The 144,179-nt window shown below is 40.3% G+C and overlaps 1 protein-coding gene across 1 annotated transcript; it reads left to right on the forward strand.

Annotated features, from left to right (window-relative positions):
- The first annotated feature begins 6,731 nt into the window (after positions 1-6,731).
- Positions 6,732-84,312, forward strand: RASEF (RAS and EF-hand domain containing). The gene is made up of 17 exons (XM_033236978.1): positions 6,732-7,464; positions 38,172-38,318; positions 41,684-41,774; positions 48,232-48,327; positions 51,613-51,690; positions 54,362-54,477; positions 56,622-56,690; positions 58,320-58,404; positions 59,354-59,442; positions 62,814-63,048; positions 63,353-63,490; positions 63,605-63,752; positions 65,450-65,531; positions 66,755-66,869; positions 70,849-70,968; positions 73,403-73,479; positions 81,121-84,312. The coding sequence occupies exons 1-17, from the start codon at positions 7,034-7,036 to the stop codon at positions 81,224-81,226; spliced, it is 2,223 nt and encodes a 740-aa protein (XP_033092869.1). The 5' UTR covers positions 6,732-7,033; the 3' UTR covers positions 81,227-84,312.
- The last annotated feature ends 59,867 nt before the right edge of the window (positions 84,313-144,179 follow it).

The raw sequence follows: 144,179 nt of genomic DNA on the forward strand, positions 1-144,179 counted from the left end.
ATTCTTAGAGACTGATGCTTTAAGAATTAGAATTCTTAAAGAGACTGATGCTACCAAGGGTTGACAAGAATGTGGAGCAACTAGAATTCTCTTACATTTCAGGTGGGAATGTTAAATTGTACAGTCACTTTGGAGAGCACTTAGTTGCTTATAAAGCTAAATATATATCTGCCATATGACCCAGCAATCTTACTGCTAGGAACTTCCTCAAGAGAAAATAAAACGTTATGTTCCTTAATACAAAGACTTGTACAGGAATAGTCAAGGCAGTTTTATTCACAGTAGCAAAACCTGGAAATGACCCAAATGTCAATCGACAAAGTATTGGATGCATACTCTGTGGTATAATGTATAATGTGATCCTATTTATTACTACAAAGAAATGAACTACTGAATTAATCTAAACACCTTCTGCTGAGCAAAGAAAGCCAGGCATGGAAGAGTGCATAGTGTACAATACTACTGACATAGTATAAAACTCTAGAAAAGACACCATCGTATTAAATCTGTATTGAGCAAGAGTAGGTTGGTGGTGAACTGGGGTCTGCAGTTGGGTGAAAGATTGATGGGAAGGGGGTCAATGACAATTTTGGCATTGTGGAAATATTCTATATCTTGGTTAAGTGGAAGTTAAACAGATATTTACATCTGTGCAAGTTCACTAAACTATACTTTAAAATGGATACATAATTTACCTCATTAAAAGTGATTAATAATTTCATTCTCAGTAACAGTGGTCGAAACTCTCAAGTTTATTTATGCTGAAGAAACTTAAGTAGGATCTTTCTTAGGAATCCTCAGAGTTTCATAACACATTACTTCTTCTCTAAAGTAATATTTGCTTTAAAGGTTTTAACAGTTTCTGTTTGCAAAAAAGTATTATCAGTTACCGTTGGACAATATTAAATAGCATGTTTACAAGACCAAAAATTAAAGTCCTCAAGAGTTACTTTATTTTAACATAAACTTGCATGACAAATAGTTTTCAGTGCAATAACCTGTCATGTTCTGCAACCAGCCTTTTGTCAGTTTTGATCCTTTAACACCTCCTTCCCCGTTTTATTTCTTCTTTAAGAAAACAAACTTACACTTGTGTATTAGTTTACAATTACTGTAAACAAATGACCACAAACTTAGCAACTTAAAACATCACCCATTTATCATCTCAGTTCTGTGGTTCAAAAGTCCAGGAACAGCTGAACTGCGTTCTCAGCTCAGTATGTCACAATGCTAAAATCAATATGTCGATTTGATTTCAAGCTGGGGATGTGTTCTCATCGCAAGCTCAGAGTCCTCTGCCAAGCTCATTCAGGTTGTTGGCAGGTTTCAATTCCTTGCAGCTACAGGACTGAGGTACCCAATTCCTTGCTGGGTGTCAGCAGGGTGACATCCTCAGCTCCTTAGAGGCTATCTTCAGGTCCTAGCCACCTGGTGTTCTCATGACATGGCAGCTCACTTCTTCAAAGCCAGGAGGGGAATGGAATCCTATAACATAATGTCATCACAGGAGTAATTATCCCATCATAGTCACAGGTCCTGCTCACTTCAAAGGGGACTGTGCAGAGTATGTACACCAAGGGGTGGGAACCAGGGTGCCATTGTAGAATTCTGCTTACCACAGTTTGCTTTTTCTGCATCCAAAAGTGAACTGAGGTCCACTTATTTTTATTAGATTTGATTTCTCAACTTGTTTCATATATAAAATGAAACAGCAGCCAGGTATGGTGGCTCATGCCTGTAATCTTAGCACTTCAGAAGGCCGAGGCAGGTGGATCACCAGCCAAAGTGTTTGAGACCAGCCTGGGCAACAGGGAGAAACCCCAGCTCTACAAAAAATACAAAAAAAAAAAAAAAAAATTAGCTGGGAGTAGTGGTGCATGCCTGCAGTTCCAGTGACTCCAGCGACCAAGATGGGAGGATTACCTGAGCCCAGGGAGGTTGAGGCTGCAGTGAGCCGTGATCACACCACTGCACTCCAGCCTGTGAGAGAGTGAGACCCTGTCACAAAAAATAAATACATAAATAACAAATAAAAACACAGACTTTTGTCTTAACTGAGAGGAGCAAGATGGATGAGACACAGTTTGCTAATGTGGAAAAATGGTATGAGTTTTGCTTAGTCATCACAAAATGGGATCAGAACTTTCAAATGCAACACTTCTTGCTCAGTTCTAATAATGAACACCAAATCTGCTCTGGCTCGAGACATGAAATGGTATTTGATATTGTTTGGAGCATTCCAGAGATACTTAATATTTTAAAATGAAAGATTTGCCAAAATCTGGTAACTGTCAACACAATACCTATACAACAATGCCATAAATCAATTATAGAAACAATATGCAGTCAAAGGGGAAGTTCAACTGGGTCTCTAATGCTTTATTTAAAAAAAATAGATCTGAGGAAAATAGAATAGGATGTTCACATTTGCTAATTATGGATAGCAGTATATAAGTGTTATTATTTTCTCTTTTTCATGCTTTACGTAAAGGGTAAGTAGATCACTATGATATATGCTGACACATTCCTTTTTGCAAAATCTCCTACATTTTTCCTGTAACTTCCTTAGGAATAGTAAGCTCTGAGTATATATTCATGAGAAACTAAGACTCAGCTCTTACAGGGGTATGTATGTTTCAGAGTGTTCCTGAACCTACTAGTTGGTGCCTCAGTGGTATGCCATTACTAAGATATCTAGTTCCATTTTAAATGACATTTCGGATCTTTCTGGGGCAAAGTAACTGCAGTGTTAAATCATACTCTGAGAAGCACTCTCGTACCTGAAGAAAATTTTACAGGGTAGATTACAATAGGCTTCCACTAAAAGCTTTCCTCACTTACCAGATGAAAAGCAGGTTAAAGTGGTGTTGCTCATTCCCGTTATGGGAAGTTGGGCCAATTTATGATGTAGGAGCAAGGGATCACTTCTCATGACTCACCACCCTAGTCATTGTCTAAGATGAGATCTCCTCAAGTATGTTTTGAGAGCACTAAGTCTGTGGAAAGCTCACGGAAATTGAAACCAAACCAAACCAAAACCCAAAACTCAAAGTTACCATAGTCAAATACATTTAGGAAATATTCAATCGAACAGCTTTATCTCAAAGGAATATAGGATTCTTTCTAAAATTTATTTGTGTTTTACAAATGTATCTGATCACAAAACTATTTCTTTCCAAAGATGTCTTTTCACTGCTTTGAGAAACATGCTCTAACAAGATTATCTCTGATTTTTAAAATCTTTGAGCAGGCAGAGAGGAAGCTGATCTTTCAAAAAGTCATGCTGACAATCATGGGCAAGCTCTCCTTTCCTACTAATTCACTGGCTCTCAAAGGCTGCTCTGTTATCTCCAGTTCCTGGCTAGCTGTTTCTGGATGCTAAAATAAAAAAGAAGCACCTCCTATTTCTTTCTTTTCTCTTTGCTGTTTCTTGAAAATAATTAGAGACAGATTATATGACTGTGGCTTTCCCCTGAGTATATCCGGGGTTATTCAAAAACATTCCTGCTGCTTGATACCTGAACTGACATACACACTAAGTGATTTGTTTGTGAGTGGCCGGTCACAATGCAATTGTGTAAACGTTTGTAGAAAAAGCAGGATCCAATTCTTTTACTTAAGCCGGGAAATGGTTTGGTTAGACAGAAGAGAGAAAAGTTAAAAGATCTGCTTGATATTCACATTTTGTCCTGATAATAAGGAGCTACTAACTTAATCATGTGATGAAGTGTGGCTTATTTGGGGGACAGTAAAAGCCCTGATAGAAACTAAAGGGTGAAATATTTGATCTATGTGGTGGGAGCAAATTACAGAGGGCCCTGGATGCTCAGATGAAGAGTTTACCTTTAGTTCTCTTTTTATTGGAGCACCACTGGAGGTTTATGAGTTAGGGTACAGGGTTCCTCAACCTCAGCACAACTGGTGTTTTTCACCAGATAATTCTTTGTAATGGGAAGGAGAGGAGGCTCTGGCCTGTGCATTATAGGATATTCCGCAGCATCCCTGCAGCTATCTACTAGATGCCAGGAGCATCTCCCCCTTATGGGGGAGCTGTCAAATTAAGGAGCTGTCAAATTAAGACAGCCAAAAATGTCATCAGACACTGCCAAATGTCCCCTGGGAAACAAAATTGTTACCTGATTGAGAATTAAAGAGCTGAAGAATGACAGAATAATTGGTGTTTAAGAAGGACTGTCCAGCTGTGGTTGTGCAGAATAAACAGGAGGATGGCAGGACAAGAGCCTGGAAGAATATATTAGAGGCTGTCCCTTTACCTTAGGTGTGGTATATTGTAACAGTAAGGGCCTCCAATGAAGTACATTTCTCTGTATCCCTGTTTTTTTGTAATCCCCTCCCACATTGACTTAGGGCTTGGCCATGTGACTTGCCAATGTGCCTTGTCAATGGAATATCAGCGAATATGACACAAGCTAAAGCTTGAAGAGCACTTGTACATTGGGGCTTACTCGCTTGGAACATTGCCACCATGTGACAAAACCCATGCTAGCTTCCTGAAGACGCATGGCCCAGCCAACAGCCAGCACTAGCTTCCAGAAAAATGAGTGAGGCTCTATAACCATCCAGCCCCAATTGAGTCAACAAGAAAGCCACCTAAGAGATCCCAGGTCAGCCAGCAGACAAACCACCTAGCTGAGCCCTGCCCAAACTGATGATAATGGAATTATGAACAAATAAAATGGTAGCACTTTTAAATCACTACTGCTGTTATGCAGTGATAAATAACTGATAGTGTAGGTCTGAAGTATATTAACATTGGTAGAAATAAGAATAAGAAAATGCATGCACAAGACATTTGGAATAATTCGTGTTTTTTTGTTTTGAGACGTAGTCTTGCTCTATCGCCCAGGCTGGAGTGCAGTGGTGTGATCTCAGCTCACTGCAACCTCTGCCTCCTGGGTTCGAGTGATTCTCCTGCCTCAGCCTCCCAAGCAGCTGGGACTAAAGGTGCCCGCCACCACGCCCAGCTAATTTTTTGTAATTTTAATAGAGACAGGCTTTCACCATGTTGGTCAGGCTGGTCTCGAACTCCCAACCTCAAGTGATCCACTGACTTCAGCCTCCCAAAGTGCTGGGATTACAGGCATGAACCACCGTGCCAGGCCAATTCATGTTTCTTGATGACTCTTCAATGAAGGGGCTTAGGGAAAGGGCAAAGCAAGTCACAGAACATAAAAATTCAGAAATAATGAGCACAAAGGTCAGAGTGAAAATTCAGGAATAAACTTGTGCAAGCAGTCTTCAAAAAAGCACTTCTGCCTAAGCAGTTAAAAACATGAACGCATCTATTTTGAAAGACATAGATATCCATTAATTGCTAACAGTAGAAATATAATAATAGTTCAAAGATTTAGTTTAATAAGTATATTTGTAAAGCTTTAAAGGCATTACCAAACTAGCCACTTTTTAATTCATATGGAAAATCAATCTTTAGGATAAACAGGAAAGCACATAAGCTCAAAATCAATAACAACTTATATTGCACTAATGATAAGATTCATTTCAATGTAGCAGCTGTCCAACTGTATACAACTATATTCACTTAACAATTAGGTTGCTAAGACCAGGACTTCTGATGGAATGCCTCTCATAATTTACCAGTTAAATTTGCAGGTGGGGGTTATCAGTAGTAGTTACAGTTTAATAGAAGCTGTTATCGTTGAACATGTTTATTGTACAATTCAAGAGGAAATAGGTCCTCAGATGTTTAGCACTTAGCTTTATGTTTAAGAACACTAGCCGGGTAGGAACGTGTCAGTAATATCCCTTACTTAATGATCGTATTTTTAAAAAATCAAAGTAATAAACGATAAAGAGAATCCAGAATGAGATAAAAGAAAAACAGAGTCAGAAAGTCTAAAATGTGGAGGAAATGGATAATGTAAATAAAGTAAAAATGAGCCAAATGTATCTTCACAGGCTGTGAGAATCGCCTAAAGGCACGGTTACACAAGCCTTAAGACAGACTGAGGGTCTCCTGGAAGTGGATGGACAAAAGTGTTTAAAAGGATCAAAATGGGTGGATTTTAAAGATCTCATATCCATTAAGCAATCAGTATTAAAGAAACAATAGTATTGTCGAAAAAAGTGTTTAAAACCAAAGGGTAACATACCTTTGGATATATAATTTCCATAAAGTTTGTTTAAAGAAAAAAACCTCCAAAACGACCTGTCTTTGTTTAAACAATGCTGCCTGCCAAACGATTTTGTTTATTAATTTTTTTCTCAGGTTTAGGAGACAAAGATTGAGAAAAATGTGGAGATCTACAAGATCTGTGTTTAAGCAGTGGGACCTTAACGTTAGACGCACAGAAATGCGTTAACGAAAGCCAGTAAAACTGAGAATGGGGTCTTCTGGTAAATCTTGTACTTTGGTTTGTAAGAAACTTGTATATAAAGAAGTTTACCACGTTTCGGGAATAAGATAATAAAATGTACTTAACCCATTCGCAATCCTACCCCTACCTACCTCTGTCAGGTTAGCTTCTCAACGCGCGCCGAAACCTTCTGTGGAGAAGCTGGGCGCTGGGCTCTACCAGAGCAGCGCTTACGCGGAAGGGCAATGCTCCCCCTCGCACCCCCGTTCAGGCCAACCAGGTCGCCCCTGCCTACGCGGAAAGCAGCGGCGGGCTCCGGGGCGTGGGAACTAGAGAAGCGAAGGCGCGCGCTCCGCCTCCCTGGCTGGGCGGAGCCGCACCCGCCGGGAGAGTGGTGAGGGCCACCGCGGCGCGCGGGCGCTCAGTCGCGGGAGGCGCTCCTTCGCGGTGCCCGGAGCCAGAGCACACCCCACTGCCCCCGGGACCTGTTGGGGACTGGCCCGAACCATCGTCGAAGGGAGCCGCCCGGCAACCCCCGATATCCCTCGCCCCGCCCGACGTTCCCGCAAGTGGCCAAACCAGCCGGACAAGCCAAACTCGCCGCGTCTCCCGGCAGCAGCAGGTGGCCCCGTCCTTCCAGGGAGGGCCGTGCGCCGCAGGGCGCTCCGTAGCCCTCTCGGCCGCCCCCGCCAGGCGGGATGGAGGCGGACGGAGACGGAGAGCAGCTGGCCCGGCTGCGCTCGGTCTTCGCCGCCTGCGACGCGAACCGCTCGGGGCGCCTGGAGCGCGAGGAGTTCGAGGCACTGTGCGCGGAGCTGCGGGTGCGGCCGGCCGACGCCGAGGCAGTATTCCAGCGGCTCGACGCCGACCATGACGGCGCTATCACCTTCCAGGAGTTCGCGCGTGGTTTCCGCGGGGCCCTCCGCGGGGGGCGGCGCCGGGACTGGGGTCCGGTGGATCCTGCGCCCGCCGTGGCTGAGGCGGGGCCCGAGACCCCCGACAGCGAGGAGGACGAGGGCGACGAGCACGCGGCGGCGGCGCTGGCCACCTCGTGGGGCCCGGCGAGTCCCGACCGGGCTTGGCAGGATTTCCAGGCGCGACTCGGGGAGGAAGCCAAGTTCATTCCCAGGTGCGAGTGTGAGCTGGGGCGGGAGGTGATCCTGGCGCTTCCTGCTTTCTTCTTCCCACTTTCTTGCAGGTGTGCAGACCCAATGCACTTTACACTTCTCTGTGAGTTGCTTGTCTTCCTTCACCTACTCGCTTTGACTTTTCCAAGATCCACTAGAGTTAAGAAAAGGGATACAGTCAGCGTTTGGGGAGAAAGTTTTACGTGCTGAATCCTGAGCCTGCAAAGGGCAGCGTGTTAATTACAGGAGCTCTCCTGGAATCTGCAGCCGCAGGCGCCCGGCGCGGGTTTAGGCGCGCGCCCCACATCTCACCGCGTCCTGGTTACGTCACCTTCTACCCCAGGCCTTAGGCTCGCACCCCAGGGCTGGGACCCGGGCTGTTTGCCAATTTGGCGTCCTCTGTAATAGTTTTCTGATTTGTTGTTTTCCTAAGACTGTATAGAAAAGGAAACTTTGTTGGGTTTTTATATTGCTGGACACAAATATTCATAGATGTACCTGCTAGGCATTTTACAGAGTTCACACGTTTAATTTTCATAACATCCCTAGAAGGTAGGCTAGCTTATTTCTGAACTTAGAAATTAGACAGACGTTAAGGGACTTGCCCAGTTAAGCGGCAGAGATTTGACTCCACATTTTGTGAACTGAAAAACTCACTTTTTATGTGACGGAATAAAATGATCAAATGACACTATATTCTCTGCTCTTATTGCTCTGACAGAAATAACATGTCAAGTCACGGACTTAATTATCAGGAGGTAAGAGGATGCCTGCAGGTGGGATTTCAGGGCCTGGAGGGAGAGAGGCTCAGTTTTTCTTCTTTGAGCTTCATTTGCATTTGTCCATCCCTTGGTGTGGTGGGTATCTCCAGCTGCTATTTTCACTTCATTCCCCGGCAATACACACATTTCAGTGCTGGAAGTGTTTTTCTGCTTTATGTTTGGAGTTTAGCTGAAATTTTATTGAGCTCTGGCTGTTGTTATTAAGACGCTCTGAAAGGCATCATTTTGGTTGGCAGTTGGCACATCTGAGATGGAAGATTGAAAAGGAAGTATCCCTGGAAGGTTGTCAGTGTGCTTGTTCATTGGAAGTCCTCACTTCCTCCTCCTCCCAACTTCTCCCTCCAGCTTGGAAAGTAAGAGGAATATTGGGCATGGAGAGTGACTCACTGCCATAGAAGGGTTGTGTAGAGAAAGTGGGTGTGTAACTATCTTTTCTATTGTTTACAGGTGAGTTACTCCCCAACCAGGGAAGTACAAAATTAAAACACTGCTACAACCTATACTCTTTCTTTGAGTCATCTTTCATCTGTAACTTAGTTTGGGTGCAGCTAGTTTAAAAAGGTAAGAATTTTAGGAATGAGGCAGGGTGAGTCCACATCGTATTGGATATGATGCATGCATACGTGTGGATCTGTTTTTCACAGCTGTCTAGTCTCGGCAACAAATATTTCACCCACAACCTTAAATGATTGAAATGACCTGGATCAGTATACAAACCAGGACTTAATATTGTTGGTGGAATTATTATTATCATGTTGCCTTTCCAAACTCTTCAGAGATTACTACGTTTAATGGGCACTGGTGTCACCTGGTAGACTTGTGTCCTAAGCCTCACCTCACCTCCTGATTTGAGATTAACAAGTACAATATTTGTCTTCCTGTCATGTTCAAGTGGAAGAGATCTAAACTGCGTTGCTGCATCCGATTGTTACCATGGCAGCCAGCCGCTGTTTTGGTAAATTGGATTAATTCTACTTCACTTCCTCATACAGCTGTTCACCTTTTCTTCCATCCATCCAAATGTGATTTAAATTTTTTTTTGTTATTGATAATGCTGTCGGCATTATTTCAGCCCAATTTATTCCACAAACATTACCAATAGCTTGCCATATGTGAGATACTGGCTTAGGTACTGTCCTAGGTCACTGGGGACAAAGAGAAGGATGGTATGTAGTTCATGCCTTCAAGATGCTCATGGTGTAGATGAAACATTTTTCCAACAACTTCATTGAAGAACATTTAAAGGCAAAGGAAATTTGTAGGAAACTCCCTGTATTGTGGACATAGCTCAACAGACGGCTGCAAGCACGAGTTTTCGTTAAAAAGTCATTAAGTTGTTCATGTTTGTACACAATATTTTGGGACTTGTTTTAATATAGAGTTTCTTCTGAAGGGAGAATTGTCTTTCCAGGAAGGTGTGCCATTCTAACTTGTGGCTTTGTTTCTCACCTGGCACTCAATCTTATCCCTGGGGACAGCGTGCCCCAGGGCTATCCTGGGGAGTGTTCACATCCAGTTTGAGAATAACGGATATTAAATATGAAAATGTTTGGTTCCTATAAAGGCAAAGCATGACACTGTTGATTTTCATTTAAAGGATCTTTCAAGCAAGATATTAAGCAATTTTGGGGTTAAACTCCCCAATCATCAGTAATCGTGATGTTTGAGGGAAGATAATACGGCATCCTGAAGGGATGAAAGTGGCCTCTGGGATGTGTGTCATTCTTGAGTTCATTTTCTCTTAGAAATTTGAGGGACTCTTTCTTTTGAAGACTGAGGAAGAAGTGTCCAAGGAGCTGTGTGACATGGTAAGCTGAGCTTAGCAGGTGTGAAGGGTCTGCAAAGTGGGCCTTGACCACTTCCTGGTCAGTTTGATAAGGTCGGCCAACAGGTGAAGGCAGCAGGACAATGTGATGTGGTTACATAGGAGAATTTGGGAGGGCAGTTGCTACAAGGCTAAGAAAAGTCCTGGAAGTAGGAAGAAAATGTGTGGGTGTTGAGGGTGGAGGGGCAGGGCAGAGAGCAAACTTATAATGTAGCGTTGTCAGTTTCTGATGCCTGGCTCATTGTCTTGGTGACAGGGAGTTTCATACTCAGGGGATACTCAGTAAATACCCAGTAAATGTTTGCTGAATGAATAGAAGATATCAGTATTCTTTGGTTCTTGTTTCAGATGTCTACATTTTGAGAGAAAGTGTAGTTCATGCTGTGAGCTTTTGCAGATTTTCTCACTTTTTTTTTTTTTTTCAGTTACTGTTGTGAGCCGGTCATGGTGTTTAGAGATTGCCAAGAGAAGGAAATAGGGTGTGTGTGTGTGTGTGTGTGTGTATTGAGCATTTGATGGATGGCTGAGAGGAGGGATGAATGTCTCTTCTCTGACCTCTAGTCAGAGCTGAAGCTTTTCAGTGTTTTCTCAACTCCATTTGCAGCAATTTTGAGTGTTATCTGTGAATTGATTCATGCTGATAAATTAACTTAGAAAACCCCACATTCTCACAAACAGGAACGTGAGCGTGCAGCTGGCATGGGAACCATCGTGGGTCTGTGAGTGGGCACAGGTGTCCCAAAAGTGTCCAAAGCGGGGACAACCTCAAGTCAGGTACCTGCTGTGTGACAGGTATCAGTGATGGGTGACCTGCCAGGCAGTGCTGGGCTAGGATTTGTTGAGACATCAAAATCAGCACCGTTAGCTGTTTCACATAGTTTGCGATGTTTCTACATGCGCAGTGTTGAAGGGGATTCTTTTATTTGGTAATTTAAAAACAAATTTAATTGAGAGGAACCAAAACTTTCCATATGTGAATTGTATAGAGACTGGCAAAACGGCTTACCTTATTAAACTCAAGAGGAAAGGCTCCCCCATCAGACAGCAATCTATTTAATTGGGAAATTTTGAAAAACAAGTAGCTGCCGGTAAGCAGAGGCAAAGTTTCAGTACTGGTGAGGGTTGCTTCTCCCTTTCCTCTTCTTGGGTGCTAGTTTAGCCCTTTTCAGAATGATTGCCTTGTTTTGTAATAGTGTAGTTGCTTCACAACTCCCTTAATTTACAGGATACGGTGCTTGACAAGATAGAAAAGGGAGAGGAGAGACAGAGGCAAAGAAAGACATAAATACGTCAGGAGTGAGCCAGAGAGCAAGAGAGAAGGCCAGAGATAGAGTGGCCGAGGGGGAAATGGTGAGAGGGAGTGAAACACAGAGATCGGATGGAGGGGAAAGGAAGAGAGACTGATGGATTCCATCTTGCCTCGGTTTCCCCTCTTTCTACTCAGTGAGCCTGTGGCCCCAAGCCACCTTGAGATGAGAGAGGCAAATCAGCTCTTCTCTCTTTGATCTCAGCTCTTGAGATCCACATGTGAGCATCTTGGTGCTTTGTGATGTGTTCGTGGTATTTAAAGATGAATATATATATGTATATTTTCATGCTCATGGTCCTCATCCATGAAGGATGAGTACAACATCCACACATTTTCCTCCTACTTCCAGAACTTTTCTTAGCCTTGTAGCAACTGCCCTCCCAAATTCTCTTATGTAACCACATCACATCTGGTTCTCATCCAAGAAGAGAAGATGTGTTCTAGCCTTGTAACATGGTGGTGGGCTGCACCCAAGTTCTAGATATCAAGGGTATTTACCTTGAGTACCAGCTTTGGGATCTGTCACTGTGCTCGCCATAGGTTTTCTGGAAGTTTCTTTACCTTTTCCAGATTCTGAACCAGGATCCTAACATCTGTGTCTCTGTTTATGTCTGTATCTGGATCTCCTTGTTTTCTAACTGTTGCTATTCTGTAGCTTTTTGCTTTTTCTCTTTAATGTGTCCTCTGTCACAGTTATGTGTATCATTACTCTGCTGACTGGGAGAAACCTGTCTCTTTTTTTTTTTTTTTTGAGACAGAGTCTTGCTCTGCCACCCAGGCTGGAGTGCAGTGGCCGGATCTCAGCTCACTGCAAGCTCCGCCTCCCGGGTTTACGCTATTCTCCTGCCTCAGCCTCCCGAGTAGCTGGGACTACAGGCGCCCGCCACATCGCCCGGCTAGTTTTTTGTATTTTTTAGTAGAGACGGGGTTTCACCGTGTTAGCCAGGATGGTCTCGATCTCCTGACCTTGTGATCCGCCCGTCTCGGCCTCCCAAAGTGCTGGGATTACAGGCTTGAGGCACCGCGCCCGGCCGAAACCTGTCTCTTAATAACTACAACTCATCATTGGTGTATAGAAATGCTACCCATTTTTGTACATTGATTTTTGTATCCTGAGAATTAACTGAATTCGTTTATCCAGGCTTAGGAGTCTTTTATTAGGAGTCTTTAGGGTTTTCTAGATATAAGATTATATTGTCAGCCAACAGAGATAATTTGACTTCCTCTTTTCCAATTCGGATGGGTTTCCTTCTTTCTCTTGCCTGATTGCTCTGGCTAGGACTTCCAGTACTATATTGACTAGGAGTGGTGAGAGCGGGCATCCTTGCCTTGCTCCAGAATCTAGAGGGGATGAACCTTTGATCCTTCCTCCTGGGCCTTGTGTGAATCTGTGCATGCCTTCAGTTTTATGGGCTCTACTTGCTGGGTGGTGGCCACTTCTGGTTCTGATATTTGAATTTAATCTCAAGGTAGTAATTTCTTTTTGACTTTCAGATTTGGGAAAGCTATTCTGGCCTTCTAGTCCTTAGAAGGCTCTCAGTGTTAGCCATCTGGGCAGTGGCCTGCTGTAACCCTCAGAATTCACTGATTGTTCAGAGCTTTGCTCTCAGAATTTGAAGAAAGATGATTTATTCTGTCCTTCTGGTTTGTGCAAAAATCAAAAGGCTTAAAAAGAAAAAGTCTTAAAACTTAGTGTTATCAGGGAAACTTTACTGCCAGATCTACAGACTCTTCTCTAGCTTTTCCTCGAACTTGAACTTGGGATTTACTCTTCTCTAAAATTACTGTTAAATTCAGTTACACTACCCCTGTCTCTTTAAGCGTGTAACAGTCTTTATCTGTTTCTTATTTTCTGCCCGGGTTATCCAATCTTTTTTCATTTGTAAAATGAAAATGACTGCATCATATGGGGAATGGTTAGTGTGCCATGGTGATTCCAAATGTGTTTTGAATCCTTTTTCTCTCCTCAGAGCGTATATACAGTATACATTCTTGCTTCATGTATAACATTATAATTTAGGTAGCACCTGAGTGCAGTATACAGTCAGAAGAGGGAAATGGGAAGATAATATTTATTCTGAGTGGTCAGGGATGCCTCACCTGACTGTATTGGTCTCATGTGAGATTGTAAAATGGAAAGTAAACACTGTCTGTCTCCCAGAGGGAAGTTCTAATGGTGGAATTTATCTATGACACATAGGATTTCTTTAGAATTACTTTGTCTAACAAACAAGTTCATTGCTTCAACTTGTAAATATTCAGGGTCTTCCAAATGATAATTGCTTTTCTCAGAGTAATTATAAGAAAAGAAGAGTGAATTTTAACCCTTAAGGCCTTAGTCTATATGTCTTATAAAAACAGGATATACCGCTCCAGTAGTGCAAATGTTTCTTTGATCCTTTCTCTGGTTCACCCAATATTGACATTGCCCTTGACATCTCACTAGGCACTATGCATACCTGACCCTGACCTTGTTTCTCACCTTCTTAAATACTCAGGAGTTTCTGACACCTGAAGGACCTGGGGTGTGGAATAATGAATGGGAAAATTCCTCCTGGCACTCCGAAACACCACTCATTCTGGACTATGGATGTTTCACATCGAATGTTTCTCAAGTTGGGAGCCATAGACCCTTCGTGGTCATTACATATATCTTTGGGAGTTTTAGGAGACCAAATATTCTTATTTTCATTTTGGCGATAATGTAAAATAAATTGATGTGAGCTCATTCCCGATCACCTGCATCACTGATTTGGATGACTCTTGCATTACAGATTTGGGTATGCAATATCAAAACCTCCCTTTGTGTTCATGAGGCGTCCCGTAACACTGTGCGCATTGTCATGAGCTAAGAAGGAAGGCCGAAAGGTGGGCTGTGCGTGTGAGCCATGTTTCCACATAATCCGAAGGTGACTGACAACAGAGTCTTGGATTTTCTGTAGTCTCAATATAAAAGTGATGGGAGAATGGGGTTTTGATCATAGAAATGTGCTCCAGATAGCCATGTATGAGCCAGTCCCACACTGACATTGACTGTGGAGATTTAGCTTGGAAAACTGCATGCCCTGTCAGATTAGCTGACTATTGCTAATTCTGATTTCATTGATTTTGTAAATGTGTGTCAGTGTTAGAAATGTACTGATGCTATTGGTATAAGGAGTTTATATCCGATTTGTGTTCGTTCATAGTTAGGTGTAATGTGTTATAAGCAATATTTAAGTTAACTGTGGAATTCACAGGAGTCTTGTTTTTTTTTTTTTTGAAACGGAGTCTCGCTCTGTTGCCCGGGCTGGAGTGCAGTGGCTCAATCTCAGCTCACTGCAACCTTTGCCTCCCAGGTTCAAGTGATTCTCCTGCCTCAGCCTCTTGAGTAGCTGGAATCACAGGTGTGCACTACCATACCTGGCTAATTTTTGTATTTTTAGTACAGATAGTACTATGTTGGCCATGCTGGTCTTGAACTCCAGGACTCAGGTGATCCGCCCTCCTCAGCCTCCCGAAGTGCTAGGATGACAGGCGTGAGCCACTGTGCATAGCCTCACAGGAGTCTTTAATAAGGTCTACCTGTTAATCTAAGTATGAGAAATACTATTCTAATGGGACTTGAAATCCTCAAGAACTATATAGGACTGTAAACATGCGTGTTTCATTTCTCAGTATGCATTTATCTCCTCTGTCATTTAAATTGAGAGCATAACACTATGGAAAAAGTAAATCTTAAATCTCCCAATCCTAAACAAGGAAGATCTGTGTTATTTTCCCACAGAGGAAACTCTTCTCGCCCTTTTTCCTATTTTTCATTCATTCATTCAATTATTTACTCATTCATTCCTTCACTTAACAAATTTTTTTTTTTTTTTTTTTTTTTGGTCCACTGTATGCCCAGGACTGCACGAGGCACTGAGTACTTAGAAATAGTCTCCTGCCAAAAGTCCAAGTTGCTTAGCTGGTTTCTCTCTATTCAGAAGGTGATGACATCAGTGAGGATATAAAGTGGCGAGAATCACAAGGTAGATGGCCTGGGTCCAGCTCTCAGTGGTGGTCAGAAATCAAACAGACCAGCTACACTCAGGGAGTTTCCTCCCCTCTACCACAGAGAAGTGAAGCCTTCATGCCTTCCCTTGCAAAGCTGAAGTGTGCCAAAACTTCTTTCTTTTGTAGTCCAGCATGAGTAGGACTGCAGGTCCCTGTCAAATGACTTCCAAGCTCCTTCCGCTCTTACTACATACAGCGTGGGCTGTGATTAATGGAGGAGGGATCACAAACATGGAGGCCTCCAGAGCCAGGCAGGTAACGTTGACCCAGTGATGCGGACTCTATGGCTGGTAAGAGCCTCTGCTTTATATGCTGGGAGGAAAGCCACTTCTCAGCTTGGCCACTTTTCAGCTCCAGACAGCGGCTGCCATGCAGGATGTGGGTCCAATGTTGACAGTGATGCTGGATTTTAAGTGCCAATTTCCAATTTTGCATAGCTAAAGAGACAGCATTTCCGGTGTGCAACCTGCGAATGTGCACAATTAACCTGGTTAATTGAAATGTTAGGTTTGATCTCATTTTGAAGATCCCTGTTGATTTGAGCATGTCGTTCCATGACATCCTAACTTAGAACTTTAATGGTGTTGCTTATTTCCCCTCTAAGTTTGTGGGATATCCTTTTGACCCAATGACAGTTTATCTTTACTTTCTTGTTTGCTCTTAGATGTTATTGTACTTTGCAGAGTTATCTTGCTCAGGCTCAACAGATGTTGTTGTATAATATTTTCTACTTCCAGGTTATGCTGCCCTAATGGGTATGTCCTAGGGGAGGAGGGCTGAACTGTGAATGCACTGGGATGTCTAGGATACCTATTACTCTAATATTTTTCTTTCTTTTCATCTGAAGCTGGAAGTACTTGGCTGTCACAGTTTTTAAGACATGTAAGAAATCATTTGGAATGAAATGATTTGTGATGAAAATTAAGGGAATTTAGTTATAAGAGGTCCTATTTTCTGGTATTGTAGTATTATTTTCTTTCATTGTTGGAATTCTTTGTCCGTTAGGCACCATTGTATTTTAGGGCTAAGAGATTTGAACAGCCATAACAGCTGTGTGTCTGAGTTTCTTTTCCTCTTTTTTTTTTTTTCATTTTCTGTCTTCTTTTGTTTTGTTTTAGAGTAGTCTCATACAGGTTAAGTCAAGCTTTATTCCTTAAATGTTCTCACATGTATCTGTCCTTGTCTTCCATTTTTAAGTGGCCAGGCGGAAACACTCAAGGTAATGGCATGTTCTGAGAGCTCCTCCCCACCACGTGCACACCAAGAGCAGCCGCTATCTTTAATTTCAATTTTTAAAATTTAGTTTTGGGGTGTCTTCGGGGAATGTTCAGCCCTGATACCCTCTGCGATCAGTTACAACTATAAAAGTACGGTGCATGCTCAGATGGCCATTTCGTCGTAATAGTATCTTTGATCAAGTATATCTTTTAAGTATCTAGACAGAAAGCAAAGAAGTACATAAGGAGTTATTTATTCTGAAATCCGAGTGCAGTGGTGAAAGTATCACCTATTGTTACCTGCCTGTAGCTACCTGGTGCAGGGATGAAGGGCTTATGGGAGGTTTAGGCAGCATTTCCTGATTTGTTACCCATCTGCCTAGCACGGTGGGCTCTACCATTTCATCCCCTGGGATAACACAGTCACCTCATAATTCTTGCTTCTGTGAAACAGAGTTACAGTCTGCTCTGGGCTGAGGTGGAAGAATTCATGAAGAGCCAACACACATTTGTTTAGAAAATCCATTTTAGGATACTCCTGTGTCATGTTTTCTGATGGGAATGCTGTAAACTAGTGTTAGTGTTTGTTGTGCAGAATATTTTTTCTTTTCCTCCTTGGGGATCTCTTGGTATAGCATGTACTTCAAACTGGCAGATATGGTTTGCTTGGGGATGCTAATGAATGAATTATACTACAGGCATTTCTGCTTGAACACAGTGTATACATTCCAGAAAAAACCTAGTGTTCTGCAAACACACAGGGCATTTGGAAAAAAAGGTAGAAATGGTGCAGAACACGCGATAGCTATACTTCTGTGATAAGAATACTCAAATAAGCAGTAACAATCATAAAATACTAGCACAGTAAAAAAAAAAAAAAAAAAAAGTCATGCTAGATTATTTTTTTTTTTTTGGGAGACGGAGTCTTGCTCTGTCGCCCGGGCTGGAGTGCAGTGGCCGGATCTCAGCTCACTGCAAGCTCCGCCTCCCGGGTTTACGCCATTCTCCTGCCTCAGCCTCCCGAGTAGCTGGGACTACAGGCGCCCGCCACCTCGCCCGGCTAGTTTTTTGTATTTTTTTAGTAGAGACGGGGTTTCACCGTGTTCGCCAGGATGGTCTCGATCTCCTGACCTCGTGATCCGCCCGTCTCGGCCTCCCAAAGTGCTGGGATTACAGGCTTGAGCCACCGCGCCCGGCCCTAGATTCTTAATAGACATAGAAATACAGTACTCCATAATACCTGTAGGTATCTTAAAAATGGTAACTGTTGGGTACTAGGCTTAGTACCTGGGTGGTGAAATAATCTGTACAGCAGAGCCTCATGACACGAGTTTACCTGTACAACAAACCTGCACGTGTACCCCTGAGCCTAAAATAAGAGTTAAAAAATAATCTGAAAAACTGTTTAAACATGAAAATATAGGATTTTGCAAGTTTTTTTTTTCCCTGAAGGTGAAGGTAGCTTGATGGAGATGTGGGGTTGCAGCTGCTTTTAGTTAGTGGGGCAAGGACAAAATGCACAAGGATCCAAGAGAACCCAGACAACGCAGGTGGACAGTGTGTGCTAAGAGGACGATCACGGTGCGAAATGGCATCAGGTCCACACTGCATTCCTTTGTAGCCTGTGGCGTGCAGCTGTTAATGGACTTGCATTTCAGTGGCTGTTGCTTGGGGGCATAAAGCATTAACACACTGGGAAAAGTCATTTCCACTTTAGCATCCTTCACTTACTAACCTAGAGAGTGAACTAACTGATGCTGTAGGTACCTGCATTATGGCAGAGAAATCCTAAAAAAACATCTTGAGTACAGAACCCATGGGAAGCTCCAGCAAGGCACAAAGACAGAAATGAATGTCAGATTGATTCTGTGTACACAGATTCAAGGTTTTATATTGGTCTAAAAGGATAATGCATCACCTCTCTCCTAAGAGATTATACCAAATGAGCTCTCTTCAGGATAATAAAAGTCCATTAGTCCACAAAAGTTTAGAAATCTATTAGGTTGTTAGAGTCCTAATGACTCTGGCTAAAATGAAAATATGATGGGATAGCTGAGCACTTGGAGCCTTGGGAAGTGACCTACTCTGTTGAATGATATTTAACATTAAGGTTTTTATCAGTAGCAAAGTTCTTATTCAGCTCTTTTCATCAGTCCTAGCATACATTCACTGTGAAGCTGGTACATTGGTCTACATTGATTAACCTCAATGAAAGTGCAGTGATTTTAGACATTTGTATAAGAGTTTTCCAGAGAAACAGAACCAATAAGATGTGTGTATGTGTGCATAATGTACATAAACACAGACACACATATAAAATGTATGTGTTATGTGTATACCATAAGTATACACATATGTCTTGACATATTATTTAGAAAGAGAGAGTTTGAGAGAGATTGATTTTAGGGAATTGACTCATGTGACTATAGAGGCTGGTAAGTCCAAACTCTGCAGGGCAGGATGGCAGGCTGGAGACCCAGAGAGGGGTTGAGGTTGCAGTCCTGGTAAAAAGTCATCTGCTAGCAGAATTCCCTCTTCCCCTGTGAGATCAGTCTTTGTTCTAGGTCTTTACTGAATGGATGAGGCTCACCTACCCACATTATGGAGGGTAAACTGCTTTACTCGAAGTCTGCTGATTTAAATGTTAATCTCGTGTATAGAATACCTTCACAGCAACATACTCACATGTTTGAGCAAAAATCTGGCTGCTGTGGCCTAGACAAGTTGACATAAATAAAATTCACCATCATAGCCACTAAGAGAGGTTTTCAAATATTCTCAGTTTTGAGAAGATCACCGAGCATTTTTGAATGCTTCTAGCTTGTGAGTAACAGAAAACTTCAAACTATTTTAATCAGGAAAATTTCCTATACATATACTATATCCCCCCACCTTTCAAATGCTTAAACACTCCACAACAAAGTACCAAAGTCAACTTTAAAGTTATTAATATTTTTTATCTTCCAAGAAAAGGCTTGCCCTACATCTGCTTATGGCTGTGAGATGTCCCTCTGGGAGAAGAGGTCTTATTATTCAGCCTTGTTCCTACCCCTCCACCCTCGCCCTACAATCCCATTCTTCATCAAAATAGTCATAACTTCAAACTGAGCACCTCACAGAAAGTACATCTTGGATTTGAGCATAGCCATCCAGCAAGCCACACAAACATTATGCTTTGCTGGACTTTCCTGGGCAAATTCACTGCTTTCTGGCTTCCTTTCTTCTTCTCCTTCCTTCTCACTCCTTCCTTCCCTCCTTTCTGCACATGCTCTGTGAAAGGAAGGCATTGTGCCAAGAAGTCCAAAGGCTGACATTTTAATGAGGAACAGGAAGAAATTATTTCCAGTAGGAATGGGTTCTTATCTACTAGTTTTTGTCCCTGAGTTGGAAGTTACTTCCAGGATGTAATAGGAGAGCACAGGGAAGCCAGAAGTGTTCCACCAGGTATAAGTCCTAAAGCAGCCACAAGAGAGCTGCTAGATTCATTATTCAGCAGCTCAGTGGGCACTGGTGGTAAATCACATCTTCTCTCTGCTGCTAGTCAAGGGCATTTCTAGAGGTGCAGACTCCTAGGGCCCACCGCAGACTCACCGAAGCATCTGTATTTTAACAGAATCCCTGAATGGTTTGTGTGTGTAGTAAACTCTGCTGAGAAAATGAGAAGTGAGAGTGTGGGATGTGGCCACATCTGCTGGGCAGATGTTTCCAAAAAGGCAGAAAAGACCCAGAAAAAAAATCGCTGAACTGAGGTAGAAAAGAGAAACTTTGCTGACTTCAAAATGTTGCCTTGGGGTGCTTCTGGTTGTTTGATACCTGAATTTTGAGATGTTCATGACTGAGTTTACCTTGAGGATACAGTCCTTTATACTCCATCAAGTACTTTGTGTATTTTGTGAATGTATTCTTTAAAGACAAAACACAAGCAAAAAAAGCACACAGAGCGGAAGTGTACAGCTTGCTGGGTTTTCAGATGGAATGCTTGAATAAATCAGAATGCAGGTGAAGAAACAGAACATTTCACTACATTGCGGAAGCCCAGGTTCCCCCCTCAATCACTGCAGACCCCTCTTTCCAGAGGAGTCATTGTCCTTTGCCTCTGTTTTGATGTTACATACATAGGTTCGTACAGTGCATCTGGCTTCTTTCAGTCGCCGTGATGTTTGTGAGCTTGTAGTTTAAAACTTTTATTTTCATTGATGTAGATTCTTCCACAGTGTGAAAATACCACAATCGATGTATCCAGTTTACTAAAAATGTCCATTTGGATAATTTCTACTTCATGGATGTCACACATAGTACTGCAGTGATCATCTGTCACAAGACTTTTGGTAAGCACATGGACGTGGGCAACGCGTTGGTCAGAAAAATTGTTTGCAAAATCACTGAAGCTTTCCGTGCTAATTCACGGTCATCATATGAAGTCTAGTTTGATTCTGGGAGCTAGTAGAATGATATCCCCAGGGATTTGTGGAGATGGTGGTTCAGCTTGGCTTTTGAAGTTACTGTGTGGAGTGTCTGTCCTTGCCATCAGGCTGCCAGATGACGTTTTACTATTCTCAGTACTTCCTTCCTTCGTGGGTCTTTTGTCTGTTGAAGTTTTGGAAAACAGATTATCAGATACATTAGAATTGTGTTTTTTAAAAGCCCCGTTTGAATGTAAATTATTCCTATACCAAGCAGGAGTGTCTCAGAAGGTGTTTTTCTTTTTTTTTTTTTTCTGACTTTCCAACCTCCTTTTGAATTCTTCTTGGCATCAGATACCTGAGTTTCAGATAGCTGGAGTGCTGCCATCATTTTGAAATTATAATATTATTATTATTTGTAGTTTTACTCCTGTTCCATTTTTATTCATACATTAACTTCTTTTTCAATTTTGTTTATTTTGGAGGTTCCTCAAGTAGACGCTGTAGTTCTAAATTATCTTTTTAGAAATTCAGCCACTTAGAGAGAGCTAAGCACAAAACATGGAGTTATATTATTTTGAATACAAATAAGAAGTAGGTGCCCAGCCAAGAGTGGGCATAGTTCACGCTGAATGAATCCACTGGAATCTGTCAGTCACCTCATATGTTGGTCACTGAAATTATTTTTAATCCTGTCTCTTTTGAGTCTTAGGGGAATGCTTAAAAAATTACACACCAAGATAAACAAATACTACTGCTTTGTGGATTCTCCTTGTCCACGCAAGCAAATTACTGTAATACCTTTATGACAACTTTCTGTATAGTACTTGGATTTAAAGCAACAATTAGGCATTTATTTCCATTTTCTTTAGTAGCTTTTGCATTCGTTTTGCTGCCCAGAGGGTATCTTATTATCCAAGCAGATGAGAGAGAAGTGCAGCTCAGACCACAGGGAAACAGAACTGGAAACCAAGGGAATGTTAAAGGTTTGGGATAAAAAAATATAAACTGAGATAAATGTAAGTATACAGCTTACTGAAATTGCTTTTTCCTTATCTGATGAACCAGTGAGTTAAGATGATGACTCAATTAAGGGAAGACTGGTTTTTCTTTTCTTGACTTTTCTTGGGGGTTGAGGTCAGACTCTGTTGGCAGATGGTGTTTGCAGATCTGAAGGCTGTTTGCTCTTTTAGTGAACTGTGGCTCTGGGAGCACAAAAGTGGACCAGTGGCAGGACAACTGATCCTTGAATAATGTGCAAAAGTCGGATTTTAATGAGATTTTTGGCTACCTTTTTTTAAAAAACACATTTCAGAAAGTCACCCTTCCATTCTGGAGAAAATCAAATGAAAAAGTAATTAAACATTCCAGCAGGTTGCTGGGAAAGCAGTGGAGTGGACAGATGATGGGCAGTGGGGTCTGTCTCAGGAGGCTTCTGCCTTGTGGAAAATGTATCCCAAGCACCATGGAGTGAGACTGGGAGCCTCTCAAAGGGTCTTAACTGTTGAAATGTCAAATTAGAGATGTCGGCAACATTTTATTTCTAAGGGGAAATGTGTTTAAGAAATTCATAAGAAAATCTCTACAACTAATTTTACTTGGTTTGATATTTTTGATCTATTTTTGTATCTTTTCATAAAACAGACTGGAACACTATTATTGATTTATCTTTATGTTTGATGGTTAGGTAGCAGGGTAGGTAGGTAAAAATCAGTGATTCTTAAAAGTAGATTATAAAATTCTGTGACATGTCTTTTGGGACACTAAACAAATAATATCACATATATAAATAGTTTTAACATAATTCAAAGATGTCATAGACAATAATTTCATGCTTAATTACATTCACTGTCATAGCAAACTAATATAACCTTTGAAATAGGCTTTTTAAAAGGCCCGAGCACCGGGCAGTGGTGCACACCTGTAATCCCAGCACTTTGGGAGGCCCAGACAGGTAGATCACCTGAGGTCAGGAGTTCAAGACCAGCCTGAATAACATATCTCTACTAAATACAAAAAATTAGCGAGGCATGGTGGCGCGTGTCTGTAAACTTGGGAGGCTGAGGCGGGAGAATCATTTGAACCCAGGAGGCAGAGGTTACAGTGAGCTGAGATCGTGCCATTGCACTCTAGCCTGGGTGACAAGAGTGAAACTCTGTGTCAAAAATTATATTTAAAATAAAATAAAAAGGCCAAAGCAGGTTGTGTAGAATTGTAACAAATTTTCTTGCCAGTGTTATGTATATTCAAGCATAAGGTTTATTTAACTGTTAACAAAATGTGATGAGGAACCAAACAGTTATCTTTCCATGATACCAGTAATAATTCAGAATTAAATACCAACTATTTAATAATCAGTGGTAGGTATTCAATATATAATAAGTGCTAATTCAGGAAATATATTTGCTATCGAATGAACAAGTAGAATGTACTTACATATTCCGGAATGTACTGATTTCGAAAGAAAAAGTGTTCTTTACTGGTATTCATGATTCTGTAGTATATTAATAAATCGTTTGGAGATTTTAGAATGACAAGCAAATCCTTATATTTTGTAGAAGCTAATGGTGAGTTATCTATGTATGCAATATATTGTCTTTGTTGATCTCCATAGAATCACGTAATTTAATTTATTTTTGGAACTCACATATATGCTATTAACAAATATAAATATTATTTTGTTAAAAATGCCCCCACATTTATTATTGAAGTATATTCAAAATATATTCAAGATTTGATACATGGGTTTAGCCATTCAGCTGATGTTGAGATTTCAGCAACCTCAGCTCACAAAAACACAAATCTGAGGTGGAGTGTATTCGTCCATTTTCATACTGCTTTGAAGAAATACCTGAGACTGGGTAATTTATAAAGAAAAAGAGGTTTAAGGGACTCACAGTTCCACATGGCTGGGAGGCAAGGGAGGAGCAAAGGCACATCTCACATGGCTGCAGGCAAGAATGTAGGGGAACTGCCCTTTATAAAACCATCAGATCTCATGAGACTTATTCACTATCAGTAGAACAGCACGGAAAAACCTGCACCTATGATTCAATTACCTTCCACCAGGTACCTCCCACGACACATGGGAATTATGGGAGCTACAGTTAAAATGAGATTTGGGTGGGGACACAGCCAAACCATATCATGGAACAAAATGAAGGGGCCTTTGCTTATCAGAAATAATTCCAGATACCAGCGAGACAGACAGTTTCTTGAGTTGGACTTATTTTCAGCATTCTTAGCATCTGTTATTATGATAAATAGTGGGCGCATCCCCATTGAAAACAATGTGAAAGGAGAAAAGGGAAAAAATAGTGGCGAAGGCAGCAGCACACTGAAGACCGGTGCATGCTGGTGTGTGTAAAGTTCAGATGGAATCTGGTGTGCTTTCTAGAATCTCCTACTTTCTCACTGTGTTCAGCAGGGGAGACCCTTTTTATCTTGGCAATCATGTTTCCCATAGTTCGCCCTCTCCATAACCCTGTGCAGGCAAGTCTCACCTGCTCACTCCTTCCCACCGTTGCCCTCTTTATTCTCTGTGAGTCAGAGTTCTGAGCCTGTCGCAGATCCAGTACAAAACTCCACCGTCTCCACATCAGTTCATGTTGAGCCCTTCTTCCCAGACCTCCTGCCTCCTTCGTTCATTCATTAATGGAGAAGCTGCTCCAGGTCCAACCTATAGGTGCTGGCTGCTGCAAGGGATATGAGAGTGGTAGGGTAACCGGGAAGGTAAAACATCCATAGAAAACTCAATACACAGAACTCAGATAATAAAGTGTGGTGGGGATAGGAGGAGAGAGATTTCCCTGTGATTGGAGTATTCAGGGCTGATTTTCAGAGGTGACTTTTGGGAAAGCCTTGACTGATGTGTAGGATTTGGCTTCTACATAGCATATATGAAAGGCTTAGATTCTGATCAAAGACTCAGATTAAAATGTACTTTGACCAGGGAGGAATTTGTTTCTCAACTTCTGCAGTCTCAAAAATTGAAAAACAAAAAACAAACAAACAAAAAAACAGAACAGTGATGTGAAATCAGTCAAGAAAACGTGCTTGATCTGAACCTTGTCTCCTTTGTTGAAAAGTTACATATTTTATATTGAGCCCTCTACAAAATACTTGAGGACATTGAGCACCTAAGGATGGAAAAAGAAAGAAGGAAATGAGATAGGAAACTAGAGTGGCCGTAGAACTGATTCCCTAAACCAGGACTTGTTTGAGAATAAAATAAGGAGAACTAATTTACTTTAAATTATATAATTTTATCAAAATACTATTTTATTATCTAACAAATTGTTTTTATTATATAGTGGTCCTATATACTAGTTCTAGTCAAAATTTTTAAAAGTAAAATTATTTGTAAAATAAAAGGTTTATGTACATTGAAGTAAAAATTTTCTTATCACCTATGTGAACGTTAAAAAGTGGAAAATAGTACTGGAACATATTAATGTATTTTAATGTTAATTACCTATATCTATCTCTAATGCCAGAATTAGTGGTACTTTTCTGAAGAATACATCTTCTTCGAATGTGGTCGTATTCTTAGTTTTTTCTATAATATCGCTTGTAATCTTTAGAGTTACGATTTCATTTTTTGACTACTAAATTTGAAATTGTTGACATCAGCAGTTGACTCTTCTGTGTAGATCATGATTTTTTTTTAAATTAAGAAAACACTCTCAAGTGTTGAACTATAATTGTAGAGTAAATTCTAAGTGGAGGATATCGTTAATTGTTTTTTGTCTTGGTATTGACATGTAAATATTAACATATGTGAATAATTTAGTCCACGATTGTCACAGGTTCTATATCTTTACCTCCTTTCAAAATACTTCCTTTAACAAATACTTTGACAAATTTATTAACAATTATAAGACAAGACTTATCAAGTTGTGTTCATTTATGTTTCTTTTAAATGTTTTCCAATACTTAGATACATCAAAATTGTAGGACTTCTCAATTCTATCCTATTGTTATAGAATATAAATTTAATCAATAAAGATAGGAAGACCATCAAAAGATTTTTCTCATAAGTTCAGATATTCCAAATAATAATTACAGAATTTCATTTATACATTTGAACTCTCATCATTCAATCTGTTTAATTCCTTAGCATCTTACTGTTTTCAGGCTTACTTTTCAATTAACTTCAATCTGCAAAAAACTTGAAAAATGGATGGTAGCCTTTATAGTTCCCATTGTTGAGTGATTTGATTAAAGTTTTCCAACTGATTTTGAACAAAATGTAATGAATGCTTAGAGGACTAGTTTACAAAATGACATAGGACATTTAGGATGATTTGCTAAGTAGTTCTTCAAAGGTCCAAAGATTTCCAAAATCTGAATGGTGATAAGCCACAAAGAGAGAAAATGACAATTGCAAAAAATGTTTAGATAATGTAATTATGTGTGTAATTATATTTGAAATTTTGACATTTTAGTCTGCAGAATATTAAAGTGTATTTGGATTCAGTTATATGTGCCACCAATTCCAATGCGTTTCTACTTCATAGATTTCTTGATTTGGTAAAAATACAGTTTTTACTACAATGCTTTATTCTTTTATTTCCCACTGAATTTATGATAGCATTTGTAATAATAAGATTGAATGTTTTGTCTTTGACAGAATGAACTTCCTGAACTTTGATTCCATCTACTTTTTTTGAAGCATCTCATTGCACTGATATAAAACTAGCCTGATTTACCTTTGTGAAGTTCTTTTTCTGCTAATGCAGACAATAAACACAGCTATCATCTCACTCTTTGCATTTATACAAGATAATCGGTAATAAAAATTTGTGCAGAATTAATTTGAAACAACAGTCTCTTGACCTAAGAAAAAAGTCATGTTTCACAGGTGGTATGTAAGTAAGTGTTCTGCAGCTGCATGAGTAAAATTGTAGACTCTGAAGAATACGGTTGTCTTAAAAGACATAGATCCTGTTGCTTCTTCAGGAGCTTTATATTTTCTGGTTTTCATATGGCTAATGATACCACTATAGGGCACCATGACGTCACTGTAGGGCACCATGGTGCACCATGGTGGAGGATAATATTGAGAAGCTTTTTTAAAAAAAGAAGAGGGTATAGTGTTCCTGTGTAACATGTACTCACTTCTCCTTATTAATATCTTGCTTTGGTGCAGTGCAATTGTTACAATTAATGAACTGATTATTGATTCACTGTTATTAACTGAAGTCCATATTCAGATTTCCTCAGTTTTTCCCCAAAGTCCCTTTTTTGTTATTGTTCCAGCATCCATTTAGGACACCACGTTCCATTTTGTTGTCATGTCTCCTTATGCTCCTCTTGGCTATGACAGTTAACCATTTGGAGCAGTTATGCATTTATCTACTTTCTTGAGGAAAGGAAATTGAGTACTCAACTTTTTATTAAGCGTGCACCATTTTTTTGTTTGTTTTTTGAGGTTGTTGCTGCCAGAAGGGTTTACTGCAAAAGATAAAAGCATTGCCATCCAATAAAATAACTAGATATACACTTAAGCCATATAAAAAGCATCAGCTTACTGTAGCAAGAGCATCCGAGGTACTCTCCATCGCTCTGAGGCAGGCCTGTCCAACTTCTGTTTTCTGTACATATTTCATGTGCACTATGCTTGTAAATTTCCAATTTCCCAGTGACTTGACCACATGGCTGCCTGGCAGCATTTCGCACATCTTGCAGATAGGAGCACAACTGACTGACTTTCGAGATGGTTGGCCGAGGCATCTGCTTCCAGTCTTTCTCTACCACCATCTGAGTCCTGAAGGAGCTTTCTGTCTCCAGCTCCTCTTGTCCAAGCTTAATTTGTTTTATCAGTGAGTGTGAGTGTTCTGTTTCCTGCCCCTGAAAGGAAAGTTTCTGGTAAGGGTCAGGAAAGGAGAGATGGGTTTATTCCTGATTATCTTCTGATTTAGCCACGTACTATTCTATCTTTTCCCTGGCATGGATGTCTCACACACTAAAAAGTGAAAGTGAAAGTAGAGATGCAACAAATGCACCCTGAATTATTTTAATGCAACTGTTAATAAGTTTAAATACACAGTTGGTACGCAGTTTAAGAACAGGTAATACATGTTAATGCAACTTTTTGATTACAGTGAAAGGGAAATTCTAGTTAGATGTTTACTGTGGACAGGATACAGGACAACGAGCATAAACTGGGAGTGTGTGTCCTAATCTGGGAAGGTGACATGTCATCTAAAGAGAAATTTTACATAAAAATGGATACTGTACTCCTTATATTCTCCTCAGCTCCTGTCTTTTTTTTTTAACCAAAGTAGAAGTATTTTTTTTCCATGGAAAATAGCTATAATATACCGACTTGCACTAACACTACTAGATTATGCCTACATTTAACTTGACTCAGGTTAAGTTGATAGAAGAGAAATACAGGGAGAGCAAATGTGCATTGCAAGACAAGTGCTCTTAAAGAGCTGTATATTCTTACATATACATGTACACACATACAGCACATACATACTATAATATCAACAAAATGAACTTCTGTGTATGAAAAAGTTTGATCTGGACTTGGGGCAGGATGTGAATAAAAGCCTGTTTATCTGAGTGTGGAAGGGTGAGGTCTGCATTGTCCCATGCACATTGCTACGCTCAGGGCCTTATGTTAATAGACGGTAACAGGAGTCACCACAGCAAGGCTCATCTATCCCTCTGCCTATTACTGTAAATAAAGTTTTATTGAAACAGAGCCAAACTTATTCATTTATGCAATGTCTAGGCTGCTTTCACACTGCAGTGACAGGGCTAAATAGTTGCAACAGAGATAGTATGTCCTGCAAAGCCTAAAGTATTTTCTACGTGGTACTTCACAGAGGAGATATTACTTACCCATGGACTGTAACTTTTGCAGACTGACCTTGAACGTGACCTAATTTAATTCTCCCTTTTCAGTTCCCAGAGTACTGCCACCCGTAAGATATTTCTGTTCATGGAGCTCCCATACTACAAGGTTTTCTTCCTTTGAGCCCCTTTTGAAACACCATCCAGACTTGGACAGGAGACAACCATCTACTTCTTTTTAACTCAGTTGGGGATTGGAGTCAGGAGTACTAATGGATGGGAACAATGGCTGGCACTTACTGATTACCAGCATTGTACCTCACAGCTATCCTTAGGTGGCAGCTTCTATTGTTATACCCACTTTATGGTTGAGGAAACCGAAGCTGGAGAGGTAAAGTGTTTGGCTCTGAGTCATAAAGCTTAGATGTGGTGGAGGAAGCATTTAAATCTGCCTAGGCCATTCCACTTATCCCGTGCTGTATTCATTTATGACTCCAGAAGCCCTAATTGTTTTGAGGCTGTGCCTGCAGTAAACCTTCAGCACGATGCTTTCTGCTGTTTCTACCTTCCTGCCTCCATTGGCGAACTCCCAGTAACTAAATATCAGTGATTGAAAATAGGAAGCAATTTGCATCTGAATTGTTTCTAGACATTGAATGGATCTAGTTAACTCTCTCATCTTCCAGGAAACTTTCATTTTAATACCTTTTGGCGAATGTTATAAAAATAGGTACTTAGGTAAGTAATATTTCTCTAGATGACACAAACCCAGAAAGACTTTTACCTGCAGGAGATGTATGTGGTTAAGGGGGCCTGGGTGAGGCACTGGCAGTTTAAAATGTAGATTAGAAACTCCTCTGATCAGACAGCCGCAAAACCGAAGCCAGAGAAGCCTCAGCCCCAGGACCAGGTTGTCTTTCCAAGTCTGCTGGTTGCTGGGGCCAAGTGGAGGAGACCATTGTTTGTTTTCTCTAGCTTGGAGAGCTGGATAGCCATTCTGTATGCAGATTGAGACCACAGCCAATCGTAGGCAACTCTGTTAGTGGGAAGAGGTCATCCTGTCTAGAAAGCAAGGCTTAAATTTTAGAAAGGGAATTAATATTGCTCTGTTCTAGTAGCATAGCTGGATTTGGCCCTTAGACTTTATTTTCTAGTTAATTTGGGGTTTATTCTGGAAGCATGCATACTATGTAATAAAAATACATTTTTAAAAGAGTACTTTTTATTTAACTTGTATGGAAGAGAAAGGATAAACCTTTGCACTTACTGACAAAACAACTGTGATTCGTTCGGGGCATTGAACGAAGTAGGTGAACTGGTATTACATTAGTAAGAACGTACTCCTTGTTCTTACCCAAAAAGAGAAATAATTATACTATCAGATTTTAGTTGTCTGTAATTTTACTTATTCTGGAGTAAAAACTAGTGACAACTCCTGACGTTCTACATTTCTGGATTAAATGATAATGGCCTTAGATTTATCTTTATCTCTGCACGTTTATTTCAAAATCTTTAGTTTAATTCCTTGCTTCAGCCAAAACTGTGAAAATGCAAACTCAATCATGACACCTCTTGCTTTAAATCTTCCCATGGCTTCCCATCCTTTCGGGATATCCCCGCCGACCCCCTTCAATGCACTTTTGGTCCTTGAGGATGTGCTCGTCCGGCTCCTGCTAACTTCTCCAGCCCCAGCTCTCCTGCCCGAGGCTGTGCACAGCCTGTGGCTATTGATACCTGGAAGAGACCACCCCCTACCGCACCCCCTTTCTGCCTAGTTGACGTCTATGCACGCTTCAGGGAATACCCCAAGCTCTGGTCACATTCACCTGTTCTATGCTGTCAGCACATCTTGTACTTAATCCTCACAGAACTTTTCAATCACGTGTGAGCTTTATGCAGGAAGGAACTCGGCTTCCTAGCATTTTATTTTCAGGATCTCACATGGTGCCTCTTCGATTGCATGCATGTTTTAATGTCTCATGTTCAGGTGCTAGGATCTCAGCATCAATGTTCTTGTGGCATTCCTTAGTGTAGAATGATGAAGACATTGGCATTTAATACTGTGTGCTTTTGTTTACCAAAAATTTGGTTTTAGATGCATAAAACAAACAGTTTGAATAATTTAGCTCCCTATTTTAATGCTTAAATCAGCAAGACATGGGATCTGAGGGCCAGTTTTCCTAAGCACCCTACTGGATCACTGTGTTTCTTAGTGTGGAGTGAAGTTTTCTGTACTTAACTGGTTTCCAGAGATGTCCTGAGATCAGCTGTGTCCAAGCTTTCTACATACCAGCCCTACTGCATTCCAGATATATAAACACAAATATACATGTCATCTTCTGAGTAAAATGTTAATCTTATGAAAATGCGTGACCTTTAAAAATTTCTGTACGTCTTAAGTATACCTGTTTTCTCTTCAAATACATATAATTTCCCTCTCAGCTTCAATGGGAATATTTGCTATTTAAGGTTCTTATTTCTCAGGGATCCTTTAAAAATTTTAAGTTGTGAAGTTTTCATCGGTAATTAGCCATTGCTACTGTCATTCATACAAATCATCATATAATTTATTGAACAAGAAGGTAAATAACATCTAAAACATTGATAATTCAAAGTACATTTTTCTCTCATTGCATTTCACTTGATATCTTCAGACACAAATTAGATATATTAGTGTTGGTTGCTCTCTCAGGACAGAAGTAGAGACTGCTTTTTTCTTGACTGGCTAATGCTTACGACTTGATCCTTGATCTTTCTTTACCTGGTGTTTGCCAAGTACACCTGTAAACAGATCTGCGTGGTATTTGAGAGTGCAGGTGTAATTGCTTTAGATGAGCCCCTGGGTCCCTCATGAATTCAAAATGTTTTCAAGCCTTGTCACTGCTCGTCACCCTTCTCAGCACTCACTTGTGCCAACTGGGTCAGGCCCAGAAGAAAACAGAGCTGTGTGTCTGGCCATTGTATCGTTTCTGCTTGTTTAACTTTTGACGTCAGAAGCTAGGACACCGGAAGAGGCCAGTAACTACTACACCCTTGGGGAGGAACAAAAGATTATCTTGGCACCAAGTAATGGTGCCAAGTTTATTGAGTTGAGAAATCCATAGGCATTTAGCTACCCAGGTGAGGCACGGCATAGAAATCTTACGTAGAGGGACCAGGTATTATCTTTTGCTATGATGAAGTATTTTTTGTTTTTTGTTTTTTTTCCTTTTTCTATCGGGTGTGAGAATTGCCAAGAGCGTTATGTTGCAGTCTCTTGGCATAACCCAGAAGGTGCATCATTTCCACAGTATAGACCAAGCGAAGCACACAGGCAGATGGGGTCAGGGATGGAAGGTGGGACTCTGCCCGCTGCATGTAATAGTCCTTCCCCCAAATAGCTTTAAGTAAACTAAATTGTATAAGGTTATCTCATTTTTATCTTATTCATGCTTTCGTTCTTTTAAGGAGTCCTCTTGTAACGTGGGTAGTCCTTGTAGCAATAAAACATGTCCTCTTCCAAAGTAATTTTTTAAAAATCTTGTTATATTACATATTCCTAAATGGAGGTATGTACTTAAGACCCCTGAAAACTGGCTCAGCACTTTCTTCTGGTGTGAAGAGCTAGTTCTTCCCTGGAGAGCCCAACTCTGGAGCCAGATGGATTGAGTGGGAATCCTACCTCTGCTGAAGGGACATACTTGCCTGAGTCTCCTCCTCAGTAAATAGGATACTAGTGATAACCTCTTCATAGAGTTATCTTGAGAATTAAATGAATAATATATGGAAAGGCTTAAATCGGCACCTCGACTACATATATAAGGTGATCAATAAATGTCTGCTTTGGCATATGAATGCTTCAGAATAACCTTTTGTTCCCTTCTAAAAAAGAGTGGGTGGTGATTGTTAAGACTTATCTGATCATAAAAGTTTTATTACATACTTATGGTATGAAGCTATCAAGTAAAGAGGTAAGGAAGTATGTTAATATAGAAGAAGATGATAAAATACCCAGAGAGGAAACCATAATGCCATCTTTCTAAGCTAAAGCTGACTGTAACAAAGAACTGGCTTTGTAACGAAGAACAAGTCTTACTGGCTTCATGCAATGCAAACATTTTTTTCTTATGTATCTGACAGATCGAGGTGATCAGGTAGCTCTCCTGAGCAGTCTTCCACCATGTGGTGATTCAGGGATCCAAGCACGTTCTATCACGAGGCTTAGCCATGTTGGAGTTGTTCACTTCAGTGATGAGGATGAGGGAGAAAGTGGGAGAGAGTGAAAGAGGGAGAAAGGTGGGAAAGGGAGAAAGAAGGAGAAGGTGGAAAGGGAAGAGAGAGAAATTGAGAAAGAAAGTGAGAAAGAAAGAAAAAAGAAAGAATGAAAGAAAATGTGCTGAAGATTTTGTAAGTGATTTTAGAGGTCAAGCCTGGAGGTGGCAAACACATACCATTTCTGTACCTACTCCATTTTCTAGAACTAGTCACATGACTCCAACTATCGGCCAAGGGTTCTTGGGAATCAGATCTCCCTGTGTGCCCTGTAATGCAGAGCAAGATAGTTGAGTTTCCGTGTAGAGTCCTGGCACAACAGGTAACCATGTGACATATTTTCTGTTAGTGGCAGACATTTCCTGTAATTATTCTGTTTGTATACTTCAGTGTAAACTATTTTTGAAATTCTCTATAATGAATTCCGGGACCAACAAATGACCTAAGAATTTACAAATCATGATGTTTCTTTCTCATTTTAGAAATTTGCAGAAAGTGAGGGAATCTACTCAGATATCTACTTCTGAACATTTTGATGTTGTACAGATAGCCAGCAAACAAGGATTCGACGTGACAGTATCTTTTTGTGTGTGTGTGTGATGGAGTCTCACTCTGTCACCCAGGCTAGAGTGCAGTAACACAATCTTGGCTCACTGCAACCTCTGCCTCCCGGGTTCAAGCGATTCTTCTGTCTCAGCCTCCCGAGAAACTGGGATTACAAGTGCTCACCACCACGCCTGGCTAATTTTTGTATTTTTAGTAGAGATAAGGTTTTACCATATTGGTCAGGCTGGTCTCAAACTCCTGACCTTAGGCAATCTACCCACCAAAGTGCTGGGATTACAGGCATGAGCCACCGCACCTGGCCTAGATGATGGTATCTTAATGTCCCCCTGACAGGCAGGATTCTATTAAAGAGCAGGTTTTTATGCTTTGCACCTTCCTGGTAGTCAGTAAATGACAAAGGCGCAAAGAAGTTAATGATCCATTAAAATTATGTCGGACAATCTAAGAGTAGAGATTTTTCTTTTATTACCCCCTAATAAATATGGCTCACTGTTGCAACCAGAATTTGTACTCAGTTCTGATGGGAAAGATAATGGCAGTTTTCTGTGTCTTATACCACAAAATGAAGAGACTTACTACTGCAGGTTTATTAATAATATTTTCCTTGAGCAGTTCTTTTGAATCATGTTGGCCTCTGTACAGATCAAGCAGTTTGTTTATAAGAGTAAGCCTGGGGCCAGGTGTGATGGCACAGGCCTGTAATCCCAGCACTTTGAGGGGGCGAGGTGGGTGGATCACCTGAGGTCAGGAGTTTGAGACCAGCATGGTCTCAGAGACATGGTGAAACCCTGTCTCTACTAAAAATACAAAAAAAAAAAAAAATTTAGCTGGGCATGGTGGTGGGCACCTGTAATCCTAGCTACTTGGGAGGCTGAGGTAGGAGAATTGCTTGAACCTGGGAAGCGGAGGTTGCAGTGAGCCGAGATCACACCACTATACTCCAGCCTGGGTGACAGAGTGAGACTCTGTCTCAAAAAAAAAAAAGTGAAAAAAAAAGCAACAGAAAGAAAGAGCAAGCCTGGGAGAGTTTACAGCCACATGGACACACCTTGGGGCCATGCTTAACTAAGCTTCAGAGTTAATGTGTACCTTATGTTTTTCAGTGTTTCCTAGATCTATGGATTGATTTTGAATCCCATTTCTTCTGCCAGAGTTTAGCTATTTAACACATAGGGAAGCAATACGATTTTATGGTTGATCAGGTGGCCCACAGCGTGAAACTGAGTTTGAATCCTTATTCTGCCACTTAACCACCATGTTACTATGGGCCCTATACAGTATGTGTTTGCTAGGGCTGCCTAGGTATTTGTGGCAATAAGCATCACAAACTGGGTGGCTTAAATAACAGAAGTTTATTTTCTCACAGTCCTGGAGGCTAGAAGTCTGAGATGATAGTATCAGCTGGGTTGGTTTCTTCTGGGGCCTGTCTCCTTGACTTGCGGATGGCTGTCTTTTCCTGTGTCTTTACATGATCTTCTGTGTGTGTGTGTGTGTCTGGGTTCAGATCTCTTTTTATAAGGTGACCAGTAAGATTGGACTAGGAGCTACTCTATTGACTGCGTTTTAACTTAATTACCTCTTTAAAGACCCATTTCCAAATATAGTCACATTCTGAAGTACTGGGATAAGAAACGTTCTTCATGATGTTGTTGTGAGCATTTGAAGAGAGGAGGCATACATGTTTCCTCACACATTACCAGGAATATGGTGATACTCACTACATGTAACTATTTTTATTACAATTATAAATTGTATTCTATCTGACTGTGTCTTCTTTTCCAGTTGTGAGATGACTGTCTGCATGGCTTTTCAATTACTGAGGCCTGGGATTATTGTCATCTTTCTTGCGCCCTCATAGCATCTTAAAATGCTGCCTTCCACAGAGTAATAGGGCAAAAGCCCAAGGAATGTTGATCAAGTGGATGGGTATGAATTTTGTGCTCAGGATTTCTGAGTGGTCTTCTGTGGCTGTTGCTTTGGTGTCACTGTGGTGTCACACCATAGATGGCTGTGAAATGCTCTCAGATTTCCTGGTTCCTGGGGTGGCCTGCCCAAAAACTAGACAAGGACCTGGAGAAGAGTAATCTCTCCATGTCAGGGACAGGAGACAGAAGTCGTTGTGCATTGTCAGGGGAGTAACTGTAAAATCACAGAACCAGATCACCAAACATAAGAATTATCCAAATATTGGAGGCAATTTTTAAATCAGGCAGTATGTCAAAGTGGTTGACTTTCCTGCAATTATTAGCTATCCCCAACATTTCTAGGCTTAATGAGAATTGATAGAATTATTTGATGCTGGTATTATGGTAAATTATCATCTCATGCCCAAGGAATTGACTGTTCTCTAAATTTTTGATATTTCTTGTTTCAACTGGTATAAATGTTCTTTGTTTTTAAAAAGTGCTGCTACTGTCACAACCCAGTCACAGCCTGTGTTAAATACTAGCAAGCAGGGATCCACTAGGATCAGAAGAAGAAGGCCAGATTGCAGAGTCTCTGATATAAGCTGTCCAAGGAGGCCAGTATGCAGCCCATCAATCTGGAGAAGCTTGGATACACTGGAGAATAGTGTGCTTATTAAGTCTACACGTAGCTATAGCATCCATCCATAGCAGATGAGTTACACAGCCTTCATTAACTAGACACAAAGGGTATATCATTCATAGATCATGCTAGATCACTCTTAGTGAATCAACTCTTAAACTGTGAGTCAAGGACACCACCAGCCTCACCAACTAGCTCCTTTATCCTCTATCAGATCAGCTACTGAATCTAGTTAATTTTTCTTTTGAAATACCTCTAAAAATGTTTGTCTTTTATTAAAAGGTTTTAAATAGTAACTATGAGGACTGTCACAAATAAAGAGTGTGATACAGCAAGAAATATGTAGTTGGTCTTTGTCCCAGCTTCCTGGAATACAGCTCCTAAAACCCTTGGAATCTCCAGAGTGATGAGTGTCTTTTGTATGGTAGTGAGAAGGCTGGTAGCTGAGGTCCCCTAGACCTTCAAGAGGGGGTTGGAGATTATTAAGACTAAGAAAGACTGACATGATTAGAAGGTTGGAACTTTCAGCCCCATCCCTGACCTCTAGGGAGAAGAGAGAAGCTGAAAATTGAGGTAATCACCAGTGGCCAGTGATGTAATCTCTTGCATCTGTGCAGTAGAATCACCATAAAGCCCCCAAAACAATAGTGTTTGGATTGTTGCTGAGTTGGTGAAGATACCGAGGTGTTGGGAGGGTGCTGTTCCCAGAGGAGGCATCGAAGTTCTGTGCACCCACACTCTGCTCCCATACCTTGCCCAAAGCATCTCTTCCATTTGGCCATCCTGAGTTATATTCTTTATGATAAACCTAAGTCAAGTGTTTTCCTGAGTTCTGTGAGCCATTTAAGCAGAGTATGGAACCTAAAGAGGGGGGTCACAGAAACCCCTGATTTATAGGTGATTGGTCAGAAGTATAGGTGGCAATCTGGAACCTGTGACTGGCATCTAAGTGGGGAGCAGTCTTGTGGCACTGATCCCTTAACCTGTGGGGTCTGTGCTAACTCTGGGTGGTGTCAGAATGAAATTGGATTGTTGGACACTCAGTTGGTATCTGAAATGTTGGAGAATTGGTTGGTATGAGGAAAAAATTCACACATTTGGTGTCAGGAGAATTGTGACTGACTTCAATGCAAATATATATAAAAATGTGAATTTATATGAAGTAATTTTTAGCTGACCATAACATAATAGTTACATTCATTGATGTGGTTTGACTGTGTCCCCACTCAGATCTCATCTTGAATGGTAATCCCCTTAATCCCCATGCATCTAGGGACAGAGCTGTTGGGAGGTGCTTGGATCATGTGGGCGGTTTCCCCCATGCTGTTCTCACGATAGTGAAAGAGTTCTCAGAGATCTGATGGTTTAAGGAGGAGCTCTTCCTCCTTCACTCCTTACTCTTCTCTCTCCTGTCACCATGTGAAGAAGATCCTTGCTTCCCCTTCCGCCATGATTGTAAGTTTCCTGAGGCCTCCCAGTCATGTGGAGCTGTGAGTCAGTTAAAACCTCTTTTATGTATAAATTACCCAGTCTTGGGTATTTCTTTATGGCAGTGTGAAAATGGACTAATACACCCACCGTTATGACCATAAAGGCTGAAACATGTCTTATTAGGGGTGGGTGAAACATGGAATTAAGTAACTGATTTAATGTTACCTAATTTTTCTGTAAATTGATTTATCTTTCTATTAAAATAAAAAAAACACACACAGCAGAAGCAACAACAAAATCCTTCCTTATTAGTCCCTTGCTGTGCATTTTCACTGTCCTCACAGGTCCCCATTTCCTATTGTGGAAAAAATCCAACCATATCTCCTGACTGCTGTCTTCCCTTCCTTCTGATCATTGTATGATTGCTGGTTTTTCTTTCCTTAGTTCTTCATTTAGGTTTCTCTTTCTTAAAAGTCCCCTGCAGAGTTGCCTTTAAAATTTTATAATTGGTTTAATTTTTCTTTATTTGGCAGAGAAGAGCAAGTTAGTACCTTGTACCAGAACATCAACCTTGTGGAGCCAAGATTAATTCAGCCATATGAATATGTTATAAAGAACTTCATCAGAGAGATAAGACTTCAAAGCACAGAAATGGAAAATTTGGCCATTGCGGTGAAGAGGTATTGAAATCTTTCCTTTATAAGTGGCCTGTGGGTGCTTTAACTTGCTCTCTGACCTGGGCAGCAAATGGACTGAACTGCATTGTCACCCTATGATATTGGTAGACTTACTGAGCTTCAGGAGTCTAGAGCTTTCAAAATTAAGCCAACACTGGAGAAGTAGGTCAGCTACCAATCAATCAATAGGTCGTCATGATCCTATTATATAAACTCTTCAGGATCAGTGACTTGATACAGAACAATTAAGAGATTTATCTTACATCTTGCTGCTTAAAACACACAGGAGAAACTTTATCCAGAGAAGTAGGTGGAACACTATTTGAAGCCTGGCCTTGTTACCTACATGTATGAGACTTTGCGAGCAGGTTACTTAATCTCCCTGAGTTCAGTTCCTGCATCTGCAAAATGAGGATGAATATCTTCACGTCCTCTGGGTGTTAAGACTTAGTGAATGGTATCATGGGTGAGCCCCTCACACTGCCCACCACATGGGTGCTCAGCAGTACTGCTTTGGCTCTCTCTACTCTCTAGCCCTCCTCACTTGGCCCTCCCCCTCTGAACTGAAAGCCAAAGAACTATTAAACTGTTACTCTAATACAGTTCATATAAGCCATAGCTAGCTTACATAGGATATCTGATTGGTGTTAACAGCTGTATCATGCAAAAAAAGAATTTATATGTGTTGTAGTCCAAACATCAGCCTCTTTGCCCCCTGGAAAAACTGCATTCCTTTAACATATATTGGGAAAGAGAGGGCATTGTGTTTGTCACAGTTCTTGTGTGTTGTGCCCCACCGATGCTCCTTGCTGCCGTGTGCTCCACCAGCAGCTCCCAAGACACTGTGCACCCTGCTGGTTTCTGCCTGGAGCTTATAAACACAGCCTTTTTAAAAGGAGGCTGCCCTGTCTGCATAGGGGCGGGTGACTTGTCTTCAATTCTGCTGTCTCTTTATCCCTCCCATCCACATGATGCTGAAACTATCTAGTTGAACTTTTGGAGTAACTAAAGGACATTATAACGTAGGAAAAAAAGTATTTTAAATTCTTAATACGAAATAGGACCTTTCTTATAGTCCCTAGAATCAGGCAAAAGTTAATCTATTCACAAGGGACTTCTTATGAACATTTTTAGTACCTGACTGACCAGTTTTCTCTCAAATTAGCCTTCTAGGGGCTTCCAGTAGGATAAAGCATGGTTCTCAGAACTCCAGATTCTGTAGAGCATGCTGGAGTGTGGATCAGAGCTGGCCTCTTTTGACATGTGACAGGCAGGCACACACATTGATTCTTCAGAACACCCAATAAGTATTAAAACAGACAAACTCACAGGTATACACATAGGTACACATATACAGACCCACACAAAGATATGTGGGTATACACACACATACCCACGACCCCATCTAAATATAATACCATGTGCACCTACAAGGGAAAAAAACAGACTGTCATGCTGGATGTTCTCATTACCAGCTAGGCTGCTTTCTCACGGTGGAGTGAGTACATCACATTAATTCGAGCTGTGTTGGCATCCCCATCCACTCCCTTCTGTGCTGCTGGGGTGATCCCAGAGCCAGGCTCTATGCGGAGCCTAAGTCTCCTAAAGGCTCCTTTCTTAGCTATCAATGACCTCAGGAAGTATTTAAATGGCTACTTGTAAACCATTCCTTGCATTCTTAGCCGTCCATCCTCACCTCTATTTTGGATTGGGGGAGGGTTTTGGCCATTTTGCTCTGCACTGCACCCGAAGAATGGGTTCCCAGTGTCCTGGTGGGAGCCCTGGACTAAGGTCACAGTGGGCAGACATTTCACTAGAAATTAGAAATTGATGGGGCAAGCACTCTGTGGTTATGCATCACCGTGATTTGCAAAAGAAGAAAAATGTTGCTCAGAAGTGAAAAGGGCAGAGAGAGTCCATTACGGAGCAGTCCCAGATGTGTGGGATGGGATGGCTAGAAGTAGGTGGGAAATGATCATAACAAAGGGAGAAAGGATATGTGCCTTAGCCATTTACAGTCCCAGAGTTGACCAAAAAAACCACCAGGCATTGCTATAGAGATACATAATTTCTGGACTTCAGATAACAGGTATTTATAAGCAGAAATGAACTGATTTCCCAAGTTTGGTTAACAACCTTAGACAGGCTATAAGCTGAGGAAGAAGTAAATATGAACAGAAGATAATAATGTTACTGAAAATTTTACTTTGGGGTCTTTTTCCTCCCACAATATTTCCTTGGAGTTTTATGTGGAAGTTGAACCAATGCATGAATAAATTGTATTGTGAGGGAGTGAATAAGTCAAAAGCAGGTAAGTTGCTATAGCAGAGACCCATCAAACTAGAAGACAGAAAATCTTCTATTTAAGCCCTATCATTGATTAATAGCATGTCATTTGTCCAAATGAATCACCTCTAAAGCTCATGGTTTAGATACAAATCAATGTGCTTTGCCTCCATAGAGATGTGATTTATAATCGCACTCGTAACAAACAAAATTTTTCTAAAAGGTAACCTTATCTACATTCTAGAACTTTAGGGGACAAATAAGAAATAATGATTGAGATCTTTTTTTCCCTTCTCACTTTAACATATAACATTGTGAGTTTTTTATAGTGAAATTTCAAAATTATATCTAACCATCACTTTGCCACGGGGTTCTTTTTTTAATCCAGGATTGTAACTCAGTCATGAGAGCAAAAAAAAAAAAAAAAAAACCAAAAAAATTCAGAATTTATTGAGAGCCTCCCAGCACTTTGATATCTTTATTCTTTGCCACAATCTAGTTTAATATCATTTTATCCTATTTATTCATTTATTTGATATAGTCAGGTACCACATCACGATGTTTTGATCAATAAAGGATTACATAAATGACAGTGGTCCCATAAGAATATAATCCTATATTTTTACTGTATCTATTCTGTGTTTAGGTACACAAATACTGGCCATTGTGTTACAGTTACTTGCAGTATTCAGTACAGTCCCATGCTGTTCAGGTTTCCAGCCTAGGAGCAATATGCTATACCGTATAGCCTAGGTGTGAAGTAGGCTCTACCAGCTAGGTTGGTGTAAATACTCTATGATGCTTGCACAATGACAGAAATCTCCAAAAGACACATTTCTCAGAATGTAAGCTAGTTGTTAAGGAATGCATGACCATATCTAGTTTTAAAATGATTTTACACCAAAATGGTCAAATTGCCAATCTCATTTTATTATGTAGATGGAATGGGGAAATATCATTTTGAATGGTGTGTTTCTCTTCATCTGTAATATATAGGGCTTAACATAGATGAGTCTGAAGTTTCTCTTCATGTTTCCAGTTCAAGAGTATAATGAAAAGGTGTGCATCCTTTTGAATTTCAGAGCCCAGGACAAGGCAACTATGCAGTTGAGTGAGTTGGAAGAGGAAATGGATCAGAGGATTCAGGCTGCAGAACATAAGACACGGAAAGACGTGAGTTTCTGGGTTGGCCATTCATTCAGCAGATCTTTATGAGGTGCTTTCTATGGAGAGGGCCCAGACACTCTTCTGGGTATCATGCATGGGTACAGCAAGTCCAGCTTCCCGCAGATCCTCCCAGCAAAGGAATTTTTACTGGTGGTGTTTTTGGGGAGGGGGTAAGAGGAAATAGAAATAATAATCAAATAAAAAAGTAAAGCAAATAAGTTCAGATAGTGACAAGTACAGTAAAGAAATAACATGTGCAATAGTGACTGGAAGAGGAGGCTGCTTACGTTGGGGGTTAGAGGCCTCTTTGAAGGGGTAACATCAGAGACAAAGCCTTGGGAGAAGGCAGAGGCAGCCTTCGTAGAGAAGGTGACTTGACTTTCCATACCTGTGTCACTGCTCACACCCGCTGCCCACTTTAAATCTAGATTAGAGTGAAATTAAAATTCTATCTTCAAACTTTGGTGTTTTATAATGGAATACAGCCATTACTTGGTACCCGAAGAGATTAGTTCCAGGTCTCCCCCGCAACCCTGCATACCGAAATCTGCATGCTCAAGTTTTTATACAAATAATGTATATTTACATACAACCTACGCATATCCTCCAGTATACTTTAAATCATCTCTGGATTACTTATAATACCTAGTATTTAACACAATGTAAATGCTTTGTAAAGAGCTGTTATACCATATTTTTATCTGCATCACTTTTGCTGCTTAAAATATTTTCAGTCTTTAGTGGTTGAATTCACAGATGCAGAGCCTGTGGATCTGAAGGGCTGACTGTATGCCTTTATTCAGCATTATAGGAACCATTTAAAGTTGAAAGTGATATGTTACCTTCAGTGATTTCCATTGAAGAAAGAATTTTTTTCTTATATTTTTGGGTGATTAATGTTTATTGAAAACAGAAAATAGACAATGCTAGGTTAAAAAATGTCACTTTTGTTTCTTCATTCACCCTGTTAACACTGAATGGCAGCAAAATAATGTGCAAGTGGCCTGAACGTTGGCATCTGGGAGACCTCAGTTTGCATCCTGGCCCTGATCGTATCCAGGTGACATTGGGAAAATAACCCAACCTCTGAGCCTTTGTTATTCCATCTCTAAAATGGGATAATGCAACCTACCTGCCTCCACAGGAGTTAAACATGATGATCTATATAAAGTGCCTGCCACAGCACCTGCAATGTGGTGGCTGCACCCAGGTTACCGTCCTGCTCTTTCCTGTGGCTCTTTGTATTCTTGATTCCTTTTAGATTCTTCACCTTAAATGGCTTTCCTGCATATATGCCCTGGGGTGTCTTTGTTGTCCTGTCTCCTTATACAAAGTTTAATAAGAAGCTGGACGTCATATTCATCCACATAAATGGTTCAAGATTCATGGTCCAGCTTCAGAGCAATGGATAACCCCTTCTGCTAGCACTTTCCTTTTGGTAAAAAGGAAAGAGTAAAATCATTTTTCTGCCTTTTTTTTCTCTCCATCTGCTGTGTTTAATCTGTGCACTCATTCATTCATCAAACACATAACAAGCACATGTGTTATTCTGTCGTCATATCTCCTTGCTTCTTCTAGATAAATGCCTCCCAAATTTGTTGCTGGTAATGAGGATATTACCATGGCCCCCACCTTTTAGAACTTCATGTTTTGTTAGTTACAACATCTTTAGTTTCCTTGGCTTCAGTCTGGAGGTGGCAAACCCATGCATCTGTGGCATCATTTCTCTATTCCACAGCAATGACACATGTGGCCTGTAAGCCACCATATACATGTGGTCTGCACACCTCAGCACGCCAGTCCGGGACCTCACTGCCAGCTGAGCAGCTTTGGCACTGTGAGGAAGCTTGTTTGCCTGTCCATCCCAGTGTCCACCTCATACCTTTCTAAAGATAGCTTCTCTGGAATAACGTGCCCAGGCCAGTCTAAGATTTTCCCTCATTTCCTTCCATTCCACACGGCTCCCCTCAGCTCTCCAGGGTTCTTCACCCCCAGCCCAGTGGCCTTGCTGTGCCTGACTCTGCTTTGTCTCCAGCTGTTTTCTTTGCCTTGATGATTATCTCCTCAATCCTTTCCTCCTTCCCAAATTCTGCAAAGCTCAGAGGAACCCTCACTTTCTTCTTGATGCCCTCCCCTGCTCCTCTAGCCGCATTCACCTTTTCCTGACCTGGACTCCTATGGCATATATAGCATGTATTGCATTGCTTCAGTTTTTTTTTTTTTTTAAACTGTAACAGCTTTATGAAGGTCTAATTGGCATGCAACAAACTGCATATGAAGTACAGTATACGTGAAGTTTGGACATATGTATGCACCATGAAACCATTCCCACAGGCAAGATCGTAGGCATAACTATCCACCCTAGAAGTTTGTTCATGCCCCTTGAAGGCATAACAAGCCTTTTTTCCTCCTTTCTTTGCCTCTTTTTGCCAGATAATCATTGTTCTATTTTCTGTCACTGTAGATTAGTTTGAAGTTTTCAGAACTGTATAGAAATGGAGTCATGCAGTATATATTTCTTGTCTGGCTTCTTCCACTCAACAGAATTATTTTGAGATGTATCCATGTAATCAATAGTTTGTTCTTTTTCCTTGCCGAGTAGTATTCCATCACGTAGGGGTACCACAGTGTTTAGCCATTCATCTGTTGAAGGACCTTTGAGTTATTTCCAGGTTTTGGCTATTGCAAATTAAGCTGCTATGAATATACATGTGCAAGTCTTTATAGAGGCATATACTTTTATTCCTCTTGAGTAAATTCCTGAAGTGGAATGGGTTGATCATCTGTGTAGATGACTGTGTATTTTTGTAAGACACTGCCAACCTGATTTCCAGAGTGGTTGTACAGTTACGTTTCAATCAGCAGTGTATGAGAGTCCCATTCTTTCAGCATTCTAATTGGTGTGTAGAGGAATCTCATTGTGGTTTTAACTTGCATATCTCTAATGAATAGTTGTGTGGAGAATCTTTTCTTGGGTTCATTTGCCATGTGTATAATTTTTTTTTTTTTTTTTTTTGCTGAAGTGTCTTGTTTAAAATCGTTGGCTCATTAAAAATATAGTTTTTTGAAAAAATATTATGTTTTGAGAGTACTTTTATATTCTGAATGCAAGTCTTTTATCAGATACCTGATCTATAAATATTTTCACCCACACTGTGACCTGTCTTTTCATTCTCCTAACAGTATCTTTTAAAGAGTATAAAGTTTTAATTTTGATGAATTGTAATTTACCAATTTTTTTCATGGATCATACTTTTCTTGTGGTCTTTAAAAATCTTTAACCCAAGCTCACGAAGATTTTCCCCTATGTTTTCTTCTATAAGCTTTATTGTTTTAGGTTACATTTAGGATCTATTTTGTATTTGGTGCCAAGATATGGATCAATGTTCATATTTGTTTTTTGCATGTAGATATCCAATTGTTCCCACACCTTTATTAAACAAGAGTAACCATTTTCCACTGAATTGCTTCTGCACTTTATCCAAAATAGTTTATTCTATTTGTATAGGTTTATTTCTGGGTTTGGTGTTCTGTTCCATTGATTATTTTGTCTATTGTTATGCTAATATTATGTTGTCTTGATACCTATTGGTTTATAGTATGTCTTGATACCTATTGGTTTATAATAAGTCTTGAAATCAACTAGTATTAGTTCTTCAACTTTGTGCTTTTTTTTAAAAGTTGTTTTGGCTATTTTAATTGCCTTAATTTCCATAGAATCAGCCTCTCAATTTCTTTTTTTTAAAAAAGCAAACAAAAACTCAAAGTCTGCAGGGAGTTTGACTGAACTTCATTGTATCTATAGATCAATTTGGGTAGAATTGACATCTTAACAATATTGAAAATATGATTTATCTATGTCTTAGCAATGTTTTGTGTTATTCACTGTACAGATCTTGTACATCTTAGATTTACTCAGTATGTCATATTTTGATGGTCCTGTAAATAGTATTTTTAAAATTTCAATTTCCGATTGTTCATGGTGAATGTATAGAAATACATTTGAGTTTTGAGTATTTGTCTTGTATTCTGTAGCACTGCTTACATTGTTTGTACACAGTGCCTTTTTATTGGTAGATTTTGTCAGATTTTCTAGGATGATGATTATGAAATACATTAATAATAACAGTTTTATTTGTCTTTCGAATTTGGATGAAGCTTTTTATCTTTCTTGCCTTATTGCACTGGTTAGAAGAATAAAGGAGATGAGAACATTGAATGTGATGTTAGTGGTGTAGTGTTCATAGATGCCTTTATAAGTGGAGTAGAATCCCTTCTGTTCCTAGTTTGCTGAGTATTATTGTTGCTGTTGTTTTAATCAGGAATGGATATTGAATTTTCTCAAATACTTTTTCTGTCTTATGATCATGTTTTTTCTTTTTTAGAATGTTAATGTGGCGAATTACATTGATTGATTTTTGAATATTAAAACAAACTTGCACTTGAGATTGGCCATAATTAGTGATGATGTACTATCCTTTCTATAGATTGTTGAATTCAGTTTGCTAAATTTTACTTAATATTTTTGCATTCATATGTGGAAGAGATATTGGTTTGTATTTTTAATGCCTTTGTCTGATTTTGGCATCAGGCAAATTCTGGTCTCATAGAATGAGTTGGGACATGTTCCCTCCATTCTAGTTTATTGGAAGTTTGTCAAGAGTTGACCTGAGCCACTACCATGTCTCACCTGCATTACTGTAACAATCTCTTATCTGATTTCTCAGCATCTACCTGTTGCAGGTTCGGAATGAAATAGGCCAGTGATCATTTCCTTTATTGAGCTCTTGATAAAATATTTCTTTTTGTTTTGTTTTTGAGGCGGAGTCTCGCTCTGTCACCCAAACTGGAGTGCAGTGGTGTGATCTCAGCTCACTGCAAGCTCCGCCTCCTGGGTTCACGCCTTTCTCCTGCCTCAGCCTCTCCAGTAGCTGTGACTACAGGCGCCCGCCACCACACCCGTTTAATTTTTGTGTTTTTTTTTTTAGTAGAGACGGGGTTTCACCATGTAAGCCAGGATGGTCTAGATCTTCTGACCTCGTGATCCGCCCGCCTCAGCCTCCCAAAGTGCTGGGATTACAGGCGTGAGTCACCACGCCCAGCCTGGATAAAGTATTTCTAAACCCTAAAATGTTTATGTTAGGGTTTGTGGCTGTGGATCTAATGAAGAGACTTGCAGTCAAGTGCATTTTGATGCCAGGAAGGCTGCCTCATTAGCACCTCATTGTGAGACCTCTGTGTCTTCATCCACATGTGAGACAGGCAATACTTGTTGCCTCACCTGTAAAGCTGGGTGAAGTCAGCTTTTAAAAAAAGTTACCTTAAGGGAAGATATTGCTCTTCTGCTAAGCATTTCACATGGATTATTTAATTTACATGGATTATTTAATTTATATGGATTATTTAACTTGGATTATTTAATTTAATCCTTACAATAGTTAAAAAGAAAATGGAGGCATGGGTAAGTTTAGCAACTTGCCCAGGCTCCACAGCCAATGAGTGGGCAGTAAGACACACTACCTCTGGCAGGTATTCAGATGTGGGAGCATTCGTCAGAGAGGCCCTACCTTACCCTCTAGCAGACTGACTTCCTGCCACATCTCCCTGTTTTTTCTTTCTTTTTTTTTTTTGTATCATTTCCTGAAATTGTCTTTTTCTGTGTCCTCCACTAGAATGCATGAGAACGTCAGTTTTGTTGTCCCCCTCTCTGTCCCCGTGTCCCCAGTCCCTTAGAACCATTGGTTGGTGATCAGTGAATATTTGTACACTGAATTTTACTGGCTATCAACATAAAACTATTTGAATACTGAATGTAAGATATAAAATTATATAATTTATTAAGAGACAAGGAAATTTGGAGCTGTTGCAGCCCATGGGAACTTCTGAATGGCAGTCCCCTACCTCCTGGGGTGCCTTATTGCCATTCTCTGCTCCAGAAGAACTTGAAGGGACACCCCTGAAAAGTACCAGCCCACAGGGAAACACTTTGCCATAGCAATTTGCAGTGATGTGATTGGGATTTAGATAAGGCATCATCTCTAGGGAAAAGGATGCACCCAGGATGCCTTCTTGAGTCCTGATGACGTGATAGGATTCCAGTAAGCACAGGCAGCCCTTCACTGTGCCATGTCTTTTAACTAATTATGGCAATAATTAATTGATTAGTATGCTATGGCCTCTATCACAATGTGAGTAATAGTCTTAGAGGTGTCACTCCTGGGTGAGGTGTGTATGTAGGTTGTGGGATTCTGCTCTTCTGTCAGTTATGTAGGTTTCCATTCCAAAATTGCGGTACTTCTGAAGTCAGTTGATTTCCTTCTGATATCCCTTCTCACCCTCCCTGTGTAGGAAAATTGAAGTCAGCCTTAATTTGACACAAAATGTTGCTCACCTGTGGAGTTTTGAAGGTTGTTTAAGAGGGTGAACGTATTTAAATGAACACAATATTTTTTTTTTCCTTTAGGAAAAACGCAAAGCTGAGGAAGCCCTCAGTGACCTCAGACGTCAATATGAAACTGAAGTAGGAGATCTGCAGGTGACCATTAAAAAGCTAAGAAAGGTAGGCATGTGGCAACTGGACTATTAGGAACAGCCTCAGCATCTGAGTGTATCTAAGTCATTAACAACCAAAAACATTTGGAATCCTATTGAAGTGGCACATAGATCAGATTTCAGAATCAAGGAATTCCTTGGAAAGACCTTTTTTTTTTTTTTTTTTGAGACTGAGTCTTGCTCTGTCAACCAGGCTGGAGTGCAGTGGCAAGATCTTGGCTCACTGCAACCTCTGCCTCCTGGGTTCAAACAATTTTCCTGTCTCAACCGCCTGAGTAGCTGGGATTACAGGCATGTGCCACCACGCCTGGCTAATTTTTGTATTTTTAGTAGAGGCAGGGTTTCACCGTGTTGGCCAGGCTGGTCTCAAACTCCTGACCTCAGGTGATCCGACTACCTTGGCCTCCCAAAGTGCTGGGATTACTGCGCCCGGCCTGAAAGACCTTCTTTTAAGAGCCCCTGAGTTTCTCTTTTGTTTCCAGGGGCCACGTGTCTTTTTCATAGATCTGATAAATATTTTCTGATCCCTTCAACCACTGTCCATAAAACTTCAGTTTGCTTTCCTTGATCTTCACCAGCTTAGTGCTCAAGTCCTTCGTGTCTAGTGGACTGCATGCCTCATGACTGTTTTTCTTGGTCATGTCAAATATCCCTGTGTCCCTACCCCTAGCTTATTGCAAAGTGCATGGTAAGTATTCAGGGAATATTTATGAAATGAAATGAATATTGCTCTTCTAAGTAGAAAATTTCAGACTGAGGGTACCCTGATCACCAAGAGTCACCTGTTTTTGAAGAAGAGCAGAACTTGCTGAAGTGTGAGCAAAGACATGATTAGTTTTTTTTTTTTTTTAATGTAGTTGGTTTTTGGCTTTTCCTCTATTTGGTTTCTAATGAGCAGGTTCTGTTTGGCTCAGTCATATCTGGCAGTTGTTTACCAGGTGGCTCTGTAGGGGGTGGAGGGGAGGGGAGGGATGCGTATCATTTGTCGATTTCCATGGTATAAATACTCCTGTCATTACTGATTTCATGCTACCAAGTTGATATCACTGAATTTAAGGTTGAGAAGAGATGCTTAAAGCAGACTCTCACCTGCTGGTACAGGCTGGCTCCAGCACTGTACTAGACACACTTCTTGGATCTGTTTTTCGTTTTTCCCATAACTAATGGGAATGTGTTAGCTAAAATGAAAATGGGTAATTAAAAAAGGATCATCCTTGCTGGGCATGGTGGCTCATGTCTGTAATTTGGAAGGCTGAGGCAGGAGAATTGCTTGTGCTCAGGAGGTCAAGACCAGCCTGGGTGACATAGTTGAGATCCCACCACTGTAAAAATAAATTAATTAATTAATTAAAAAAATTAACTGCATGTGGTAGCACATGCCTGTAGTCCCAGTGAGTCAGCAGGCTGAGGTGGGAGGATCACTTGAAGCTGGGAGAGCAAGGCTGCAGTGTGAGCCATGATTATGTCAGTGCCTTAAAAAAAATAAAAAAACATTTCTGAAAATGGTGATGAGCTTAAGTGACAATTAGCTATATTTTGTATTTTATACGCTATTGCAATTTAAACCTCTGGGATGATTAAGAATTCTCCCCAGTAGCCTCCTTAGAAAATTAACATCAATTTGAACCTTATATCTAATTTTCAAAAGTTATTAGGCCATGCATACTATGCTTATAGTACAGAATTGAATAGACCAATCTTCTGTTTATGCTAGAGCCACAAATTCACTGAGTCAGGGCCCTGACTTATTTCTGTGGCTTCCCAAATCTTTAGACTAAGGTAACGTCTACAAGAAGAGATGCCACAAATGATGAGGACCAAGTGGTCTGAACAGTAGGAAAGGCCGTGTGTCGGGAGACCTGAATCCTTGTCAAAACTGTACCCATTTTTCCGCTGAAGCACCTGGGACAGTTCAGATCATCTTTCTGGTTTCTGATCTGTAAAATGCAATTAATAATAAACTGTCCTTCCTGTCCATAATGACTGATATTTTATTGACTTTGCAGTTCACTAAGCTCTTTTTCATGATTTAAAAAATCAAATTCTCAAACTTTCTCTGAGGAGGGTATAAATAACCTGCTTTTAGAGAGAGGTTAAATAACTTGTTCAGAGTCACACAGCTAATAACTGATGGAGCCATCTTACTACACAGTTTGTGCTTTCTCACTTACTTATACCAGACTTCCTGCATACCTGATGTGGTTGTTATGCAAAACAGCAAGATGTTTATTTGAGAGTACGTTAAGGGCTATAGCTTACTAATTTGTTATAATAGCCACTAACTGTGTCCTTGATTCTGAGAAACTCACTTTTTCCAGATGGTTTTTCTTCTCTGAAGTCAAAATGCGTGTTTAAATCAATGGCTCTTCTCAGTCATAGTCAGCCTTGTGGCAGTCATGACGTTTTTATATAAACATTATCCCTTTATAGCATCTGGCAAGGTGAAGAAGGTCCAGAGTCAAAGCACTTACACTTGGTGAAATGTGGGATCCATTTTGATCAGTGCATAAACATTCCATAAATGAATCCCAGCAGATCCCCACCATTCCCAGAGGATGTAAGCTGTTTGTAGGAAAGGCATTTTGTTGTTGTTGTTGTTCTCCAGGTTATAAATGCTGTGGAACCAATTTAGTCTGGTAATCGTAACGAGTATGTAATTGTAATAGAAATAAGTCAACCAGCAAGCAAAGCTCATGCAGAAATGAGTTAATCCTCAAGCAAAGCTTAAATGTAGGTGTTTATATAATCAAGTGTGTTTGTGTCTCTAGCTTCATGTTATACTCAGATTTTATTGATTTTAGTTATTTAATAAGCATTTCTTGAACTCACCATGAAGAGAACATGTAGGTGAATCGGACACTAATTCTGCTCTTAAAAAATCTTGCTCTCTAGGAGGGAAGGTAAGACATTTCTAAATAATTGTAATACAGAGTGGAAAGTGTTAAATGCAGGTAATACAAAGGAGAATAGAATGATCCAGATTTCAACGTAGCATAACTGAGTAAAAGCAAGAATTGGATTACTTAATAGTTGAATGATTTCCAAAAAGGGCTTTTCAGCTGTTTCCAAAAAAGTTCATTTCACAACCAAACCCCCTTTTTCAAATGTTTAAATTATTTAGAACAAAATTTCAAATCCTTATGGATTTTATGTAGTTTAATGATTTATAAAGCCACATAATGTTGAAAATTGGTGACTTCTAGAATTCTCATATGTATATTCAAGGATAGTCCTAAACTTAAAGCAATTCGAAGTGAGTTTGTAAGCACACAACTTTTATTTGGTCTTTCAGCTCGAAGAACAGTCAAAACACATAAGTCAAAAGGAAGATGTGGCTGCATTGAAAAAACAAATTTATGATTTATCAATGGTAAGAATTACCTTTTCACTTACAGAAATGCACTTCCTGTTAGACCACATCATCATGCTCTTATTTCAGTGTTCCAGGAAGACCAGCTTAAAGAGAAATTAATACTATAGTTAGAAAAAGTTCTTAAAATACGTTTGATCAAAGATATTATTTATGCAGGCTTTTCCCTCAATAATATGCCACTTATTGTGAAAGCTTTAACTTACTTTTCTTACAAAGTAGTAAAGACATAGTGTTTAAGTTTTGTAAAACATGGTAAGCCCTGTATTCTTCCAACATCAGCTCTGGTCTGTATGATGTGATGCTTTGTGATGAGGATATTAGTGCCTTGCCCCTTCCTCCAAGTTTTTTTTTTTCTTTTCTGTCGCTTTTCCATCTTACGCCAGCCACGTCTTTACTTTTAGTACTAACAAAATTGATAACATTTACATCTCTTCTGTTATCTTTACTAAGTTTTATTTATTTTGGTTTTAGATTCACTCCCAAATTTGAAAGCAAATAAAGAGCGTTTTCTTTATTATGATTCTAAATATTTTCACTGCAGAGCTAAGAAATGAATGAGGCTTGCATTTCTTTCTCTCCATTCATTATCTCTGTTCCACTTAGAAGGCTCCCAGCTTCGTGGTCAAATGAATTCCTAGTTCCAGATTTTTCCACATCTTAGTTGGCTTTGTATTTGGATGATGACATTCTTGTAGAGTTATTTGTTTTTCTTGGATTTTCTGGTTGATTTTTTGGTTTCTTGTTGCAAAAAGAAGCTCTACTATTTTCATGATATCACTGATACCTTAAGACTTATTTATTCTTTCCAATGCATGAAATTTGTTTAGTGTTTCTTCTTGAAAATATTAATTTTGGAGTCTATAAAATTTCAGTTCTTTTTTTTTTTTTGAGGTGGAGTCTCGCTCTGTCGCCAGGCTGGACTGCAATGACATGATCTCAGCTCACTGCAACCTCTATCACCTGTGTTCAAGTGATTCTCCTGCCTGAGCCTCCCAAGTAGCTGGAACTATAGGCACGCACCACCACGCCTGGCTAAATTTTTGAATTTTAATAGAGACAGGGTTTCACCATGTTGGCCAGGATGGTCTCGATCTCTTGACCTTGTGATCACCCACTTTGGCCTCCCAAAGTGCTGGGATTATAGGCGTGAGCCACCGCACCTGGCAGAATTTCAGTTCTTATTGGACTGTTTGTTAAACTTGCTACCCATATGTTCTGCAATTTCTTTTCACTGGGCTTTTCACTGAATTGCAGCATTTTGCATATTGCAATTTTTTGGGAGGAGAGGGTTTCATCCTCATTTCGCCATAGCACATCCTCAAGAAACTTCTTCAGAAAGAACATGTGAGAGAGAAATTTTCTCTGTTTTTGAATATTTGAGAATGTCTACATTCTCCCTCACAATTTATTAAGTTTGTCTAGATAAATAGGCTTTTCTGGGACTCCTCTGGGATTAATTAATTTAATTCTTTCTCAGTACCATTTTTTTTTTCAAATACCTGGCAGTGGTTGGTGATCTGTTCATATTTTAAAGTGAAGGACTAGCTTGGTTACTTGAGGTAGGATCCTGTGGGGTGTGAACAGATCGACTCACCTGAAGGCCTCTCTCCCAAAAGAGTGTCTTCCTAGGAGCTCTGTGTGTGAAGCTGGCAAGGGACCCCAGGTACCAGTGTGAGTGGGGCAGGGATATTCAGAGAGAAGCCTTTTAGCTTTTTTTACAGGAGCCACTCAATTTAAAAAAAGATAATCTCTGTCTTGTCTTTAGAATCCACTCTGGCTCTCTACTGTTACTTGCTAGGGTAAGACGGGGGTGGGCTTGGTGGGAAGGGTGCCTTACTATACAGTTTTAATCTCTCTTTCCAACTCCATATCTGGTTCTGTCTTTCTGGGGTTCGGCCTGGTCACTTGTCTCCTTCTGGGTTCTGTGTCAAAACCTTGAACACACTTCCTCTAGACTTCCATTTCCCCACTCTATTCCCTTTGACAACACATTTCCATCAGTTTCCATTTTCTAGAAGTGCGTTTAAGTCACTTGAATGCTCTGGCCCCCTCTTCCATTCTTTTAGCTGTTATTGGTTCATTTCCTTTGGCATTTCGTTTTAATGAGGTTTTGGAAGGGGAAAAAGACAAATTCATGTGCTCCATCCACCATCTTGAATGGATGTCTCCAATATTATTTTAAGAAAACACAGAAATTTTCGGATCACACTGGTTTAAGTGCAAAACTTAAAATGTTAAGTGATAGAATTTATTTGTAAAAAGTACCAGTGTACGTACCAGGTGCTATAGGTACTATTGACTCCACAAAGTGTTTGTCAGTAATTTTATAGCTCTCATTAAATAAAGCAGGCGTTCGAATGGTTGGTGTCAGTTAATTTGCCATTAACGTGTTGAAATACATCATGGTAAACCCTTGACTGTGGTAGTTTGGTATCAAATATCAAGCATAGAAAAATGAAGAACAACTTTGAGAGTTTAGATTTTTGACACTTTATTAATTTATAATGATTTCAAACTACCTTGAATTGACAAATAGTTCTTTGAACACCGAGATTTGAAGAGTTGTGGAAGGGTGAGAGTGGCGTGGGAGGGTGACACGACACTACTTCATGTCTCCCAGCCAGAGGAAAATATGAATCTAATGACCTCCACTTTTCCTTTTATTCAGGAAAATCAGAAAGTTAAGAAAGACCTTTTAGAAGCACAAACAAACATAGCCTTCCTTCAGAGTGAATTAGATGCTTTGAAAAGTGATTATGCTGATCAGAGTCTGAATACTGAAAGGTACGAACTTTGCATTTTATTTGTTAGTTTGAGTAGAATATTGAGATGATCATCCAGGCAAAAGAAGCTCAGCTATGGAATAATGAAGAGTTAGTAACTTTGCTAATATCTTCTTTATTTTCAGTATCAGGTTTCCCAGTGTTTTTTGTTTTTAATTTTTTAAAGCAAATAGAATAATTAATTAGTGTCTGCATAGGCTAGCGTAGGACTTAATAAATGTTTGAATTAGCTGGAGCTAAAAGAATATACCTACAGTGTCAAGGGTTAGTGCTTATTAAAGTGCTTTGAAGTCAGGAATCCTGGCCATAAAACATAAGAAAGGGAAAAGTAGGCAAGTCTATTTTTGTGTGTGTTAGTTTTGCAGTATGATGTTAATACAATAAAACCTAATACACATACATACACTCACAGACATGTATTTATATATAAGGAACATAGACGTATATTTTTATATGGATGGTAAATATAAAATGCATAGATAGGTGTATATGTGTGTATCCCCTAGGACATGTACGCTTGGGAAAAATGTCTTTTTTTGGGTTTCTTTGCAAACTTTCATCGGAATTAAGGTCTTATAAGGTCTTAGAAAACAGTGAAATATTATTGTTTACTACATACAAGTCTCTGAACTAGATAAGGAGTTATGAGAATATATATATATTCTCAAGTATGTATATATTCTCAAAACACAGAGCCCACATCATATATATGATATATGATATATATCATATATATATATCATATATCATATATATGATGTGGGCTCTGTGTTTTGAGAACTTCAAATTTAGTTGGGGAAAAAAAGCAAAAAGATTATAGGGTTTAGCAACAGAAGAGCTAAAAAATATCAGAAGCAGTGCCACTAACGTAGTCATGGTTTGGGTTAATTGCTGTGTGATCACAGAAAAGATTTTGTTTTAGTTCAGAAGAGGTGAAGAACGGTATTAAAGAGGTGATGCTGGAGGTGAGCCTAGGTAGAAAGATAGCTCTGCTGGGAAAGGGGGGAGAGGCAGCCAGGATGGCACCATCAGCAACTCAGAGCTGGTGGCACTGCCGCCTGCCAGGCACTGTCCTGGTCCTTCACAGGCATTAACTGATCCAGTCTACACAACATCCAGTGAGACAGGGACCTTCATTATGTCCATTTTACAGATGGGAAAAGAGAGTCTCAGAGATGTTCCAGGTAAGGCAGTCACCAAAGCAGGGGCCAGAACATAGGGAAGGATACGGCTTGGGGAAAGGCAGTCAGACCACAGGGCAGAAAGAGACATTTTGAATAGAAAAGCAACAGTTTAAAAAAATTAAAAAGTTTAAGAGCTAGTTTAAGGTTATAATAGAAGGCCCCCGAATTTTGGGTTAAGGAACTTAAATTCCTATAGACATTTAGGAAATGTGTACTTTTATCATCCAGGGAGCAGATGATACTGTGAACCAAAGATAGCCTGGGCGTTTTGGGAAGCTAGTGATGAGGTTTGTGTGCTCAGCGGGATAGGGGCTGGAGGAGAGGGCTGTGTTCTGAGTGCAGTTTGGGGAAGAAGCCAGAGCTTCCATCATAAAGCAACAGAGGGATTGCCACAGGGTGAGTGTCTCACGCGCTTAGCAAGCCTGGTTCTTTGGGGGTCTCTGTGGTTTAGGTAAGGAGAGGAGGGAGGGCAGGAGTAGGGTGAGACAGGGAAAGAGGAAGGAATCACAGGAAAGGAGAAAATAGATGGAGTTGGGATTATATAAGGATGAGCAGGGAAGGTTCAGAGGATTGAAGGCACAGTTTCTGAGACGCCCTGAGGAGAAGGGACTCAGGAGGTTCAGTCCTCATGGAGAACAGAGCTGGGTCAGCGAGGGTGGGGATGGAAGAGCTGGTGGGTGCTGAGATGGGCTGAGGAGGAGAATCTCTAGGCTTGTGATGTCAGAGGTGGGGCAGAGCCTCACAGGAGAAAGCACAGGATGTGAATGTGTTTGTGGAGTCATAGAAGGAGAGGAGGCCGCTGAGGCTACAGAGGCCCAGAGCAGGAGCACGGGAAAGGTAGAAAACTGTGGCCAAGGACACTCGTCTTTGAAAAAGGTGGAAAAGGGTCTGGGAGGGTAGATATGGGTGAGGCAGGACTTGACACCTAATTCTCACTCAAACATAAAATATAATTTTACAGGGATCTGGAAATAATCCGAGGATACACAGAAGATCGAAATAGTCTTGAGAGGCAAATTGAAATACTCCAGTAAGTTATCAGATCAAATGCTCGTTACATTTACATTTCACTTATTTTTTGTTAATAAAAGACATAACACATAGAACGTGAGTTTGCCGTGTTCTGAGGACTGCATTTGTGGCTCAGTGTGTGTTTTCTTCTGTGGGTGTGTACTTGGCATCTCCTCTTAGCTTTCTGATGCTTATAATCCTAAATAAATTATCCAGATGTGAGGGATAGAGTGTAAATCTCTAAACATCTTGGGAAGTCAGGAGATATGTCCAGTGTGTCTTTATTATGCCTCTATAAAGAAGAACAGCCCTGAGCACTCAGCTTTCTCTGAGTTCTGTACCGCGAGTTCTTCAGGCTTCTCCTATTAGTGGGGCCACAGGGCTCTGCCTCCACAATTCTTTCTCAGTTTGTTGTGTTTACTTAGAAGTATATTTTTCTTAGTTTTTTTTCCTCTCCCCAAGTAGAGATATACCCACTCTGTCAGCTTTATGACTAGGTTATAGCAGTTCCATCCTCTGAGAGTCTTCCCCACAAAACCTAGCCCTCTCCCTCCCCTTTCTTTCTCTTCCACCCGGGCCGCATTGTCTTCTGGTTTCAGTTCCCCCCAATGAAGTCGGGTCAGGTTTGACCTTTTTTCTTTCCCACCATTTTTGAATGCTTATTAAGTCTCACCTGCGGCAGTTGTAGAGTTCATGCATTTCAGTAATCCTTTGAGTTATTTTATTCATTCATTCATTCAACAGATTTGTCAGTACTTCTTACAGGCCAGGTATGCCAGGAGTAAAGGATAGAGTGGGAAGTGGGTGAAAAATCTCTTTCTCCTTATGGGGCTAGTCTAGGAGAAGAGAGAAATGGATCAATAATTATAGAATTAATATAAAAGGCCAAATGAGAGAGATGCAGCAAAAGAAAGGTACATGTCCCCTAAGGGGAGCTTTGGCCTGTCAAAGAAGGTCAAGGAAGTGTTCTGGAGGAAGTGAGGATTGAGCTAAGATGCGAAGGGTGAACCAGGCTTAAGCTGGGGAAGGTTGGCCACTCTGTGGGGTAGGAGCTGTGGAATCATAGCTGTGCTGTACAAGAGGGTGCTGAAGCTCTGACAGCTTAAATGACTTCTGTTAAGTCATATGGAAATAAAAGTTAGGATTTGAACCCAGATCTGACTGAGATCATCACCCAAGTGTTTACTTGCTACACAACGGTGCCAGGTGGAACAGTGCCAGGCCGTGCATAGAATGCAGGAGCTGCCAGGAGCATGAGGCCTGATACAACACACTGCGTTCATCCCTGACCTCTGACATGTGGGAACTGGCTGGCCAGGTTCAGGCATTGAGGGAGCTTTCGAAGACCTGCATGAAATCTGTTCAGTCAGCAGGGCTGCCTGAAGGAAGAGTGAGTTCCACAGCTCAGACAGGTGACTCCTGCAAGGCCCTGTGACCTTTAAGGAGAGAGGAGTCATCGATTCAGCTTTTCTACTTTAAGTAACAAATTACCTCCGTTTATGAGGTTTGAAGGGAAGTGGTGGAAAGTTGCGGAAGATGATAAGCGATTCCACATTCTGAATGTTACAGCTAGAAAAGAAAGTGATGGCAGTGACCCCCCAATGATACTTTCCCTGTCTCTCTTTCTGCTTGTTTCTTTACCCTGCAGAACAGCTAACCGGAAGCTACATGACAGTAATGATGGCCTTAGAAGTGCCCTTGAAAACAGTTATAGCAAGTTCAACAGATCTTTGGTATGCCACATAGTTTTTTATCCTGTATTTCATTCTTTCTAGTGGTGGAGTATTTTGGTGTTGATGAAAATAATGTAATTTCTTAAAGGAGAACGTCACATAAGTCCTTATAATAATGAGGTCTTTACATAAAATGAAACGAGGCAGCATTCTTCCAAATTAAAAAGTATACTACCCCTCTGAAGAAATAAGTGTCTCGATGTTAACCAACTCTTTTTATAGATGTTCTAGGAATCTAGAGATAGGTGTGTAAGATGTAATCTTTGGCCTGAAAGAGTTTATCATGTAGTAGGAAGTTAAGATGTACACAGATAGATAGGAGAATCCCATAGAGGTGAAAATAAAATACTGCCCAGTTGAGAGCTGGGAGAAGGTGCTTCTGTCTGAGGGGTGAGTTTAACCTTGTGAGTATTCTTTATGCCAGTGAGATGCTCAGAATGGGAGCCTTGGATTTCAAACCCTCCTACAGAAATCAGCTTAGCTCATTTGGAATTGTAAGCATCTCTCCCAGACTGCATTTGTCACAAGGCCTTTTATCCCACTTTTGGAAGTCAGCTTCACGTGTGAGATTCCAGGGTCATATTGGGATATGGAGGGGTCAGTTACTAAGCCAAATTGTGGTTCAAGAAGAGACATGTTCAAGGAAGTTGGTGGTTCACGGTCCTGGCAATGTGGGGAACCACAGTACTCCTTTATGGAATGTGCAGTAGGGTTTGGACGTAAGATAGGATGAGGAGGCGAGCATACTATGGCAGTCATCTTCGTCGCAATGTTTCCCTTGATTTTTTTGCTCACATTTGCTCAGGTAGTGTAATATAACTTTTAGTTATATTAGAAGTTTGAATAGTGTGATACAGTTTTAAAAAGTGGCTTTGTGTGTGCCTGTGTGTATATAAAATGTTTACATGAAAATTACATGAACTAACAAATAATTACTTCTATATTACAGCGTATAAATAATATCTCACCAGGGAATACCATTTCTAGAAGCAGTCCCAAATTCACTGGTCATTCCCCTCAACCTCTAGGCTATGACAGGTATGTTAACACGTCCTCACTTTTTGTTCGAGTTCAGGATCACAGTTAAAAGGAAAGTAAATTTCCTTGGAGGTGAATTGAAATAATAGAATATATTTTGGTCACTAATTTATATTTTCTATGATGTTAAAAGTTTCTAAAACATGAATCATGTAAAAATTAAAAGTGTTTCAGAGAGAGTAAAGTTATTTCCTGAAGATGTTGTGAGTTGGTTTTTTATATACTCACCATTACCTCATCTCTAATCATGTCTTGTTTCTTAGAAGTAGACTCAATAAGAGATGTTTCAGGGATGCAAGTAGAATTATGGTATATGATGCTGCAGTATTTCTGGTGTATAATGTTGAAACTATTGGCATGATCTGTAAATATTTAATAGCTCAGCATAATATTATGTGAGCTATGTTGCAGAAAAGGGAAACTTTCAAAGCAAACATAAATATGGCTACTAGATCCTTATAAAATAGCTACTGTATTGAAGGAGTCACAGAGGCTTACCAAAAGTTAGAGTTTAGCCCTGCATTTAATCAAATGAACTGAAATATTAGGCTTTTTATTACGTGAGACCTAGTAATCACTTAGAGATTACATGAGTGTATGTGTGTGTTTATACACATATGTCCAGTGTTGCTAGTTAAAAGTTAATTTTGTAATATGTCAAAAATTTGAAATTGGAAGTGAAAGCATAAACAAAAAGTTTCCAATTCTCTATTTCTTTGTGACTTTTAGATTCATGTTTATCCCCTTTTCATTGGGGTACTTTTGGTAACAAGAATAATGTACTTAACATCCTGGTGTTAGAAATGGTCAGGTTGCCATTTAGGAAGACCTGTTACGAAGGCTTATTGGTGATCACTTCTAAGAAAATTCTATCAGGTTTAAGTTGTTTCTACTGTTTACTGATTTGCTCAATAAAAAAAATCTAATGGCTTGATTTATAGATAGCTGACTATTCTGCTATTGAGAAATAATAGATTTTTTTAAATGTGTAGGTGTGATGTCATTTTTGACTAATATTTAAAATGATTCTAAGCAAATTGGGGGGAAAAGTATACAACTGAAAAGTATTTCAGAAATTTCACCATGATTCATTTTGAAAAGATTAGACACCATGAAAGGCTCATAAGAACTGGAGTAGAGCTCATCAACAAAACATTCTACAGGACAAAGTCATCATGTCCCCAACATGCTTGAGTGATATAACACTCATGTGCCTACTTCCTTGAGCTGTAACGAGAGACCACCATAGCCTCAACACCATGCCCTTTCTGGGTGTGTGTGGGGGGTGATTATTTTGATATAAGAAGTTAACATTTTATTTTCTTTTTGATGCTAATATAAAAATGTAATAAGAGCATGTTATACATCAAATTAGATGTACAATAAAATTATATTGTTTTTATAGCTTTGTTTGATTTTATCTTTAAAATTTATTTTGGCTTTATCTTTTGCAAGAACTCTAACAAAAATTTAATTTGTTTTGTACTTTTACATAGTTAATTATAATGAAATATTGAGGACTGGCAAGATGGTTGACTTTGAAAAGGATATGCAGTTCAATTGAGTTTGAGAAAGTTTGACCTGTACCTGTTTTTATTTTTATTATTTTTACTTTGAAAAATTTTTCAACTTTTATTTTAGATTCGGGGGTAGATGCACAGATTTGTTACATGGGTATATTACATAATGCTGAATGTGCCTATATTTTCAATTTAGAGTCTAGATGTTTATTTGTTTATTCAGGTGAATTGTTAATTTGGGACTTCATGTTTTCTTTGCTCCTTGTCAAAATACAAGTGGGCTTAAAATAAATCATAACCAGTGGTGAAGACATGGAGCTGAAGTAGTTTGTAGTAGATTATAATTAGAATGGTTTTCTTATGTACTTTACAGATGGACCTAAAATCAGTTTCAGAAGGAGAGTTTTATAAATAATGCAATAATATGTTAGCAATATATTTTCAATGTTATTGTTAATAATACATATTAACAATAAATATTAAAATATATTAATGTATTTTATTATTGTTATTAACAATATATGAACACACACTCACATGCACACATGCACACACCTAGCTAGCTACATAGATTGAGATATGATATAAAATTCTTGGCTCAGAATAAAGACTTTATAATTGAGCAGTATTGAGAGAGAGAAAGTTAAATCATCTTTTTAGTTCATTTTAAACATTTGCTAATGGCATAAAAATACTTTTGACTTCTCAGATTTACATGGCTCATACTTGATTATGTTAAGCTCACCTCTCATCTAAGCATGTCTACTTCTTGTTTCTCATATCTGAAGACCTGTGTATCGTGCTTATTCTCCCTTTCCAATGATTCACGTAAGCGTATTGGTAGGATGGTGCCCATGGTGTGTAGTGGGTGGTAAATAAGTCATAACCATCATTGGTAAACTTAGGTTCTTATGGAAATCAAATGGAAAAGCAAAAGTCAACAGGGATGTATACAGTTTCTTTTGATTCTCTTATTCGATGTGAATTTCTCCCTCACTTATAAAAGTTCCAGAGTTGCACTAATGTTAAGATCTGTAGAAGTCAGGAGTTCTAGCCTTTATCTGAGGCACCTCCCTCCCTATGAAACATCTCCCAGAGGAGTGTTTCTAGACGGTGTGTCAACATTTAGTGGCAGAAAACTTATGTGTCAAATCATACATTCCAGCAATGTTTCTAATTGCTTATCATTTTCATCAGATGTTTCTAATTGCCTATCATTTTTTGCCATGTTGATGAGAAATATGACACCCAGAAAAGCTTATCTTACTTTGTCTTGTGCAGCCTGAGAGGATGTGGTCTTCTTCACGTATCAGCTCTTCAAGTATTTGAAGAGAGAAACCATTAAGGGTTAAGTTCAGTACACCGAATCTTATTTTTCAGATCTGAGGGTCTTGAGTCTGACATTGTGGTTGCCTTTTCCATTTGGGCTCTCAGCAGCCCTTTTAAGTACAGATGTTATCCAGAAATGGACACAGTGTTCAGAATATAGTCTGACCTAAAAAGGCTCATATGTTCTGCATACATTTTTATAAATACAACTTGAGATTGTGTTTATGTCTTAGGTACCCTAATTCTTTTTGTATCAGGAAATAACATGATTTTTTAAATGGCCTTGTTTGTTAAGTGTTTGATGTAAGGGTCTTTATCTTAACTGATTGCTGCATAGAATGAACTGATGCTGCTTTGAGCATTTTATTTCCCCTAATGCCTAATCATGAAATACACTGAGGCTCTTAGCAAAAGTGAGAATGTCGGCCGACTTGATTCCATCTAATAGCATGTGGTCTATTGCCTGTACGTTCTTGAGCATCCCCAGCCCTCAGGTAAATTGGTCTTCCCCTTTATTACCAGGTCATCCCGCTCTTCCTATGTGGATGAGGACTGTGACTCCCTGGCCCTCTGTGATCCTCTGCAGAGGACAAATTGTGAAGTCGACAGCCTGCCTGAAAGCTGCTTCGACAGCGGCTTGTCTACCTTGAGAGATCCCAATGAGTATGACTCAGAAGTGGAATACAAGCACCAGAGGGGATTTCAGAGGTCCCACGGGGTGCACGAGAGCTTTGGAGGTGATGCTTCAGACACAGATGTAAGCCCTAGAAACCACTGCTCTCCTAGGCCTTCTACGTGATTGAAATCTGTCACCTTATTTGCCTTCTGTCTGTTATGGGAATCTGTTTTAAAGGTCACAAACATAAAGCATAGTTAATAAAATGCTTTTTTCTCCACAGAGTTAGGGAGAAATTCCCTGGGATTTCCATTCACTGTCACTCTATTCCCGAATATTAATAGCATTGACTGTTGATTTAGCTGCATAGTTTTCTTCTTTTTAATCCATAATATATACATTTTAGGCTTTGTTTCTTAACTGCTGACATTTTTTTAAAAAATAGGTTCCTGACATAAGGGATGAAGAGACATGTGGTTTGGAAGATGTGGCTTCCATCTTAGACTGGAAGCCCCGAGGAACTGTTAGTGAAGGCAGCATTGTTAGTTCATCAAGAAAGCCCATCTCACCACTCTCCGCCCAGGTAGGTGTCTCTGAGACACTCCTATTCAGGAACACTGCTTATTTTCTGTGCAGTGTTACTTATTAGGATGAAAACTGGCAAACCTTTGTCATTCACTGTGGCTTTTCCCCCCAGACAGACCTGGTAGATGACAACGCTAAATCTTTTAGCTCACAGAAGGCTTACAAGATTGTGCTTGCTGGGGACGCTGCAGTGGGGAAGTCTAGTTTCCTCATGAGACTTTGCAAGAATGAATTTCGAGAAAATATAAGCGCCACCCTGGGTATGGCTCCTATTTTGGTTGATAATGGGAAAATGATCTTCCTTAGCTTGATTTTTTCTTCTTCAGGAATTACATACACAGATACTCAGTTAAACAGTTTTTCTCTGTGTATGTACACATATATAGATATGTGTGTGTGTGTGTGTGTGTGTGTGTGTGTGTGTCTCCTAGTCTATGGAAAGGTCCTTCTTGTTTTGGCCAAGACCTGCTTTTAGGAAAGGAAGACTAAAAGGACAGAGATACCTGGCTGGGTGCGGTGGCTCATGTCTGTAATCCCAGCACTTTGGGAGGCTGAGCCAGGTGGATCACTTGAAGTCAGGAGTTCAAGACCAGCCTGGCCAACATGGCGAAAGCCCATCTCTACCAAAAATACAAAAATTAACTAGGCATGGTGGTGGGTGCTGGTTGTCCCAGCAACTCGGGAGGCTGAGGCTGGAGAGTTGCTTGAACCTGGGAGGCGGAGGTTGCAGTGAGCCGAGATCGTACCACTGCACTTCAGCCTGGGTGACAGAGTGAGACCCTGCCACAAAAAAAAAAAAAAAAAAAAGATATCTGCTTAGCCAATCAGATGAATCAAATCAAATTTAGAGCCTGAGATATCAGATTCATTTATTCAGCATGTATTTCCTGAGTTCCACTAAAAGCAAGATGCTGTTGTAGGTGCAAAGGATACACAGTGAAGAAGGCTGACAATCCCAGCCTGCACTGCACTTATGTCCCAATGGAGGGAAAAGGTACAAAAAAGAGGTTTAGGGAGCGGTGCGGTTTTACACAGAGTGGCCAGGAAAACCCTTTCTGCTAAGGTATCATTTGATGACAATCCATATTGTCACTTTGTCATTATGGTCAAAACCATAGCCAGATATATGCTCCGTTCCCCACCTTCACAACAGAATGGTAGAACAAGTAGTATCCTGATTTCCCAAATGTGCATAATAATCAGTAAAAGGAACTGAAGATATGCAAATTATCATTTATTTTTCTTCTTCATCTGAAGAATTCTTATTTTGATCACCCGAAATGTTAGAACAGACTGACTGTCCTCTTCACAATGGGTGTCTTTGTAAATTTATGGTTCTCTGATACACTCTTCAGGATAACAAAGCTGAACGTTTACTTCAATTTGATTCATAAAAAGACTACATACAGTATTTGGTTCAGTTGTCAGAGACCATGATGCGTGTGTGTGTGTGTGTGCTCTGACGTGTGTATATATACACACACATATGTATACATGTTTAGATATACATACATTTATACACATATACCTACATATACACATACATCCATATACACAAAACAGGTATCTGCACCTACACATATACATACAAGTATACACCTGCACATTCACACACGCCCACTCATACACACATGTACACATGCCCACACACACACACACATACAAATATGACTGAGTTCATCCAGTCATCAGGGAAAATAAGACATAGATTTTTCCCTTGGCTCATAAATTAAATCATTCCCCAAGTCAGCCAACCTACAGATGGTGCCTCTGCACACACGTGTGGTCTGACTTGCCATTCCTATTGGAAGGTCACTCTCCTTAAAGGTCATGTTCATTCCTCCCTCCCTGACTGAGCTGTGGCTTACTGGCTTTTGCCTCATCTAAAGAGGGCTTGAAAGTAAAAAGCCAATGGAATTATTTACATCATGCTCTCCACTCTCATGTTCCTTTTCAGGAGTTGATTTCCAAATGAAAACCCTCATTGTGGATGGAGAACGGACAGTTCTGCAGCTCTGGGATACAGCTGGTCAGGAAAGGCAAGTGCTTTCTGCAGCTCTGTGGGCTCTCCTGGGTTTGCACTAACAAGCCTTGCAGGCCATTTGATGTTCTTCATACTCAAAATTCTATAATTATAACATACTTTATAATTATATGCATAATTACATGTATAATTATAAAGTGTATTATAACTTTAGAATGCTTATCTTTTCGCACATCTTCTCCTTCGTTTACCTATGACTGCTGTGAGAAGAGGATCTTTAAGCTTCTTTTGAGCCGATGTTCAGTTGAGACAGAGAGTGTCCTTTGCTAACAAGAGAGGCAGCACTTTTGAGTGCAGTGACAGCCTGAGGAGCTCCCTGGCTGTAGAACAATAAATGATGGAGAAGAGAACCACTCAGCTCTGAGGCACAAACCAGATAGCGGACTCGCATCTGGTGATGGCAACTTACCTTGCATTCCTTACCGATAAGCAGAGCATTCAGCACAGATTTTAATCTTGTCTAACTCCTTGGGAACAAAATCATTCAATTGTTCAACCCATAAGTATGGGATGCCTGCCTCTGTACCGGGCATTATTCAGCATGCTAAGATTCAGTAGTGAACAGACAGGCATGAATACCTGTCCCCATGGCACTCATATTCTCTAGCAGACTGGGAATTTCAACATTTAAAAAATATTTGTGGTTGACATGACTGTATTTTTAAAGTACTTATAAAATATTGCGCTGGGTTTCGAGTTAGGGCCTATGTGTTGAGGTGTGCTCTTCCCACGGCAAATCCCCTGACCGCCATGTATGTAAAGTCCTGGTATGTTACGGCATTCCACACTGGTAGTTCCTCCACCCACCCACAACACTCCCTAACCACCACCACCAAAACTAAGTATTCTCTAGTTTGTACCTCCTTCCAGCCCCTCTGTGTCCCACATGTGGCTTCTGGTAGCTTGCTGCTGAGGTTGAAATTTTTGGAAACTGTGCTTCCAACCTTGCCCTGGTGATGCTCTGGTGATTGTAGACATTTTTGGGGTTGTTTGGTAGGGAGAAGGATTGGGTTTTCTAAGTCGGTCACCCAGACTCTCATCCTGTTACCTTTCACTGGGTCATTCAAGACCTTTGAAATGACTATTTCTCAGTTGTATATTGCAGTTAGAGTCTTCTCAATTTGGTGTTGATTTTAGAAGATGAGAAAAAATGAGCATAAAAGAGAAGAAGAATGAGGCAACACAAACTGACTGATTATGTGGTTTTCTCTTTCTCAGATTCAGAAGTATTGCCAAGTCTTACTTCAGAAAGGCAGATGGTGTTTTGCTGCTGTATGATGTTACATGTGAGAAAAGCTTTCTTAATATACGAGAATGGGTAGATATGATTGAGGTAAGAAATCACAATGGAGAAACAGAAAATTACATGAGGAAGTTTTAGGCTATCTTGGAAAATGCTGTTGCTCTTCTTTGTTGAAATGAACTTGATTAGGAACCATTGATCCAAGCCATCTGGAAGAATTGGATGCTACAGGCAGAACTGGCAGCATTCATCTCTTCCTCAGGATTTGGGCACATTTCCCTGAAGCCAAGGACACTAACGAAGGAAGTTTTGGGGAATAAAACTTCTAGGTTTTCTTATAGATAAAATCAGAATCCCATTGTAAGCAAGTAAAACTCCAGCTAGCCTAGGAAGAAGCTATTACAAACAAGGAGATGGTGTGGTTGGGTGTGTAGTGTAGTTGGGGGCTTGTAGGGGTGTCCATGGGCATGGGAAGTACAGGTGAAACACCATCTGGATATGAGTGTGTGTCAAGGTTCAAATTGTATGGGAGCTCTCTTTTCTTCTCAACCTTATTCTGGTAGTGATATGGGATCTTTAGATGTCTCAAGGTACTACCGAAATACCAACTGGTATTTTAAATATGAGCGTAGCTTCTATGCTTTCTATGGTTAAATAAGATGATGTCTTTCACCTGAGGAATGTCTCTGTCCTCTGTTTTCATGGTAAATAATTTTGAAAAGCAGGAAATGATTTTGACCCCATTTAGCATGCTGCCAGCAGTTATTAGCATAACACTGCAGTTCAAGCTATGGTTCAGCATGCTCTCTTGAAAAATAAAAGTAGCGGCTAATACAGCTTTTCAAGTAAGTATATTATTTGTAATTTAAACAGGCATTAAATTGCAGTAGTGGCTGAACAGAGGACTGGTTGCTGTCAGATCTCAATTTAGCTTCTGGCATTATTGTTCACTTTCTAACTAAAGAAGTAATGTGAGAAATGACTGATTGCAATTGGCAGTAAGACTTTAACGGTGATAAATAAATATGCACTGTGTTCTACCAACTTATCATGACTTAAAATGATTGTAAACACAGTGAAAGTGTGTTTACATTTATGTAACGTTTTTACTTCACAAAATTTCCCGTGTTATAGTCATCTCTCTAGCATCTGAGAAATGAACTAAAAAACATTATCCTAATATTTTGTGAGAAAGTTGAAGCATAGAAAGCATAGGTAGCACTTACTTATTTAGTGATTAGGAATAGAATAGGGGCTCAGACCAAACCTCCTGATTCAACAGTGGTTGCCGTTTTGATAAAGCACCAGCGTGAGCAGAAGATTACTTGAAGAAGCCTCTGACATCAAGAAGGAATCCCAAGGCCTGTAATTCCAGCACTTTGGGTAGTCAAGGCAGGCAGATGGTTTGAGCCCAGGAGTTCAAGACCAACCTGGGCAACATAGTGAGACCCCATCTGTACAAAAAATACAAATATTACCTGGGTATGTTAGTATAGACCTCTAGTCCCACCTACTTGGGAGGCTGAGGTGGGAGGATTACATAAGCCCTGGGAGGTCGAGGCTGCAGTGAGCCATGATTGTGCGCTGTACTCCAGCCTGAGTGACAGCGAGACCCCCATCTCAAATATAAAGGAATCCTAAGGTGTAATTAGAGCATAGAGGAGTGGTGACTATGCAAGTGAACAAATGGAGATCCCTGGGATAGAGCAGTAAGTCCAGAGAATAACAGATAACCCTAACTCATCCATATTAGTGTTTAAAATCCACAGCAAAATTGTTTTATTGTTGACATTTTTGGATTAGTCTTTATTTAAAATCTTTGGGTTATGCTGAAGAAGAGGATGCACAAAAGCTTTTTTTTTTGAGCAGCCACAGCGAAATAACCCTTATGTCGAGTGGCCACTGCCATAATTTGCAAAGCACCTTCACGAGCTTAGACATCTTTTCTGCCATTGGTATCACCTTTTCATAGGGTCTGAAAAGGAAGAAAACTGTAGAAGAGATGAATTCTTAAATTTGTTCTGGATGAAAAATTCGATACTACTAATGGCGTTTGACTTTCACCTTAGAAAAAGAATGGGCACAGTGAAGTTTCTCCATGGCTTACTCTTTCTAATTTGAGGAAATCCTGCAGGGACAGTTTATATGGCTACTGTAAATATGGGTAGAAATGAGTGGTGTGATCACCTGGATAGACCAGAGGATTGAGAAGCAGTAGACTGTCAGCGGTGAACAGACCCTCTTAATTAATAATTGATATACTTCGATGGAAAACTGCTGAGTTAAAAAATCTTGTAATAGAAGTATGGATAAAGTAAAATTATAGCCATTTATTTACCTGTCATGAATATTTTATTGATTGAATATTTGGGTAAAAGCCGAATGGAGATACTTGAGATGTAAGATCTCTTCCCAACTTTAACACATTCAAAAATATTTTTTGACTATCTACCCGGTCCTTGTGTAGCAGTCTAGGTTCTTGGAATATATCTGTTCAGAAAACAGAGCCCTATCCTTATGGAGCTTGTGTTCTAGTAGGGGAGACCGATGAAAAGCAGCAAACATAGATCAATAAATGAAATGATATGCTAGAAGGTGATAATGTTATAGAAACAAAATGAGAGCAGGTTGAAAGGCCTGACGATGAGGAAGTGGGCTGCTGTTTTCATCAAGGCAGCCTCACTGCGAAGGAGATATTTAAGTTGAGACTTGAAGGAGGTGCCCTTTACCTCTGTGGCTTTGAGACGTCATTTAGATGCCTGGATTTTTGGGCTTACTGAAATGAATATTTGACTAATAACTTTCAAGTGATGCCCCTTGCATCCTGAGATCATCAAAGAAGACAATTAACTAGCACATTAATGAGTGAAACAGCTAATTTTGGAGAAGGCCATTCATTCCCTTCTTTCCTTTGATTTTATTACACTCTGGAGCCTTCTGTCCAAGGAATGTTGCCTGAAGAGAAAGGAAGTCAATTACAATTTCATGTTGCGGCACGTTTTTTGATCCTGCATCAGGAATAGCCCCAAACCCAATGAGTAGGCAGGTATCTTTAGTCACTGCAAAGAGTAATTTCCACATGTTTTCCTCAGGGCTGCCACTTCTCTTATTTAGGAACCAGAAACTTGTGTTTCTATGCTAGTCAGGTTGTCTTCTTGTATTCTCATCATAGCCTGCTGAGGTGGGGTATGCCCTCATTCAGTCCTTCATTTTACAGACTGGGAGACTGCAGCGGAAACCTGCAGAAACTTGCCTGATCTTACACAGCCAGTGGGTCCAACTGGTGGAGGGGTGGGTCTCAGACTTGACTCTGCCACACTCATCTCACATTCCATGAGTTCCACTGTGACTCTGGGACCCTGTGACAATTGCATAGGCTGACATGGGAGCCTTATCTTAGAAACCATTACTTTGAAAGATTGGTCCTTGACTCTTTCTTAGAAAAATGTTGACCTTCAGGACTTTTATATTTTGCTTTTGTTGTAAACCAGAGAGCAGTGAGTGTGGAACTTCCAAACTGCCTTTTTGTTTCATTATAGCTGAAGAATTACTGTGTGTTTTATAACTGTAATAATGAACTTGACTTGTGATCACTAGTGTTTGAAGTAACAATTGTAGAAAATTATGTGGGCACCACAGCCAAATATGATTCTGTGGTCATGCCTTTTGAGTTTATATTGACTTGTTGTGCTCTGTGTGCTAGAGATAAGAAATTAACAGATATGTGTTTCCTTTGCCGTAAAACTGATTAATCCCAGTGCCTTTTAGCCTTTTCATTAACCTAAGGATGGGGCATTGTATAGAGGCAAGGGTTATGGAATTAGTTTGGACCCAGGCCCTGACCCTTATGCCTTCTTATTTAATGTCTCTGAATTTCAGTTTTCTCTTCTATAAATGGGAAAATGTATGACTGTTTTTAGAGATGCGTTGAGGTTTAGAGATATCCTCTATATAGGATTTGGCACAAAGGGGGCAAAGGGAAAATGGTAATTGCTGTTGCTGTTGTTCTGTGGTCAGCGTAATGTGTCCAGTGTTTGATGTGTGCCCCATTTTTCTTTCTTCCTGGTAGGATGCAGCCCAGGAGACTGTTCCCATCATGTTGGTAGGAAACAAGGCTGACGTTCGTGACACTGCTGCTGCAGAGGGACAAAAATGTGTCCCAGGGCACTTTGGAGAGAAACTGGCCATGGTAAGAGTGAGGAAGCCTCAGAGTTGGAAGAGAACATAGGGGTTTGATGGCTTTGAAGTCAGTGACCTTTCACTTTTGTCTACCTTTGCTTGAGAGGTCCTTTGACAAACCTCCCCCATCTGAGGCTTCTGTCCTTCACACAGGCAGAACTGCCATGACTCCCACCTCTTTTATGCCAAGGATTAAGTCCCTTTGGAAAGTAAAACAATTGCATAATCATTTTCTCCCACTGAGTATCATTGACAAAAAGGAACCTAAATAATCCCATCATCTTCCTCCTCCCTCTCACCTAGTTCCTAGAAACCTTCTCTAGTCCTGGAATCCAAGTAAAGGAAGAAAATGGTGTCCTGTTTTGAAAAGATGGCTTCGGTTTCAGAGGGTTATAATGCCAAAGGTAGAAGATGGTACAGTGTCTCACCTGTGTGGAAGGGAATTGGAAGACTTCTTCTCTAAGATTTGTGTCTAGTTGATATGAAAAATCATTCCCATATACAAATGCATATGCATTTTGGAGTATGCATTTGTATACAGGAATAAACTCATTCCTATTCAGATTGTTGTCATGGGCAGTGTTTATTCTCCCATCAGTGTCATCTGTCATCATGTCAGAATGCTACCTGGCTCTCTTTTGACCTGTCTTACCCATACAAGTACTTAGATGCACTTTGGGGCAAATAAATTCATATTGCAGCAGTCTGATGTGATGTTGATAGTGTTGTCTGTTGTCAGCACCAGGAAAGAACTACTATGTAGCATATGTATGTGAACTTCAAAAGGAAGTTTCAGTTTTAATATTTTAAGCTGGAATAATCGTTCTTGTTTTAAAATTTAGAACTGCACACCAAATGTGATGTCAAAACTAGGCAATGAAATGCAGAAGAGATTCATTCAATCCGTTTTTATTGGTATCCACCATGTAAAAAAAACACTTCATTATGTGCTGGGCCAAGAGCAGAGAACACAGCAAACAGTCCTTGCCCTAGTATTGTTTACTATCTGAGGGAGACAGATGTTAAGCTCATGAAATCCACATGCTAGACACGGTCCCACACAGCCACTTTGAGATCTGGTTCTTCTTGGCTGCCTGCCAGCTTTATTCCCTCTCCACGATTTCCCAGAGTTCCCACAGTTTGCTTCTTTATGCATCTTGTGACCTCCACAGTCCCGCATCCTCAAAGGTAGTCTCTGTTTCACCACATATCGCCGTGGATGTGGAGGTCAACACCAGCACTGACGGTTTCTACTGGAAATGCATTTGCTTTGTGGTGTTTGCAGATTTTCTATGGATTTGTGGGCTCGTGGGTAAAGTTCCCATTGTGGCATTTTTCCCCATTTCCTGGCTTTTCTCATTCTCTCTGTTCTAGAGCAAGTGTCACCTTCTTCCCTTGTCCCCCACAGGACTGTTTAACCCCCACCCAGGCCCACAACACTTAGTTCTCCTTTATTAGGAGAAAACGTCTCCAGCTGGTCAGACAAAGACACACAAAAATAACTTGAGCAATTATAATTGTGGCAGTTGCTGTGCAGGAGGATCACAGAGTGCTCAGAAAGTTTATGATGGGAAGTCCTAATACAGACTTTTCAGGCTTAGGAACGACTGAATCTTAACTTCAAGGCAGCATTACCTAAAAATCCCAGAAGTAGGTAGGTGTCAGACTGGTGGAGGGTGGAGGGAACCTAGGTGATGGGAAGAGCAGGTGCAAAGGTCCCGAGGTGCGAAGGCTTTGCGGACACTGGAGAATTGGAGGAAGGCAGAGGAAACTGCAGCTCTGTGAGTGAGGGGGCATAAGTGAGGTGGAAGGTGAAGCTCGGAGCTTGCCTGGGGCCACGTGAAGCTGGGCCTCATTGGCCATGGAAAAGCATTTGTATATTATCTAAAGAGGAACAGGAGGCATTGAAAGATTTGAAGCAGGAGAGTGACATGATATCATATGCAGTATGGCTGGGAGGTTGCGTAATAGAAGACTAGAGCGTGTCCTTTGGTTTCAGCAAACATGGAGGCTGCTGGATGCAGAAAGGAAAAGTTAGCGGGAAGGAGGGTGTGTTAGCTGCTGGCCAAGAGGAAACAGACTCTTGATGGACATTTAAATCCTGAGTGGTTATCTTGAACTCATTTTTATCTGTCTCAGAATATTTGATAAAGAACTTTTGGTAGCATGTGTTTTGACTGTTGGAAATAAAAACCTTAAAACATGAAATGTTCTATTTTTTAAATGTAAAGTAAAAATCCTCCAACTAGGAACTGTTCCTGGAGTAACTATGCTTAAATCATTTTCTTTGTAAGTACTGGAACTCTGAATTCAGTTTCTTAGCTATTAGTTACTCTTAGCATGCTCAGTAGGAACATATTTTTATTTTACTGATTTTAAAAGGGTAAAATTTCAGGAAACTCGACGAAGGGCTTCATTTAATTGTGTATATTTCTTTTCTACAGACATACGGGGCATTATTCTGTGAAACAAGTGCCAAAGATGGTTCTAACATAGTGGAAGCTGTTCTGCACCTTGCTCGGTAACGTTTGGGAAAATGGATGTAGGACTGAATTTTCGCTTGTTGCATATGTCACATTTCTTGTCCAGAATGTGCAGATAGAATATATGCGGGAAAATACTCTCTTATCTTTCAGTCATGGTGGGAGAAATAAATATGTGGATATTATAAAAACTGGCAACGTTGCTGTGAATACTGGCAAAATATCTTTACTGCCAAACAAAAGAGATGCATCTGAGGTGTCGTTGACATTTCTGAAAAATGTCACCACAAAGTTAATAGTTGACTTGTATGAATCATTTCCAGGAACCAGATTTTATACACAAGGGACTATTATGAATACAACTGTCAATTATGATATTTCCCTGGGCAAAAAGGGGGAAAAAGCAAAGCAAATTGTATGTCATGCCAGTTAGAAACACTTTGTCAAAATTATTACCTAGGTAATTATTAAGCTAAGGCAATAGTGTTAATAATAAATAACATTTGGGATGTACAATAGAATGAAAATAGCGTCATTAAAGAACTTGGATATAAATGTATGTAGTTCAATCCTTGAAGTAATTCTTAGGAAATAACATTATACATTAGATTTTTCCCTTCTACCTAGTTTTCTGTCATAAATGAAAAGATTATTCTTTACTGGCCTAAAGGGATTAAATATCAAAAAAGGAAAAAAATCAAAATGTACATTACAAAATTCAGAGCAATCATCTTTAATTGCAGACAAAGTTAAAATATAACTTTAGGTATGTCATTCTTTTTCTGATTATTTGTAAGGTTTTATAAGAATCTTAATTTTAGTATGATAATTGGCATCTTTTGCTGGTGAACATTGATAGTTAAAATACTTTGCAATGTTTTTAATGCTGTTTTTCAGTTAATGACTTAGGGCCGGGTGCAGTAGCCCACACCTGTAATTCCAGCAGATCCCGTTGGTTTCAGCAATATGGAGGCTGCTGGATCCAGGAAGGAAAAGTTAGCGGGAAGGAGGACGTGCTAGTTGCTGGCCAAGAGGAAACAGATTCTTGATGGACATTTAATTCCTGAGTGATTATTTTTATCATTTTTATGAGAGGCAAGGCAGGAGGATCACTTGAACCCAGGAGTTTGAAACTTACCTGGGCAACATAGTGAGACCTTGTCTCTATTAAAAAGAATATATATATATACACACACACACGCACACACACACACTATATATATATATATATGCACACAAACATACACACTCACATATACACATTAATGACTTGGCATTTATAGTGCTTAATAAAATAGAGTTCTATTAATAGAATGTTTGGACTAGGGCCATGTGATAAACTATTGCCCTCACTTAAGAGAATCAGGATATGGACTTTGCGTGTCCTGCTTGGCATTAATTTGTGGCAAGCTTGGCAGACGCCCTGTATTCACACTCAGAGTCTTTGAACATTTCCCTCTTTGACATCAGTCCAGGAAAGATAGCCACCTCCCCCTACAACACTGGAAATCATTTTTGTTTCAAGCAAAAACAGTGCTAACCTTGAATGTGCCCTAGCACATTTTTTCCTTTTGCAGTAGGCTGTTTTGTGCATCTCTGTAAAGGAATACCCAAGACTGCAATTTATAAAGAAAATAGGTTTAATTGGCTCATGGGTTCTGCAGTCTTTACAGGAAGCTTAGTGCTGGCATCCGCTTGGCTTCTGGTGAGATCTCAGGGAGCGTTTACTCCTGGTGGAAGGTGAAGGGGAGCCAGCGTGTCATATGACGATGGAGTGAGGAGTGGGGGGGGGCTACACTCTTTTAAACAACCAGATCTCCTGTGAACTCAGAGCGAGAACTCACTCATCACAAGGGATGGAGCTATGCCTTTCATGAGAGAGCCACCAGCTTGATTCAATACCTCCCACGAGGCCCCATCTCTAACACTGAAGGTCAGATTTCCACAGGAGATTTGGAGGGGACAAACCTCCAAACCATTTCATCTTTTAAAAGAAAACAAAAGCGAATATTTGAACACCCATGCATTCAACTAAATTAGATGGGGTTTCTTGGGTTTTTTTGTTTGTTCGTTTGTTTTTGGCTGTGAATAGTAGGAGAATCATGGGCTAATATCACATTCATGAAAAAAGAGTCAGAGTAAAACTTTTATCTCTCGCGTTGAATAACAGATTCCACGCACTTGTGGGTACACAGGGAACACCAGCTGTTTGGCCAAACAAGCTACATTCAGTAAAGAGGGGAGTGTTCAGTAAAATGCAGAATTTGACTTCACTAAAGATCAAATAACTGTTGAATTGTCAGGTTTTTACTTTTCAAATGGCTGTGTTGGTGTTTCATTCATATGTTGCTGAGAACTGCTGGATGGAAGGGATCTAGTTGCTGGGGCAGATGGCGGCAGGGAAGGATCTGCAGGTCTTTGGAGCATCCCTGGGATGCCTTAGCCTTGGTCAACGGAGCACGGCATTGCTGCTCCCATGCAGCAGTGACGGATGCAGCGGGTCAAGCCTTGCATGTGGTTACTGGCTGCTCCCCAGCATATTGGAGGATTATGGTGTCACGAGGCTCCAAGTCCATTCTTAAATCTATTTCTAAATAGCTATGAGGTCTTGAACAAGTCCCTGTCTTTCTTTTGGCAACTCTAATCTGTAAAATGAGGGAGGGGGCTAAGAAAATGACCTCAAAGGTCCTTTCTAATTCTAACAGTCTGTGACTCTGTATTTGACAGCCTGTACTCCACTGAATATCTTAATCACTGTTTAATGCTCAATTGTCTTATGGGGTCGTATTAAAGTTAAATGGTTCCAAAGTGCCCTGGTGAAGAATCGATCTCTTTATTATGTCATAAGGATGGGAGAGGCTGTAAGTTTCCTTTGACTTTCTCCCCATCTGCTCCTATGAGGCATGTTGGGTCAGCCAGGTGTTGGCCCTGCTTACAGTGAAGCTTGGACACCAGCTTGTGTGTGTTTACTTAAAACAACTGGTATGCAAAAGCATTTTGATAACTAGGTTATTTCAGCTACATTATGGACAGGTTATATTTATTTTAAAAAGCTTTAGACAAGTAAAGAAATCAGATAAACTTCTTGAAAATCATTTCTCATAGAGGTTTTTGTTTTATTGTTATTGCATTATGGCCTGGCTTTGGGCGTCTAGTGATGTTAGTGATGTGTTAAATATAAAAATTATAAATAAACCAAACATATGAAGACTTCAGTTGCTTTATACTTAGCCTTCAGATTTGCTTATCAAATTACCCAACCTTTAAATGGAAATGTTATAGTCTCCACAGGTAAAATTATCATTTGTTCAAGTTTTACAACCTTGGGAAATTTATGTATAATGGAAAACATATATGTTCTCAATTTAGATTTCATAGGGTGAGATCATATAATGGCATAAAACTAGGAGAAGGTATGGGTTTGCACTGTCTGAAACAATTTATTTTTAAAGGGAGGCCATAAATATTTGGTTAACAACCTGAACTACTCTGCATTTTCTTGGAAAATCTCTCAATCCCAGGAAGAGCTTCTCCTAGAAACACAGTTTCCGTGTAGTGCTGATAGGCCGTCGTTCATGACCATTGTCCCATTAGCAAGTAAATTTGCCATCACCAGAACCACAGGCTGTAAACATGTTGCAATAGATTCAAGTTCAAGAGCCATTTAATTATCAATTGCCTTAAATTGGAGAAAACACAAAAAAACTTAGGCTGAGGTATCAGTTCAGCATCAGAGCTGAGCCCATTGGGTGTAAATCTGTCCATAAGACTGAGCCATTTAAACTGCAGTCGTTAAGTGTATGGTAGATTTTGGTGAACCCTAATTATCCCAGCCTTAAATCTGTTTCAGATGTTTGGAACTGTATCTTTATAATTTCCTTAAAGTGGAGCATGCCTGCATTTTTGGCTGAAGGCCAGATGAAAGTGTGGGTATATACTTTCCCCCTTAATATTTGCTTTCAGGTTCAATAATGTCTGCATTATGGGCACTGAGCATGTGCATAGTCCCATGCTATGTTCAATAGAGACATCAAGGGATTAAAAGACTGGCCTTGCAATTTAACATTACAGAAAAAAAAATGACAGTATATGACCAGGCAGCCATATGGCACGTAGCTGATAGAGGCCATTGGATCTGCAAGAAAAGAGAGATGTGAATTTTTCAGTGAAGATGCTATGGTTATTGTACCCATTTTACAGATGAGGAAATTGGAAATTAGAATACTTAATCAGCTTGCTCAGTGACACAGCTAGTAAGTGGCAGCGTGAGGACTCTTCACCACCAACCTGGATCACTGGCTTGCTGCTTAAATGTTGGTAATCAGGGTCTCTGGCTGTCCTCTGTTTCTTTTTGCTCTCTGTCTGCCTAATGTCTTCCATCCACACAGCTTCTGGAACCATCTGGTAACTTCCAGTTTTTGTATTTTTTAACTCCCCACCTCTTTAAAATTCCATAGGCCTAGAGTGAACTCCCCACTGGAAGCTCCATAGCCATGGTGACTCTGCATATCCAAATCCTAGTGTGTTCATGTGGCTTTAAACGTGTCCCTCAATCTGCATTCCCTTTCTCAGGAGTCTACCAAAATTACAATTAAACAATAGTCACCTGGAATCAGTCTTGATTCTTTTTCTCTCTTGCTTCACCCCTTGCCTCCAGTGGCTTCTGAAGGTCATCTTTCAGTCTCTTTTGAATCCATGCGTTTTTCTCGCTTTCTCCCTTTTTCTGCTTTGGTTCAGGCCTCAAAATTCCCTACCTGGGCTAATGCAAGAATTTCTGCCTCAGAGTTTCTCTAATATCGGTTCATCCTCTACCATGTAATCAGGTAATCTTTATAAATAAAGATCCAGTTAATATTTACTTTCTTACATCCAACCCCACATTGGTGTCCTATCAACAACACAGAGTCCCAGCTCCTTAGCATATGGCTGATAGCCCATTACAGCCTGATACAGTTTGACTATGTCCCCACCCAAATCTCAACTTGAATTGTATCTCTCAGAATTCTCATGTGTTGTGGGACGGACCCCAGCGGGAGGTAATTGAATCATGGGGGCCGGTCTTTCCTCTGCTATTCTCGTGATAGTGAGTAAGTCTCACGAGATCTGATGGGATTATCCCGGGTTTCCACTTTTGCTTCTCCCTCATTTTTCTCTTGCTGCCGCCATGTAAGAAGTGCCTTTTGCTTCCCTCCATGATGCTGAGGCCTCCCCAGCCATGTGGAACTCTAAGTCAAATTAAACCTCTTTTCGCTCCCAGTTTCGGGTGTTTTTATCAGCAGCGTGAAAACAAACAAATACACACCCTGACCTCAGCTACCTTTCTGGTTGAATTTCTATCTCTTTTTCCCAAATGAATGATAATCTGTAGACACAGCAAACTTCATCCAATCATGGCCAAGCTCTTTTATGCCTCTGCCTTTCTGCATGCCGTTCCCTGCACCTGGAGTCTCCTTTTCTATTCTTTCAAAAGGTCTCTCCAATATCAAAAGTCTCTATGAAGCCCCATCTCCGTGAAGCCCACAACACATCTGTAGGCACAGAGTGCATCTGTGGTAGCTCCTGTCTCAGGACCATGAGATTATTTATTTGGACATCTGACTCTCCCTCAACGCTCACTAGCTGAAGGTCCCAGAGCCTGGCGTAAGTTGGGCATTTATTCGATGACAGAATGACCGAGATTTTGCATTTGGAAGTTGTATTAATTTTCCGTTGTCCTTGTAACAAACTCCCACAGATGTAGAGGCTTGCATAATGCAAATTTATTATCTGACAATTTTGGAGGTCAGCAGCCTGAAATGAGTCTTCCGGGGTGTTTGGGTTTGAATTGTGTCTCCTCTTTCTTCTCCTGAGTCTCTGTTGCCTCATCTGTGAGGTGAGGATAGTACTACTCACCCATCTCCTGTCGGGTGTGTGTGTTTGGGGTATATATCAAATATGAAAAACATGTATATTGCATTTACCAGCTGGCCTACAGCTAGAACGAGTTTATTTTTTTCCCTGCTGAGATGTCTTCTTTCCAACTGACAGTGCAGTGGTTTTCAAAAGGTAGGATTTATCGGCACCTTCTGCAGCTATGCTGGCCAGTTTGGTAGCCACTAGCCACTCAAAATGTGGCTAATCCAATTCAGATGTGCTTGTATGCAATCAATATAGACTGGATTTTGAAGGCCTTCCACATATTATCTCATTAATAGTGTTTTTATTGACCACATGCCAGAATGACCATATTTTTGCTATACTGGGTTAAATAAAATATATTGATAAAATTAATTTTACCTATTTCTTTTTACCTTTTAAAAATCTGGCTACTAAGTAATTCAAACTGACATGTATGGATCCCATTGTATTTCTGTTGAGCATTGTGGCTCTGCTGGAGACACACAGACTCCTGGTAGTTTCAGTTAAGTGCTTCATCATAAACCATCCCAAAATGTAGTTGCCCAAAACAACAACCAAATTTTATTTCTCACAATTGGCAAAGGTGGCTGGATCTCAGCCAGAAAGTTTCTCGACTGCTCTTGTGTGGGTATCTCCTATGTTTGCAGTCAGATGGCCACCAGGGCTGTGGCTCGGGCCTGATGTCAGCCACCAGGGTGCTTCTCCTTGTGGCTTCACTCCATGTGGCATCTCAGTCCCCAGGGCCACTCCGGTGGCCTCTCTCCATTGAGGAACCCTGGACTTCTTGAACCCTAGACTTCAAAAGGGGTAACGGTTGATGCAGCCCCGCATTATAAACACTTGGGCTTAGAAGTCACAGAATACCATTTCCTCCATATTCTATTGGTCAAAGCAGGTAGAGAACCAGCTCTGACCAAGAGGGTAGGGAGGCAAACCTTCACCTCTTGATGGGAGAGGCATCAGGCACTGACAAGGAAGGGCAGAATTATTTGGGGCCATCTTGGGGAGGCACTCATCTCGCCCACAGAGATAGCCATTCAGCTTGTCTAAAGTGAGACTTCTGGTCTTCATATTTCACAAGCATGCCCAGTGGCTGCACCTGGAAGGATACTTCCCTGGGGGTTTTCATAACATCTTGGAGAGTAAGACATTTTTTTGTGAGTCTTGCCTCTAGCAGTTAATACTGGAAGAAACTTATAATGACAGAAAACGATGGTGGTAAATCCATTGTTACCTCCATGATCATGTATAATTAAAGCATGGTTATAAAATCACCATTGCTTTTGTTAAGCTCAGCAAGCATTACATGAAGCTGGAAACCAGGTTCCAGAGTGTTAAGGAGCAAGCTGTGTGTATCGCAGGCTCTGCAGCATCCTGAAACCTTGGAGACAGTGAGGGGAGGAGGGTGTGTGTGTGTGGTGTGTGTGTGTGGCCTGGCGCTCAGAAAACAGGTGCTGGAGTCAGCCTGTGTGGTTTGAATCCCACTTCTGTAGTCATGTGACCTAAGGGAACTGTCTTAACCTCTGTTTGCCCTCATTTCCTCACATACAAAATGGGGCACAGCAAATTTATATGGTTCTTATGAAGATTAAGTCAACACCTATAAAGCATTTAAAACAATGTCTAGAAGGCCGTGCAGACACTCAACATGACTATTTTTATTTCTACAGAACCATCTGTGGCTTAGTTTTTATACCTCAGTAATCCTCTCTCTCTCTCTCTCTCTCTCTCTCTCTCTCTCTCTCTCTCTCTCTCTCTCTCTTTCTCTCTCTCTCTCTCAGAGAAGTGAAAAAGAGAACTGACAAGGATGACAGCAAATCCATTACCAGTCTCACCGGGACCAATTCCAAAAAGTCACCACAGATGAAGAATTGTTGCAATGGCTAAATCCAAACATCCTTGACCTGTGAAGTCTTCATTTCCAGAATATTGAATTTGTGTGACTTATTTGGCTGTTAACAGAGTGGCACATCCTACTGACACTGTCATATGGAGAGTTACAGTGCAGGAAACTTGAACCCTGCGCTCAGGTCCCTCTGGAACTTTGGCTCTTCTTTGTTTTGTCTCAGTGGGTGAATTGGGCCCTCTGGTTAAATAGACTAGTCATGTCCTTACAGGTCTTAAAAGATAACATGTAAATGTTTTCTAAAATGGTAAAAAAAAAAAAAAAAAAAAAAATTCACATGCTCAGATCAAAGCGGTAGAGGAAATTGACATAATTAGATTCATGTGGTAGCTGAATTAGGTTACCCACAAAGTCAGCATTTAAATATTTGATATTACAGTTCTAGTAAGAAGGGGTTCTCATCCTAGGTTTGCTGTTAACTGGCCTTGTGATCTTGAACATGTCACTAGCCCGTGTCGGATCTGTTTCTTCATCTGTAAAATGCATAGCTTGCCCTCAAAGGCCTTGCAGCCCTTGGCACCTCAGATTCTGTAGGAAGCAGCAGGAAGGAGAGTGTGGTGGCCCACAGCTAATAATAAGAACTGTGGTTATTCCTGCTTTTTTAATATTGGAGTATTGATTTTTCTCACTTCTGAAATAAGGACAGAATTTAATTGAGAAAAAAATGGAAACATCTATTTTTTATGTATAAAGAAACATGCTTGAGACAAAAATAGTTGTATATAAAAGGATATTTCATAATCTCAGAATAGTTGCAAAGCCCATTGTTTAAATTTGATGTTAAAAATTGTAATGAAGACATGTAAAGCTACATACTGCTGAAAGCACAATGCCCAGGAAAGTTGTTACTCTTTACTTAAGGGAGTGGTTGCCAGGGGCTGAGAAAGGGAGGACAGGGTATGTGGTTTCTTTGAGGGATGATGAGAATGTTCTGGAATTCAAATAGGGTTAATAGTTGCATAACTGTTTGAATATACTAGGAACCACTGAATTGTATACTTTGAAAGGGTGAGAATTTTATGGTTGTGAATTATCTCACTAAAAAAAATACTAGTACTTAGAGTGATTTAACATTTTGCAAAATGAAAATATCCCTGCTGATTTCAAACCTTCCCATGGTTTGGAAGCGGAACCTGTAATGTAATCTAAGTCCCCTAACTCCCTAGTTGCTAACATTAACTTCCTTAAGTAATAATCAATGAAAGAAATACTATGTATGGTTTTGAAATAATCTCTATAAAAGAGGAATTGCCATTAGGAAAGGTGAGTCAGGGTCCTTTGTTTAATGTGACTAGTCCCTCATCATCACCAATGACCTGGTTGGGCCTACTCTCCTTCCAGAATCTGCATTGCTTCCCAGACCTCCCCACTGAGATGTCTCTAAGAGCCAAAGGAGTCAACACCTGAGCCTAGGGTGGGGCCACAACACCGAATTCTAATTTACCTTGCTTCATCTAGGTCCAGGCCCCAAGTCGCTTCCTGAAGGAACTTAAAAAAATAGCTGTTATTTATTGTATTATATAAGCTAAAAACATTTATTTTTGATGAATCAAAACAATTCCATGTAGCAATATTTTTTCTGTTCACGATGTTTGTGATAGAACCCTATATTCCGCAAGCGTCGGTTTTTTAAAAAACGGGAATTGACCAGATATGTTACAGGCAAAGATTATAAATAGCTACAACATCATTTAACTTTTATAAACATACCTTCTCCCTATTAAAGATACCTGATATTTTTGCTGGAAAGTTGGATCTATCCTCAGCAACTCTGTCATGAATTCCTGTTTCCTGGTTCCAGAAAAAGAAAAGATTACATTTCTAATCATAAAGAATGTCTTGCGTATGGGAAATTTTTCAAAATAAGGTATTATTTATGTGCCACAATGAAGCAAAAGTTTTGCCATGGCTGTTTGTCTTAGTGGCATCTTTTGATGAGATTGATGAGATTGGATCTGATATAGATGCTGATATATGGGACATATGTTTAGGTTTTGGTGCAGTTGCACAAAACTGTGTTAGTTTATATGTTACTGTGTTGCCTTTATTTATTCTCTCCAAAGTGTCTTTTTTTATTTGTTTTACAATCTGTAAAAGAGTATACCTGTAATACAAAAGTATTTTCATAGTCTTTATCTCTGGATTGTCCCATCAACGTACCCCACGTTGATGAGATTACACCAGTGCCTTTGATCGTCAACCAGTCATCTTTAACTATTTGAGCCCTGATAAATCTTTTGGTAACATAATCCAAATGAGAGACTTAGAGCTCTGGTTAGCAATCATGTTTAAAGAGAAGCTTCTTAATGTATGCTGCAGTGCTGGGAGATCCTGATTATTACCAGCGTTTTGATTTCATGAAGGTGTTCTCAAATTTAAAGCACATTTTCAGTAAGAACAAAAATATTTAATGTTTTTATCTTAGACTTAATACATTTGCATATTACTGTCGAAGTTATTCACCTTGTCCCTGTTTTTCTTTAAGAGCTTTTAAAATCACAGTTACACTATAGTCCTTTATAAAATGTATCCTGATACATTGTAAAATATTTTAATTTTATTATGGAAAATAATGTTGGATAAGGAGATGTTTTTCACTGTTAACTTTTAGCCCATGCATTTTCATAATTTATTTTTTTCGCTTGCTGCTTTATATGACATATGTGACATTTGATTATTTAATACTTCATGTGATTTGCATAAACCCAAGTTGCACAGCCCTCCTGCTGAAGATAAAATTGAGGTTAAAGATAAAGATTTATTTTCGTATTTGTACAGTGATCGGCTTCAGAGTGATGGTTTTTGTGGGCTTTTATTGTATGTGTGTGTAAGAAATTTCATATGTATATATTAAGTAGGCCTCTGAGTATTGAATAATTATTTTATGATTTTGATTTATATGGTTTACATTTTCATTGTGTGGGCCATATTTTGTTGATACTGTTTATTTCTCTTCAAACCATTAATAATTATAAAAATAAAGTGTAATTTTTATAGCAATGCAAATGTCTAAGGAACTACAAATATTTTCTACATTGTAAATTTAATAAAACTTGCTTCCTTTGGCCTTTTGACTGTTTCCTTCAACTTTACTGCAGATATCCCTGAAGTAATTTTAATTCTAGGATGTGTCTGCCTGAAACCATACCTCTACAACACTTGCCTTTTCTGGCCATGGTAAGCCGAGTTTTGGGAGAGAAGAATGCACGCCTGGTGTTCAGTGCTGTGGCACAGACAAGTCATCCTGGCCAACGGGGCAGCAGGTAGACCAGCCTGGGGCAGGACAGCCAGGAAGAGTGAGGCTTTTGTAGAAGAATGTCAGTGCTCTGGCCATCCTCATGTCCTCTGAGGAGTTAGACCTTTTCTCTGATTCTCACCCCTTTCTTTCTACCCCCACATTCCCATGCACCCCAGTAGGCTGAGGCTACCTGCCCTCACTCCTGTAGTACCTTTTTAAAATTTGTCAACATCCTTGTTGCCCTTATAATTATTACATAGGCAGATGCCCCCTGCCCTTAGCCACTTTGTCTACTACCACCTCCCTTCTGTTGTGTGAAGTGCTTGATACTTTTAATCGTCCTAATTGTTGAATGGATGGTCAAAGAATTAACTAGTTAAATAAGGTAGGCTTTGCAGAGAGTGTCTGCCAACACCCCTACCACCACCAACACACACACATAGACACACATACATGATGATAATGGACAATATAAGTAAGAGGCAGTATAATGTCCATGGTTATGAGCTCTGAGGCCAGCCTGCCTGGTTTGAACCCAGCCTCACATGTAGTAGGGTAACTATGAGCAAGGGATTTAAGCTCTATGTATCCCAGCTTCTTTATTTGTAAAATAAGAATGATAACAGTACCTTTCTTGTGGAGTTGTTCTGAGAACTAAATGAGTTAATGTATGTAAAGGTCTTGAATCATGTCTGACACTGTGATTGCCCTCAATTAAAAAAACAAAAAAATCATTTTGCAGCACCATTGGCTGCATTGGTCTTGTTCAAGACCCTGGATACTGCCACCAATGAATAACAGACCTCCAAGAGTATGCCAAGTCACACTGGGGATAGAACATTTTAGAGGATTCTCTTTGAATAAGTTCATTGACTACCTTCCACATACGTTCTTGGTGTTTCAATGGACACAAAGTTGGGGTATCATATAGGACAGGTTATTGTAAAGGGTGGATTAACAGAGGAGGAAACAATCGAGGAGAGAGAAATAAGGGTCTGAAAGTTAGAATGGGAAAGTGTGAATGGAATCATGATTAGGGTAGGATCTCCATTTACTAATGGCTGACAGGATCAAGTAGTGGAAGGGATGAGGAAAATATTGGAGCCTGACTGGGATTTTGAATCTAAATGATAGCAAAAGTGGTAGTGGGATAATGGAATTCTCTAACTAAATGGAAACTGAACTGAATAGCTTGTTGAAAGAGAAAGAAAGATTGCCCATAGATATATCCCCAAATCCACATAATGGGAATGAATCCCCAGGAAAGCATATCATTTTGCAAGATTTAAAATAAAAAGAACAACTTTTCTTTTCAGATATCAGCATGGAAATACATTTCCGAGGATGGTTCCAAGATGGCCGAATAGGAACAGCTCCAGGCTACAGCTCCCAGCATGAGCGACACAGAAGACGGATGATTTCTGCATTTCCAACTGAGGTACTGGGGCATGTTGGACAGTGGGTGCAGCCCACCCAGTGAGAGCTGAAGCAGGGTGAGGCAATCACTCAGGAAGAGCAAGGGGTAAGGGAATTCCCTTTTCTAGCCAAGGGAAACTGTAACACACAGCACCTGGAAAACAGGGTCACTCCCACCCTAACACTGCGCTTTTCCAAGGGTCTTAGCAAACGGCACACCAGATTATATCCCATGCCTGACTCAGATGGTCCCATGTCCACGGGGCCTCCCTCATTGCTAGTACAGCAGTCTAAGATCTAACTTCAAGGCAGCAGCAAGGCTGGGGGAGGGGTGCCTGCCATTGCTGAGGCTTGAGTAGGTAAACAAAGTAGCCAGAAAGGTCGAACTGGGTGGAGCCCACCACAACTCAAAGAGTCCTGCCTGCCTCTGTAGACTCCACATCTAGGGACAGGACATAGCCAAACAAAAGGCAGCAGAAACCTCTGCAGACTTAAATGTCCCTGTCTGACAGCTCTGAAGAGAGTAGTGGTTCTCCCAGCATGGAGTTTGAGATCTGAGAATGACAGACTGCCTCCTCAAGTGAGTCCCTGACCCCCGAGTAGCCTAACCGGGAGGCACCCCCCAGTAGGGGCAGACTGACACCTCATATGGCTGGGTACCCCTCTGAGACGAAGCTTCCAGAGGAATGATCAGGCAGCAACAATTGCTGTTGAGCAACATTCGCTGTTGGTAAAAGGTAAGAGCAAAACATCCACAGATTAGCAAACTGTACCTAAGATTGAGAGTCATTTGGTAAAGAATCAGATTTATTGAATGCTTTCTAGGGTGACATAGCATATCATTTCTCTCCTCCCTAAAATCCCATTAATAATAGAGTCAAAGGGAGTTTTAAATCTATCCACAAGAACAGAAGACAGAACCATCAAAATTGTGAAGCTGGAAAGCAGATGGATAACTGAATATTGAGATAATTGAGTTCTGAGTTAACAGACCCAAGAAAGCTGAATCCTAGGTCAGTCCTGGGAGAGAGTTGTGAACAATTCAGATATATATCCTGGATTTCTCAGAAGGCTCAGGAAGTGATAGAATTAGGTACCTCAAATGGTGCTGTGAGGCAAAGTAGTGTGAATGCAGTGTGAGAAGCAACTCTGTCCTTACAGATTATTCTCTCATGCTACACCATTATTACCCTGTGTAAAGTCTGGTGATGTGTTTTTTTGAGTGAGAAAAACAGAGGGCTTCTAGAGTTATGGATGTCACTGGATGCAGTCGAATGTGTTGGTGCTGTTCAAAATTTGGCAGAATTGATGACATCATCTATTCTGAGTGCCAAATGCTAAATGCTAATACTCCCCACTCAGCTTTCAGAACACTGATCCTTTATCCTCCAGAGATTGAGAGACTTTTCTCCGAAGTGCTGCCCTAACAAGAGGAAAGCCCTAAAGATACATCAGGTATGTTTACAACAAACGGCTCCCCTGATCACCCTACAGTAAAGTTCAAAGTTGACAAGTTCTTCCCCACATTCAGAACTTTAAATCAGGTTATTAGCTCCCCTGAGCAATACAAGGATCACTGGATATTTGTGGAAAGCCTCTTAACATGGAAAATGCAGACCAAAACAAACAAAACAGAAAAATATCAGCACAGGGAAACAGAACATATGCAGAGAGGAAAAAAAAAAATCTATCAATGTATTCAGAGAGATAGATGTAACTATTGCAGCCATGAAACAAGAACAAGGTATTATCAATAAGGACATTCATAGAGCAAAAATAAGCTTTTAGAAATTAAAAACATGATAGAAGTTACTAACAACAACAACTAAATAAATGTTGGAAGATAAATTTGGGGGCACCTTGCAGAAAGAAGAGCACAAAGAGAAGACAGGAGAGGAAGGGTGTCCGATGTCCAAAAACAACTGTTCCAGAAGGATACAATGGAGAAAATAGGATAGCATAATCATAAATTATTCAAGACAAAATATCCAGAACTAAAGAGTGTGAGTTGCTACATTGAAACAGCCTACCTAGAACATAGGAGAATGGATGGAAATAGAGTATACTGTCATTAGAGCCCTATGTCTGGAGAAAAATACTCTCCAAGTTTCCAGTAAAAAAGGAAAACAAATTAGAAAACAGGAATTAGAATGGTTGTATAGATCTCAACAGAAACACAGAAAGCAAGAAGACAGTGAAGCAATGCCTTCCAATTTCTGAAGGAAAATTGTTTCCAACTTGTAATTCTACACCCAGCCAAAATATTAATAAAATGTGAATAATAATGACATTTTCAAGATATTTAAAGTCTCAAAAAACCTGATCTCTCCTATGCTATATGAGAGGACTTCAGAAAGTTTGTGGAGGCCAGGCACAGTGACTCACACCTGTAATCCTGGCACTTTGGGAGACCAAGGCGGTCAGGAGTTTGAGACCAGCTTGGCCGATATGGTGAAACACCATCTGTACTAAAAATACAAAAATTAGCCAGGCGTGGTAGCAGGTGCCTGTAACCCCAGCTCCTTGGGAGGCTGAGACAGGAGAATCGCTTGAACCCAGGAGGAAGAGGTTCAGTGAGCCGAGATCGTGCCACTGCTCTCCAGCCTGGGCAACAAAGAGTGAAACTCCATCTCAAAAAAAAAAAAAAGTGCGTGGAAAAACAGAATTGAAAGATAAAAATTAAAAATATAAACTTTAGTTTTCAACATAAGCTCCATCAAGTTCAAGACTTTGGTAAGCAATGATACCAGCCATTAGGCATCCCTAAAGAACTGAGGGTCCTGGGAATTTAAATACGTCAATGCAGTCTTTTTTACGTGATACTGCATTCTGGTTTTAGCTGTCCCAAGAGAAAGTGTTTGGCCATGGAGAGAAAGAGAGAAAAGAGAACCTGGAAGGGAAGGAAGGAAGGGGGAAAGGAGGGAGGGAGGGAAGGGAGGGAGAAAGAAGGGAAGGGAGGAGGAAAAGAAGGGAAAGAAAAGAAAGGAATAAAAGAATCACAAAGTGGCACACTCTTCCTGCCTATGTTGCTGCTGGATGTCCAGTGCTCAGCTCACACTCGTCTTCCCAGGTTGCCCATCTCTGGTGAACCCTGTTTCCAAAAACGAACCCATCGATTTTCAACTGATACACCCAGAGGGTCTCTTACAAACTCTTAGGAAGCTAAAATTAAGCTTATTCTCAGGAAATAAAGGAAAAAATGAGGAAAAGAGTGAAGGTAGGAAAGAAGAAAGGAAGAGAGGGAGGGAAGAGGAAGACTAATGTTCTATGGAAAGCAATTTGTAAACTTTCTTAGCTGGGCGTGGTGGCTCACACCTGTAATCCTAGCACTTTGGGATGCAGAGGCGGGTGGATGGCCTGAGGTCAGGAGTTCCAGACCAGCCTGGCCAACATAGTGAAACCCTGTCTCTACTAAAAATACAAAAATTTAGCCAGGCGTGGTGGTGGATGCCTGTAATCACAGCTGCTTGGGAGGTTGAGGCAGGAAAATCACTTGAACCTCGCAGTGAGCAGAACCTTGCAGTGAGTCGGGATTGTGCCATTGCATTCCAGACTGGGTGACAGAGCGAGACTCTGTCTCAAAAACAAAAAAGAAAAGAAAACTTTCTCTAACATATATTTGCATTTTATGAAAACACTTTTATGTCACTTGCCTGTGTTTTTAATAACTACAGGCAAATGAGTCTTCGTCAAATTTTAAACGTATTGATTAATAATCAAGAAATTAAATGAATCAGATGATCAGACCCTGTGGTAGACATTTGCCACTTCTTTTTCTTTTTTTTTCTGGCATCTGGACACCCTTTTCTTTAAGGGGAGTCTCTCTGTGAATATTAATGGGAAGCAGAACTCTACATATCACTAGAGAAGCTGAAAGGAAAGAACACTGCCTCTCCCTGTCTCCTGACTGGGGTTTAGGTGTGTAACCTAGACTTAGCACAGACCATGCCTGCGCCCAGCACCCAGCTCTAAAGGAGCAATGCCAACTTGAAGGGCAGCTATTGAATCACTCACATCATGGTGCTGTAGTGGCAGGCCAGCATGGGGAACATCCTGACTGGACTCTAGACTCTCTGGGACGTGGTGTTAGCTATACCCCCTGGGATTCCAAAGCTTATTGTTTGTAATCCACACGGGGTTCTGTCAAAGCTTCCTATCAATTCTGTGAGTTACCCAGTGGCCTTTGGATGAGATCATTTTGCTAAGGTTCAAAAATAAAACACAATATAGACTGGGCTTGGTGGCTCATGCCTGTAATCTCAGCACTTTGGGAGGTCAAGGTGGGCGGATCACCTGAGGTTAGGAGTTTGAGACCAGCCTGGCCAACATGATGAAACCTCATCTCTACTAAAAATACAAAAATTAGCCAGGCGTGGTGGTGGACACCTGCAGTTCCAGCTACTCGGGAGGCTGAGGCAGGAGAATCTCTTGAACCAGGGAGGTGGAGGTTGCAGTGAGCCCAGATCATACCACGACACTCCAGCCTGGGCAACAGAGTGAGACTCCGGCTCCAAAATATATATATATAGTGTGTGTGTGTGTGTGTGTGTAGTGTGTATTTATATATACAATTCATCCATGAATCAATCAAAAAGCCAAAAAATTAGTCTGTTATATAGGTCTTGTTTTTCTACTTGATCTGTATTACTTTCCTATTCTCTAATGAGTCCTCACAAACTTTATGACTTAAAACAAAGCAAGTTCGTAAGGCCAGCAATACAAAAATGGGTCTTATGAGCTAAAATCAAGGTGTCAGTAGAATGGCCTTCCTTCTAGAGGCTCTAAGGAAGAATCCCTTCCTTGTCTTTTCCAGCTGCTAAGAGGCCACCTGAAATCCTTGGCTTATGGCCCCTTCCAGCCATGGTGTCATTCCAGTTTCAGCTTCTGTCTTCACATCTCCTCAGACGCTGACACTCCTGCCTCCTTCTTTCCCTTACAGGGACGCTTGTGACTGGATTGAGATTACCTGAATAATCCAAGAGAGTCTTTCCATCTCAAGATCCTAAATTACATCTGCAACATTCCTTTTGACAGTAAGGTAACATATTCAGAGTTTCTGTGGATTGGTACTTTGGGGATCCATGATTCTGTTTTTTGCAATATCTGCAATAATTATATATGATTATCTTTTTATTGTCACAATTTTCATGTTAGTAGGTGACATCAATTTTTTAAAGGAAGAAAGTTTTATTCTTTAATATTTTTCATTTTAACCTTCTAATGAGGTGTCTTGGTGATTTTTTTAAATTCCTAAGTATCCTTTGAGAGCAGTAAGTGAGCAACTTGTCATTTCAAACATTAAATTTCTGTAAATGACCACAACTTGACCCGGCCAACTAAACACTTACACAGCACTGATTAGGAGGAGAAGTCTTTGAACTGCTGGAGAGAAAATTTGAAAAAGAAGGTATACTTCTTATTCTTGAAGAACATATTGGTTAGTTCACAAGATCATAGAAAAGGCTATCTTCTTGTCAACTGGAGAAAATGGAAGCAGTAGTAAATTCCAGCTGTTTAGCAACAGAAGAATATGGGTTCCCACAGGATTTCCCCACCAGCCACTGGTTTGTCTGCTCCATAATTCTTAATGTTTTAGAAGCTGTTCAAATGGCCATAAACATATATGGCCTTTTGAGAAGTTCATAACTCCTGAGATTTTAGACTTAGTGAAATGTCAGTGAGAGTACTGATCAAGCACACAGGGGAATTACTAACATACATGGAGGCATCTACAACTGACCATGTGCTGATGGTCTATCATAAAGGATGCTAGAAATCCACCCATAGAGTATCAATCAGACTTGTGCTTAGCTCATATTCTGGAAGGCACAGATAAGATATCTATTTCTTATTGTAGACAGGAAAGCTAGTATTTCCCAAGTGTTTACTGTGTCCTACAAGCTTTTGACATGTTTTCTCATGTTATGTTTGTAATAACTCCTGTTTTACCAGATAAGGAAACAGCCTTAGCCAAGTCAAGTGGCTTAGCAAAGTTAATTCAGGGCCAACATGACAGAGCTGGGACTTAAACCTAGGTCTGGTAGAATCTTTGCACTACAGTACCCTGTCTTAGCCAATGCATGTCTTAAAGATCACCCAGCCATGAAAAAGGATGAGATCATGTCCTTTGCAGGGCCATGGATGATGCTGGAAGCCATCATCCTCAGCAAACTAACACAAGCAAGAACAGAAAACCAAACACTGCATGTTCTCAGTCATAAGTGGGAGCTGAACAATGAGAACACATGGACACAGGGAGGGGAACAACACACGACCAGGCCTGTCAGGAGGTGGTGGAGTTGAGGGTAGAGCATTAAGATAAAGAGCTAATGCACGCAGTGCTTAATACCTAGGTGTTGGGTTGATAGTTGCAGCAAACCACCATGGCACACATTTACTTATGTAACAAACTTGCGTATCCTGCACAGTATCCCAGAACTTAAAATAAAATAAAATTTAAAAAATAAATAAATAAAAATAAAAGTTAAACAAAAACTAGATCACCCAGACTTTTAAGTCTTAATACTCTTAGAGAAGAAAATATCTCATGACTTAATGATTATAATGTGTGTTAAAAAAAAAAAAAAAAAAAAAACCCAGGAAACATCTTCCCTTTCTACTGTCTGAACTCATCGGGTTGAAGTGCTTGGAAGGAGGGGATGGCAATGTGAGGTGGCTAATGTTCTGTTTCAAATTCAAGGCAACCATCTCAATGGTCTTTTCCTTGGGGTGGATCAGGACTTTTGCAGTTCTTGTTTTAGTAAGACTATAGTTTCTATAGGGTCTTTTTTTCCCATTAGTCTTGGCTATTGGAAGCTCTGCAGTTCTCCTAAGAACTAATTCTTGATTTACCAATTCAATGGGCAGTGGTGGGAGCAGAGTCGGGGAGAAACTTTCTCATCTCCATAGATTCAGTCCATGAGCAGACTCTCAGGATAGAGTTATCAAGCACTAGTGCTGAGAATGAGTTTGGAGATTATCCACACACTTGTTTTAATTGGTGAAGAACCTGTGGTTTCAAAACTGGACCCAGGACCCAGGCCTCTTGTCTTCAGACTGATAGTTCAAGATGCCACACTTTTCTTGCTTTGAAGCAACAAAACCCGACAGTGTGGGGTTGCTTTCCTCCACTGTCTTTCTTTTTTTGTTTTGTTTTTTCTCTCTTTTTCCTTCCTTCCATTCTTCCATCCTTCCTTCTTTCCTTCCTTCCTTCCTTCTTTCCTTCCTTCCTTCTTTGTATTTTTTCTTTCTTTTTGGTGGGTACAGAGGGACATAGGGCTAAGCTTCAAGTCAGAGAAAGGAAGAGGAACTAGATGACTTGGTTACTAGTGAGTCTCTTAAACATAGAAATAAAGTTATTTCCCCCATGAACAAACAAGTAAACAAGATCCTAACCTAAGCTACTAATGGCATTTAACGCACAGCAGTGACTATCAGGTAATTTTCTTTTTAAAAAGAACCCTAATAGGCATAAAGATAGGAAATTAATCACTAGACTTAGGGGAAAAGACTTGTTCATGTGAGACAGTTTTACAAAGGAATACAAAGCACTCATGACTCATCAGAACACAAACTCAGGAAACCTAGCTGAGATGGCTATTTTTCTCTTGATAGAATACTTCAAATATTATGAAAAATCACCTTCCTTCCTTCCCTCCCTCCCTTCTTCCCTCCTTTCTTCCCTCCTTCCTTCCCTCCTTCCGTGTTTTCCTCCTTTATTCTGTGAAGTATTTACTTATTTACTCATTTTTTAATGAAAGCATTGTTGTAAATTGAATTATATCTCCTAAAATATATATCAAAACCTAAATTCCATTAGCAGTGAATATGGCCTAATTTGGAAGCAAGGTTTTTGAAGATGTACTCAAAATACAAGGAGGTCATGTTTGACTAGGGTGGGCCCTAACACTATGTGACTGGTGTCCATACATGACTAGGGGAAAACATGTAGAGGCACACACAGGGAGGACACCATGTGACAGACTGGAGTGATGTGTCTTCAAGACAAGGAATGCCAAGGGCTGCTGGCAACACCAACAGCCAAGAGAAAGGGATCAAACGGATTGTCCCTGGAGTCTTCAGGGGTGCCTGGCCCTGTCAACACCTTGATTTTAGACTTCTGATTTACAGAACTGGGAGAGGATCAATTTCTGTTGCTTCAAGCCACCCAGTTCATGATAATTTGTTATCGTTTTCCTAGGAAACTACTACAGTCACTAGACATTTCCAGAATTCCTTCTACAGCCAGGTGGGGGGGGGTGTGTGTGTGTGTGTGTGTGTGTGTGTGTGTGTGTGTGTGTGTGGTGTGTGTGTGTGTGTGTGTGTGTGTGTAGTCAGGAGGAGAGGACTAAACAGATGAACAAAACACAGCTGGTGCACTCTAGTAGGATCTCACAATCTAGCTAGTAATGTTAAGAGACTTTGCGATCGTTCCGCGTTACCCACAGGTGTCTCCACTTTCAGAACAGCAGTCGAGGGCAGATGACCGCTATGGCTATATACACCTGTTACACTTTCAATGAGGAAACTGATTGCAGGAAAAACTGCAAGGAGAGGAAATGTTAATAATCTTTAGAGTACAGTAGGTAGAAATTGAGAAGGCCAGTTTTTTAAATTACTTAAGGAATTTTGAAAATATTTAGGATTTCTGTTTTGAGTTGTTTCGGGGTCCTTAACCAAGATGAAGAAGACTGGAGAAATCAAATAGAAAAAGGTAGGAAAGTTCTGTCTGAACATATGTTTAGGGGAAAACGGGGTGCAGAGAGCATCAGCTCCTTGGAGACCTGGATCATATGCCATTTCTTCAGCATCAACCCTTCCCTCTTCTTTCATGTACTTTACATATTCAGGTTGGGTTGAATTAAGGTGTAGTCATTTTCCCAGATCTTATTTTACACAGGACAGCTGAGCTGGTGAAGAGAGGTGGGGAACTACAGTGGCCTCAACTTTTGTGCCAGTGAACATACCCAGGTGGGTCTCATCCTCTAAAGTCAAGGTCAGGCCATTTCCTTTATGAACTTTAGAGAAGATGAAAAAGAAGAAGATGGAGAAAGGAGAGCGGAAGTCTGGGGAGAGTGGAAGAGCAAGGAGCAGCAAGAGCAGGTTGAGGAGATGGTTGGAACCCAGTCAGATGGTGGTGGCCAGTCTGCTTCAGCCTAGTGGACACTTGGAGTTGGGCTTACACCTTGATAGAGCCCAACCTGAATGCTTTCCAACCTCTCCTTTATAAAATAACTAGGGGTGGCTACAATTTTAAAAGTAGCTGTCCACTGATTGATAATGTCAAATTTAGCAATCCTGTTCAGAAGACATATAAACCTTATGTGTCTGATGGAAAGAGATGAGTAGACAAAGAGGAGGCAACACAACACAGCACGAGGCACTCAAGAGCTGCATTAGGGATATGTCTAGATCAGTGTTTCTCAAGTTTTAATTTCCCCAAAAAATTCTTTTTAGACATATTTTCCTAATTGCTCTCTGCCCAGGAAATGTTAATGCCACAGATAACATTACATATATGTTTATGAACTGTGCACGTAGCTGTGTTTTATATATTTAAAAAGTAAGGTCCCTCTCACCCTCCCCTCCAAGAGAAACAATTTTCCCATCTTGGGGATAATATCAGCCCCCTTGAGAATTCATGTCTAGATGACTTCTAAGACCTAGGAATTGGCCAGGCGCGGTGGCTCACGCCTGTAATCCCAGCTCTCAGGGAGACAGAGGTGGGAGGATAGCTTGAGCCCAGGAGTTCGAGACCTGCCTGGGTAATACAGCGAGACCCCGTTCTCCACAAAAAGGAAAGAAAAAAAAAAAAAGACCTAGGAATTGCTGAGTTGGAACAGAGGTCATTGTACCCAATATTGTATACAGATGGGCTTAGGAATCTGACAGACCTGGCCTTGAATTCCACTTCTGCCACTTCCTAATTCTGTGACCTTGGGCAACTTACAAACATATCTTGAGTTTTAGTTTCCACATCTATCTTATCTATATTAAAGACTATTTAGATTAAAAAGTAAAGAAAGGTGTTTTGCGCATTGCTTGACACCTGGCCCATGATCAGAGTGGATGTTCTTTCTAGTTATTTGCCAGGCTGTTTTCCCCACTCTCTACATAGAACACTAAACGAACACCAAATGAAGTGAAGTATGTGCTAGTTAGGTCAAGGAGTGATACAAATGTGAGCAACTAATTTGCAGAGATTTGTTTTTTCTTCGTAAAGAATCTTACAGATAAAGAGCATGACAATTGTATTATCTAAAGGGATTTGCTCACCTGGGAGCCTTGGGCCATTGGGAAGCTCTGTCTCTGTTTCCTCTCACCAGCCTGTCCTTACGCTGGAGAGGAGGCTGCAGACCGCTTCAAAATATTAAAAACAAAGAAACAACACTCAGATGAACCATAGTATAGAAAAAAATTAATTTCTCTTCAGTTGTGTTTCCTTAGCCTAAGGTGACTCTGTACATGGGTAATGGGAAAAAGGAAAAAAAAAAGAGAAAAGAAAAAGGAGTGATAAAAGAATAGTTCTAAAGAGATGAACAAAAGCAGAAAAGCGCTTCTTTCACAATGCGGGTGGCGTCTAGGAAGGAGCTGAAGGTGGTGGTCATTTTCTAAATGAGGTGTTTACATATATCAGCTCTCAGTTTCTAGGAGATGAGGTGATGATGCATTTGGATAATCCAGGACACTTGCTTTTCTTTTACCAATAAGACATCAGAATTTTTGCCATATTACAAAGTCTTAAAAGTCTGAGACCTAAAAGGACTTTCAGGTAACAACTACAGTTTTTTTGATAAATCAGTTGAGAAAACTGAGACCCCACCAAAGAGGTTATTTACTCAAGGTCACATGGCTTGTGAGTAGCAGACTGATGTACACACCCAGGTTTTCTGATCTCAGATTCACTAGTCTTTTGGTTCCAAGGTAGCAGTTAGTAAAACCAGGACTTGGAAAAAGCACAAGATGTGCAGTCCAATTGACTGGGACATGGATCTAGCTCTTCCCCTTATCAGAAAGGTAGCTTGCTGAGACGGGCGGATCACGAGGTCAGCAGATCAAGACCATCCTGGCTAATACGGTGAAACCCCGTCTCTACTAAAAAATACAAAAAACTAGCCGGGTGAGGTGGCGGGCGCCTGTAGTCCCAGCTACTCGGGAGGCTGAGGCAGGAGAATGGCGTGAACCCGGGAGGCGGAGCTTGCAGTGAGCTGAGATCCGGCCACTGCGCTCCAGCCTGGGCGACAGAGCGAGACTCCGTCTCAAAAAAAAAAAAAAAAAGAAAAAGAAAAATCATGTAATCAGGTTTGTTTCTGATAAATAACAGCATTGTGGAACAGCAAAATTCTACCTGAGGAGCAAATATATCTGCACATTGTAGGTGCTTCATCAATGAGACAGTATCTCAAACGTCAAACCCAGGTCTCTTGGTTCCCAGAATATTGGCCCCTTCAGTTGGAGGCCTCTCAAAGGGGTCCTAATACATTTTCATCTCTGTCAATTTTTATCATAAGAAGTTTCTCAATATCATACATTATAAGAAAAGTGCATATTAAAACCATAATGATATATTACGTTTCCTAATGATTAACTTGGCAATTGCAAAAAGTTTGATAGTAAATTGCGTTGGGAAGTATTTCTATGCACATGCATAGTTTGGAGTATTAACTGATATCAGCCATTTGGGGGGGTGATTTGGCAATATCTATCACAATTTAAGGTGCATATGTTCTGTAACCCAGCAGCTTCACTTTCACAGATATGTCTACACATATCCAAAATGCCTTATCATTACAGCATTATTGGAACACAACCTAAATATTCATTTAAAAATGAGTTAAATATATTATGGTACATCTATACAATGGAGTACTATGAGGCCTCAAGGAAGAATGAACCAGCTCTATATATACTGCTCTGGAACCATGTCTAAGATGTATTGTCAAGTGAAAAAGAAAGCTACAGACTGATATGTATACCATGATGTGGTTTGTGGTATAAAGGATGTGAATACACATATACTTACTTATGCATAGGCTATCTAAGGAAGGATACAGAAGAAATTCAGGAGAGGAGAATTGGGGAATTGGGAGACAAGAGTGAGAATGAGATTACTGCTTGGTATCTGTTTTGGAACCTTCTGAGATTGGCTCCATGTACATGTATTACCCATTTAAAAAAGAAATACAAAACCAAAAGAAAGCCCAGCCAAGCAAAATACTTGTGGTCTCCGGTGCTGGCGCAGGCTGCCCTCCTGCCCACCTACTCTAATCTGCTTGGCTCACCGTCTGTGGCTCTCTAACCTCTTGAATCTTCACCTGGGCTCTCTCTCTTGATTTCCAATACCTACCACCAACCTTCTTTATCCTGACGACTCACTGCAGACGCACACCTCTGGCTTCCATCGCTGGCACACTCTCCTGGACGCGAGGCTATGAATGCTCTCTGGCTCTGTGGAGTTCGGCTTGCTGGAGCCACCCACTCCTGATCAGGCCAGCTAGGTCACTAGTTAGCTTATACATCCTGGCTCCAGACACTGCCTATGTACAAGGAGAAAATGGACTGCTTGGTTGTCCATTGCATAGAGGTATAAGCAGGGCTGCCTATGGCAACATTTTACCTTTGATTGGCCGGGGACATCTTGGTTTCTTCATTTACTTGTTTCTTCATTGGTTGATCTGTTAGTTCTTTTTTCAGTCATTCAGTCAATACTTCTGAATGAGAGGAACAAAAGCTACCGTCCAATGGGATTAGTATTAGGAGTATATCTCCAGATTTCATATTCCTCCATTTTCCTTTTCTCCAACCCAATGGATAATTTAGATTTTATTATATCCTGATAGCATGAGACAATAATTAAAGCTATTGCCAACTGAATATGTTGTATGAACAGTGGCAGCTTTGAGGATTGATAGGGACCTCCCTTTCACCCTCACTAACTAGAAGGATCTACAAGGTACAACAAAGAGGCATTCAGTTTAACGACATTTGCAGATGAGCCTTATTTCCCTTGGCTGATTTTTGTTTTAAATCTTATTATTGAGTCTTTTCAGGGTTTCAGTTCTCTCAGAGGGCACCTTGGGAGGAACAACGAATGCCTGTAGCCAACTGACCACTTTCTGTCTTCAACCACCTGGGACCTAGGATGAGGTTAGAAGTGCTGCCAGGGACCCCATCAATATTGAAAAGTGCCTCTGGCTTGATTAAGCTTCGGAAACACCTCCATTGATTCTATTCAAATATTTATCGAACACCTACCTCAGACCTGATACACTAATTGACCTCAGAAAAGTCCCCTTTGCCCAAGCCTGGGAGGGGGAAGTATACAGGAATGCTGGCTGGAAAAAGGAAATTCCTCTTGGGTTGACTGAAAAATGGCTTAGTTCAGGTCCAAGCAGAGAAGGATCCAGGAGAAACAAACATGGGGTCTAAGAACACTGATAAGGGTTTATGGCCCTTGTTACTAGCTAGTTGATCTGACCTGAACTGGAATCCAAGAAGTAAAGAAAGTCTTTAGAATGGCAGCAGGTACAAGCAATGACCTTCATAAAATCACCTTTCAGAGACACCATCTTGAACAATTGCACAGAAAAAAGCATTACAGTCTCTTGACTTGTCCTATAGAAAATATCTTTTAAGGAGACAGTGTTAAATTTAGTATTTCAGAGTACAGACTTGAGGCTGGGCTTGGTGGCGCACACTTGTAATATCAGCATTTTGAGAGGCCAAGGTGGGAGAATTTCTTGGGGCCAGGAGTTGGAGACCAGCCTGGGCAATATACTGAGAACTCATCTCAAAAAAAAAAAAAAAAAAAAAAGCCAGGCGTGGTGACATCCATCTATAGTCCTAGCAACTTAGGAGACTGAAGACTCAAATAAATACTCTGGAGACACACTACCTACCTGGGTCTGGATCCAGGCTTTACCTCCAAGTTTGCTTAGCCTCTGTGCCTCCCAATCCTCATCTGTAAGATGGAAATACAATAGGACTCATCACATGTGCTTGTTTCAGGACAAAATGAGTAAATAACTGAGCCGGCACCAGAACCCTAGTGAGTCCTCAAAAATACAAACAGTTAACTGTGGCAAGTTTTGCCTTTCTGAAAATGACCATGTCTTCCAAGGAGTGGGATTGTTAATTTGCCTAGTTTTGAATTTTGTGCTCTGAAATTTTTGCACTGCAAAATACTTTTTTTCCTTTTCTGTGGATTTGCTTTGTTGTCCTTTCCACATCATTTTTTTGCTCTCACAGAATTTATACAAACAAAGGCAGCCACATGGTCTGTAGTCCCTGGAATGCGTTACTGATGTACATATGCTCCTTAAGTTCAAGGAGGAGCCTTTATTACTGGCTTAAAATGTCATGAACAGGTTGCAGTTGAAAATCCCTGAGGTCAGGAATGATTTGTTTCCATTTTTTACCTGTTTCTTATCACAAGTATCATTAATAATGTTGACTAAATCATTATCTTTGCAAAAGCCTACTGAAATTATCTTTACCCTGAACTTGTGTTTGTATTAATACTGTTGAAATAACTTCTTCATCAAATACAAATTTCTCATGTTTATTTAAAATGGTTTGCATTTGTGCACAAACTGACATTGCCTGAGGAGAAAGCCAAATAAAGACCTTATCAACAAGAAGGCTTTTGAATTTGCCAAGATAGTGACAGTTATCAAGAATATCTGTCCAATTCTGTCATTTCCAGAACTTAAGTATGCAACAAGTTGTCATTGGCTTTGTCCATTTTTCTGTCCCCACAATACTTCTTGTGCTCTGAGTTGATCCCTAGCAACTTTCAAATAAATTCCATTTTTGCAATCGAATTGCAGTTCTGACCATATGGACCTATTCAGACTTTTGTAACATTTCATTTCTAAATGATTTTCTGCCAATTCAGTTCAAGCTGCAAATCAAATCTAACCTCTGTAATAAAAAGAACTGCAGAGAAAACCGTTTTCCAATTGTCCCTTGGAACCATTCCTTAAAAGGACCTCCCACTTTCAGGCCAATAATAATTTTCACGAACATGCCCATGGTCATGCTTTTTGATTTCATGATCAGCTTTGTTTAAGTGAAATTGAGGGGACAATGTAGGTTCTTTTACCCAGCCCTATACAGTGGAAGAAAGGTGCCCTGTTAACTTACAGTTGCCGCTGGCCTGGCAGCAGTAGGTTGGTTATCCTACTACCTCTAGGTGGCAGTGCAGCCCAAGACAATGTACTGGGTCCTCGGCTTCCTCCCCTCCCCCTCTCTCTGGGTTGGCCGCATAGGTTGGATTGGCATACAGGGAAAATAATCATTAAAAATAAATGCAATCAAAAGAAGTAGGTTATTATAGTGGCACATTGGAACTGCTTTTGTTAGAAGTCTGTCAGCCTCCCATTAGAAATGTTTGGGAGGAGTTTACCACTCAGCTGCAAAAATATGCTGGAGGTTAAAAATGACACTCTCTGGGACTCAACCTTGTTGCCTATTTATTCCTCAGAAGTTTGGTTTTAGATGGTTGGGTGGCTTTGAAGTAGCATGCAAAGACACACAGATGGGTCTGTTTTGCTTAAGGCAATTCATAACTGTTTTTGTAATACTGAAATGCATTATGACCCAATGACAGGCTGAGGTTTCATGGGCCGCACCAGAGTGCATGTCCTTGTGAGGATTTCAAGATTACATTCTAAAAATACTGTCGTGTGAGTAGATAAAATATTACTATAAATTGCTGCTTAGTAAAAAATTTAGATAGGTTTAGCAATAACCCGGGTCCTCCACCTCATCTGAGGCCAGTCTCTTTCCCTGCCCCTTCTTCTAGGCCATCCTTCCATCCACTGTAAAATGCAGAGTCACTTTCCATGAACACTAACATCAGATGTTAAGTCAGGATTGTCTGCATCATGCTATGGCAACAAGTGAGCCCCAAATCTGATGACTTAACACCACCAGAATGTATTTCTCATTTGTACAGCCTGTCTGACTTGGGCCGTGGGTGACTCTGCTTCACAGTCGCTGAAATGCTGCCATCTTGTAAGTGCACCACGTGGACTAAGGGTTCTTGGAGCTTCTCTTCTGGACTTTGTTCTGGAACCCATACGTAACACTTCTGTCCTCAGCTCATCCCTGACAACCAATGGCAGGTCCCCACTTCACTGTAAGGGAGTGGAGAAATATTCAGCAGACATCTCAGCCTCCATTATAAATCACTGTCATCTCTGCATTTTAGGACTCTATGATCCTGATGGAGAGACAATCTTATTAACTTTTTAATGCTTCCAACTGTTAACACCAAATGGCTTGTTAATTCCTCAAAAACTAAATTAAATGGAATACCTCGAAGAACTCCCAGGCTCACATCAAGGGGCAGGCTCTTGTAATTTTTTCTGTGAAGTCTTATTCTCCTTTTCTAGACAAAATTAATTGCTTCCTCTCTGTGCTTTGGAGGTGCTATGTTCATGCCGATGGCTTTGGGTTTGTCACAGCTCAATTTGTAGCTCCTCTATCTCTTCTGATAGAGTATATTCTCCTTGATGGGAGGTATTCAGTTTTATCTATTTTGTATTGCTGACCCCTAAAAAGATATGGATGAAGAAAAATGAAATGATGAAAAATGTTATCCTATGGAAAATAATAACAATAATGTTTTTGAGCTCTATGTGCTCTGATGCTAATGAAGTTTCAAACATGTAATATACATAGATGCCTTGTCTCTTTCAATTCTTAGAATAATCTTTGAGGCAGGTGCATTAGGGAACTGTATTTTCAGAGGTTGAATAACATTCCCAAATTTGTGAGGTAGCAAATACTAGAGCTGAGGTTCAAATTCAGGCCTCTTTGATTGTATTTCTGAACCACTATGCTAAATGCATAATGATTTATACCCTGATTTCCATGTCTTGATAACTAAAACATAATTAAAAACATTATAATTGAAGGAAAGAAAGTTCACCATGCAAAGTAATGTCAACTTGAAGTGAAACCATCTCTAAAGAACAAGAGACCTGGATTCTATTTCTGGTGCCAGTTGTACCCACTTAGTAGTTGTATGGCTTTGAGCAAGACTGTTCATTAGCTTCACCCCAGTTTCCAGAGCTGTACGTTGAGATTTAAGTCTGTATCATTAACTTGCAACTTTACTATATGAATTGGATACCTTGGTAAAATGCAGATTCTGATTCAGTAGGTCCAGGGTTTCTGAGATGCTGCAGTTCTAACAAGCTTCCTGGTGATGATATTGTGGCTGGTCCATGAGGAACATTTCGAATAGCTAGGAGCTAGATGATTGCTAAGGCTTCTCACTATCTGATTTTGTGAGGGTTTAGGAACTGTTGGATTGAACTACTTCTTAATCTAAATAATTGGCACAAAAATATAAAGCAATTGATCAGTTATTCTCTCTTCTTCCAGCAACATATCTAGAGTTTCCTTGGAGATTCTCTCCAATCCTTAAAATATATGTGCTTCAGGTGAAATTTGGAGGTATCATTGTTTAAAAATTTTCTGCCCATAACAATTGGTTTAGATTATGTCATGAGATAGATTTAAAGTCAGTAAAATACAATCAAATATGTTCCTTGGGGTTTAGACATAGAGACTTTTTCGTGCTGGACTTGAACTCAGATGTACTAGAGCAGCCTTAGCCATTAAACTTTAATACCACAAGGATAGAAAGATATTCATGATGAGAAAATGGATCCAAGATGTGGAGGCAGAGGAGGCAAGTCCAGGGGAAATCTTTTGAGCTTTACTTGTAAAAGTAACTGGGCAGACTCAACCATAAATAGTTGGAAACATGTATTAACTTGTGTGTATACACACTTCTATTATGTGATTAACCAGTTAGATGCTCATCACCTGGTAGGCCCAATTTCCTTCCAGATAAGGGCCTTGGAACCTGGGGTCTGGGCTCAGCATTGGAGAATGGACCTGAGGGGTGATTCCCAAGTCAGAATTTAAGGTTGAAGCCACCACTAAAAGCCAAACAGAAGATACAACAGAAGGATGGATGAAGCTGCAGAGTGGTAGGAAATGGGAGGGAAGCCACAGAACCACACTGGAGATATAAGGCCACAGCCTGAGGGCTTGAGAGCTAAGAATGGAGCCTGCAGAGTCCCTGAGCTGCTGGAATCTGGCTGGGGCTCTTCCACAGGGCTGCCTCTGTAGTGGGAGACGGAAGAATCAGGAGGTGTGCCAAGCCAGGGGGACGTACAAGGAGGTTGTGCTGCTCTCTGGGGCTTTAGTAGGGCAAAGACACGACTACAGGCCGCAGTTTGCTTTGGTTAGTAAACTGCTGCTTACAATGCCTCTGGTGTGTGTGTGTGTGTGTGTGTGGTGTGTGTGTGTGTGTGTTGTGATTATTTATTTTCCCAACAGAAGCAGTAATCTCAAATGGCCTCTTGAGACTGGGCAGCTATTATGCATGTCACAGATGAACTCCTCTTAGGACAGATGACTTCACTTTGACCTGAGGCAAAAGCTGTTTAAATTTTATTAGGGAACCAGGCCAACCACCCTATTAGACCTTTGGGTGATTAAAAGAAAATCATCCTATAAAGCGTTCCATTATATACGTCTGTTAAATGGCCATGGCTTCCTGATGAATGTAAAATATCTGATAGGCAGATGGCATAACAGGAATGATTTATCTGAATCAAGCTAAATACTGGAACTTAATTTTATGGAATATCACGGGATCCCTGGTTTTCCTATTTCTGAGCAATCGCCTTCCTTTCCCCCTGCCCACAAACATGGTTGCCTCAGCGTATTCTGAGCCCCATGTTCCTGCAATTGTTTCTGTCTTGCTTCGGTAACTCTGGAGCATTTATCCATGTAATAGCATGGTCTTCCGCCCCACTGCTTATACAGCCCTTACGCCTCAATGAATTTGCTTGATGGGATGCAGACAAAATGCTGCTTCGTATATTTTATGTATTTAAATGAATATTTATAGCAAACAAAGGAGGCAGACATTTTTAAAAAGATATAATCGTTTTGAGGCAAATGGCTAATTAAGTTTTTATCATCTACAATAACTTACGTTTTGTACATTCTTCATTTGCCTTATAGGATGGGGTGTTGGGCCGTATTTGAGTAAGTTGTGCGTACTGACATGTAGGCTTATTAAAAACTGAAACACATCCCAAAATATGATTTCAAGCTACTAATTTGAGTTAATTATTCTGCAATGGTCATTTACATGTATAAAGATATAGGTATAAGGATATTCTAAACAGATAAAATTTTTTTTTTTTTTTTTGAGACAGAGTCTTGCTTCTGTCACCCAGACTGGACTGCAGTGGCATGATCTTAGCTCACTGCAAGCTCTGCCTCCTGGGTTCAAGTGATTCTCCTGCCTCAGCCTCCCAAGTAGCTGGTGCACACCACCACGCCTGGCTAATTTTTGTATTTTTTCAGTAGAGACAGGTTTCACTGTGTTAGCCAGGATGGTCTTGATCTCCTGACCTCGTGATCTGCCCGCCTTGGCCTCCCAAAGCGCTGGGATTACAGGTGTGAGCCACTGCGCCTGGCCAATACTTTTTTTAAAAGTGATTTTTTAATTTAAAAAATTGTTGTGGGTACATAGTAGGTGTACATGTTTATGGGGTACTTGAGATAATTTATGGGATACATTGCATGAGGCATGCAATGTGAAATGAGCACATCATGGGGAATGGGGCCTTCATCCTCTCAGGATGTAACCCATCCTTTGGGTTACAAACCATCCGATTACACTCTTTATTTCAAAATGTATAATTAAATTATTATTGACTGTAGTCACCCTGTGATGTGATCAAATAGTAGGTCTTATTCATTCTTTCTATTTTATTGTATCCGTTAGCCATCCCCACCTCCCCTCCAGCTCCCCACTACCCTTCCCAGCCTCTGGTAACCATCCTCCTACCCTCTGTGCCCATGATCTGAAAGAAACTTTTTTTTTTTTTTGAGGTAGAGTGTCGCTGTGTTACCCAGGCTAGAGTGCAGTGGCACAATCTCGGCTCACTGTAACCTACGCCTTCTGGGTTCAAGTGATTCTCCTGCCTCAGCCTCCTGAGTAGCTGGGACTACACGCACCCACCACCACGCCAGGCTAATTTTTGTATTTTTAGTAGAGATGGGGTTTCACCATGTTGGTCAGGCTGTTCTCAAACTCCTGACCTCAGGTGATCCGCCCGCCTCGGCTTCACAAAGTGCTGGGATTGCAGGCATGAGCTACCACGCCTGGCCCTGAACAGAATATTTTTGATTGAGAAAAATTAGACACAAAAATGTATCCAAAGGATGCCCATATTATGGTAGAAGCTCATAGTGGAATATAATACAGCTGCTAAAAACGAATAAAATAGATCTATACTTGCTGGCCAGGAAGGATTTCTAAAAACAAAGACAGTCTTGTAACAGGTATGTGATATGGTTTGGCTGTGTCCCCACCCAAATCTCATCTTGAATTGTAGCTCCCATGATTTCCACATGTTGTGGGAGGGATGCTGGTGGGAGGTGATTGAATCATGGAGGTGTGTCTTGTCTATACTGTCCTCGTGATGGTGAATGGGTCTCACAAGAACTGATGGTTTTATAAAGGGCAGTTCCCCAGCACATGCTGTCTTGCCTGTCACCATGTAAGATGTGACTTTGCTCCTCCTTCACCTTCCACCATGATTGTGAGGCCTCCCCAGCAATGTGGAACTGTGAGTCAATTAAACCTCTTTCCTTTATACATTACTCAGTCTCAAGTATATCTTTATGAGGAGCATGAGAACAGACTAATATGGTATATATACTGTAAACCTGTATTTATTAAAATATTAATGGTGAAAATAATATATTAATTTGTATTCTCATAAAACTATGAAGGAAACGACCAAATTTTTGTCAAAAATTGCCTCCTTTCTAAAAATATTTCCATATAATTTTATTTTGGAATTTATTTTATAATGTGAAAAACAAAATATTTTATTTCAAAAAGGGTCCCGACTTGGCATATATAGATGTAATTCTGGTCTATCATTGCATACCTGGCCACTGAAATATGACCCATAAGGTAAAAGGAAGCAATAGTCTACTGATGTTTATGGAAGAAAGGAGAAGACCTTTCACCACAATAGAAGTTTGTGAGCTGCTGGCATGGCAGGGAACTTGGCCACAGCATATCCAATGAACATGGGGAGAACTGATGGGGTTAACGTCTTTCCCAAGCTCCTGCAGTCAGCTGGTGAGGAGAAGGCAATAGTGAGGTCAAGACTCCTAGGATGCCGGGCGCGGTGGCTCACGCCTGTAATCCCAGCACTTTGGGAGGCTGAGACGGGCGGATCACGAGGTCAGGAGATGGAGACCATCCTGGCTAACACGGTGAAACCCTGTCTCTACTAAAAATACAAAAAATTAGCCGGGAGCGGTGGCGGGCGCCTGTAGTCCCAGTTACTCAGGAGGCTGAGGCAGGAGAATGGCGTGAACATGGGAGGCAGAGCTTGCAGTGAGCCGAGATTGCGCCACTGCACTCCAGCCTGGGCGAAAGAGCGAGACTCCGTCTTAAAAAAAAAAAAAAAAAAAAAAAAAGACTCCTAGGATGCCCGACCCTATGCTCTCTCCATGAGTATCTGCCTCCCAGTTTAAAGTTTAGTAATACCCAAATTTTGAAATATGTCTTTCATCGCATTTGAAAGCTAAATAATCTCATTAGTTTAAGAATCCTAAAATATCTGTATCTTCATTGCTTCTATTTTATTACTGTGCGGTATGATTCTGGTTTTGCGTCTGGGAAATGAGTTAATCATGACCCTTCCTTACAGCCCTCTGAGACAGGGAGCCTTATTACGGTGCCTTCATTTTCCAGATGAAGAAACACAGCAGCAAGAGGGTAAGTGATGTACCCAGGGTCACATGTTGAAGGTGGTTAACAATCAAGTCTGGATCGGAGAGTTTTATCTCAGATGGAGACTATCCTAAAGCATTAAAAACAAGTCCTGCTAAAAATACAAAAAACTAGCCGGGCGAGGTGGCGGGTGCCTGTAGTCCCAGCTACTTGGGAGGCTGAGGCAGGAGAATGGCGTGAACCTGGGAGGCGGAGCTTGCAGTGAGCCGAGATTGCGCCACTGCACTCCAGTCTGGGCGACAGAGCGAGACTCCGCCTCAAAAAAAAAAAAAAAAAAAAAACAAGTCCTGAAAGTCCAGGACACTTGCCAGTGCCTCATAGATTCTTGTATTTCAGGACTCCAAAGACTGAATTTTTGTAGTAGAAAAACAGGAGAGATGAAATGACAAAGTTAGAAAGGCAAAGTAAGTGAATAACAGGGATAGTAAAGAGATAATTAACCCCTTCACCACTGAGCCTACATTTACATATCTGTGAAGACAGTAGTACTTCTGGAATGCCTGTGCGTAAAGCATCTGTTTCCACTCTCTGAGAAAGATACAGAAATACTCTTTTTGCCTTCTTTGTTCCTATGATGATGGGCACAAGGTCGATAAAAAGGTTTAGAGTTGTCTATCTCAGATTTGTATGATGTAGCAATGAATTTATTTTTATGGGATCATTCTGTGAATAAGAATATTTCGATTACATATTCACAATCTAAATTAAATCCTCCATTAATTCGATGGGAAAGAGTCAGATAAGGTGAATCACATTATCCAGACTCTTCTGAGACACTCACACCCTTGATGAATCTACTGGGACTCTCAATTCATCAAGTGTTCTTGTTAGAATTCACAAGCAGATATTTTTCCTCTTTTTTTTCTCTCTCTCTCTTTGTGAAACTTTGGTTATATGTGCAATTCATTGTGGTCTTGTGCTTCCTATGAAACACACACCTTTGTGTTAAATGATTTCTTGTTAGAGGCATGAAATGAATCCCCCAGTCCCTCTCCCAGGGCAGAAACCTGGTAATCAGAGAGATGGTATGAACTTTGCACCAGTCATCATCTTAGCTGTCTCCAGGAGTTTATACTGATTTCTGTCAAATAAAAGCTGACCCAGAAAGACAGTAAGTGAACCTTCAGAATAATATGGTCAGGAGGAGTTATCACTGGGTGTTGGGTTGAAGTTAGGTTTACAAGATCAGTCCTATGAGTTGCTGCCTGGGTTGGGTGTGGGTAGGGAGGGCAGTCCTCAGATCTACCAGGCCAAGTGGTCTCCAGAAGATGACTTAGGATAGAGACCAGCTATGCTTGCCTCTGGGTTTCTTAGAAAGAACTGCCACCCCCCGCGTGCACCCCTTCACCCCTTCTAGTAAAGCTGGTGGAGGGAGGTGAACGGAGTTTTAAATCACACTCTTCTTCCCAAGTAGAATCCACTCTTTCTCCCCAGACTGAGTCTGCACAAGCCTCCATTGGTACCAGGTAAAGCCAAAGGCACTCGTGTATAGGGGGCATGGAATGAGCTGGTCTGAACCTCTGTCATTCTGTGGGTGGGTAGGTGGCAGGGTGGGAGTTAGTTTGGTGTGTCCTGATAGATGGCTGATGACATTCATAGGGAAGACTTAAAGAAGATACTGCAGGAGATGCTGAGAGAGGATTTGGGGAGCAAGGGGAATATAAGACATAAGGAAGCATTCAAGAAGTACGTATTAGGAGAGGGGATACCTTCCAAAGACCTTTTGTCAGGGACTATGATGGGGAAGGGATTTAGGCAAGGGAACTAGCATGAGTCAATATAGAAGGTAAATAGTTGAGGTATGACAACCATTTGTGGTAACTAGACACATGGTGAATGGTTTGGGAGAATGACTCCAGAAAGCTAAATTGAGGCAGATTGTAAAACTCGTTTGACATCTGTTTTTGAAAAGTAGTTTCTGGTAAGCATTAGTGAGAACCATTTAGAGTAACTCATTCGCCTCTTGGCCAGTATTACATACCATATTAGTAATAAAATATATGATCAAATCATAAATACAAATAGAGATGTGGAAAGAATAATATTGTTTGCATAGCATTGCCTTACATGTCTTTTTAGTACTGGTTATCTACACCCAGTGGAAGTAGGTAATTTAGGTGTTATTCATTTCACAGGTGATAAAATGGAGACCCAGAAGCTGGTTTGAACCTCTGTCATTCTAATAACCTCAGTCACTCTAAAAGCTCTGACATCTCCAAAGCTCCAGGGAAAATTAAGAGTGAAACTAGGATAAGAACCAAGATGTCTCTGCCCCAGTCTGATATCCTAATCCATTGAACTGCACTGTCTAATATTGCTTTAGCTAGAATCCTTTCCCTGGCAAATATTTCTCCCATTTCCTACTCTGTTCACAAACATAGAAGGAAAATATGGACCATTTGAGTGACAGGGTCACCTGGAACTGACAAAAAAAGACCGAATAATTTTTTTATGTCCATCATTCTCAGTAGGATGCATTTCCTCTCTTCTTTCACCCCCACTCTCCTCCCATCCCCCAGTCCCAGGCATCAGTCCTTTCTGTTTTAGAGCTACTGAACCCAGCTTAATAAAGTAGTTGTGTAAAAGATTAGATTAGATTTATTTTATCCTTCAGAGACAAAAAAATAATCACAGAAGAATATTTCTTTCCATTTAAGGGCATAGCTTGTCACATCTAGCTCAAGAAATACTTGCTGAAATTATTTATTTTATCTTATCTGAGCCCTGGAAAAAAATTAGACATTGTTTTGAAACATCATTGAGTTTGCATTTTTTTTTTTTTTTTTTTTTTTGGTGGAGAGTTGTTACTAATCTACGCAATTGTCAGGGTTAGCAATCAAGCTGCGTCATGTTTGAATGTACACTCTGTAGAGTGAATTCTGCTTGGGTACTGTAAGAGCACAGGATTTAGAAATGTGTGATGAAAGAGATGATTTGCTCTTCTATTTATTTTCTCTCTTTCAAAAGAATGTGTTATTTGAAAAAAGAAGACTGCAGTGTAATCCATTTCATTCTGTTTTGATGGTAGCCTCCCCTTGAACAACATATCAATTTTAAATAATACAGATTCCCATCCCCCATAAATGCATAAACCTTTCAAGCTCAGAGACTCTAGCAGACGACTGACAAAGCCTTAACTTTACTGAACATGATGCTATAATTAAGGAAATGTGGACTTTGGAGGTAATCATTAGTTCTCCCATATGCTTGTCTAGCCCGGGATTTTGCCGCCTACTACGTTTCCTTCTTAATAACAATGTTGGGAGGCTTCCATATAATTGAAATTGCCCCCTTTGAAGAATTGATGTGCTAAGTGATCATGTAATCTCAAGATCAGCTAGTAAGACAGAGATGAAGAAAATTTGTATCCTGGCACAAAGTAGAAACAAACAGACAATTATATGGGAAATTTCTGTACTACTTTGCAAGTTTGTGCTATAGAATTAAAGAAGCTAGATGTTGCCCACTGCTGCATAAATTTAGAAAGATGCTTCTAGACTGTTTTAGGTAGATCATCAATAGATTCCAGTTATACTCTATGAACTCAACAACTTGTAGTGAAGAACCATGTGTATGTACATATGTCCATACCAGGAGCAGGTGTGTGGAGTGTATTACTCAGCTATTTCTGCAACAGTGTTGCATTTTGAACATCCTTAAAATTTGCTCACAGGTCTATGGGTCTTGTGCACTCTGACTGGGTGAGTCTAGACTCTGGGATCCAGGCTCCAGGACCCAGGCTGTGGCACATGTTGGGTTTGCATCAGCTCCGTGAGTTTCTCATCCTCCTTGGACCAGCAACTATCCAGAGCCTCCCCTTCATAAGGCAAATGGCAAAAGTGCAAGAGAGCAAATGGAAACAAATCACCACCAGAGGCCTCAGCCTTGAACTCTCTCACTATCTCTCACCCACAACCCATTGACAAATTGCACGGTCAAGCTCAACACAACTGCAGCAGGGCAAGAATTCTAAGTCACATGGCAAAAGGCGTGGATACATAGGATTATATTTATGTGTAATAATTGCAAATAATGATTCAAGCTACCAAGCGGTCAATAGTCTCATGGCGTCCGTTCTTGAGAATTATTGGACTACACTTTGTTTATTTTTGTAGTCTCTTTATGCTCACATTCTCAATACAACAATACAACTGTTAATACCACATTCATTTCAAGTGAAGATGAGAAAATTTGCTGGGGGAGAGGGGAGAGAGCATTTGCTTTACAGAGGGTCTTTTTTCTTGGGGATTTGTTTATGAATATGTATAATTAGCTCAGAAGAAATGTTTAGGTTTTGTCTCAGTCACTAAATACCTTTTAGAAAATACGTAGGTGTTTTTGTTGTAGAAAAGTCCACATATTGGTGAGCCCTCTCTGTCATGGGCAGGAGGGAGAACTCTTACCTGCTTCCCCAGTATCCTTCACTACCTGCTCACTCGTGAATATCCTGCCAGTCAGTACAGGGCAATCCCAGGTGAAGGCTTCAAAATTCACTTTCTTTTGCAAATTTTTCTACATTATTATAAAAGAAAGAAAATAGGATTCAAACGCATATATGTTCTTCTTGTCTGGTTGTGCATGTGGCCCTGCTAAGCCTTACTGTACTTCTTGTTCCATGGCACTCAATTTATTTTATTTTTACATTGTCTGAAGACTAGTTTTTTTTTTTTTTTTTTAATGTGGCAAACTACTCAAAATAGAACTGTCCACTAACCTTGAAAACATGTCCATTGATCTGCATATTAGTTTCCATTCTGGTAATCTCTCCCAAAATTTAAGCTCTAAGAAGAAAATTTTAAGCCACTTTCTTAATCTCAAGCTCAACATTACATATATACATTTCACAAATGCACTTGGATTCTGGAATGATTTTGCTTCAGATATCTAAATGCAGAGATACAGAGGTGGAGGTGGCCGGAAGGTTTGGCTCCTCAGCTCAGTCCCTGACACTAGCATTGTGTCCTAAGGAAAGAGAGAGCACCTCTGCATTTCTGCATGGAACATGGCTCAAACAAGAGTAAAGGACATGCAGGACTGTCCTGTCATCTTCAGGGCATGAACCACTCTTGGTTTCCTGGAAGACTAAGAGCTAGTGGAGGTGGCTGTTTTCAAGGAGGGCACAGTAGCAGCTTCCGGGTTGCAGAGCCATCCTCAGACAGCTTTGCTGACACCTGACATGCCAGGGGCTGCCAAAGTGGAAGAACAAATGAAACCTGTGTTTGAAACCCAGGCAAGACATCTCTGAGGGTCCCAAGAAAGTACTGGGAAGATTTAGCATGTGCGTAGACAGAGAGAATCAAGTGCTGCAGAAAGACAGAGCTATAACAAATCAGCAATTTTTTGCTTACCAACATTTTTTTATTTATGCTCACAAGCAGAAACCAAAGGCAATTCAAGGCACTCATAAATTGATAGATGTATTTGGCCAGGTATATACGTTGAATATCAACTGTTGAGTTTCTGGGCCTTAGCCAAATAGTTCTCCAATGAGTGTTTGTTTAAAGTACGATCATCAGTCCCATGAAAGCAACTCCTTGTTGCCTCTTCTGTCTTAACATCCTTGCAGTTCTTTGTTCTGGTGATTCTCCAGTTTGTGGCCATCCCACGCTCCTGCTCTTCTTGCTGGGCAGAATTTTTTGGAGATGATGTGTCCTGTTCCTATCTCATTCTTTGGTATTTCACTAAAACACCTGTTATCAGACCTCAGGAATAGGGAGATTAGTTTTTACCTGGTTGGAGGTGAGCATTTAGTGGGGGTCATTTCTATCCTTAGTGTGCAAAGTTCTGAACCCAATACTTTGAGAGTAGAGGTCTGAGGCATTGCCTTAGGATCTGGCCAGTTCCTGGTTTAGAAGATTTACATCAGCCATCAGCCACAATTCTTAAAGCAGCACTATAAGAACATATTAGGTACACTTCCACTATGTCCTAGCATTTTGTAATGAGGTGCATTTGAGTGTTTTTATGCCATACACATCATAGAAGTCACATTTCAAATGCATTTCAATTATGACTCATACTTCTGCAATATAGATTTTGAAATATCTTGCCCACAAATTAGACTGAGTTTTCAGACTCCTTTAAAATCATCCAAAAAATGATAATCTATAGGTTTTTATAGAAAGTAATAGGAAACGAACTTTTTAAGTAGCATCAATGTTAAAAGAGTTATCCCGGAGGCATGAAACATTTTCAAGGTTTTCCTAAGTGCTCCTTGAGACAATGGCACCTTAGTGATTGAGATTTGAACTCCTGTGATCTGCTTAATACTGACAAGGTTATTCTAAGGGCTTTGAGCTCTCAGACATGAGCAGCATTTCATTACCTTAGATTTCCACAGAACTTTTGAAATGCCAAGGGTTTGCCTACTGTTCCCACGCTTGGTGGAATATAGCCAGGTCCATCGGGTCAGAGGACCTTACCTTTGAATGCAGCCCACCGTGAATGTGAAATGCTAACTCGTTATAGCCAGAGTATTTGAAATGGCCTTTCTGTTCTTAATTAGTGAATGCTTTCTCTACCACTGACTACCTGGGTCTGACATGATGGAGAATTTGCCTGGTTCACAGGGGGGCCTGGGAGAGCCATTATCAATCACAGTGTGTTAGAAATGAAAGATGGAAGAAAAGATGATTAAAGCCCCAGTGGCTGCCTTCACAAATGAACTTCAGGAGAAAAAGCAGTTTTAGTGTAAACATGGAGAGTCTTCATACTGGAGCTTGATAAAATTAAAGGCAATGCCAGGTAATATAAACCATTGTCGAATCTTTCTTTTATTAAAACTGGGCTAAAACAAGGAGTAGAAATTTGTCAGGTGCAGTAATTACTTTGGTACTTTACTGATGAAAGCTGTCTTGGGCACTGCCCTCCCCTCATCTGTTTTCCATTTCCTCTGAGTTCTACTTTCAGCTGCTAGAGGAGGATAAATACAAAATGAGGTGAGAGCAACTTCACAGCCTGTCTATTTATAGATTAAATATTTCTAAGGGCAACAGAGGTGGTTTTTTATTCTTATACCTTACCCTGAATTACAACCTTGAGAAGATTTCTAGATTATATGGTCCTTAGGAGAACATAGAAACATACATGTCAGTGACCATAGAAATTAAGGAAAAAAACTCCAGAAACCTGGTGAGAAAACACTGGTTGCATGTGAAAATAATATAACCTGGATATTGCAGCTGGGGCAGGAAATGGGAGGAGGATACAAGAAATTGGTAAGGAAGGAATGAAAAATCTCTTAGGTCATTGCCACTCAAAGTATGGTCTGTGAAGTAGCATAAGCTTCCCCTGGGAGCTTGTTAGAAATTCAGAATCCCAGGTTCTAGAATCTGCAGTTCAACAAAATCCACAGGTGTGATATAGAAACGCTAGAGTTTAAGAGGCTCTGGTATATGTAAGGCCCTTAAACTAGGTGATACTCGGGGAGTATCCAAAGCCAGAGATACCCATAAAACCCAGAAGAGATTCACAGTTTCTCAGCAGGCATTTGCAGAGGGCATGGCAGTTAAAGGAATTATACATGTAATGCTGGTGAAGACAGAAGTATGTATTAGGTTAGTGCAAATTGAAAGGAATGGCAAAAACCGCAATAACTTTTGCACCAACCTGTGGCTAGTGCAATAGAAATTCACGTGCAATTTTTAGATTTAAGACAACAAAGGTCTCTCTTTTAAAGGTTGAGATTTGTGCAATAATAGAAAGGAGTTAAAATGCTTCTCAATAGATACTGGTTATGAAAGAGCTGTCCAAACAATGGTGACATGAATGAGTATCAGATGTTGAACTACTAGAAGTAGGAGAGATAGAATTAGCACCAGGCAAGAAGACAGGAGTGTCACCCAGGATAAAGATCTGCTTCTAATCACTTTTTGCTAATAGCTCTAACAAAAGACTAGTGAGGTGGAATTAACAACAAACCCAGACTATGCTTAGCCATACTAACACTTTGTAATTTACTGAAAATCCTTATCTATTCATGTATGTCAAGCGCAGGCTTATTTGCCTGCTCCACTTGTATATGCTGTGAGACTTTTACCATCTGTATCTTAGCCTCCTTTGCTTCAGTTTCTTTAGCTGTAAAATGGGGATAACAGCAGTACCTACCTTATAGGGTTCAAGGATTAAATGAACTAGCATGCATTAGTCACTTAAAAGAGTGCATTGATACAACGTTAAGGGTTAATAATTACTAGTTATGATTATTACTTATGAAATCCTAAACTAAAAGTATCCATTTAGGTATTTTAAAGAGAGGTAGCTGAACCAGGGCAATTTAACCAGCATTTGAGGTCACTCTGCTGGTACCCAGGGAAGCCAGATCACATCAGGATGTATTATTTTTAGGGATACCTTAACTATGGGTATTAGATAGAATTTAAGTAGTCATAAACGAACTTAAATGTATTTTCGTAGAGCCAAGAAATGAACTCTTTGGAAACAGAAAATCCATTACTTATCTTTGCTTCCAGAAATCTCAGCCATTTTCTTGGATCCTTTTTCATTCTCACTCACTTTGAAGGCCAATTCCACATTAGTTGTTCCTGGATAAATAATAATGGCCAAAGCAGAGTGGCTGAATTTCATCCTTTAAAATTTGATTGAGGAATTGAAATTAATTTGCAGTTGTATAATGCATCTTTTTCATATGACAAGAATACTAGAATACAATTAAGATATGATGAAACTGTAAAAATTTTAGGATCAGCTGGGACGCATTAAGAATGAGCGCTTATTCTTAAAAACAACTTTAATCAAAAAGCAGTTTGACCCAATCACTTTGTAGTAGTTTTTAATGTGCATTTTGAGGATTTTCTTTCTCTAACTCCTCTTGTTCCTCCTTTTCTTCCTCCTCCTTGATCTCCTCCTTGTCCTTCTCTTCCCGCTTTTTCTTTCTTGAGTGGTATTTCTGCAAGGAAACATCATTAACAAACGTAATTTGTCATAGATGATGACAGTAATCTCCCAAAGCAATGTATTTTAATAACTTTCCTTCAGGAGGCATAATAAATATGCAGAAAAAATAAATTTGATCCGTGTTGTGGACTGGTTATGCGAAAGCTTTTTTTTCTTGTCGTGATTCTGCTCTGACATTGTTTTGTCTTAAAGCAAGTCCATTTCCCTTCCCTAGGCCTCCGTATCTTATCTGTGAAATCTAGACTAAAATATAAAATCATCTATCCAACCAAACTTAAAATTCTACTCCTCAAAAATTAGGACCCTGCACAAAAGAATTATGAAAAGCATTTCTAGCGAATTATTTGAATTTCAAGTGGTTTAGAAGAGCTGGGGTCAGGAATCATCATGAGACTGCCCTAGGGTGAAGTGCAAGTCTTTCCTTGCATATAGTACTTTCCTTAGGTGAATGTAATTTCTGAGAGTATTCCCTGTCTTCCTTCAGACTGGGGCCATGTCGGTCAGCCTGTTTGTAATATGAGTTTTGATTTGCAAAGGTGATTTCCTGCATCTGCTCTCTACATCATTGAAGATGTTGTTGGAAATCTACACAAAATGGGGAGAAAGAGGTCCTTGGATGCTGATGCATTCCACTCATAGTTGCTTGGCCCGTGTGGCTCAGGTTTGGCAAGGAGGACATGGCAAAGACTCAGTGGAAATCCTGAACCAGCAGGGATGACTGTAATTGATTTCCTGGGCAGCCCCTTTGCTGCCTTCTAGCCCAGGCACACTTCTTTACCTTTTTTTCTATTTTCTTTCTGGCTCCATAAATAATCTGCGAAGTGGACAATTGGCAGCCAGAAAATCAATTGGCCTTTATATCTTCTCTAATTAATTTCTCATTGTCAAGCATTCACAAGACATTTGTAGGAAGTAAACGAACTCTTTCGCCTGTTACAATGCTTTTGATATATTACAAAACAAATAAGGATTCAAGGTGGAGCAAATAGCCGAAATTCTATAACTGAGTAAACTCCGTGTGAGCTTCCTCTTATCTTAACTTGTATATCCTTAGAGGAAAATGTTTTCCTGAATAACAAATTATTAATATAAATAATAATTATTTAGAATTAAATATATTACCTTTTCTGTTCTCTATTCTTTTTTATTACATTTTAGTGTTGGATTACAAAAACAAACTGAGAACGTTGTAAATACATAGAAAGTAGGAATGACAAATTAAAAGAAAAATTATAAAGCACATGAACATCCCTGAGGCTTTGAAATTAACGCATATGAGGAGCACAGCAGGTACATACTAGATGCTTAAAATATTTAATAAACTAATAAAATTTTTAATATAATTCTTATTTATATTTCCATCTACTAGTGGCTTAGGATATAAACTATTTGCCTTACATTTGCCAATGGTGTACAATTCTTTTACATTTCTTTTTAATTTAAAAAGGCATAGATTCTTCTTACACACCTACATGAATGGCTATAATGAAAAAAACCCTGAAGATTCCAAGTGCTGATGAAGATGTAGAACAACTGGAACTCTCATGCATTGCTGGTGGATATGCAAAATGGTACAGCAACTCTGGAAAACAGTTTGGCAGTTTTGCATAAAGTTAAATAGTCACTTATCATAACACCTTGCAAGCACATTCTAAGGTATTTACCCAAGAGAAATGAAAATATGTGTTCCTACAGAAACCAATGCTGATAGTAGCTCTATTCATAATCACTCAAAATTAGAAATGGCCCAGATGTCCTTCAGCTGGTGAACAGATAAACAAACTGGTACAGCCATACGATGGAATACTACTCAGTAATAAAAAATAAACAAATGATGAGTTCATGTAACTACTTGGATACATTTTCAAGTAAAAGGCATTATGCTGAGTGAAAGAAGCCAATCTCAAAAGACTACATACTGCATCATCTCCTCAAGAAGTCATGTGTTTGCCAGGGGTTCGGGATGAGGGGAGTGTGTGAGTACAACGGAGAACAAGAGGGATTTTTTTGGGCAAAATGAATCAGTCTTGTATCCTGATTACGCTGGTGCTCACATGAATCCATACATGTGTAATAATTCATAGAGTCGTGCATTTAAAAAAAGCCAATTTCATGGTATAATACTTTTAAAAACAAAATGAAAAAAAAAAGGACTCTTATTGAAGGCTATTAAACAATAGGGAAATATAAAAATAAAATGGAAATGCTTCATCCATCACCTTTCTGGGAAGTCAGACTTGGGTGGATACTCTTTTAGAGCTCTCTGTGTTCTGCTGAAAAGCTGAGAGTCACCTGTGAGACATTGACTCAGGAGCAGATGGCCTTGATTTGTGCCCTAGACCTTCCACTTATTTACTGTAGCTCTGTGACCTTGGGTAAATTGCTTAACCTCTCTGTGTCTCAATTTCCTTCTGTTTATAATGGTGCTAATGGCAGTGTTGTAGGCATTTACATAGCAAGCACTGTGTAAGTGGTTGCATTTTTACTACACAAATGTGTATTACATGCACACATCAAGTAGATTTATGTAATTCACACAACCTTTTTTTTTTTTTTTTTTTGAGACAGAGTCTCACTCTGTCGCCTAGGCTGGAGTACAGTGGCGTGATCTTGGCTCATTGCAACCTCTGCCTCCCGGGTTCAAGTGATTCTCCTGCTTCAGCCTCCCGAGTAGCTGGGACCACAGGTGCGTGCCACCACACCCAGCTAATTTTCTGTATTTTTAGTAGAGACGGGGTTTCACTGTGTTAGCCAGGATGGTCTCAATCTCCTGACCTTGTGATCTGCCCACCTTGGCCTCCCAGAGTGCTGGGATTACAGGCGTGAGCCACTGCGCCCAGCTATTCACACAGTTTTAATGTTGAGTTTCTCCTTTTGACATTATATTGACATCCCTTCATGCCAGTATATAAAGATTTTCACCACTATGTATTAGAAAGGCTTCACAGTAGTCTATCATGTCTATAAACTGTAATATATGTCATATTACATATTATGTACAAATTACATTTATTTAATAAATTTAATATTAAAGTGTAATATATACCTTATTTAATGCATAATCTATATACTATATATTTAATAAAATTTGTATCGAGGGTACCCCTTTTAACTTAAACGAGTTTTTAAAATTTTTGCTTTTGAAATTTTTTCTCCATCAATCCAATCTCAATGTTCCTTCTACCTTCCACATTTTGTTCAAATTTTATGGTTTATAGCTGGTGACTTTTCCCGGCTTCCCATCCTCTTTCTCCTCTTAAAAATCTTTTCCATGAATCCAATAGGCTTTTGGGAGGCAGTAGAGGATAATGTGTGTAGTCAGTTGACTATCTCGAACCATAAGCTCTCACTGTCTCCTAAGATCATCTCTTGAAAAGGAGTTAGGAGAGATACTCAAGCAGAGGAGTACAGTTGGGGAAGAAAATGACTCAAGCCAGGAAATTTGGGTGGTGATTCTGCATAGCGATCAGTTAGCTGGGTGAAGTAGGGAATTTACTTTGTATTCTCTGGTTCCCGATTTCTTTAGTTGTAAAATGGTATGGATAGACAAAGAGGCCTCTAATACTCTACATTGCCCTCTTTACAAGTGAGGAAACTGGGTCTCACAAAAATGAAATGATTTACCAGTGATCAGCCAGTAAGTAAGATGTAGAGTTGAGTTTTGAATGCATAAGCTTCAGATTTCACATCACAGCTACACCAAGCAGACCTGAGCCATCCCACCTGGAAATCCGGAGATCTGAGTATGAAGGGGACAGGAGAAACACCCTCACTGAGCACTGTTTCCTACCATAGCCAGGACACGCATGGATGTGGGGATATGTGCCTGCACACACCGAGGCTATCCCAGGAGGTCGTTGTCTCTGGGGCCTCCCACCCCTGCACTCCTGCAGCAGAACTGTGTTCTAGAGCCTTACCTGCCCTGGTTCCTCCAAAGTAGGGTGGGGGAACTGCTCTTGACTTGGCCTAGCACCGAGAAGGCAGCCTGGGCAGATGGCGGTGCGGCTGGTTGCACAGTGGTCGGCCTCTCAGTGCTGAAGAGCTTGGCTGTGCTCATTTGAAGTCGCTCTGACAACATTCCTCTCCTGGCAGCCATGTACTCTCTCCTCCAGTCTTGTGCAAGCAAATGGCTTTGCAGCTGCTTCCCTCACGTCTCAGTGTAGGTTAGGGTACAAGCATTAGGCCTACCTATGCATTTGCAGACATTTCATTTATTTAAATCACTCCACAAGGCCTGCTCCACATTTCATTGCCTCTTTTCTTTCCATGGATTTCCCTTTGGGATGCATGAACAGTTTATTCTTTTTTGTCAATATTAGGTTTTTAAAAATAACAAAGAAATCCCCAGTCCTCTGAATGCACAAATAAATAAGCAAACAGAAAATCAAACCAACAACCCATGTATCCAATAAACCCATTAAAAATGCTTCTTCGCAATCCTCATCAACTTCTAATTCAAAGACAAATATGCTTGTTTCTTACATGGTTTAAGAATCACGTATTTGTGTATTACTACATACCTTTAATTTCTTTTGTATACAAGCTTCTGGGATCCTGATTTGTGTCTCTTCATTCTCTCTGTTTCCTATATTCTGGCCTTGTTCTTCCTCCCCACTTCTCTACTACGTGGCTGCCTGTTCCCACGAATCGAAAGCAATTATATAATGTGGCCAATCTCTTTGAGACTCCTCCAGACCCATTATCAACTCTAGTTGCACCTTAAAATCACTTGGGGATATAGTTTGTCTTTGTTATATCCTAGATTTACATATATTTAAAGGTATCTCAAATGACTTGTAGGTAAAAGGAAGTAAGAAAGGACAGCATTTGTAAATAAGACCAGCTTCCTTTTTTCTGCCTGCCTAACTCAACCTTTTCTTCTTCCAGTAGTTCTCCAAGAGGTAATAGAAGGCTCCAGGTGGGTGTGTGTTGACTTGAGAGTGTCTGATCTGGCAGTGCTTCAACACTCTGTGTGGGAGCGTGGTGGCTCACTCCAGAGCTTACTTTCAGGAGTCACAGGATGAACACAAGGTACAGGTTTTTCACTTGTTTTTCTCTTTGTTTTTTATAAACAGCTTTATGGAGGTATAATTGATATATTAAAAAACTGCTTTTGGGAGGCCGAGGTGGGGGGAATCACGAGGTCAGGGGTTCGAGACCAGCCTAGCCAACATAGCGAAACTCCATCTCTACTAAAAAATAAAATACAAAAAATTAGCTGGGCGTTGTGGCAGGTCCCTGTAATCCCAGCTACTTGGGAGGCTGAGGAAGGAGAATCGCTTGAACCCGGGAGGTGGAGGTTGCAGTGAGCCAAGATCATGCCACTGTACTCCAGCCTGGGAGACAGTGCGAGACTCCGTCTCAAAAAAAAAAAAAAAAAACCACAAAACCCCTGCACATATTTAATGTATACAATTTGATGAATTTGGACATATGCATACACTCATGAAACCATTGCCACCATCAAAGTAGCAGATATATTCGTCACTTCCAAAAATTTCCTTCTGTCCCTTTGTTCAGTGGTAAGAATATTTGACATGAGATCCACCCTCTTAAACTGCAACATGCACAATTTAGTATTGTTAACTACAGACACTATGTTGTATAGCAGATCTCTAGAACTTACTCATCTTGCATAACTGAAACTTTATACCAATTGAACCACATCTCCCTATTGCTCTTTCATTTTTAATTCTGAAAGCAGTAGAAGAATGATGTAGGATTTTTAGACTCTTCAATAATCAGATAAGAAATGAGAAGGGGAAAGAGAGCTCTAGGTTTGAGAAATTTGCATAGAAAAAAGATTTGTTTCAGTCATTGTACATTACAGTATTGATGGTGTCACTGTTTGGCGTGTTTTTGGATCTGGTTCTTTTTAAAATACTTAGGGACATCCCGGCTATAAAGACACAAGGTATTTTGCACAGGTTGTGTGTTTAAGCTCATGGGAAGACAGTCATAAAGCACATCTTCCATGTCCACCTTCTGCTGGGTATTGAGAAAACTCTTTTCTCTTTGCCTAAGCACCTGTGTTGAATTTGGTAGCTGTGCTGTTTGGACTGATTCAGCAGTAATTAATCTCCAGGCTAATTATGAGCTCTGTTGTCACTTTGCTTGATGTAATGAAACTGCATAGCTGGAGAAAGTTTGGAAACTACAGTTTCCAAGAAAACTCTTCCCTGTAACTTGGCAAGGAGCTTCAAGAGTGACAACATAATCAGCCAATTAAATATAAGCTGGAAGCCTGATGTCCTTCAGGATGAGTTTATGGGAAGAAGACAAATGTGTGTTCATAAGAGGCACCTGCTGTTTTACTGCTGTCTTTTTGGAGAGAGTTTAAAGTATTCTAGAGGTTTTCTCTCATTAATCCTTTTGATAGTGTTATTAAACAGTAAATGGAACAAGCATTTTAGTCCCTTTCCAACAGATGAGATGATTAACATTGTGAAGGTGAGTTGTCAAAGGGCACAGTGACCATGCGTCAGAAGAGATTCCAATGACGCATTTTTTTCTAGAAAATATGATGCTTCTCTGCACAGATTTCTATAATACCCCTCAGCTATATAAGAAGATTATACTAGCATGAAATATGAATATGTCCTTTGGTGAATAAATTCTTTAAGTCTTTTGGGGCCAAAGTTTTATTTCATATTTTCGTCTAAGGTAAGGAGATATAGACCACATGCCAACTGTAACCTAATAGAGGGAGAATGTGGCTGAATCTCACTGGCCTTTGCCTTGCTCAGCCAAAAACATCTACTGTAACTGCAGTGTTTCTAAATCCATATCTGTGTGTGTGTATGCACTCCCCTACTCGTACTCAAGATCTCAGCAGGATGTGGGGTGATACATGGACTCATATAAGTAGAGCTCTTAAATTGTTGTATTTTTCATAGTTACCTTATATATTTGACAATGGCTTTCTATTAGCCATAGTAGGAGAAAAAGTCCTTTTAAAAAGACATTTATTTTAGTAAAACTGTGAAACATACAATATAAAATGCTAAATAATGATAATTTGATTTGATATGTGGGTAGAACCCAAATCATGAAGGTGGCACTTGAATGACTCAAGTTTGAGAAACAGGGGTCTCTATCCATTGTCCCCTACTCCTGTTAAGAGGACTGTCTGCTGATTCCTTTGCTTCAACAGTAATTCATTTTGTGAGAGGCAGGTCAGATAAGAAATCTAACGTGTTATACACTGAAGTCATCAATATATATGACAGTATCATCACAATAAAGAAAAAATAATGGAAACCATATCCAAACTCTGCCTGGTATCTCCGGATTAATTTTAGTGCCTAATCATTTGACTAATCAAGGCTTAGATCTTATGAGCATGAGATTTAGTGCCTGTGATAACCACAGATTATGATTATGCCCTAAGAGTGTTTATCCTTACTTACCCTGGCATGCCAAGGAAACTAGCCATACTTACATCCTTTTCTTCATAACTATAGACAATACTATAAATGGCCAGATTCAGGTTTTTCGTATTGACTTTGGCTTAGAAAATAAGAGAGACTCTGAAGGAAAATATCTTAATCCACACTTCTTGAATGACTGATATACATAAGGACACAGATAAATCTTTTTCTGGGGGTGGGGGATGCGTGGAGGAGTCTCACTTTGTCACCCAGGCTGGAGTGCAGCGGCACAATCTTGGCTCACTGCAACCTCTGCCTCCCGGGTTCAAGCAATTCTCCTGCCTCAGCGTCCCAAGTAGCTGGGATTGCAGGCACCTGTCACCACACCCGGCTAATTTTGTATTTTTAGTAGAGATGGGGTTTCACCGTGTTGGCCAGGCTGGTCTTGAACTCTTGACCTCAAGCAATCTGAAACACCTTGGCCTCCCAAAGTGCTGGGATTACAGGTGTGAGCCACTGTGCCTGGCTGGTGCCTGGCCGACATAGATGAATCTTAAAGTGAAAGACGCCAAACTCAAAATGTTACACACTCTCTAATTATGTTTATATGACTTTCTAGACAAAACTATCGGGACAGAAAACATAGTCATGGTTGCCAGGGGCCAGTGGTTGACTTTGAAGGAGCCTGGGAAACTTTTCAGTAGATGAAACCATTCTTAATCTTGATCTTGGTGGTTGCTGTATGACTGTATCTAATTGTGAAAATTCTAGGACTAGAAGAGTGAATTTTACTGGCTATAAATTATACCTCAATAAACCTGACTGGAAAAGAAATATGTTTTAGTGTTTCATAAGACAAATTACAAGTGCAGTGTGAAGTAACAGTCAAACTCAAACAAAAGGCCAGCCAATACCTGCAACTCGTTCCTCAAGGGACGAGAAAGTCAGATTCAACCTTTGAATTGATTTACATCGATGGGCATCCTCTTAATCTGTATGACTAGGTTAGAAATGTCCAGTGTATGCTTTGATACAAACTGTTCCCATTCAATCTTTTTGTGTTTGTTCACGATGACATTCATTTCAGTGCTATTGCTTCTCATAGTGGGAGACATGTTTAGGTTCTGGCAATGTTACGGCAAAAAGTAGTTTCCCTAGTTTCCTACCGGATATAGTAACTCGGCTGAAAATGATTGGTCTGGAGCAACTTTTTAAAAGAGAAAACACCATCTTTGCTTTTGGTACAATTAGGAAATTCCTAAGAGTCAAAATTAGGAAAGCATAACCTTTTTGAGAAAACATTCAGATTTATTTGGGAATGGCCAGCTTATTTAATTGTGTGATCAGGAGCAAATAGAGATTCGTTTCCATGTAAACGTAGACTTCTGCCAGGAGTTGGGCAAGTGATGTGAATTGTGAGATGCCAAGATAGACATGTGGGGACAGCTGCCTGTGATGCTGTGGTGTGTCTTCCTGGAGGCTTGTCACTGCCTGGCTTCTTGAAACGTATGCTTGTCCTCTGGTTTGGTGAAGTAAGAACCACTCAAAGCTTTCAATGACGACTGACTAAAACACTCATTGCATGCAAAGATTCTGGATAATAGATAAATTTCTGGTTTCCAGGAGTTTACAATGAAAAGCAGAAAGTACAAAAGATAATAATATCCAGTTAGGATTACTCTTCACAGTGTACTGTTTTTCTCTCTCTCCCAGAATTTACTACTTTATGTCAGGATTATTTTCATATATCTTTTTCTTTTGTGACAGATTACAGAGAAGAGAGCCTGGTTATCTATTCAGTTTCTTGTTCTTAAATATCCAGTACAAGTGCTTTGCACGTGGAAATCTTCAGGAAGTTTTTACGGAACTTTACATGAAAAGACAATATTACTCAGGGACTGATGGTATTGAATGAGTGGTTTAGAGCATGAGGTCCTATCATTTTGGGGTTAAATGGCATTTTTTTGTCCCCTAGTCAAGGTCCTCACTCAGATTGCTGCCACTAGATGCTTTGTGCTTTGTTTTGTCCTATAGAGCAAGACAATATTTCTGGGACTCAGTACTAGACAGAGGCAGCTTTGTACTAGGATGGGAGAAGGGAAATTGGAAGACTAAGGCTCCAGGAGTTTACATTTTTTCAAAGAATATGCTTTATTATCCAAATAATGTCAAATTAACCTGTTCTTTTACCAAACTCCCACTTATGAATCATCAAATTCTAAGTTAATAAGGAAAAGAACATGGAGAAAAAGATAGCTCCCAAAAATGAAAAATATGTGCAATAACAATCGTATCTTGATTGTAATCATTGTTTGACCTCTTTAGCTCATTACTCCTAGCTAGTTTTACATAGTTGCATTGTGAAAACATTTTCATAGTTAATAAAATAAATATACTGAAAAGTTCTGATCTTTCTTCACTCGCAGGAGATATGAGTCTTTGTTCTTCCTAGAACAAACTAAAGTGAACTTCTTTCCTGTCTGCTATTCCTCTGTCTTTCCGAAGTGGAAGCAGCGGAAGCTCTTTTCTCCAAAGTATATAACTAGATATTTGCACCGAATATTTCTTTCTTTTAACTTTTAATTAATACAGGCATGAGTGGGAAGGTCTGCCTCTTACAGGAATGCTATTTGAGGACAAAAAAATGCTTTTATTACAAAAGGTAAGACTCAGAGAAGGAACTGAAAATGCCCAGGTGATATTCAAAATCTATATGCTCTCTATCTTAGATTATGCCATTCTGTGGTATATGAAATAATGATAGCTTATGTTTAATAATCCTTTCTATGATTTCATTAGATAAATAAGATTGTATGCTTTTCGTAAGAAGAGGACAGCTGGAATCAGACAGACCAAATGAGAATTCCTGCATCATCATTTGCTAGAGCTGTTAGTGTAGACGAGCCACTTACTCTGTTTCAGCTCCAGCTTACTTGTCTGTTCCCCATGGGACTGCTGTGAAGACTAAATGTTCTAATGACTAGGAAGCAAAAGCACAGTGGTGGTGGTGGCGGTGCTTAAAAATTAGCAGGAGTGGCCGGGTGCGGCAGGTCACGCCTGTAATCCCGGCACTTTGGGAGGCTGAGGCGGGTGGATCACCTGAGATCAGGAATTTGAGACCAGCCTGGCCAACACGGTGAAACCCCATCTCTACTAAAGATACAAAACTAGCCAGACATGGTGGCACATGCCTGTAATCCCAGCTACTTGGAAGGCTGAGGCAGGAGAATCGCTTGAACTTGGGAGGTGGAGGTTACAGTGAGCTGAGATGGCGCCACTGCACTCCAGCCTGGGCAACAGAGGGAGACTCCATCTCAACAACAACAATAACAACAACAACAACGACCAAAAAAAGAAAAATTAGCAGGACTGGTCTCTATTTCCTTCCTAGGAAACATGATGTAAGGACAATTCTGTGTTTTCCAGGGTGATTGGGCAACGTGGCTGGCTAGGTCCCTTCTTCCTCCAACTCCAGGTGTGCCCCTCCAAGGATGCATACGTGTTTGAACAGGGTATCCTCTCAGGATGGACAAAAACTGTTCCTCAGTTTAAGGCACGTTTCCAGGGAACATGGGAATGAAAAATGGTATGAAAGAATGCTGTCAAATTGTGAGAATAAAACTAATGTTGATTTTCATGTAGCTGATTTTTTTTTTTGGAAAAGGAATTAAATTTAAACAAAACCAGCTTTGATCAAAGGAGCTGACCCATTTTTCTTTTTTTTACAAGAAATAAGGATGTTACTAAGAATTTAACAGTTTATTGCTAGAGTAATAATAAACAGTTTATTGCTAGAATTCCTCCACCGTGAGTGGAGGAATTTTTGCCTCTTGTTCTTTGTTAAATCCCAGCTCCCAAGACAGTGCCTGTCATAAAAAGAGGGACTGAATAAATAATTATTGAGTGAATAAATGCACTATTGCTAAAAGAAAAACAGGTGGACATGGACTGAATTTTCAGCATGACAAATGTGGCCATGCAAAATAAATTAGATAGAAGCAACATGATTAACCCAGGAAACTTAAATTCCTCTTCTCTGAAAATCTCTAAGAGTAGTCTTCATGCTTCTGTTTCCAAGATTGTGTCAGTCTAACCTCTGAAGAGAAGACGATGGCCCAAATACATTCTGAGGTGTGAAGGTTCTGGAAGTCTCATGGAAAGCTTCATATTTGTTTGTAAGAGTTTTCCTCATCTTAGGACTGGGCAAGTTTTTCAAGGCTACAGGGATATTTATGCATGGTTAATCTTCTACCCCTAATCATGCTTTAAGACACATTTTCTTTCTACAGATCCATATTGCTTCTTACACTATTTCATTGGAAGCCATCTGTTATCTGTGTGTGCTGATGATAATGACCAGAGTGATATTTATTCATGGATCACCTTTCCTTCACAGAAAGCGGGAATCAGTTCCAGTATCTGGGCCATAAGTAAATATGAATAGCTGAATAACATTGTTGCTTTCTGTCTGCAGGCAACAGAGAAAGGAGTCTTGCTCATGGTTTCACAGATAATAGTGATTTTCTGTGTCCCAGACCATCTTCAGTCCAGGATATCATAATATATGCCTTATGGTTCTATTTTCCTTTTGAAAATAGTGCAGTAGATCAAAGTATTTCTTTTCTTTCTAAGAATAACTCTTCATTCATTCAGACTCCTTCTCTGAAACATGTATTTCTACTAAAAGATTTCCTGGAAATTTTGTGTAGAAAACAGTGCTCACTTTATAATTGGTTTGAAATCAAGTAGTATTTTATTATCATGCTGGGGTACTGATAATTTTTTAAGGAAAAGGTAACTAATTTGATAATTAAGTACTCTATATTTCTATACCAAACATCTAAAAATGAACAGGTTTCATGCTACATTTAGAATGAGTTTTTTTTTTTTTTTTGACTCTTACCAGAAATAAACTGCAGTCCAAAAGCCTCTATCATAGCCATAATACATCCCAGGAAGGCACAGTTGGAAGACAAGTTTGAAACAATGAAACTCACAGATTAGAAAGACACTCAATACAGGTTTAGATTTCACACATCATCAAAAATGCCCTATGATGATGTTGATGAAACCGAAAAACTCCGTTTGCTAAGATCAATTTTGTTACATTACCTATGTAAGTAAAAGACAATGCAGATGGTGAAATTAAGGTGACTAAAATAGCAAGAGACATCCAATACTCTCTGGTTCATTTTGAAGGTATTATTTATGAAGGTACTCTAGTATCATATATAATGCAAATGACAATATTTCTAGAAATATATTTGTGCTCTATGGATTCATGGATGATAATGCCTGGAGCATTCCAACAGAGGTAGTTGCATGAATTAATGGAGCACATCTGGGCATGAGTCCAATAAAAATGTTTAGCTGAATGCTTCCTTGGGGGCAAAAGATACTGAGAGGTAGATAGCTACAAGCAACTGATGCTGGTTAAACAGAACATCCTCCTTACTCTTTTTCCACTCACTTCTGAACTAGGTCAGCTATATGCCTTTGAGAGAGGAGAAAGGCTTCAAGGAGTAAGTTTACTTTAATGCAGTCACTTTTCAAGTAATTTACTTCTTTTTGGGTAGATCGACATTGCATATGAATACCCAGGCTTACTAGCAAGTCCTTAATAATGAAGTCTCCACATTTAATGCTGATATCTCAGATTTATGCTGCACACTTCTTAGAAGATCAAAGTACAATACTTAATTCTCAATTTCTATGGAACTATATATGTGAATACATTTATTTTGTGTTGAGAACAGTGGAAAGAAATAGAATGACATTAACCAGGCCTTATGGGAAGAGTTCCCTTCTTTCCAGCTCACACTTTTCCATGAGGACATAAGGAAATAAAAACCCTAGGCTCATAAGAACCTCTATGCCCCACTTGCCAATCAGGAATAGAAGGCTGTGGGAGGGACTTTAATGGATTTGTAACGGGAATAGCAGAAAGGACAATGTGGTGTGTGATAGTTCACCCAGGTGGACTGGCACTTGATCTTTATTCTCCAACTACAGTCATGTAGTGATTTTATCATTGCAAACATGAAAGAAAAAAAGACCTCTCCTCCATATATCACAATTATTTTCTGAGGCTCCACTGGAATACTGTGTGTAGAAATGTTTTGATGATTGTAAAGAAAGATGCAATTGTGAAGTGCGGATGTTAGTATCCTCTCTAATGGAAAGCTCCCTGAGGGTTTATACCTTTCATAAAGCTCTTCCAGCTGCCTACTTTATTTCCCAAACACTCCTCCTTTGGCTCTTCCTTCCTTTTGTTCTAATTACATCCATGAGGAAGCCTCCATTAGGAATTAATGAGCATTAGTACCTTAATTTACCATCTGCTCCCCCACTCCCCCCTTAACAAATGAAGGTGTGTCTCAGCTTCAAGACCTTATGTTGGTTGTAGCCAGGCAGATGGGAGCGATTCAGATGAGAAAGACTCTTTTTCGAGGGTACCAAGGTCATATGTGGATTCAGCGCTGCTTTTGGAAGCCAGATGGTAACTAGAAGGTGAGAGGCTCTCGGTTTAGAGCCCCTGCTATAGAATATACTGGACCCACTGGCATTTGTTTATTCAAGCAGGCATTTATTAATTCAACTGCATTCCTTGTGTGTCTGGTATGTGACAACCCATGCACTAGACAGTAGAGATATAAGGCTGAATAAAACAGAGCTCTTTTCTCGAATTGCTCACAGCCTGGTGGAAGAGACAAGTACATGTACTCAGGTAATTGTAATGCAATGTTTGATGTGCTGTATAATAGTGATATTGCACTGAGTCTAGCTTTGGATGTGTGGAACTGAGCTACTCTCAAAATTTGGGCCTTTCAGAGAAAGTACTGTTCTCTAAGCTTCCTCCACGTCTATTAGCAAAGGGGAGCTGGTTTGTGGACCACTAGCCAACTGATAACCCCAATTCCATATCTCTCTTGTCTTTTCTGCCTGTATATGCTATGTTAAGTATAGATTTCACCTCAGATGGAACTGCAGCATCCAAAGTATTTATATGTACAGAGAGAGTAAAAGAATCTCCTTATAGCTATTCCTAATAACTATGTGTCTTTTATTGTTTAATGAAGAGGATGGTGAATTAGAATCCTAATAGAAAGCAGCTGGCACTCAAAACTATTTACAAAGGTGTGAGCATAACCTCCACACAAGGGATTGTATAGGAATCTGGGGATAGTAGCAGCTGAGCTGACACAACTTTTGAGTCTGAAGGGAGACAGAGAACAATCAATTTCTGAAACCTTGAAGAAGAATGTCTTATAAAATTGACCTCCTTGAGAGGTACAGTGGCTTTCTAGCGGAGGGACATGGCAGGCCCACATTCAGGCTGTCTCGCAGAGAGAGAACCAGAAAACAAATGCCATGACCCCACTCTCCTCTTTTCTCCTTCAAATCTCCTCTCTGGTGCTCTCTATTGTCCAGATCGTGGTAGACTGCATCCATGCAGGTCACCAGAGGGATGGAGGGTGGACCCGGAGAGAGAAACAGGATAACCATCAATGAGAAATCACAAAAACTCACCAATCAAGCAAGTAATTATGCTGAACCCCCTTGGGCACTCTAATCAGATGTCCTGGGTCCTCCCAGTTCTTAGTCCTTTAATACCTGTTTTTCTCCTTCTCTTATTCAGACCTTGTGTTTAGTTTCATTTAGTTTCTCAATTCATACAAAACCACATCCAGGCCATCACCAATAATTCTATACGACAAATCCTCCTTCTAGCAATCCCACAATATCACCCCTTGCCCCAAAATCTTTCTTCAGTTGAATCTCTCCCACTGCAGGTTCTCACGCCGCCCCAATCCTGCTCGAAGCAGCCCTGAGAAACATCGCCCATTATCTCTCCACATCACCCCCAAATTTTTCACCACTACAACACTTCACCACTATTTTGTTTTGCTTTCCTTATTAACATAAGAAGACAGGGATGTCAGGCGTCTGAGCCCAAGCTAAGCCATCCTATACCCTGTGACCTGCACGTAGACATCCAGATGGCCTGAGGCCACTGAAGATCCACAAAAGAAGTGAAAATAGCCTTAACTGGTGACATTCCACCATTGTGATTTGTTTCTGCCCCACCCTAACTGATCAGTATACTTTGTAATCTCCCCCACTCTTGACTCTCCAGCTGCAACATGAAGGTGTGGGGGGTACAGATTTGTCTGCTCCAAATATGTTTTATATATATGCATACCTATTTAATGTATACATAAATGTATATGCATGCATGTATGTTTTTTGAAAGTAATAGCACACAAGTTTTGTATAACTACTTTCTTACTTGAGATGCTTGCAGAGACATTTGAACCAAACATTGTAGTTTATCAAAAGCTTAGCTATTGATAAGGAAAAAGCTTTTCCTTTAAAAGAAAAAACTTTCTTTTTTTGAGATGGTGTTTCACTCTTGTCGCCCAGACTGGAGTGTAATGGCACAATCTCGGCTCACTGCAACCTCTGCCTCCCGGGTTCAAGCGATTCTCCTGCCTCAGCCTCCTGAGTAGCTGGGATTACAGGCACCTGCAACCACGCTCGGCTAATTTATTATGGTAAGTTTCAAACACATACCAAAGCGAGAGAATGGTATAATAACCCCCTAAATGTCCATTATCTTGATTCAGTACTTGTCAATTCGTGATCAGTTGTGTTTCCTTCATACCTCCATTCAATCTTTCCACTCTTATCACTTTGAAATACACCCCAAACACCATAGCCTCTTACATTTGGCTTTGGTTAGTTGAAAGGCATGTTAAAATAATTTTGTAATGAAACCACCTCTTTCAATCACAAATTAAGGATAGATGTACAAGAGCTAAATCACTGGCAGTATTTAATATATTTTTTTAAAAAATCATTCAGCCCTATTTGGCTATGTTTAAAAATGACAAATAAATAATTGCAGGGCTGGGCATGGTGGCTCATGCCTGTAATCCCAGCACTTTGGGAGGCCAAGGTGGGCAGATCACAAGGTCAGGAGATTGAGACCACACTGGCTAACACCGTGAAACACCATCTCTACTAAAAATACAAAAAAATTAGCCGGGCATGGTGGCGGGTGCCTGTAGTCCCAGCTACTCTGGAGGCTGAGGCCGGAGAATGGCGTGAACCCGGGAGGCGGAGCTTACAGTGAGCCGAGATCACGCCACTGCACTCCAGCCTGGGTGACAGAGCGAGACTCTGTCTCAAAAAAAAAAAAAAAAAATGAAATGATTGCAAAATACAATCAACTGACACTATGTAACTATTTATTTTGTTATAGTTTAAAAATACTGGCTTGTAGTTTTATTTACCTCTGTTTTTCTCTTCTTTCCTTTTTTAGTTAAATAAAACTAAAGAAACTTTCATTTGGGAATTTAATTAACTGACCCTTCCCAAGAAAACACACCAGGAAGCTCTTATGGGGCACCATTTAATGCAAAGAACATTGTTTCCCTCTGATGTGTAATGTCACGCCTTCTATATAGCATATTTCAGTACAGGAGTGGGTCTGTTTTAGGCGTCCCTTTTTATTTTGTTGGTTTACTATTTTTTAATCAGTGTGCTAATATCGCACTGTCTGAATTAGTGTAACATTATAACAGTTTTTGATATTTGGTGCTTGAAGTTTTCAAAAGTATCCTGGCCTTTCTTGGCTTGCTCTTCCATATCCATTTTAGATTCAGTTTGTCAAATTCAGTAGGGGGGAAGACAAAACCTCCGAAATCCTGTTGATGTACAGCAGTTGCTTTCTAAAAGGAGCTGAAATGCAAGACGTATTTCTTGAGAACTTTGAAAGTTTTCTGGAAGTTTCTAACCTGAGACCTGCATGAGACTGAAGCTTGAGACAAACAGGAATGAAATATTATTTTCTCTTTATTTCTACATTCATTTTTTTCTTTAAAGGCAAAGTCTTGTCTGTCACCCAGGCTGGAGTGCAATGGCCTAATCTCAGCTCACTGCAACATCCACCTCCTGGGTTCAAGTGATTCTCCTGCCTCAGCCTCCCGAGTAACTGGGACTACATACATACACCACCCTGCTGGACTAATGTTTGTATTTATAGTAGAGACAGGGTTTCACCATGTTGGCCAGGCTGGTCTCAAAAACCTGATCCACCCGCCTTGGCCTCCCAAAGCCCTAGGATTACAGGCGTGAGCCATCTTGCCCGGCTTTACATACATTTTTAAGCAACACTTAGCCTGATGAAAAAATAATATATCTTTCTAACGTGTATGTTGAGCATAGAACTTAACAGCTGTTTAGTGTAGCTTTCTACTCACTTTAACATCTTTCTGTGTTACAAGGGCTGCCACAGTGACGAAAAAGACAAGGTTGAGAAGAAACATAAAATGATTGACAGAACATCTCAGCCAGTTATCTAGAAAAATGTCCACCATGGACTCCAGGGGCAATGCACTGATGAGCCAGATTCATTGGTTGATGATTCAAATATATCATTGGTGAGGATCATGGCTGCAACATAACTGAATCACCATTAACTTCAAAATAGAGGATCTGAATGCTTAGGGATTGTATAACTTACTGCTGTGTTACAAATTATTGCAGACATAGTGGCATACAACAACCCAGGTTGTTGTTACTGCACAGGTTCCACGGTTCAGGAGTCCAGGAATGGCTTAACCGGGTCCCCTACTCAGGGTCTCACCAGGCTTCAATAAACAAGTCACCAGACAGCATTTTCATCAGGACACTGGGCTAGGGAAGAATCTGCTTCCAAATTTATTCAGGTTGTTGGCAGATTCATTTCTTTGCCTCTGCATGACCAAGGGCCCCAGCTTTCTGCTGGTTGTCAGTCGGAGGCCACCTCAGCTCCTCACCATGTGGCCTCTTCCACATGGCTGCTCCTCATCCAGTCATCCAGGAGAATCTCTGACCATACAGGGCTCAGTCCTTCTTTTCAGAGCTCTCACTTGACTAAGCCGGGGCCATCCAGGATGATCTCCATTTTGATTTACTCAAAATCAACTGCTTTGGGGTTTACACCTGCAAAACCCCTTCACCTTTGCCATGCTTGATTGTTTAGAAAAAGTCATAGGTCCTGTCACACCCAAAGGGAGGGGAGGATTATACAGGCTGTGAACACCAGCGGGGCAAGAATTACTGGGCCGCCCTAGAGTTTCTTTGCCACAGGGCAAAAAGAAAATGGAAGAATCATTATCATTTGTGGTTACAATTCCAGCCCCCTGTTTCTTTCCAAAGTAAGGGACATTTCTGGGATGAAACTTGCCCAGGCAGAGGTGTTCAAGGGCAATGTGTCTCCAGCCCCATTTGACTTCCTTGTGTTTGTGAGAAGTGAAATACCACGCTTTAAGGAGCAGCCTCACTGAGCTGTTCAGGAAGGCTGTGTCACAGAGGTTGGGGAGATTGCGATGGGGTTTGTCCTCTTCAGAGGAGCCGATTTGGGGCCCGTGGCTTCTATAGGCAGGCAGCAAAGGTCTTCTTGCCATCAGCAGCCAACGATAGAGTTAAGCTCTGACTTTTGTTCCCAAGCCAGGAGTTTTTGATTAGATGCTTAATTGTGATTGGAAGCTTATGTTTAGGGTATAGGCTTAGTGACCTGAAACACTCAGGAACACATTAGTAGCTACTCTTAAGCCTGCTCTCTGAGACGTGAATAAAAGGAATTGCAGAGTGTATTCTTGGCACAAATGCTGAGCAAACAATCACCTTCCTGGCAATGCTACAATTCACTGGTACAGGTGATTTTGTTTGCAGCATTTCTGTTGTACATCTCCCTTCACCTTTCTGGCCGCAACCTGTGAAAAAATTTCATCACAGTGGGGATTAGTGCCTAATGGCAAGAGAAAAAGCAATTAGCATTTCCTAACAGCTAACCAAACACAAAAGCTTCCCCAAGCCTTGGATGGAACACCTTTGACCATTCATTGCTCCTCGGCTGTAAAGCCAAGCCCCTTACAATTTGTGCTTAATTACACAGGAAAAGAGAAATCTGTTTCTCCGGGAGAGCCTCTGAGAACCTGTTGGGGAAAGCTTTCAGTTTTAATTACAGACGAAATACTGGCTGAGGCAACGTTGAAAAGGAATTACCTTTCCCTTTTTCTTCTGATTTTGCAAAACAGCTGGCCAAACAGAGAACCACGGCTCTGTTTAGGCAACCTGTGCAGGGTGGCTGCAAGGCCGTGCTGGGGTTCATTTTGCAAATCAGCTGGAAAGATTTCTTTGGGGCTTAAGGAAGCTAATTTAAACATTGCCTGTGTACAGAAACTTTAATCCCTCTTAATGTGTCAGCTGTGCCATCAGACAAGCAGACCTCCTGTGCTGGTGTACTTGAGAAGAAAACCAATACCGTCTTCATTATTCAAACCATCAGCCCGTAGACAAAGGGAGAAACAAGAAACAAATCATCCTGGTGACACCCAGATCTTTCCTATTTCATCTTGACAGGGTTTTGTTTCAGTGCTGCGCTCTCCCTCTCCCCCTTCCTGCAGCTCTTGCCTCCTGTTACTCTTTATGGTAATTGAAGCTGGGCCCCAAAGCCCTCAGAGGCTTGTCTCTTCTTCTCACATGAGTGACGCTTCAGTGATAAACTTGAACTTAAAGTTACTGAGGCGGAACTGAGGGTTCATTTGATAGCTAGTGGTTTTCAGCAGCTCCGCGGGGCCTCGGAGACACAGCGTGAGGTAGATTGTTAATGTCCTGTGAGGGAAAACAATAACACATTTCATTAATGCGTTCATGTGTGAAGCATCCATTAGTGCACTGGAGGTATTAATGACGTTATGCTTTAAACTGACATGCGGGGCATGACAGGAATTGCAAGGTCGGATGGGAACAGATGACATGATGAACAAATATTTGAATGGCTTCATTTGCCTGTGGGTCAAATGGTGTGTACAAGGAATGGAGGGGGTGGAGTTGGGAAGGAATACTTTTGTTTTAACATAGACCAGTGGCAGCAAAATGAAGCAGAATAAAACATACATGTATGCACATGTGCCTCCCTCCCTGCACAGAAGCAGAAGGGTGAGGGAAACGTGCATGAGAACTAGCAGGACTAGCTGAAAGCTGCAGGTCATGTGACGATTTGACTGTGGGAAGGGGCCGCACAGACTCTTGGCTGTTGGGAGACTTTCCTCAGGCAAAACCTTCCTCAGAGAATCTCATCATCAAACTAGGATAGAGACTGGGGGGTGCACTCTCTGCCCAGCCTGAAAATGAGGGATGTGAAATTTGCAAACATAAATGTTGGCCAGTAGGATCATTGGATCTTTCATCTAGCCCCTGGCAGCCTAAGACAGTTACCCTGCATTACTGGGAGAAAAGCATGAAGACTCAGACTTGGCACTGACCTCTAGTAGCAGGCAGTTTGTTGCAAATTTAACAACTATGCAGAACGTGGTCAGTGTTGGAATGGGGGTTAGCGTGAAGTGTCTTGGGAAACAGATGAAAGTGACTAATATGTAGGATAGCATCGATCTGGGTTTACCACAAAGTTTTGCTGTAGGCCTGTTTTCCCAGCATAACGACTGGGACTTTTAAAGGTATCCTAATTTGAGGTAAAACAAATCCCTGGCGTTAGGAGTCAGGACAGAGCATTCTAGGATAATGTTCTGTTTCTGGTTCTAGGTGCTGGTTCCACAGGACTAGTTCACAGTGCACTTATAATTTGCACCATTCTTTGTATGTATGTGTGCGTTTTTAAAAAAAATCATGGAATGTAGCTTGCTGAATTGAATATATATAAGCTGAATTGGGCAGTTACTCTTTAGCTTTTGCTTTGATAATGAGATGTAGAAAAAGTATTTGATGTTCTTCCTGGGTTGCAGCAGCTCAGTGCTCGCAGTGGATTCTGAGTGGGGAGGCTTTTAGAGTTGCGGGTTGGGTGGTTAATGTCAGCAACACACATCTCAGGGCAGTAAGTGTAATTCAACATGAAAGATCTAAGCATTTGGTGTCTTCTCTGAGGAGGACACCCTTTGCTTTTCTTACTCAGACTCCAATGGTCTTTCTCAGTCAGAGAACACAACTCCCTTAATGCTGTTGTAAGGCAGAATGAGGGCTGAGCCTGCATCTAAATTAGCAAGAGAGTGGACTTTGCATGCTGTGAGAATCAAATGCCACCTTGGGCAATCTTAAATGACAATCTCCCCAACAAGAAGGTTATTGCAGGATTGAACCTCACGACTTGCATATCTTTTTCTTTCCTAACGTGGATTTTAGATCTGTTTTATACTGTTCTAAGTGACCACAGGTTGGGAAAAATGTGCATGAAACTGTAAGGAATTAAGATTGAGACCCTCAAGATGTATCTAATCAATTCCTATGACATTTGTCCCAAGACTAAATAGAAACATCTATGAAGCTTTAAGATGTTTTCCTTCCTCAATTAGAAGCTGAATATGATGACTCTTTCCTGATGATATTTTAATATTGCTATTTATTTATTGCAACTACTGACCTTAGTTAATGTTGAAAAAGACAGCGTTACAATAAATCAGAATAGCAGGAGCATGCCAGGGATGGTGCACGTGGAAATTTTTTATGCCAAACATTTTTGGAACCAGGACTACCTAGAGGTTGATTCTGTCTTCACCATCCTCTTCCCTCATTCCACAGACCCTTGAACTTCTGTCTGACTGTCTCTACACATCCAAGATGCCATCCTATCCAAAAGTCTGCCTGGACCCCTCCAGTATAGCTGGGCAGACCTCTGATATGTTGTTACCCATGAACCCAGTTTTCCTCTCTTATAACCCTCGTTGCAAGTCTGTCTGTTTTACCAGAATATGGGTTACATGGAATGCCCATGGCAGACTTTGATATAGGTATTCAATAAATGGATGCCAAAAGGCAATACAAGAATAGAAATATATGATTTACACATATATTTCCTTTCATAAGGAAGTTGACAGTTTGAAATGTTTCTGAAATATTCAGTTATCTTGGTACACATGTCTCAAGTTTCAAACTCATGGTTCATGTCCTAGTTAAGGAAATATCAGTTCTGGTGCAGATGAACGTCTAAACTCTGGTAGTTCAAACCATATGGAATTGCTGATAATTAATGATCTTTCAGCCTATTATTTTGCTCTGTACATTAACAGATACCATTTTAATTGCAAAAAAATGTGCTTTTCTTCATAGAGATTTTAGTAACTTTTTGCCAAATGGGCACAAGCATCTGGACGCTTTTCTCTGTAAGCCAAGCTCAGAAGTTGTTGAGCATTTGCCATCTCTAATTGATGATACACGACTGTCTGACATTGACGGCAATAGTTGATGCCGGCTGGTGGTGGTGCAAGAGAGGTGAACGACATCAAGGAGGGAATCCTGGATTTAGCTTGTTCCCTGGTGCCTTTGTGAAGCTCAGCATTGTGACCTTTCTGCCTGGGAGATGACTTGTGGCAGATGGCAATGAGCTAAAGGGCAGGGTTGGCATTAATTAAGTCCAAAAAAAATTAATCCTGAATAATTTGAGGAGAGAACATTATAGGACTCCTTTTCACGATAAATGAGACTTTTTGTTTTTTATGAAGATCTTCGCTTTTGCAGAATTTCTGTCATTCATAGTTTAGGCACAGCAGAGAAATGTTCACATGCTGAAGAAGGAAACCTTTGTGTTGTAGGTGGAAGGAAGGGGTTAATACGCCTTTAAAAGAGGGTGATAAAGAGCAATTACAAGTACCCCAAATGTGAAGAAGAGATGGTTCAAGGCATAGAGAAGGGTGAGCCCAGGAAATAACATCTGCTACACTATTCTGAGTACAGCAGTCTGACTGCAACTGATAACTTGTGAGATGACATCTTTTGAATGAGCTGACCCCTGAGCAGAATGATAGGAAAGAGTGTGTCCACAGCTATACTTTCCATCACGGGAAGAGCAAAGACATGCACAAAGATAGCCATTCCCACTCATAGGCAGACATCACTAGTCAATGGCACCTCCCTGCTGAGTCTGAGCTCAGACATGACCTCAGAGTCCTTCTCAACACAGAGCTTTAGACAGCCTCTGTGAAGAAATCTATTTACTATTCCCGCACGCATCCTGAGCAGGCAAACTCTCAGAAAAATTGTGGCAAACTCACAAACAGACTGGCTCTATTTGCTGAAGAGCTTATCAAATTCAAATACTTTTCCCATAGCCTTTTTCCCTTAACGATCCCCTCACCGGTTCTATAACATTGGCATCCTGTGTACTCTAGTATTTGCAATTTATTTTCATTTGCTTTTCATGGAAACCTAAGAATTTAAAGTAGAAGAGTATTGAAAGAAACTTCATTTGGATTTTCTTCTAAAGATACTCTTAAAACTTTTATCCTCAGTGTTTTCAGGCTGGATGTATTTCTCAACAGTCACTTATTTGTGTTTGCATTCTAAATATTTGAAGGTATAATTAAATTCTATTCAAATTTTATTGCCTGTTTCATTATGAGCAAGAAAGATGTTGCCTTGATAAATATTTAAAAAGTGGCTGTCAAGAGTGAACATTTAAAACACACTGAAATTCAGATACACTGAATTTATATTTATAATTGCTCTGTGTGCATTATTTTTTCTGTTCAGACTAGGTCTATGCTGGAGTAAAAAGTGATATTTCCTTCTCATTTAATTGTTAAATTCTTCCCTTCAAACCTCCAATATTCAAAAATCAACATTCATTACTAATTCTAGGTCCCCCTGCTGCTTTTATGGAAACCAACAGAACATTAAATACTATAAAACAGGTTCATATTGTAATGAAGCATTTTCTCTTCTTCTCATCAATGTATCATGCAGATGGCATCAAATGCATCTACTGCAAGTAGCCAAGGCCTCCCCAGCTTATTTATTGGTCATGCCTTGAACTTAGGTGGCTCAGCACAAAACATAAACTGTAACCATAAATTCAGAAATGGCTGGCTATTTGGCCATAGGATCTTGGTTGACTAATGCCAATTTATTTTTATTTTCTGTTTACTCATGGTTCGAAACCTCAGAAAAGATGGTGCAGGTAGAGAGTAAAGCAAGAAAAGGACTCTCCTGCCACTCTCTGTCTCCTCTTTCTAAAGTGTTCTTTTAGTACTGAAACATGGCATGTATTTTTCTTATTCTGTTGTATGAAGCAGGTATCTCTCAGAAGCCTATGAATGTCTTGTTCAAATAATCTCCTGTGTTTGTTCAAGCAGGATTTTCAGCAGTTGAAGCAAAAATTGGACTCATCTGGGGGCTTTTTGCTGTCTTATTTAGGCTCCCACTGAAAATAAACTGGAACCACAAGTACACTCTCATTTTTCCAGTTGTGGTTCTTTCCAAGCAACTCTTTGTATACAAAGGTCATATAATGTAATGTTTCTTTTTGGTCAGCCAGAATTTTTATTTACCTTACTGGTCTGCTTTAATGTTGGCTGAGGCAATTTGTAACAATGGGAAAATATAGAAAAATGTAAGTGCAAGTAACCTACTGTTTCCCATCTCACATACCTCCAGGTACTTCATTTAGAGAGACCGTGTTTCCAAGTCCTTCTTAAAAGTAGATTTATTATGGTCTAAAGCAGCAATGCCTGAAATATACTGTGAAACAAATATGTAATTTAAAATTTTCTATTAACCATGTTAAGAAAGAAACATGTCAAGTTAATAGGTACTTAAGTAAAAAGAAGTACATCAAATTAATTTAAATCATACATTTGATTTAACCCAATATATCTAACATGTAATCAGTACAACATGCAATCAACAGTAAAAAAATCCAACATGTAGCCTATATAAAACTTTTTAATGAGACAATATCTTTCTTTCATACTGTTTTCAAAGTCTGGTGTGTGTTTTACACATACAGCACATCTCAATTTGGGCAGGTCATATTTCAAATGCTCAGTGGCCACATGTTTCTAGTGGCTACCATATTGGACAGCACAGGTTTAAGGCATTGAAGCACATAATTCAAAATTTTCTATTAGTTATGTTTAAAAAGAAGCATATAAAATTAATAAGTCCCTAAGTAAAAAGGAACACATCAAATTAATTTACATCATATATTTGATTTAACTCAATATATCCAATATGTTATCAATTCAAAATGTAATCAACGTAAAAAATCAACATGGAGCCTGTATAAAACTTTTTAATGAGACATTTTATATCTCATATCTTTCTTTCATTGAAGCAGGTGTATTCATCTTGGAAGTATCAATAGCAAAAGTGGCCTAGGAGAGCATGGAGTAAAGAAATCCAGATATAATTTAGAGTTTAACCATTTTTAGGGGTATTTCCCAAGAGTAGGAAGGACAAATTTGAGTTTTATCCTCATATTTTAATTATTGGTCTACTTCAAATCACTTGTATCATATAGTACTTTGTACTTTTTCAAAACGTTTCTCATTTGGTACTGTTGACAACATTATGAGATTGGGGGGGCAGGTGACTATATTCTATTAACTCTTTTGAGATGAGGAAACTGAGGCACAGTTAAGTGGTGACTCTGTCACTTATATGACAATGACAGTAATCACTGCACTGTGTGGCACTAGAACCCGTGACTTCCGAATTTCTTCTCTCTGATAAATGTGCTAAAGTCACTGAACTTCCCTAAAGTGAATAATAGAGGCCGGGCTCAAACCTGTAATCCCAGCACTTTGGGAGGCTGAGACGGGCGGATCACGAGGTCAAGAGATCGAGACCATCCTGGCTAACACAGTGAAACCCCGTCTCTACTAAAAAAATACAAAAAACTAGCCAGGCGAGGTGGCGGGTGCCTGTAGTCCCAGCTGCTCGGGAGGCTGAGGCAGGAGAATGGCGTAAACCCGGGAGGCGGAGCTTGCAGTGAGCTGAGATCCGGCCACTGTGCTCCAACCTGGGCCATGACAGAGCCAGACTCCGTCTCCAAAAAAAAAAAAAAAAAAAAAAAGTGACTAATAGAGAATAACAGGGAAAGTTCATTATTTGGATGATACATGCCTAAATAAAGGGAAACCGTCTGATATGGTTTGGCTGTGTCCCCACTCAAATCTCATCTTGAATTGTAGCTCCCATAATTCCTACTTGTCATGGGAGGGACCCAGTGGGAGGTAACTGAATCATGGGGGCAGGTTTTTCCTGTGCTGTTCTCATGATAGTGAATAAGTCTCACAAGAACTGATGGTTTTATAAAGGGCAGTTCCCCTACACATGCTCTCTTGCCTGCCACCATGTAAGATGTCCCTTTGCTCTTCCTTTGTCTTCCACCATGAGTGTGAGGCCTCCCCAGCCATGTAGAACTGTAAATTAAACTTCTTTTCTTTATAAATTACCCAATCTTGGGTATTTTTAGCAGCATGAGAATGGACTAATATGGTAAATTGATACTGGTAGAGTGGGGTGTAAAGACACCTGAAAATGTCATGCTCCACATTTTCCACCAGTCTTGGATATGTCTTTATTAGTGACACAGAATGAACTAATATAGTAAATTGATACTGGTAGAGTAGGGTGTTCCTGTAAAGACACCTGGAAACTTTTGAACTGGGTAACAGGCAGAGGCTGGAACAGTTTGGAGGGCTCAGAAGAAGACAGGAAAATATGGGAAAGATTGGAACTTTCTGGAGACTTGTTGAATGGTTTTGACCAAAATGCTGATAGTGATATGGACAATAGAGTCCAGGCTGAGATGGTCTCGGATGGAGATGAGGAACTTATTGGGAACTGGAGCAAAGGTGACTCTTGCTATGTTTTAGCAAAGAGACTGGTGGCATTTTGCCCCTGCCCTAGATATTTGTGGAACTTTGAACTTGAGAGAGATGACATAGGGCATCTGGTGGAAGAAATTTCTAATGCAGCAAAGCATTCAAGAGGTTACTTGGGTGTTGTTAAACACATTCAGCTTTATGTATTCACAAAAATATGGTTTAGAATGAGAACTTATGTTTAAAAGGGAAGCAGAGCATCAAAGTTCAGAAAATTTGTAGCCTGATGATGCAGTGGAAAAGAAAAACACTTTTCTGAGGAGAAATTCAAGCTGGTGGCAGAAAGTTGCATAAGTAATGAGGAGCCAAATGTTAATCACCAAGAAAATGGGTAAAATGTCTCTGGGGCATATCAGGGGTCTTCAGAGCAGCCCCGCCCATTATAGGCCCAGAGGGCTAGGAGGAAAAAATGGTTTCATGGGCCAGGTGCAGGGCCTACTTGCTGTGTGCAGCCTAGGGACTTCGTGCCCT

The sequence above is a fragment of the Trachypithecus francoisi genome, unplaced genomic scaffold (genome assembly GCF_009764315.1).
Source record: "Trachypithecus francoisi isolate TF-2019V2 unplaced genomic scaffold, Tfra_2.0 Lachesis_group16, whole genome shotgun sequence".
Classification (NCBI taxonomy): domain Eukaryota; kingdom Metazoa; phylum Chordata; class Mammalia; order Primates; family Cercopithecidae; genus Trachypithecus; species Trachypithecus francoisi.

Excerpts from the sequence above, each read along its gene's own strand:
- RASEF (XM_033236978.1), top strand. The coding sequence starts at position 7,034 with ATGGAGGCGGACGGAGACGGAGAGCAGCTGGCCCGGCTGCGCTCGGTC. Across the intron at positions 59,443-62,813 it reads CAACCTCTAGGCTATGACAG|GTCATCCCGCTCTTCCTATG; the intron begins GTATGTTAACAC and ends CTTTATTACCAG. Across the intron at positions 65,532-66,754 it reads GATACAGCTGGTCAGGAAAG|ATTCAGAAGTATTGCCAAGT; the intron begins GCAAGTGCTTTC and ends TCTCTTTCTCAG.